The sequence below is a fragment of the Conger conger genome, chromosome 3, assembly GCF_963514075.1.
Source record: "Conger conger chromosome 3, fConCon1.1, whole genome shotgun sequence".
Taxonomy (NCBI): domain Eukaryota; kingdom Metazoa; phylum Chordata; class Actinopteri; order Anguilliformes; family Congridae; genus Conger; species Conger conger.
This window is the reverse complement of record NC_083762.1, coordinates 62,377,410-62,492,530: the sequence shown is the minus strand read 5'-3', so window position 1 is coordinate 62,492,530 and position 115,121 is coordinate 62,377,410. Positions and strand designations below refer to the sequence as shown.

Sequence of the window (115,121 nt, the reverse complement as noted above, 5' to 3'; positions counted from 1 at the left end):
TAAGCCTAGGTGAGCTTTGCAATATATAGGTCGTAGGCTTTAATTCTGTTTCATTTAAGTGCTAATCAAGCCAAAATATACCTCTGGGATCAAAAATATGCACTTAATTACATTCAAATGCATTTATTGTTCTATTGTTTAATATTGAAGTTGAAATTGGGACTTTTTAAATGCTTTCATTAACACTATTCTTTAAAGCTTTCATTGACATCAGCCAGATAAGCTCTTGACCATGCATTTGTTTGAAATTGTATTTTTTGTTTATGTAATAACTGTGATGCCAGCCCCATCTGTTAAGAAATCTGCATACACAATTAATCGACTTGAACTGGGATCTGCAAAGACTTGCAAAGACAACAAAGAAAAGCAAATGTCATTCTTTCAGTAAGGGGCACGACCAAGCCTGTAACCTGGGAAAGGAATAACCTTTCTGTTGAGTACATTGTGTTATGATTCAGTTTTTGACTATTGTCTTTTTTGTGATTGGTAATCATTCATAATTGCAGATATTTATGCAAGTCATCATCTTTTTTCCTTGATATGAATTGCTGCACCTCCGACTTCTGACTTGGCAGATGATTTGCTGCCAGACATTTATTTAGCCTACCAGGAAATGCACAGTATGCTGCTTTGTGTTTTGTGAAACAACACAGATCGAAATAACAACATGACAAAATAAGTTATTTGGGTTCTTTTTGCCTGGAAGCAACAGACAGTTAGCTAAGTGAGTATGTGTGTTTGCTTAGACACAGGGCCGGTCCCAGAGGGAGGCAGAGGAGTTTCCATGGTTGCGCCCTGTGTTTCCATCACTGCAAGAACAGTGCTCGCTTTTAGCATCTCTTTAACGGCGCCTGGCTGTTGTCAGCTGGGTCCAAATGCGGTTGGACTGTGAGAATTGGTCCATGAAAAGCCTCACAATCACAGGGGAACTAACATAGCTGCGGTATTACGATTAATAAAAAAATAAAAAAATAAAAATAATCAAATAGGCCCTGGTCCTTATCTTTGTTGTGCAGGTAGCAGTTAAAATTGTACTTCCCTCTAGGGTCTTTCAGCGCACTTATCCCTGGTTATAGGTATGCACTTTGCACTTTGTTGTACGTCTGCCAAATGTCATTAATGTAATGTAATGTAATAGCTTCTTATCATCGATTATGTCAAATATGTCATAGGGAACAAATAATGAACTAAACAGCAGTGCCTGTTTGATCATTAAAGTTGAGGACAAAGCACAATAAGTTATGTGATTGGAAGGCCCCTTGTGGAAAACATATTCCTGCATAAAGGTCTGTTTATCTGAAAGCAGGACATGTTGCTGTTGCATATGTGTTCTAAACACTGCATTTCCTAAGGGGAATTTTTAATGTAGCATACAGCACTAAATAACATTTATTCCACTGATTGTCCCAACTTAATTTGAGTTGTGGGAAGATTGGAATCTTGAAGACTGGAGACTGTCCATATAATAGCCATACATGCTTAATACATAATCATAGTATTATATCATTATATAATTACATAATTAGGTTCACATGATTTCAGATAAATGCACAAAATTAAGTACATCTGTCTTTGTAAGGTCCGTTTGTCAGGTTGAATTTCAAGCCAAGATTCAATCATGAAAACCAAGGGGCTCCCCAAATAACCCAGGGCTAAGACTGTACAAAAGCAGAGATCAGGGGAAGAGTATGAAAGAATGAAATGTCCTTGGATGTCCCTTTGAGTACGGTCAAGTCAATCATGAGGATGTGGGTAAATGCGCTGTGTCACTTCCTAGATCAGATTGTCCCTTTAATTTGAGTGGCCGGAAAAGAAGAAAACTAGTGTGGGAAACCACTACAAAGCCATGCTGGGTTACAAGTCAAGTAAGTAAACCAGTATGAGACACTGCTGCCCAAATAACAACTTTCAATGCTCAAGGCTGAGATGGGAGAAATGTCCCCAAGTCAACAACATCCCAGTAACTTCACAAAACCGTCATGCTGGCATTAAGCATGCATCTGGTGCAACATTTTGTGTACTTTGCGTTGAGGGATATATGGCTAAGCAATCATTTAAATTAAAATAATATATATTTTCTTAATGTATCATTACAGACCTTGGACACGGTTTGAATGTGCAGTGCTTTACAGTACACATGTACAGAGTTCTGTGTGAATATTCCTGAAGGCTCTAATGTTTAGCCCCAGTTTGGGGGTTACATACAGAAACTGGCACAACGTGGTCATGTTTTTAAGCACCATGTTTTATTGAATAAATGACCGATTTTCACTCCTCTAAAGTGTACAGAATGGTTTTTATAGCCAGAAAATCTATATTATAAAGGCTATTCCATACCTATGTTGTGCTCCTGAGGGAATATTAAAGCCAAGTTTTTCTAAATTTCTGTGGATTTCATAGCCATTTTAATTGAGATAAAAATCTGTCCCATAACATTTGGGTGCCCAACAAATTTAAAATGTTTGGCTACCAATTTAATAGCAATCATCGTAACAAATTATGGGAGGCATGTTAGGCTTGTATAGTTGTTTGCCAACACAGAGTAATTTAAATTTCACAAGTTACTCAGAGTTTTAGAAAGACCAAATGCATTTCTATCTGTTATTATAGTAAGACAGACAGACCACATTACTAGGAGTCGCTAAAGTTCATCCAGTTCACCAGCGAGATCTTTAATTCAGAAATGTAATCGTGTAATTTTCCCCAGACTGCACACTGTCCCAAGGGAACCAAACTACAGCTGAAAAAAGGAAGCCTTTCAGAACCATAGCTTTTTTTTTGGGCCCTTTCTTGTCCATTTTCCAGAGTTAACAAAAGTCACTGTTTATTAAGAAAACATATTTCCTTTTCAGGGTTTGAGTGAACATTGAGATTTCTTGCGTGCGAGCATCATATTGTGCACAGCTGATTGAATTCCCGTTGTTCTCTTTGAGCAAGTCCCTTATATTCAAACAAAGTACTCAAGTATTTCTTAAGGGGCCACTTAGATTTCACTGACTCACTTTGTTGTCAGTGTTCCCTGCCGCAAAATTCATAGTATTAAATGACCATGTTGATCACGCCAGTGCTTTTATAGAACTTTGCTGAAATGCCTTGGTTAAAAATTACTGTCAGACATGAAATAAATCCTTAGTATCCAGTAAGCCTATAAATATTAAAAAGCACAGCAAGAGCTCTTTAAACATCATTATTCTTACAATACACTTCCATTTTATCACGACAACAATGTTAGTATATGCTCTGCATTAGGAACACCACGATGTTGGTTTTTATTGCAGTTACTAAAAAAACATTTTTCCTGGCAAAAAACTACAACAGGGAAAGCCAAATTTAATTTGAGGTTTAAGACGAGGTTAATTCAAAGTCATGAAAGTGAAGGCATCGTTTCACGTTTCTAACTGACTGTGTTAAATGAAGACTACGATACAAATCACGTTTGTTTTCCCCCTTCATGTCGTTGCGACTATCTGACGTCATCGTTCTCAGCGCTGGCCCCTCAATCCTGAGGACAGAGATGAGTATCGCCTCCACAGAGAAACACACCAGGCACACTCTAGATAATCTCCTTTACCCAGTCACAGCATATGGAAACAGATCATGTATGCTATGAACTTTTATGGAGGTTTTGGTTGTTGTTTGTTGGAAATTGATTTTCAATTTAGTTTTCCTTCTGTCTCTCCCTGTCTGGAAAAATTCAATATCTTGCAGAGTGGTTGTATAAAACATTTGTATAAAAATTCCCTGTTAAAATTTGCTGAAACATGCAGATAGCCATTTTGAGGTAAAATTTTAGAAAAAAATGCCAAATACAAATTCCAATAGCAATACATATTCAATTAGAAATGTAAAGTAAACTTCTGATTGGCCTTTTGAAGCGCAGACAATCTCAGTTAATGACACAGAAAGAGGACCGCAAACAAAAAGTATGCACTATTTTAAATCCTTTGCCTTTAATCAATTGAAATGTGAAACTTGCCCACAAACAATGCCCTCTTTCTTCAACTAATGAGGAGTAATGCAGTGAAAGAAAGCCAGGGTTTCAGCACAGTTAGAGCGACTGATGCTGGCCCACAGGGCAGGAGAAACCACACGGGTCTAAAGAATCTCTGCCATGGACAACTCAAAATTTGTTTTACCTGTATGTAACAGACCTGTATGTCCCCAGGAAGAGTAAAACAAATCACTATGGCTACACAAAGGGGAAGTGGAACTTTGACGGTTCCAAGAAAGGAAAGGAGGGAGGGGGGTTGCATTTTCACAAGAGTTGACTTTAGGAAATGAGGCTCAAGTTTCGGTCAGACTGAAATGACAAAAAAGTATGCTCGAGTAAGAGACGAAAGCCAGACTGATGGTCTGGCTAAGCATGAGAACACACTTTACGTAGTGCCACATGGAAGTCTGTGCCCCACCGGTTCCAGACTGTTCCATGGTATTTCATATTTCTATGCATGTTTGAAATGCAGCAGTGCAGTCAGGCTGGGCACAGGGTGGCACAGCAAGGGCTTCTCACCTCACCTTTTTGGCTTTCTCCAAAATCACCAGCTCACCAGAAGCTGAGATGGACTTAGTTATTTTTTTATTAATTGAAGTGATGGCTGATATCTACCAATGATTTTAGATGGGTATATTTGATCCTTTTCCGTTTCTGTGGTAACTTCCAGTTTTACTATGAAAATTTGCGCCCTCTTGTGGCAGGCCAACTACAAATGAGGTCGTCTGTGTTGTGAAATATGAATTTGCTCTTCTAATGTTTGTTCTTGATAAAAGCTTCTGAAATCTGCAGCAAGTCCAGTATGGTGTCCTTCAAATAAATATCAGCTCACTATCTCTGTCAATACAGCTCCTGTCAGTAATTAGCCCTTTGAGTTGTCTCAAATGTGCAGAAAAATTAAATATATCATGGATAAGAATGACTTATTATAAACACATCTTACCACTGATAAATTGGGTTTACTGTATTAGGTGTATTATCAGCCAAATGGTGAAATGGCATCTCACCGGGGGAACCACATTCCACAACAATTGGTCAAGACACATTTTTCACAAAACTTTCACAAGTTGTTTTCACAAGTCATTAAAAACCTCTTTAATGGTGCAAACATAACAATGCAGAAGTAGGAGAACATGAAAGCTACAAGATATATACTGTATTAAAAAACATGGCAATAAAAAGCAGATAAATGAATGATGGATGAAAATGTATGAAATAGTATACGGTTTGTGAGGGCCTTTTAAAGGCCAGGCGATACATTAAAAGCACTAAAACACAACAATAAAATACAAAAACTGTACATAATACACGGATACTGCATTTTCAGAAGAGTAGACTCGGCTTCACACTGAAACCATGACAAATACAGGAAATAATATTGGTTGCCGCTGCTGCTGCTTCCATTAATAAAAAAGCGAGCTGAAAATTCCCTCAATTAGAGAGCTGGCAGAATAGATCTCTACATGCCCAATAGATAAAAAACAAAAAACTAAATATATTGGGTTGTTTGAGGCCACAACATTCATACAAGGGCACTTGTTTCAAAAGTCACTTGTCAGTCCTTGACAGCTTGGGGGTTCTTGGGAGAAAAGCAGGAAGGGGTAACAGTACAGGAAGTAGGTAATAGTACAGGAAGTAATGAACAGTAAAGGAAGTAGCACAGAACTATGTAGAAAGCAGTAACAATACAGGAAGTAGCTAACAGTACAGGGAATAGTAACAGTACTTAACAGTACTTATACTTTCAAGGAAGGTGTGCAAATTCTTAAAGTGTCCTCTGTCTCCTTTCTTCACATTCAATCATCATTTCAGCAAACCGATTTGTTAGGTTTTATCAAAAAACAAGACCTTCAACTTTCAAAATATTCACATGCCATCATTTGCCATCATTTATACCAGACTCTAAACCAAAACAACACTCCGCACTAGTTTGACTACTAGAACAAACTAGTTAGACTATTAGAAGATCCAGAAAATATCCCCAAAGAATGTAAAAATCTCTTGGCATGCAAGTAACAGTTGAAAAAAGGCCACATGTAGGTTGCTAGGATGTTTATCTTAAGAGTGATAACTGTTTGTAAAACGGTTATATTTTATCATATTACACAAACTCACACCATACCACAGAGTTCCAGTGAAACCTACAAAGTGAGGTTTTGTATCTCATGAATCTGAAACTCTCACTTATACTTTCGGACATGCAAATAGCCATTTCTCATCTCTCATCGTTCGCCAGTTGGAAACTAAGGCATGTAGTGCGTGTAATGTATTAATATATATATATATATATATATATATATATATATATATACACTCAGTGAGCACTTTATTAAGTATTTAGGAAACTTAATATTTTGAATAATTGGTCTTCTGCTGCTGTAGCCCATCCATTTAAGAGGTTTGACATGTTGTGTGTTCAGTGATGCTCTTCTGCATACCACTGTTGTAATGCGTGCCTATTTGCGTTACTGTCACCTTCAACCTGTCTGGCCTTTCTCCTCTTTCTCTCATAAACAACGTGTTTTTGCCCACTGATGCTCAATGGATGTGTTTTGTTTTTCGCACCATTCTCTGCAAACTATAGGGGCTGTTGTGCAGGAAAATCACAGGAGATCAGAAGTTTCTGAGATACTCAAACCACCCTGCTGGCACCAACAATCATTCCACAGTTGAAGTCACATAGTTCACATTTCTTTCCCATTCTGAAATTTGAACATCTGAACCTCTTGACCACGTCGGCGTGCTTTTATCCAGTTAGTTGCTGCCAGATGATTGGCTGATTAAATATTTGCATTAACAAGTTGGTGTATCAACCTAATAAATTGCTCACTGGGTGTATACAATAATTAATCACAATAATCTTCTCTTTCATTACGCAGGGCTTAAAGCATAGCTGCCATGTTACGGTCATTGAATCTTCATTGTAGAGCACAATGGATGTCCCTTTGCAGTAGCCAAAAAAACAATGATTATCAATGATTACGAAGAATATGTAAAAGGAAAAAAAAAAGAGTCAAATAAGTCTGTCTTGGTTGCTGGGAGCAAAGACAGCCCCCGCCCCAATCCAGCGTGCATACCTTAGAGGAAAGCAACATGGGGCCTCACATTGAGCAAGGCCGCTTTATGTACTGATTAAAGACAGTAGTGATGTCTGTTTGGATTCATTTTCCCATTAGAATGCAGTCAGTCATAGGTCACTGTTGTAGTAAATTATATCTTAAAATTAGGTTCATTTACTATATATCGGGGGAATATCTTCTGATGCACTATCCAGCAGATAGCACAACACCTATTTAAATATTTGCCATATATTGCCATCCAGCTTTTATGGAAACCGGACACATAACCATGAAAATCCCGCGGTCACATAGATGTGCTGTACCTATTCTACAGCTGGTTACAGCACTTCACATGCATGAAGCCCATTACATTCCCGCCATTTACGGCCCGCCATTATATCCCACAGTCAGCTGAGGTGGGACTCAAATGTATGTGCGTGCGTGCGCGTACGTGTGTGACGTACGCATGCGTGTGTATTCGTGAGTGCGTGTGTAGTCTACGTCACACCGTCCGACCCGCGGGGAGTAACGGGCGGGTGCGGAGGGGAGGCGATTGTGCTTCTTGTGGACAGTGCAAGTGAGAGTGCGACAGCAGTAACACGAGAGGCACAACTGGTCATGCAAAACTGGTGGGAGGCAAAAAAAACAAACACGTATATTTCTAACACAGAATACGAAACAAACCGTAAAAAACTGAAGGGGATTGCTGCTGCATCTCCTCTGTCGTTGTAGCATTTGAGAGAACCTCTGTCGGCCATTTTGAACAATGCCGCAATGAAGGTTCGGCGAGAATCCAGTCTGCTGTGGAAGGGCCGCCCGCTTCTATGCAGCCCAACGCATTGAGCTCCAATAAGTTCACAGAGAGACTGAGGCATCTGTACACTTAACTTGCATGTCCCACAATGCAACACGATTCTCAGGGTGCAAGTCGGAATATAAGAGGGACAGCATTTTTAAAAGGAAGAAGAAACTTCTTTAAAGGGTGTTAGTTATCTAAAGGTGCAAAAAGTAAGGCGAGAGGACAATAACATCTAAGACTGACAAGCAGGAAGGAAAATACGACAAAAAACAAAGAATGGCTCAACGACATGTTAATAATTTCAATTAAATGCTTATAAAAATATAAAATACATGTTTTTTAAAAACAAGACAAGGCTTGATGAATACATGATATCCTTTATCATATTAATTTGATTAATATAGGCTGTTATAATATTGTATTTGAGAAGTAAAAAAGAAATGGATTTTGGGATAGGAACGCGGTCATGAGTCGGGATCACCCGAGAAGCACGTGGCAGAGACCCCACTCCTATGAGGGTCACGCAAAAAATCGTCCCCCTTAGCGTTACTGCATCTAATCACTGTGGAACCAATGTGAACATTAAAAATCCTACAGGATTCCTGGGAATTACCTCAACTCCTTGGTTCTGTGTATATGTGCTTGTGTGTGCAATATGTACACAAAACTGTAAGTGCGCAAACAACATTCAGTTTTGTATATGTGGATTCCCAAAGTCCCAGAACATGTCTGCATGTTCTAGAACAGCCTTTCTAGGAGTGGTCTTTCACTTTCCCAGTCGTAAATGCACATAGATTATATTTACAGGGAATTAATGCGGCCTGATCGCATCCTAATTGCTAATATCATTACTGTCTGGAGGTCTACTGTCTGGAGGGAACTCTAACGTGCAAGTGGAAACCTGTTTCCACCTCTTGAATTCCCAGGAATCCCGCACTCTGACCCTTCTTCCTGACTTCATTATCCTGGTCATTCATTTCCGAGGATGTAATGCTGTACCCGTTCGGCAAAGATTCCCTAATCTTCACACATCGGGGTGTTCACAAAACCAGCCAGTTCACAAACCACAGATATCAGGAAATCTGTGAAATGTTTGTGTTGCACATAAGCTGATAAATTCGACTGCTACCACATTGACCGCGATTGGTTTACGCAACTCTGTTCAAATGTTTCTGTGGAAAAAACTGACACAAATAACATGGAACAGCAAAAACAGCAAAAAAAAAGAAGAAGAAAAAACAACAAAAAGAAACAATAAATATATTCCATTGTGACTTGCTGTGTTGCTCCAAACAAAATGAAAAGGGGAGGCAAATCGCATGAGGCATGTCACACTAGTTTGAGCTCCAGCCAGTGTCTTTTGCAGTGTTACTCTTGCTAAAACCACTGGCTGGTGGGCCAGAGCTGACCCATGTCCACTTCTCTGGGGGTTACAGATGAGAAGACACTGAGATCATGGCCAAAATCTGGAAAGGGAGAAATTCCAGGGACACAGACACGGACGTGGAAAGTTTTTTCCACATTTGCGGAGGAGTGCCGATTGTCAGTGTCTCTGCCTTTTGCCCCCCCCCTCCCAGCCCTCTAGAAGTCACAACAGTTGGTCTGATTGTTCTCAGAAAAATATTTGGTTCCATTGTTGAGAGGAGGGAAGGAGAAATGTCCATTTTCCTCTGGCGGCTGGCCTGGGATCTGTGAAGGAAGTCAAACAGTCAGCTATTATTAAAAGTCTTCACTCACTATTGCTAGCAGACAAAATAACAACTTTTGCCAGTATCAACGTCAGTGCTATATTATCCGCAACAAAATCTCTGATTCCATTTTGAAGGCCTCTTCATCGGAGTTTAATCAGAGTAAACAGCTGATAATTATACAGATACATACAACAGCCCAATGAAATGTATTTTGCATGCATAGCTATTTCTGACAAGGTGGCTCAAGAGGGTAAATACATTTCTTAAGCACCTAATTAAAAAAACATAGCTTGCTAAAATTCTGGGATTGCAACTGTGGCTGGAAAGAAAACAAGCATACACAGCGAGGCCCCAGTTTAGGAACAACTGGTAAAAAAAAACACTGCTTAGCAATATTCTGAAATTGACAATCAACAAATAAAAACATAAAATTTGGTAAAAGGGAGATGGCGTCCTCTGAACGTTTCCTATTCTTGCAGAAGGTGGAGTTACCTGCGTCTGCTCGCTGCAGCTGAGATACTTTGTCTGGGCCAGCAGGCTGTCTGGAGCGAAGCTGTGTGGGATCTGGCAGGTCTGCGGACTGACGCTAGTGTCACCCTGCGGGATGACCGACGTGCCAACGATGGGCTCGCTGGCGTTCCTCTGGAAGTAGCAGGATGCCTGTGGGGGGCTCTGGTTGTAGGGCTGGATCTGGGATGGGCAGGAGGAGCCCACCAGTGCCCCCAAGTCCCCGTAGCGCATCCCATTGGCAGGGGGGTTGCCACTCTCGAACATGCAGCTGCTGATCGCTGTCTGGGGTGGAACTGGGGCAGGGTGTAGCACGTTGTTGGGCATCTTTTGGGGTGTGTAGCCCACCCTGTAGTTCTGAGGGTTCTGATGCAGGAAGCTTGTAGGCCCCTGAAATCCCTGGGACTGGCTCAAACAGTCGGGGAGGTGCTGGTGTCCGTTTGGTGTTTCTGAAGGTAGAGGTGGGTGCTGCGGCTGTTGCCACAATGGCACCCTCTGACTGTTCTGGGTCTGCAGGGAAAACTGTCCTTGAAGGCAGGTGGACAGCGATGGATTAAGGAGGTCTGCCTCAACATTCGGGGCACAGGCCTCCAGCAGGTTGTCGGCAAAGTCAACGCTGGGGATGGAGGGGGCCCATTGGCTCTCCTGGCTTGTGGCCACCTGGTTTGATTGGCCAATGGAATTTGTCTGTTGGCACACCACAGGCTGGACTGACATTCCCAAGTGCATTTGGTTCTGGAGGGGAACAGTCATTGGGTTGGGATGGACCTGCCTAGTGGTGTTAAGAGGAGACAGTACTTTCTTGGGACACAGTCCCAGACCGTTGACTTTGCCGGGGTTGTGCGTGGTCTGTGAGACAGGAAGGCCTTGTACGGACTGGCTGGAGGCCTGAGCACAGGACCCAGTGGAGGTAGGGTCAAAGTTCAGAAGGCCATTTTGAGCGCAGAGCTCTGGGAGCATCAGAGGCTGTGGGAACATTTCACTGGTTTGTGTCTGCTGCAGAATGGGTTGCATCGGCGCTTGAATCGGAGGGCCTATGTGTGTGAGCTTCTGCATGCCTCTGACATCACTTCCTGTGCCCAGCAGACCCTGACCCCCGACTCCGAGGAAATTGGTCTGGGGATCCCCCACTACCTGGTCACCAAGGATCAAGTGTTGCTGGTTAAAGCCTTGGTTTCCAGGCAGTGTGGATGTCGGTAACTTCACCTCTGACAGGGTGTTTGGCACTCCCACTCGATTGCCTGGTTCGGCGAGCGGATTGGCAGGGAAGTCTCGTGCAGGAGCAGTTGCCATGGTGGCGAGGTCCTCGGGCCTGCATGCGCTTGTAGTCACGCCGTTCTCCTTGAAGAGGGCCTCCTCCACGTAGGAGAAGATGTCATTAGTGAGGATGTCGTCGAACCCCGCCGACATGTCGTTGGTGGTGACGTTCATGTTAAGCAGGGCGTTCTCCCACTCCTGTAGCTCCGCTGGTTCCAGCTCTTCCAGAGAAGCACAGAACTGACGATTGCCTATGATTTGCTCCAGCGTGTCCATCATCGATTGCATTGGGGACTCCTCCTTAACCGTGCCATTGGGTTTCACCATCCCCTGCTTCCAGCTGTCGCTGGGAACGTTGAACAAGGGATGACTGTCCATGAAAGCTTTTTCCAGGGAGAACTGAGGGTCTGCATCAGGGGGCTGGATGTAGATTGATTGGTCCTGCTTCAGCATGGAGCCTAGGAGCGAATCGGGGTCCAGGGGTTCCTGGTCCGGCATCTTCCTGATTTTAGCAGCTTTGCTGTTCCCTGGTATTGCGGAAAGGTCCAGGGTGGGGCCGGTTTCATACAGGACCCCCTCTCCAGTGGCAAGGTTGAATGGGAGATGCATCCTCCTTTGCCGCCGGTGTTCTTCACCCTCCTCGTTTCTGAGGGAATAATGGGTCAAAGGTTACAGAGGGAAGAACGTGGGGGTACGCATGGTCAAGGTCATGCGGGGGAACCCAGCTTGGCAATACTCACGTTAGAGGTCTTTGGCGAGCGATAATGAAATCGGGCCTTCCTCCTTTGTAGACCAGCCTGGCATTGGCCTGGACCCAGACCCACGTCCCCCCCTTGGTCAGCAGCCTGAAGACCGTGAAGCCACTCTCGCCCGTCTTTATCACTGAAGACAGAAATGTGGCATGGTTCACCTCTGCAAGGGCATTTTAGACTGAAACACATTACCACAAGCACTAATGTTGCCATGAGGGTGGCACTGGGTGCCAACTGCCACCCTAAAATAATGTATTGTTAGCCAACTTCCCACCCCAGTTGTCTGTGAGCCCTTTTCTGTACGGCTAATAGAAATAACAATTTTACTATTTAAAAAGTTACGACATATCAATATCGCTTATTACCCACAAAATATCTGCCATGCCACCCATAAATTTCACCTTGCGGCCCTTTCGCCATCCCATGTATAATTTCAAGAATTGCCACTGACCACAAGGGTAAAGCAAACAGGCTTTGACAAATTACTTCAGACATAAACTTCAACACATCCAGTACTGAATTAATAACAGACCAAAAGTAAAGTAATAAGTGAAAAAAAAATCATACTTCTGACATGGTTGTCTGCACAGTACATCATATCTGCAGCGTGAATGAACTGGTATCCAGAGCCTCTTATGCACAGCTCAATTTCGGTGTATCCCAAAACCACCATCCCTCTGCAAGGAGAAAACACACTAAATATATTCCCTTCAAATGCAATGCAAACCCCCCACCACAATGAGTGCCATTTAGCAAATACAAATAATGTCCTCAAAATCTTCCCGTTTTGTATAAATGTTCTGGTTTTAATTGTTAATTGTAACATGAGGAAGAGGCACATTGATGTATCCAACACTCTTTGCAGCAATCTGAGCATCTGCAGTCACATCTGAGAGACACTTAATCTCCATTCGTTCTCTGCTTTTTCCCAAGGAGTGCTTTGGATTTTACTACCTGTCTTGCTTCTCCAGGAAGTTTGCGTAATCTGAACAGAGTTTGGCAGGCTAAGCGCAAGGCTGTATCAGCAATAACTTTCTACACCATGACTGAACCTTTGTGTCTCTTAGCTGTGGGGTGGGGGTCACCTGGTATCAATGCCCATAGGTGTGAAGTCCAGCTTGTGTTTTGTCTGGAAGATGAGCGTCTTGGTCCTGATCTCCATAATGGAGGGGGGCTGGACAGGTGTGGCAATGGCGAATAGGGCCAGCTGGGGGTGCCCCATGGTCCCATCCTCGGACAACTTATTCTGACCGTGGAGGTACTTCAACCGCCCCTGGAAGTTCAGGGCCTGGTGGAGGAAGGAGACAGCAGATGAAGAGGAGTCAGTGACTCACCTCACTGAGAGAAGAACCTGAGTTAGGTAACCTGAGGACAGACAAGACCTGACTCACAAGCATTAGTTTTCGTCTTATAAATAGTTAGGTGCGTTCAGAGATTACTAAACATGTACAGGGTATCTGCAAGCATATGCAAATTTAGAATATTTAAGACTAATTTGAAAAAAACATTTGAACATTGAAAATGACATTTTTACCAGGAAGCCAGAGGAGTTGTCAAGGAGACAGCGGAACCGACACACAAAGCTCCTCTCCAGGAAGGAGGAGTTCTCTGGGGGGATGTGTTGGGGGTCATAAGTCACAGTGTTGGTGGTGATGTCACTGCTGCTTTGGATGTTTGTCAAGCAATCTGGATAAAAATGCAAAAATAAAACCATCAGGAGATAAGCAGGAGGTGATCTCAGAAACAACACCAAATTTTGAGCTCAGTGTTATAAAAAAGCAAAGCAGAGTCTACTACTACTCAGGTCAGTGGAGTAAAGTATGCAAATTCTTTGTGTGTGAAGCCAAACTTTTTCCTTGAGTGTTTTTTCATAGTGTAAGCCTTTTAAGTAGGAGGCGGGAGTCCATACACATGCTACATTCAGGGTGTAAGTTTGTGGTTCTGCAACAACATACGCTTTCAGTAAAGTGTTTAAACAGTAAACAAACTTCCCAAAATAGGAAAAAAATCTAATAATAGATGAAAGTACATAATATAATGTGCAAAACAACACAAAACACGAAATGGAAAAAGTAATTTGTTCAGACATAACAAATTCAGTTCCCACGCTCCTGTTTTTACACACACTGCTACCCTGCCTAACTCCTCGTACTCATCAATTCCACATAAAAAGCAGATCTTTTATTTTGTGTGAGCAGGAACCACATGTTGCATTTCACGCAGTATGTATCGCCATGTAGTCTATTCTGAGTATGTTCAAAGTTTCAGTTTCAGTGAAAATACGAAAATATGTCAGAGGCGTGATTTATCAGTTCTATAATTACAAGGCTCACAATTATTCATCCCGAGCAACTATCAAATTATATGTGCAAAATTAGTTTTGATTGTTGATTGAGCATTTCCCATGGTTATTCAGTTGCTGTATAGTGTGTTGGAGGAGAGTGAAACATTAATACCTGGGTAACAGTAGGCTACCTACTTCCTATTGGCTGGCGGGGGGATTTTTCTGCTGAAAATGGAACAGACTGCAAGCATTCTTTACCAATTAGATTTTTTTAAATGTCAAAAACTTTGTTATTTTAACTAACCTCCTGAGACCTAGGAGAAAGAAATGTAAGTATTTAACTTATTTGACATAATACAAGTGTCTTGGAAGACAAAAACATGTTGCTATGAATATTGTCAAAAGTATATATATTTTTCATTTTAACTGAACGTCCCTTATGTTAAGATAAATACTGCATAAATAGAGCTCAGGGACGCCAAAATCTAATGCCCTTGAGGGTCTCCTGTAAGTGTCAGTCTATTAAAATCTAAATGCCTGGTGACATTGGTTGAGGCCTCACTAGTGTTGAACCAACCATGAATCTTGCGAAATTCCAAGTAGAGGCAATGAGGATTTATTATGAGGAGATTTCTTCATACGTCACAGCCAAAGTTTCTACCAGAACTCTGATGTCGGGTTCCTCCAATCAAAAGTTCTCTGGCTTTAACCACTTCCCATTGTAAAGGCTTTCAGGTGTTTTGAGGACCATCTAGAAGACTGAAAGATCAGTGTGCAGCTGTGCTATATTGATCCAAAAAACAAGTCCAGACTCCGGTGATACAACACCAGATGCCTGCCCAGAGCGCCCAGAAACCACAACAGTGCTGATAGATATGGGCTTGAATTGTGAAATATCCTCTAGGTCTTCTCCAGTGACTCAAAACATTTTAAACATGGATCTGCAACACCAGTTTAAAAAGGGAAAGTACATTTATATTGTAATGGCTAAGCAGCCAGTCCAGGAGGGGGACATGACTGCAGACATTATGCCTCCATATTACAGATTCTGGGACACCTACTGTCCTCTCCTTGGTCCGAGTTGGATTGGTTGGGGTTGAGGGCAAAGTGGAGCTGGCGACGGAAGGTAGCACGGTCATCAGTGTGGATCAGCTCAAATACACTCTGGTGGACAACATCAGACTGAGGAGAGAGAAAAATGAGAGGAGGTTAAAAAATGTGCAGAAAGCTGCCCTGGGGTCTCCCATGGATTGTAGAACATGGCTTGAGAAGGGGGAATGTGGGAACATGGCGAGGGTATAGAGCCAGAATGGCTGCTGTGACTTAGCGCTTCCTTCTAAAACACAGCCAGGAGTGTGGAGCCAGGAATGGCTGTAATAATTTAGTGCTTCCTTTGAAAACATGGCCAGAGTGTTGAACCAGAATGGCTGTTGTGACTTAGTGTTTCCTTTTCAAATACGGCCAGTGTTGAGCCAGAATGGATGTCCTGATTTAGCATTTCTGGGCAGTGATGATGCGCGCTCACTGCTCAGCTCCCCGCCCCAGAGTCACTGTCCTGACGTGATCCAATGGGAATTCTCTGCCCAGCAGGCCCAAACAAACAAAGTTTTAGTTTCTGAACTAATTAATCTAACCCTGTGATGCTATAATGGACTGTCACACATACACACACATACAAACATGCACAGAAAATAATCAAATACATCATCTTAAAAAAGCTACAGAGAGCATGACATCTAGTTTTCCACTTCTCATACAAATTAAGCTCTTTTGCTTTGAATCTCGCAATGCTATCAACGGCTGTGTAAATATTATGATCTATAAATAATACAAATGTCAGACACTGAAGACAATTGGCTCAAAGAAAAAGAGTAATTATTTTGCTGTGGTTCATGTTTGGGTCATTGTCCGTTGTAATCTTTCAATTAAAAATGCATTTATAGGACTGAGTACATTTCTTTTCCTGCGTTTTTGCACTTTCTCTGCATAAACAAGGTAGAATTCTGTGTTAACGTGACCTTTGGGTACAGGTTTTTGGTTTAAGACCTCATTCAAATAATTAACTAATCACATTCATCAATGGTCTTAATAAGTAGAATCAGGAGTCTTAGTGTTGGCCCTAAACAAAAACATCCAAACAAGCTGCATCCAAGCTAGCCCTTTTCAGATAAGATTTTTATACCCCAGATTAGCCGGTCTTCTCCTGGATAACTACGTTTAACTTTGCCATCGCAAAGAGTCACTTAAAGGGGGCAAAAAGAGTTTGTGGGAGTAAATGAGGTCAAGCTAGCATATTCTGTGTGGATTTCTCAAGTATTTGCAATTAGTAGCTTTTAAGTCAAAAAAAAGATTTAAAAAAATGTATTTGTCTAAGAATGCTCCTTTCTTTTTAGGCACAATGGAGACAATGGGAATGCTGATAGTTTGCAGCATCTGGCTATTTTGCTGGTCATCTGTTCATCACTAGTGCAACCATTCTGGCTGGTTTAAAGTGGAGTTACCATGATGAATGGGCAATGTCTGAATGAGGGGAGTCATATGATGCTGTGCAGGCGGTAGGCTGCACACGGGTCCTGCTGCAGGTGACGATGTGCAGAATCAAAATGGCTGCGCTCTGGTGTGACGTGTGTGCTCCGCAGTAGATTAGGGGTTGCCATGGCACGGAGGTCAGGTGCGGGAAGCAGGTGAGAGAGAAGGCCCGAGGTGGGGGATGGGGGGCTGGGCTGATTTAAATCGCTCTCCTTCTTTGTTTGTGCCTGAGTGTGTGCGTGTGTGCATATGCGCGTCTAGGCGTGTGTACATGTGCACCGGCACACGCACACACACACAAAAATACATGTATATGTAAGTTGATGTGTGTCTGTAAAAGTGTGCATGCGTGTCAACACAGTAAATGTGTGTGCTTCTAAGGAGGAGGACGAGACTAGTCTGGGCATGTGTCACGCTGCTGCTATTTGGATAAGGCTTCATGAGGCTACATATATCACAACATGTACCCTGAGGGAACCTGCCAATGTTCCCCAGGCTCCCTCTGGGTTCTATCACCAAGGACTATGCATATGGACTATATGATCTATGACTAACACACAAAAAGGAAGTAGCAGCAAGCACGCTCAAAGCAAGGGAAGACTGACAGCATCATGTGACCACGTCAGCCTGTTTCTTGTTTCTCACCCTTCACATGGGGCTGCGACATGAGACACACACCCACACACACACACACACACACCAGGTTGCTGAGACTGCACACCTTGTCTGCAGCGTTAGTGAAATGTCTACAATATTTCTGAATGAAACTCCTCGTTGCATTTAAGCACTTCCTCATCTCTCGGACTGTGATTGGCTGGACTTGTTTGGGATGAGCTGGTTTTTCAAGTTCAGGGTGGCGTCGAACAAAGGCATACGTTTTTACAAAAAGGAAACAAAATAAAACCAGCTCATCTCTCGATGTTTCACGTGCCGAATAAATTACGCTGAACTACCAGTCTTTCATGTCAGAAAGTTACCCGGGGTTACTAGTGCCGAGATTACCGTAGCAGTGAAATAACAGGCTTTGTTTGCACACGGAGACCGAAACAAAAACAAATCATCGCGGCGATAACAAGTTCGCACAGCGCCGAGCGCAAACGTAGCGCCTCGCGTGGAAAAGTCTCGGCCCTTTGACGAGGAAGAAACGAGAAGGCAAACAGCAATCACGCGACACGGGTTCTACGCTTGCGAAAACACAAAGGGCACAAAGCTGCAGAGCGCGCAGGCTGCGCGATTCGCCCGTCAACACCTTTTCACGCTCCGCTTACGTAAGGAGCAGACGTAAGTTGCGGACACCCAGCTGTCAAATCCCTCTTTTGTCCGCGGCTCCCTCGAGCGTGCTGGTTAGCGAGTGATGGAGCGCTCGCGCGTCGAACGATAGCGTTGCGGGGGCGAGTCTCACCTGGTGGAAGCCCAGGTAGTCCTGGATGGTGGGAGAGGAGTAGAAGACGTATCCCTCTGCTGTGATCACCAGGACGAAGCCGTTCAGCGCCTGGAGAGACACAGACCAGAAATTTGCCGTCACGCGTTTTACATGACACTGTCACACACAGTGCTGTACACTCATAACCTAAAACCAAAAAATACGCAAAAAAAAGCCTGCAATGCCCTCTGTAATGTTTGGGACAAAGAACCATCATTTATTTACTTGCGTCTGTACTCCACAATTTGAGATTTGTAATAAAAAAATAAAAACACATGTGGTTAAAGTGCATTTAATAAAGGGCATTTTTATGCATTTTGGCTTCACCGTGTAAGAATTACAGCAGTGTTTATACATAGCCCCCCCATTCCAGGGCTCCATAATGTTTGGGACACATCAATGTCATGTAAATAAAAGGAGTCATGTTTAGTATTTTGTTGAATATCCTTTGCATGCAATGACTGCTTGATTGCATGATTGCAGCCATCTTGAGCTTATGCTTGTTATAGGGGGTAGTCCTTAAGTTTTCTCTTCAGCATATGAAAGGCATGCTCGATTAGGTTCAGACTGGGTGATTGACTTGGCCACTCAAGAATTGAATTACATTTTTTAGCTTTGAAAAACTGCTTTATTGCTTCTGCAGTATGTTTGGGATCATTGTCTTGCTGTAGAATGAACTGCCAGCCAATGAGTTCTGAGGCATTCACTTGAACATGAGCAGATAGGATATGTCTATACACCTGTACAAACACCTGTAAAGCCAATGTGTCCCAAACATTATGGTGCCCTGAAATGGGAGGATATGTATATACACCACTGTAAATTCTACAATGTTTGTCCCAAACATTATGGTGGGCACAGTACATGTGTACAAATGCACATACACTGAACCAGAAAAGTAGACATGAATGGTCACTGGAGCACCTGCAAATTGAAATAGATGTTATTTATTTGAGCCTCACAGGCTTACAGTAAGGTTAGTGATATCCAGCTGAGGGTTGTGGGTTCAGTTCCTTACGGTATGACGGCTCATGGGTAGTTCCCCCAGTGTTAACCACATGCATGAAATGCAACCCACATTATATTTTCTTCCAAAGTACTGGTGGAAAAAAAACTGCTGCAGATTACAGTTTACTAGGTATCAGTATGTTTAATATGAGCATGTGGGCACTTGAGGGTTTAATGTCAAATTGGAGCGTCTCCTGTTTTATTGAAGCTGGCGGAGAGCTGCTAATCCACCTGGTTTCAGGAAGGGAGACTGTGCCAGGGACTTTTGAAGCAGAGTCCTTTTAAAACTGCAAGGAGAAGAAGAAACACAAAAACAAAAGGCGGAACTGCACAGCTGGAAATGAGAGGAAGGGGGATGAAGATGGCAGGTGGCACTACAGCGAGTCACTGACCACGTTGGTCAGGTGTGAACTACCTCAAAAGAAAGGCAGACAGAAATGACTCATGTCATGCACAGAACCTCCACGGTAAACAATGAACTCAAAGACACGGAGAGAGACGGAGGGAGAGAGACAGTGTGAAGAGGGGTGAAGAAAGCAGGGGAACAATGGAACAGAAAGAGAAACAGAAACTTTTGTCATTCGATGACAATAGACATAAAAGAAAGATACAAAACTCAGGAAGCAAATCTGCAAAATGCCACACCTTCATGCAGAGGGCCTAACTTCTCTCTGCAGTCTCTGACACGTTACACCTTGGGCGTGCTGCTCGAGTAAAGTGCCTTTGTTCAGCATCAGAAACCATGACAGCACATGGCAATTAAGACAGTATAAACTGTTTCAAACAGTGAACTCTTGAACAGTGAAATCTGTCTAGAGATGTGTGTCAACCAAGGCAATTGTGTCGTGCATCAGTTAGATCAAGTTTTTACTGGCCACACATAGCTGAATGGGCTTGCTTGGTAGAGAACTGTATCTGCACATAACCACAATCTGTAATCCACAATCCATAATCTGTATCCACTCAAAAACAAAATATTTTCAGTGAGAAACAAATCCACTTCTACTGTGTTTGAGCTTCTATAACTTTGTTTTAGTGATATTTAGAGTCATTCTGACTCTTGCAAAACAAACCCCAAAGAGTCCAGGGTTATGCCCGCAGCCAAAAGGGTTCAAGAATAGTAACCATTTTATTTTTGGGTATGCCATTTTCAAGCTTGTGTTAAAAAAGAGGGTTATACTTAAGGGGATAACCACATATGCCAGATTGTCTAGTTAGGACTAAGCACGTGATTTATAAGAATGGGAAACTTTTCAAGACTGCTTTGTTGGACTTCCAGCAGGTGCATGATGCAACTAGTAGTACATTTTAGGTACTTTCTTAATTAGGGGAAGTTTAGACTTACCTCATTCTCTTGCTCAAGAATCACCAAATCAGAGTCACAAGCTAACAGACAAAGACTACTTTGCTACTTTGCTGAGCTAGGTGAATGGAGTGGATAACAATTGCTGTGAGGGACAAAACAATGTTTATTGTCTTAATCCATTGTGTATCGGGACAAGCTTTCATCAGGGTTTCATCAACAAACAAAGCACATAAAGCAGGGATCAGCAAATCACGGCCCTCAAGGGCTGAGAACTGCCGATTTCCACCCTCCCTTTAACTTAGTCAGGTGAAGACAGTCTGATCAATCAGCAGCACTAATTAACCAGGTGAAGAGAAAACCAGGGCTGGATTTGTATTCGAGGGCCAGAGCTCACATGAAGGTTAACGGAGCAACCAGATGATCGACTTCCCAGAAGCAAGAGTTCCATGAATGAAGTGCGTTCATACTCTCTTTTCAAACACACTCACATGAAGCAGGAGGTCTCCTTCCGTAAAAGTGACACCATCGATTGAAGTCACAGTGTGCCCGTTCACTCCAAAGACCATGCCTCGCTCCCCCTGCCAGCCAGTACCGCCCTTCTGCATGGTGGCTGAAAGAGAGAGGAAGATGACATCATTACATTACACTTGCAGTTGATTAGACTAAGCAGGATACAATCCCCCCTGGAGCAATGTGGGGTTAAGGGCCTTGCTCAAGGGCCCAACAGCTGCATGGATCTTATGGTGTCTACACTGGGGCTTGGGCCACCAACCTTCTCCAGTCATGGAACTTAGTTATTAGACTATAGGCTGCCCCTCCCCTTCAATCTTGTACATCACATTGGCGTTCAAGACCATCTGCATAGAAGACCAGATGCCTGCATTTATCATGCTGTTTATGCACCATCAACTGACTTTCTGAGATCACACACGCACACACACACACACACACACACACATGTACGCACAGTTGCGCACACACACCCCTGGCTACAAAGTCACGTTTCATCACCAGATGGCAGGACAAGGCTTGCTGTGATCTGAACTTCAGTGAACTGTGTGCCTCTTATTATTTTGTTCAGGGTTGTTTATTAGATTTCTTCCTGGACAGAAACTAGAAGGGAGCAGGTTTGTGGTGGAAACCAGAGCATGGACGTGAATGCATCAAAGAGCAAAACTGTTAAAAACCTGTTTAGGAAAGCCTATGCCACTGGTCATCACACATAGTATGTTCTTCCTCTGGTCATTGGGGTTATTCTCCTCCTTTCTGGTTCCTTCTAAAGGTGTTTCACAAATAAAATGTATTATTATATTACTATTATTCTTATTCTTATTATTTATTAAAGCCTACACTGCTCCTCCTGCTCCAGATGGTCCACGTTCTATTTTCTATATTTTCTCCAAATCCTGGGCACAGAACAGAGATGTCGAGAGGAAATTCTACTTAATTGCAGTCAGCTTCTAAGTATTGTTTTTTTTTTCGACAACGCCAACTACATTTGGGACTGAAAACTTGAGCGAAAGTCGTCTTTCTTTTTGCTGTTTATCCTCCGATGGACAGGAAGATACGGCAGAGGAAATCCAGCCATGATGTTGTATTTCCCTCTGTCCTGACCTTTCACAAGCAGCCTTGCCCTCTGCTGAAAGAAGGGCTCCACTGATCAATATGCCAACCACACCTAGGTCAAATAGGTAATTGTTTTGAATTCAAATACTTTTCTGTTTCAATAACTATGCAGCTGTATAAATGGATTGTATGTAAAGGCAAATGTAAGGTGTGAGACACTCTGCTAAATGCTGATAAAGCGTAATTGATCATGTTGAACATTCTGAGTTGATTTCAGCCGATTTCATGAACTGATCGGGTACTGGTCCAGGTGATTTGGTGAAATATGTAATTGTTGTGTATTCAAATGTTTTTCTGTGCTCGACTGATCTTGCCTAGTGCTAGGGCTAGGGTTCCAATACACCAGAAAAACTCAGTAAAGTATTTGAAATTAAGTCACCTCAGTACACAGTCACCTCAGTACACAGTGGGGTGAAAGGTAACGGACATGGCTGAGGTACCTCAGTGGAGTGAAAAGTGAGAGACATGGCTGAGGTACCTCAGTGGGGTGAAAAGTAACGGATACAGTTGCAAACAGGTACCTCAGTCTTATGGTCAGTGCAAATCGTCGGCTTACTGGATGCAGTGGCTAACAGAGAACACCCGATGCAGAACGCTGACCGCAGCATGTTTGATAAACTGGAGAGCAACAAACTTGGAGGTAATGCCAGGCACTTTATTTCCACCTGGCATGAAGTGCAACAGCTTTGTTGCTCCACAGCCTTATTTGTTGAATTTATTTTTTTCTTATGACAGTGATGTTGTAGGGGAAAAATGTTACAGAGCCTATAGCAGTGATCTTGTATTCTACATTGAAAGGGGGGGAGGGTGTTGGGAGTACTGTTTTACATGAGTACATGTTCCTATCCCAGGCCATGACTCTCACAGTGTTGGCTGTGTGAAGCCATGTTTGCAGGAGGGTTTTTTTTAAGTTAGTGCTTCTCTCTGGGTGGGGCCCAGTTGTTTCCTCAATTCCAAGTGCAGCCAAATCGCTATTTCTGAGATCAGGGCCTCTTATCAGCTCCTCTCTATCGCAAGGAAGAAAAAAAAAAAGAGGCGAGAGGAAAGGGGGAAAAAGTTTCCAGCTTGAAAACCAAAAATATCTTCCCACAGGATGCAGATGTTTAGAGATAAGTTTTTTGGGGGGGAGGGCCGAGGGGAAATGCAGAAACCCAAAGACAAACCACTTTAAGAGAACACTGCTGATCAATACAGCTGCTCAAATAGCAGTCACATGCTCAACTGCTTCTGCCAAGGGGTCAGGGGGGAGAGAGAGAGAGGGGGAGAGCAAGTGAGAGGAGAGAGAGAGGGATACAGAGGGGGGAGGAGAGAGGGGGGGAGCAAGTGAGAGGTGAGAGAGGGGGGAGAGCAAGTGAGAGGAGAGGGAGAGAGAGAGAACGAAAGAGAGGGAAAAAGGAAGAGAGATGTATCTGGAATGCAAAAATAGTGTAGTCACCTTCTCAAATGTATTCCCAGAATCACTGAGGGGGGAAAACATTCTTTCCTCTGCTAATTACTTTCAGGGTGAGTGTTAACATACAAAAAGGAAAATCTAAGCTGAGCACTGGTTTAATAGAACGTCACGTCAAAGAGCTGGAACTCTGTCAAAACACTGGCTTTCGCAATTTACGCGTCAGCTCGGCTAATGGACAGAACTGAGGAGTTGCTGCACACGTGTACATCTGCCCTCGGGTGCTCCCTTCTAGATGGTTCTGCATGTCTGCCTGTGGGCACTCCCTTCTAGATGGTTCTGCATGTCTGCCTGTGGGCACTCCCTTCTAGATGGTTCTGCATGTCTGCCTGTGGGCATCCCTTCTAGATGGTTCTGCTGTGTGTGCTGGGGCGGGTCACTGGGTTCGGGGGCTCTGCTCTACGTCTCAGCGTCTGCGGTCTTCTTTTGGTCGGCACGGTTAACCTCAGAGCCGCCGAGGAGGAGGAAGGAGGAGGAGGAGGAGGAGGAGTGACTACTGAAGGTTGGGACAGAGGAGGGCTTTGATGGGAAAAACAGACAAGTCTCTGGAAAGATCAGTTGGACACAACACACCAACAGCACCAGAGCACCACGTCATCCCTGAGAAACAAGAGGAGTCAACTGGCCTGTACCGGACCCCTATCACCTTGGGAAGCCATTACCAGTCATTACATCAGTCCACCAAACCCAGCCCAAACTCTGATCGATACTTTAAGCATCAGAGTTCATGCAGTTTATAGGTTGCTCATGGCCTGCCAGCACATCTGCGGTTTAAATGAATGGCTTTTATTTTTAGCTGCCTTTGGCCCTTTCAAACGATTGTTGGCCTGTCATTAACCCTCATATTTATAGTGTATCCCGCACAACAAGCCATATCGATGTAATCGTTATCATTTTTCTCCTCTGACGCTACGCTTTTCTTCAGACTGTTACATTTCCATGGACGGTGGAACTGACCAGCAGCCAAAATTGTTTCAGGGGTCGCAGCAGGGAGGGAACTTCAACCCCATCCCAGAGAGTTTGAAAAGTGATTGGTGCACTGGCCAACTTTAAACCTTGGCCTCCTTTGCCTGCACAGACAGCTCTGTAAGGAAATACAGATGTCTGAATCCCTCAGCACAAGACTTCAGGTTGAGGCTTTGGCAAGGGCAGGATATTCATTATGATAACTGATGAGTCTCGAGAATTAATATTCCACCGGCAACCTGGGAAGAAGTGGCAGACTTCCAAATGTCTTTGGCTTTCTTGTGTTCATTTCCTTCCAGGCATACACATTATTATTATTCTTTTTTATTGTTGCAGTAAAATCTATCATGCATGGGAAGGGTAAAAGTTTTACTCATGTAAACGTGAATTTAAGCATAGCAGTGAGTGCAGGTGTCCTGTGTTTATATAGCAGTGCTAAGCAGACACTCACAACCAGAGCGATTAATGCAGATGGATTCTTTTTACATTCCATCAATTTATACAGCTGGATATTATAATAATATAAAAATGGAGATATTAAGATATTATGAAGCAATTCAGGCTAACTAACAGCAGCAAACTGGGAACTGAACCTACAAACTACAAACTACAAAGTCCAATTCGCTAACAATGATACCACACTACCTCCCCGTACAATGAACAAGCTTGAAGCCTGTGAATGAAAAGGAAACAAAATGATAATAATTTTCAAACTGCAACCTGGGAAGTGGACTATTTCAAATAAGTCTCACAACATTTCTTATGAATAAATAAATACACGAAAATATTCTGTCAGACCCCAGTTGAGAGGATAACACCACACAGGAAAGCGTCCCACAAGCGATTTTCCCAAATACGTCCTCTCAGTCCCATAACAAGGGACAAACCGTTTCCCAGATGATGTCACGTTCTACATCTTTAACCGTTGACTGAGGCTGGAATTTTCTGATTACTGCACGGGAAGGCTCCGTGGCGCTAATCGATTAAGACCGGCTCGACTTTGAAGGGTTGCGGTAATCCGAAGCACATGGTCACGCGGTCACCGGAACAGACTGGCAGCGGAGGTCTCCTGTCAGTGGCGTGCGTTCCCATGGTGCAGCGGGAGTCCGCAGACCCTCGCAGTGAGCTGGCAGAAACGCGCTCCTGTGGGCGGCAGTGTAGCACAACAGCCGGCGAGCTTGGCTTGCCACGCTCGGCGTTCGGGGGTTGTACGTTCAATCCGCAGGTGGGGCGCTGCTATTATGCCCTTGAGCGAGGTGCTTAGACTAAATTGCTTCAGTAAAACTTCCAGCTGCATTAATGGACTGTAAGTAAAAAGAGCGTAAGCTGTGTAAGCCAGCTGATGATAAGAGCATCTGCTTAGAGGCCTGTAACCGAAAACAAATGAGATGTTCTGGAGGCTTGCCTATACAACGGTTGAGAATCGACAAGCCCACAACTCCCTGAGATTATAGGCTTGCACCTGCTTCAGACAAACTGGTGTGTGGTGCGCGGTGACATTCCGAACAGTTTGTTTGAAGCTGGGCGGCATGGTGGTGCAGTGGGTATACTGGAGGTACTTTTTTGTTTCTCAAGGATCAAATTTCCCAAAGGTACCCTGAAGGTACAGCAATGTTTTCTTTGGGTACAAATTTCCCTAGCAAAAAAGGTACAAATTAGTTGTATATTGCTGGTTAGGGGTACACTTCTATGCACCTATAGGGTAACGCCCCTGAGACAAGCTTTTTAGGCACTTTTTAGGCACCTTTATTACTCTCTATATTGAGAGTGTAACACTGTTGCCTCACAACAAGAAGGTCCTGGATTCGAGCCCCGCCCGGGCCTTTCATGTGAAGTTTGCATGTTCTCCCCCTTTCTGCGTGGGTACTCTGGTTTTCTCCCACAGTCCAAAGACATGCAGGTTAGGGACCAAAATTAGCTCATTATCTATCTCTGGCACATTTACATTGATGTGGAAACAGAAAATGTTGATTAATGTGCACTGTCCTTAGTAAATAAATAAAAATTTAAAAAGTTGAGGTCAGTGGAAGCCTGAAGACCAATCCTATCGAAAATCCATCTGAAAGGAATGGAAGCTCTTCCAGATTCTGAAGGTATCATCACTGTTGACGAAGACAACGTACAGTCTAAAATTCTAGCGATGCCATTGAGAACGCGATAGCCAACACACGGTGAACCTCGAATAGTCCACAGTTACATGGTGATCTGCTGGAACGGTGGAGTTCAAGAGAGTTAAATGCATCAGGTGGTCGCCTTGAATCCAACACAGGAACCTGCTGTAATCCCTCAAGCATAGCCCAATAAAAGACCATGTGCAAGTTGCCTGGAACAAGAGTACCTGTTTAGCAGATACGGTGACAGAAAAAAAAGAACAGTGCAGTCTTTGTAAATCATTTTAAGGAGCGTGAGGAGGGGGAATTAATGTTCTGAAGTGCCTAACAGCAGAATCTGTGAAGTACTGACAGTCGTAGCCACACACTGCTCCGGGCAAGGCTTTACACACACAACCTGCAGAGCACTTCAAATCACATCAAAGACAGGGCTTTGGATTACCAAGAGGACGGCTGTGTCATTAATGTTATAAATTAATGGGATGGCAGTTTCATTATTAATATGTGAATGGTTCAGCTCCTATATCGAACTATGTCCTGGGAGGATTATATATCAATATAAGATAGTTTGACAGTGGTTAAATACAACCAGTTTTTTTAAATGTAGGGAAATCCTGAGTACATCATACTGCTAACACCAGAATACAATGGGGCTGTGGAAAGCAAACCTACATTATTGGGGCTTGCATTAAAATAATTTTCCTTTTTTTTGTTTAAAACAGATAAGGTGTCTATGCTGGTGTATCTATATATTCCTATATATAGTATCCACCTATATATTCCTGTCAAAACCATATAATCCATATATAATATAATCCACGGCTGTATGAAGAAACGGAAATATATGAAACTGTTTCCTGTGACACCACAAAGGGAAGGGATCTGAAAATCACATGTGTGTCTGTTTGTCTGTCATTGTCTCTCTCTCCCTCAGTGCGTGTATGCTTCACCAGAAAAGTACAGAATGCTCACAGAGGTCATCAAAAGCAATACATACTTCCTACTATACCCATTATATTAAATGGTGTCCCAAGAAAAGGCGTTTAAGCCCACACACACACACACACACACAAACACACTAGAGTGGCACACCCCTCCTGGAGGAGCTCACAGAGAGCTGTCCTGTGACTTTGCAATTCCCACATGTCTGACGCTTTGCAGACAGGGCGTGATTCATCGGCAATCCGCGGCCTGAGAAGGAAACCCACTCCCGGTGCAGCTCGGCTCCGACCCGCTGCTTAACGACCATCGCGTGCAGAGCGAAACTCTGTCCTTCAACACCTGAACCCCATTAGCTAACAAACTGGACCACGTCCCAGTATTTTTTTTTTCTTCTACATTTTAACATTTCGAAACTGTATTCAGTGGTAATGGCTACCTCACCCCCTCCCCCTCTTGAGTTCTTAAGTTCATAAATCGCGCTGTATAAAAGTGGACTGAAACCCCCTGGCAATTAGAACGTGTGGGTAGATTACCCAAGACAACCGAAGCTCACGCCGAGAGTCTGAATCAGTGAGGTATGAAAATAACCGAAAGGAGCAGAACGGGAAACTAAGAAATGAACGGCTGTCAGGAGCTTTTCCACTCAAAGACAAAAAAAGAACACTGAGGCCCGCCATGCTATTAAAATAATCCTGCACGCTGAAAAAAGATGGCTGTGCGGCGGGTCTAAATCTGTGCTTTAATTAAAGTATCATCACTGTCCGCTGTGCTCAGCTTATCCTCAGCTTTTTTGTTTTGCATTTTAGAACCTCAGCAACCTTTTTTTATTGTTTTACAAGGCACACCCCACAATGATTTGATTTGACGTGATTTAAGGCAGAATGCTACACTCCAGGACACAACGCAACACCACTAGGAAAACAAATTACACAAATTATGACTTACCTTATGGGCCACAGTTCATTAAATATTAACATAAACAGGACCAAATTAACGAAACTTGCCTGGTCTCTCTATGGAATCGATTGCTAAACTGGTGTCAGAAGTAAGCCTCAGTATCTAAGAAGAATTTGCAAGATTTCACAGAAGATGGGGATGAGCGTCCAGACAAAGGACGGAAGTGAAGCAGCCAGCCACCCTATGGCAACACAGGGGTTAGCTCCAGAGGTGGGGATGAACGTATTGCAGCGGGACTTTGCAGAGAAAATAATTTGATTGACAGATGAAGCAGACAGCCGGTTTGTGTCCTCCCAGCCCACTGCAACCTACATGCCAGTAATAGCAAGTACAGAGCGGAATGCTAGGGAAGTGTGTGATCCTAGTGCCTTGGTCCAGCATAACTCTCCACTACATCTTGTAGCCCCAGCTACCTCAGGTAGTCCAGACCACGGGGTCGAACTGCTAGGCACATGATCTCAGGCGGAGTTGCTGAACCACCCTCAAGACCTGCTTGTCTTGCTAAGTCCCTGGGGCCATGCTGTTAGCTTTAGGGATGCTAGCGGAGCCCCAGGCTACAACCCAGTAGGTCAGAGAACATGGAGGATTTTATCGCTAAGCTTTATGGCAAAAGGAACTGGCAGGCGTACCTGGTACAGTTAAACTTCACTGCAGAAGCCGTGGGCTGGAGCTAGCAAAAGAAAGGTGTCACCCTGACAGCATCAACCTGCAGACTCTCCGTGACATCAGCAAAGATGAACCCCTCATGTTTGACCTCCTCAGCGTGGTACTGGGAAGGCAATTGAGTGAGGCAACCTCCATTATCCTACTCAAGGAACAGCTGCACTGCATGGGATAGAAGCACAGGGAGAAGCTAGGCCTTTACACAGCGCCTCTCCACTATTAGCTATTAACAGGTAGAGGCAGACCACCCCAAAACGGCCTTTACCATCGTGAGGGGAAGTTCAATGTCATGCCATTTGGGCTAACTAACAGTCCTGCAATCCTGGAGTGTACCTCTAGCTTTGACGCAGCACAAGGTAATGTACGGCTAGTCCTCCAGTGCACCAGCAAAGCCAACCGAGGCTCAACCGTGCCAAGTGCAAGGAGGAAGACCAGCTTACTGGGCCGCATCATGGGAAGGGATGAAGTCGCCACTCATCGGGCTATGGTAGAGGTTGTAATAAGCTGGCCCACCTCTTCATCCCAGATGGTGGTCCACAGCTTCCCGTGGCTGGTCTCTTATTACAGGTGCTTCACCAAGGACTTTGCCAAGACTGCCGACCCTCTGCACACCCCTACTGAGAAGTACAGAAAGTTCCAGTGGTCCCCAGAATGGCAGCAGTCCTTTAGCTGCTTCCACACAGCCTTAGACCTTCAGTCCGGACAGGGCGGGAGTTATGTGGGCCTCAGGGTGGCTCTGTCATAGCCAATGGAGGGAGGCAAGAAAGTTACTGCATACTTTAGCCAGGTGGCCAGGAAACCAAAGCAAAACCACTGTTTGACCAGGTGGGAGCTACTGGCAGTCATGGCAGTGGTCTGGAACATTCAGGCATACCTCCAGGGGCAGGAGTTTCAGGTCTGGACAGACCATGTGGCTACGCAACATGTTTTAGGAGCCAGAGGGACAGAAAACCCACTGGATCTTTCCAGTACAGAACTTCCTCTTTACATTCAAACACTGCCCAGGGGACAACCACAGCCATTGCAAAGTCTTCCCCAGTGCCAGTAGCTCCTCCTATGCCATCACCCAGTCTTATAAGACCTGTAGCTCTCTCAGCTGCAGCAGGCACAGAGAGAGAACCCACGAGTTGGCCTCCAATGGGTGCATGTTGGGTGGAGGCTCTCAGATGCTCTTTCCTCTTAGCACAGGTATCAAGGGGTTAATGGGCCAGAGGGACTGCTTGACAGAGTGCCAGGGGCTGCTATGCCAGAGGTAGAGGGGCACTAGGGTGGACAGAGCCTGCCTGGAGCTCATCGTGCTACAGAGCTTCCGGTCCTCTGGTAGCAGACCATGATACTGCACGTAGACCATCTCCCCCTTATCAGTGGTCCTTTTCCAGGTCCAGCCAGAATGCAGCACTCCCGAGCTGCAGCCAGAGGGGGAGAGCCCATCTCTTCGCCACACCGGGGGGGTCATTGTCACTGCCTCCAGAGCCTGTGCTGACGCCTGAGCCGAGGGCACTGTTCCTGGGCCTGAGCCTGCTTCCTTCTGAGGAACGCAGCATGAAATTTCCACACCAAGGCACGCAACCCACTCTGGAAAAAAATGCTTTTGGTAACACCTTGAACAAGTATTTTATAGGGGGAATAGTCCAGCGTTGGCTATTTACGGTAGTTAGCTAGCTAGCCACTGAAAGGTTAAGTGTGTTCCACACCATGTTGTTTGGCTACTATTGTGATGTTACTTGCCACAAGGCTGTGCGTGTGCCTATGCTCATTTGGGGGGGAACCGTGTGCTCAAGAGAATGACCTTCAGGCATTATCTGATGTTTGGCAGCTTGTTCTGGTCTGATGACTTGCTCTATTGCTCAATAAAGAAGCATGACTGTTATCCCAGATCTGCCTGATCTCTCTCCGATCACTACAGTGTGATTTTATAAGATGATCTGGCAAGTGTGATTTAAATATTTTGCATACAATACAGTATGGTGAACTTAATGCCTATAATTTGCAAATGTTCAGCATGAGGAGATAACATGCACAGATGTTGATATTACAAATTGACAGGTTATGTTATGATTTACACATATGATTTAAGCTCTCCAGACCTGTTTCAATCTTCTTTGGGCTAATCGACTCACCCTCCATGCTGGAAATTCCAGTTGCAAAAGACCTGCACCAGTCAAAACGTGTCTCCTCTACCAACATTTTTTATGTATATAAAAGCAACTGGGTAATAATTATATACTTGTATTTTTCTGTCACGTATATATTTTAACACCTGAGCATCTAACCGTCCTAGATATGTAGGTGCTACTAATGAACTGCACTGTGTTTTCAATTATACAGTGATCACATATTTTTAATTTGTGACTTTTTAGGGTGCATCATGAATTTCACAACCACCCTTTGAGATGTTATTTATACCAAACACTGCATTCTTCAACGTTGTATTCTTCAGCAACAGACATAATGACATTCCATGTCAGGGGGAGCAACTTGTTTCTGTTTAATGCTCGCCATTTTACATCAGAGATTGATGTTGATAAGAACTAATTGTGTTTGCTACTTCGGGACACTGCGAAATACAATAAAAAACATCAGTAACTAAGGCTTACATCCTGCTAAGATACAAATACAGAAAATAAACAACTAACATGCACCACAACTTCCTGCTCTCGTTCACAGGCTGACTTGATAAGATAATTTGCCTCAGGAAGCTTTTCTGAGGTGCCATAAATGTGCATGTGATGCCTCTGCATCTCCAGACAAGTACTGTATATAAGTCATGAAGAACCTGCCCGCTCACTATGGCCCTGATGCACAGGTATTAAAGTTAGAGACAGCCACCGGTCCGATTAGCCATAATAAACCAAACCCGCAGCACCCCCACAGGTTATTGAGTTATCTTAAATCATCCTCTTTCACAACTGTGCTGTAGGTGGGCTGTACTTGCCAAATTACCGAAACTGAGTTGAACAAGCCTTAATTTCCCAGCACTGTGAGTTACTGCTCACACAAAAGCGCATTGACTCCAAAAATAGGGCCCACGCATTTTTCAAAATACTGGCAGTCATACACATAGCATAAGACAACATTGCTCAGTGTGGGTGGCATTCCTTGGTCTGAGCCTCTGTGACAGTACAGTGCTATTGACAGAGGACAGAGCTGGAGTTTAAGAATCGCTAGCACCCTCCTGAGTTGGGGCAGGATAACAGCAGGCCTGGGGTCCGACCCTGAGCGGCTCTTGCATTCACTGTTTTCCTCTTGTTCTGCAGCTTGTTGTTGTGGGCTGGTTTCCATTTGTGTAATATATCATGTTCAGGAAAAACAAACAAACAACGAAAAAAAAGTCACTGACCAAAAGAAGCGAGAGAAATGAAAGGAATAAACCATAAAGGGAAGGGAGAGAAAAGAGAAATGTTTCTGAGGGCTCTGGAAACTCTGCGGGTTCAAATTCTGATGTTGCAAAACCGACTTTGATCCCACACTGCCCACCTTCTGACTGTAATTAGAAGCAGATGCTTGAGCAAACCCCAGTTCCCTTATAAAGCCTGATTCCCTCCCTCCCAGCTCCCCCCCCCCCCCCCCCATGAAATTTCTGCCTGGAGACTAACCTGCTCAGGCCGCTAGGGGTTCCCCAAGGGTCTGCCTTCGGGCCGTTGCCTCCTCGTTCTCTTGGCTTGGGAGACTGTACATAAGAAAAGACCCCCGCTCCAGACTCCCCCTGCCCTTCTCCCCCACACACATCAAGTGGGACAGTAAAGGCTTTGAAACCCTAGCGCTGAATGGAGCCATTGTTTACCCCAGCCAGGGTAGCGCTGCGTTGGCCCTGCTCTCGGTGCGCAGGGCAGGTTCTGACTCGCACACTCTGTCTTCCGAGCATGGAGAATGTGTTTATCTGTGCTCTCAGATCAACACTTTCTCCCTAAGAAACGGACCCCCCCCCCTTCTTCACTCCTCTTCCTCCAGACTCTGACATGGGCTCCTAGAGACCGCCTCTCCCTTTCAGTAATGCAAATAAACAATGGCTAATATATTGTCACATTTAAATTAAGCAAATCATTTTTTCACAGATATGGACATACATGGCTATTAATAGAGTGCCAATTACGTGTGTTGGTAGGTCAAAACCTATTGATTTCTTGAGGGGTAATAACCTTGTATTGTCCAAATTATGAAGTTACGTACACTCACTGAGCACTTTATTAGGTATTACTACACTTATTTTTTAGACTTGTACTGCTGTAGCCTATCCACTCAAGAGTTATGATGCATTGTGTATTCAAAGATGCTCTTCTGCATACCACTGTTGTAATGTGTGGTTTACATAACTGTCACCTTCCTGTCAGCTTTGACCAGTCTGGCCATTCTCCTCTGACGTCTCTCATTAACGAGGTCTGTCTGTAGAACTGCTGCTCACTGTTTTTTTTTTGGGTTTTTTTCACCGTTCTTTGCGAACTCTAGACAGGAGATCAGCAGTTTCTGAGATACTCCGCCACCAACAACCATTCCATGGTCAAAGATAAAAATCTTTCCCCATTCTGATGGTTTTTGAACATTAATTCATGCTCCTGACCCATATCTACACAATTGTATGCATTGCACTGCTGCCACATAAAATTGGCTGATTAGATAATCGCATGAATAAGTAGGTGTAATAAAGTAAACATGTTTATAATAGTGCTTGGTGAGTGTATATAAAGTTATTTCTGGCACCTTCTGAGTCTAGAGCATTATGTTAAAAGGCACTCAGGGTGAGTCTACGAGAAAACCAATGGCATGCTGTGTTTGGTTGGACACGCAAAAAACAATTAATCTTGCATAAGGCATTTGATGTACATCTGGTTGATTTCAGCCACAATAGTCCCCTAGTTTAATTTATAAATGCCTTTGTATTTTTACTATGATTGATTGTTGTTATCACTATACTTTGGCAACAAGTATTTTGAAATATGTCTTGCCAAAAAAGCATTTCAATCGAACTGAGAGAAAGACAGAAAGCCAGAGCTAGACAGAGAGAGAGAGACAGACCGGGAGAGAAAGAGAGACAGACCAAGATAGAGAGAAAGAAAGAGAGACAGACAAAGAGAGAGAGATACACAGAAAGAGAGAGAGAGAGAGAGAGAGAGAGAGAGCTCCCAGCTTACTGGCAAACATGTGCCTGCATTTATTTTGTACATCTTGTCATTGCCACCGCCCTGCAGCACAGGACCTGCGGGCTGTGGGGTGGTTTTGAGCCACCAGAAAAAAAACCTTTCCCTCAGGCTGTCAATGACTCACAGCCAGGCCAGACTTTCTCAGGAAAAATAATACAAAGCTTGAAACCAAATGGATATTTGCTGGCCTGAGCCAATTCTTCCTTATTGTTTATGCTCCCTGCTGAAAGCAGTGGTATGAATGTGTGAGATTCCTGGAGGAAAAATATGTGAGTATGATGCATTGTGTTTTAGCCAGAGTAGAGCTACACTGTGACTCACTGAGTCAATCTATGTACTGTACATGGTGTGTGTGTGTGTGTGTGTGTGTGTGTCTGCATGCACATGTGAGCATGGCTGTGTGTGTGCGTGTGTGTTCACATGCGTGTGTCAATGTGTGTGCAGATGTGTGTGTGTGTGTGTGTGTGTGCATGCATGCGTCAGTACGTGTGTGTGTGCGTGAGTGTGTGTTTATGTGTGTGAGCATGCGTGCGTCGGTATGTGTGTGTGCGTGAGTGTGTGTTTGTGTGTGTGTGCATGCGTGCGTCAGTATGTGTGTGTGTGCGCGTGTGTGTGTCGGAGGGGAGGGCGAAGGGTGCGGTGGGGGCTCAGATAGACCGAGTTCTTGCCAGGGAGCACTGTTTTACACTAAAGCAACAAAAAAAACCCCCCAGAAATTCCCACATCTTATTGGAGTCAGCTTACATTCTTTAATCAAACCCAGGGGTGCAGTACTGGAGAACAGAAATGTTGGCGAGCTGCACTCAGCCCTCCTGCCACCCTGAAGTGGACGGAGTCTGTTTCCCAGAGCTTCTCTGCCTTTCGTTCGGGGAGAGGGGGGTGGGGGTGGGGGACAGACAGAGGTGGATGAGTCCGTTTACGCGTCGCGGACCTTCAGCGTCTGAGCCTCTTCGCCTCGGCCTCGGAGCCAGGGTTCAGCGCGAGGACACGGACGGGGGAAGGCATCAGCGACTGCCGCCGCGCGCGGTAATGTGCCACAGTAAACGCTAATGGGTAACAGGGCAAACAATTCACCCCGAGAGAGCGAAACAATAAAACAAACAGAGAACCGCTGTGAGCCTACTCACGCGAACACTGGGGAGGGTAAAAAAAAAAAAACACACCAAAAAAAAAAAACGGCCAGGTTTCAGCAGGAATCGATTTCGCCACAAAGTCGGGGGCGGGGGGGTTGGGGGGGGGGGGTCAGCTGGCCCCATCCCAAAACGCTTTGGCCGACTCCATAAATGAGCCAAAGAGGTTTTATTAGAACAGATACGCAGTCAAGAAGGCAGCCGAAATGCAAGGCTTACTCAAGAGACTACAAGAGTGTCATATTGGGCTGGGAGGGAGGGGTTGGGGAGCACAACCCATATATCCCCAGAGGAAAATCACCTGTTTGTGTGGCATTAGGATAGAATGATGGGGTCAACAGTCGGGTTAACCCAGGGGGATGTGGCAGCCTCTTTTCATGGCTACTTTTTGTGCGCATTGTTGCCGTGACTCTGGGAGTTCTGACTACGCCTATATCTGCAACGCCATTCCACTGTTACTTCACCACCCAACAGCATGAAGAGGAAACAAAATGGCCCCCCTCCACCCAGGTCAGAAGGGAAAGCTGAAAATGTCTACCCTGGACAAGTAAGGCTCTTCACAGCAGTGGTAAGGTAATAGCATTTTCCGAAAGTTTAAAAAAGTGAAAAACATTCACACGCAAACCAAACAAGTCAGATCTTATAAAAGCACACATGGTTTCCTAATTCATTAACAAGTAGGCTGTGGGAAAATCCTGCCATCCCATTATAACAATAAACTCACTGTTATCTTATGTAATGGTAGCTACATTTTTTGCCCTTGTAAAAGTCACCAAGAGCTTTTACTAGACAAAAAAAAAATTACATTAACTGGTCTTTGACGTAAATGTCTTCTGCCAGAGATTTATGGTTTGTCCATCAAATTACAAACGTTGCCTGGGGTTCCTCTGCAGATTTAATGTTTGTTCGCAAATTAGTGGAATAAGTTAAATGCTGACTGTAAAATACGTTACAGATCAGTTTTTTTTTCAGCCCTAGGTCCTCTTTATGAGCGAGATGGAGCTTATCCAAGGCATTTGTGAAGAAACTGACTATCCTGTGATGTCAGTGCCAAAACTACTCCAAGAAAAAACTTTTGTTTCATCAGCAGAAAGAAATAAGAAGATCAAACCCATGAGGAGGTGGCAGTCTGTACGGACAGGCATCCCTGGAGGTCCGTTTACACTCCCGGCAGACGCTAACGGAAGGCTATGCTACAATTAGCATTGAACACCAAGTCCACCCCTGGGAGAACATTCCTGCTGTAGCCAACAGTGCGTCTCACAGTGAAGCCCACAGGCACAGAGAAACAGAGGTAGAGACACTCCAGCCGTCTACAGACAAAGCTGAACATCGAACCATTTCAAGATAAAACATTTCTGAGATGAGCAGCTAATTTGGCTACTTGGATCCTGTCTTGGTTTGAACACACACAAAAAATATGAACAAAAAAGGGCATTGTCCATTATAACTCCTGGCTGATGAAAGTGATGTTATGTTTTCTTTTGGTTTTTTTTGTTCCCCGCTCGTTATTAATATCCCAAGTTTCAACACTTCTGATAAGCCCAGGCAACATACTTCTTGTCTAACGTCGTGTTCCTGGCAAATGGTGAGTGTTCCAGAGGGTCATTTCCTACTGCAAATCACTCCGTGGCACGAGAGTGCGAGACCTGAACTCTTTCTCCCTCTCTTTCTTTCTCTCGCTCACTCTTCCTAAGGGATTAAGACATTTAAAAAAAATAATAATAATTAAACTTCTATGGTTTAACTTGGTGGTGGTGGAACTTTTGGCGTTTTTCAAAATGCGGTCTCTGCCCTTCCAGGGGAAACACTAGAGGGAATTTCTGTAATTTAACAGAGGGATAAAAGTAGAAACCAGAGAAAAGCCGTGTTGGAAAGAGTGATTATGCCTAAGTTATATCTGCAGTCTGCATGCCAAGCTTTGTTGTGTTTTGAGCCAAGTAATGTAAACATCTTTCTCTCTTCCTTTCTTTTGTCTTTCTGTTCTCTCTCTCATAGGAAGCTGCGCTCTCCTATTTTTGCCTTGGCCACTCAATACTCAAGTTCGGTTCCCTGCTGCTCTTAATTACCAGGCTTCATAGCCCAGTGTAGCCAAACATTCTCCCTCACCCCCTCCCTCCCTCCCTCACCCTCCCTCCCTCCTCTTCCCAGTTCTCCTTTCCCAAGCCTTCCCCGGCAGAGCTGCCAGGGCTGAACGCTTTGCACACTTTCTCCTCACGCGAGGAGAGCCTCAGTGGTTCAGGGTCCCCTCAGAGCTGACGCTGGGAGGCTCAATCAGCCAGGTTCTGTCTGGCAGGTAGATACAAAGGCGCTCATTGTTCTAGACTTGGCCACCGCCCACTCTCAGACTGTACCTTTTCATGAAGGTGGTGAGAGAGCGAGGTGAGAGAGGGGGAGGGAGGATGGGAGGGAGAGGGAGAGGGAGAGAGTGAGAGATACAGAGAAAGACATATAGAGAGAGAGCAAATGTTCGGGGGGGGGTGTGATGTCACCTGTTCTTTCTGTTCGAACCCTTCCCCCATCCTGAGGGGGGTGGGGGTAGAGAGAGAGGGAGAGAGAGACATACAGCGACAGAGGGAGAGACATACAGAGAGAGAAAAAAAATGTTTGGGGGGGGCTGTCTGAAGTGTGATGTCACCTGTTGTTTCTTTTCTAACCCCTCCCCCATCCCGTTTTCGAGTTATGATGTTACCCCGCTTGCCCACGACACAGCTGCGCCTCGCCGAGACACACCCGAACTCTGATGCTGACTGTGTGAGGACGTCCTCAGCATTACTCAGGAATCAGGACAAACAAGTCCTTCAACTAAGATGGCGACCCTAAATGAGCAAACCTCTGTACTCTCTCTCTACAGGACAAGACTGGTTCAATTCTGACATCACAAAAACAAACAGGCAGCTATTCAGGTAAAGCTCAACTCTAATAAAGGTATAAAATCAGCATTAAAAGTTTGTTGTTGGGCCGGTACTCGATAGGTACATACAATTGTACCGCTAGCCAGCAATATATAATTTATTTGTACCTTTCTTTGCTTGGAAAAATTTAATAGAGAGAACATTACTGAACTGTCAGGGGAAATTCGATCAATGACGAACAAAAAAGTACTAACACAACGTCAACACTGCAACTATTTCCTCTAAAATAGAAAATATCAGAGGTCACTTAAGGACAGAGACACTGCAAGATTTTGGTTTCTAGTAGCTTGCCAGTCCACATATATAACTCATATTCAATTCAATTGATCTGTAAAATGCTTTTTTGAAATGCTGTATGTGGACCAGAAGGGAATGTGGAATGGTGTTTAATACATTTTTTTGGCGTATGACTTATATCATTGAGATGGAAAATGTGGTACTTACAAGGCATGCGTAAGCTAACTGCCTTAGTCTAGCATATAAAGGTTACTTTAACACTTTCAGAATTGTTGTACACTTAGCAGGAGGACTAGAACACTGGCCTGAGAGAAAACAATAATAAGGATTTCACCATAACATGCTGGTAAGTAAAAAAATGTAATACACACAGACACAAGTTCTCTCTCTCTCTCTCTCTCTCTCTCTCTCTCTCTCTCACACACACACACACACACACACAATGCACATTCATACTAACACATACACACATAGGCTACAGTCACAAGCAGCCGGCACACACCTGTTATCCCGTGTGCTATAGTAACACTTTTCTGTCGGGTGTTATGGCCTAACGTGGCATAGAGGTATAAATATGGGCTGGTAATAGAATATAACAGAAATAATGAAATACAGATGGGGAGGGCCACGGCGAACGCGGGAGGAAGCTGATAGGCCGGTTCACGGCGGTGCAGGAAGACCCTCACCTTTAGGAACGCTGGCTTCTCTGCCTAAACACTCCCAGCAAGAGCCTCTGCTCCGATTCCCCTCTGTGCTGAGGGACCCTAAAGCAGTCCAACTGGCCTGGATAATATATCACACACAAGCACACACACATACACACACACCACCTACCCCTCCCACTCGCGTACTCTGCCTCTCTCTGCCTTTTACTAAATAAACTCTTTACACGCAATGCCACTGGCACCGGAGAACTTCCTTACTGCATCTGCCAATTACTGTCAGTCTCTGGCCCTGGCACAGACCGCCAGCCGATCCTCGCCAAAATACCACAGTCTTCCCTCTCAAACGCTGTGTGTGTGCATATGTGTGTTTGTTTCTGTGTGTGTGTGTGTGTGTGTGTGTGGGGAGGGGAGGGGGGGAGGTACTGTAGGATGAGGTTAGAGCCGAATATCGAAAAAATGGGCAAAAACAAGGGAGGGGAGAGAATGTCATATTTTGGAAGGCTGCTGTATTGGACTTGGGATCAGACGCCATTGCGGTTCAGAGCACTACGGCTGCGGGAAAGAGCGGCCATTAAGTTTCCCAGCACGGAGGCAACCTCAAGCGAATGTGACTCGCTGGTTCTGACCAGTACCCGCAGAGGGAGCGGATATGACTCCGGGGGAGTTTTGGCTTACCTCCTGCGGTCATTCTTGGCCTCTCTCAGGCTTGAGCCTCAAGAGCTGGACTCTGAGGGCTCCTGCAGCGGTAACTACCGAATGAGTCAGACAGAAAAACAGCCACCTGGCTGTTTATGTCCTTTTACGCGAGGTGGCGTCCATTTGAGCTTATCCATTACAATGTTAAGAAAAAGATAAAATGGCCGCCTGCCCAGATTCATCCCTTCAACGGCAGAAAGTCAGCTACCGAGACTACCTTGATATTTCATTGACATCCCCTCCAAAAACAAACCTTTCTGCTTACCAGTGATCCGCACTGGTCGATTTGGTGCCTGCAAGTCTGCTGGGCTGCACATGATGTGTCATCCTCTGACTCATGTCTAGCGGCATGATGAAAGCACAGCGTGGGGTAGAAACTCAGGTGGTGTGGAAAGGGGAAGCATTAAAAAATCCGCCTGTGAATTCCCGGGGCAAAATGGACATCACTGTGATGCCTTTATTGACAAACACTTAGTGACCACTTTATTAGATAAACACTTTATGATGTACACCAGCGTGGTAATGCAAATATCAAATTAGCCAATCATGTAGCAGCAACACAATGCTAAAAGCATGCAAATACGGTCAAAAGGTTCAGTTGTTTTTCAGACCGAACATCAGAACGATTTAAGTGACCGTGGAATTATTGTTGGTGCCAGACGGGGTGGTTTGAGTAGCTCAGAAACGGCTGATCTCCTGCTGATCTCTGCACAACAGTCTCTAGAGTTAACAGTGAACAGCGTGAAAAAGAAAAAACATCCAGTGAGCGGCAGTTCGGTGGGCAAGAACGCCCTAATAATGAGGGAGAAGAATGGCTAAACTGCTTCAAGCTGACAGGAAGGCGATAGTAAGTCAAATAACCACGTGTTACAACAGTGGTATGCAGAAGAGCATCTCTGAATGCTTTGAACCTTTAAGTGGATCTGCCACAGCAGTAGATGAAGTCTAAAAAAGAATTTGAATAAAAGCCTAATAAAACGATCACCGAGTGTATCTATTGTAGCACCTCACAGACCTCGACAGCTGTGCCGCCAGTCGGCGTGATATTCATCTCTGTGTTTACACTGCGCAGTTTTGTTAATCTAACACACCTCTCCTCTCCTGGCCCGGTTTGGAAGCAGCTGCAGCGCGCTGAGGGAGATGAGCCCTGCGCTCGCCGTCTCACTCGTGTACGTTATGCAACCCGCCAAAGGAAGGCGTGCAGTTTGCACTTTGCCACGAGCCCCAGAGGATTTCTATCAGCTTCACAAACAATAGCTTTTATGGAGCCCTAAAACAAGCTCGCTTCCCTACTTCAGCTTCAAGGTCTTTGTTCTGTCAGCTTGGTTCTATTAGCCCTGATGAGTCGCTGATGAGACGTCGGCCTGATGAACGTGGTCCAATCGCAGCGCAGAACTCTCTCTCTGTCTCTCTCTCTCATAAGCATACATGCACACATACTCAGACAAGGGCACATACACACTCAAATGATACATGCATACAGTGAGGATATAAAAGCACACACACACACACAGTGATGACACAAAAGCACACACACACAACAATAGACCCACGGTAGAGGGGTTAAAAGAGAGCGCTACGTGTGACTCGTGAAATCCCCCGAGCGTCCCCTCAGCCTCAGACGTTCTACAGCGCAGAAGGAAGTGATGTCACAGGACGATGTGTGGAGAATGTCACCTCAGAAGCCTCCTTTGGGGGGGAAAACCCCAGACTGCGTCACACACACGCGCGCGTGCGCCCGCAAACGTGTGGGCGCGGCCCACCAGACTGCACGGCTCGGACGTAAAAACCATGAGGAGATAGCTCACCAAAAATAAACCAAGTTTTTCCGTCTGAAACCCCGCTCTAGATAAAGACTGTGGCGGTGGCGAAGCCCCGCCTTGCGGTGAGGAGGGAGTCTGCAGCCGGGGGGGGGGGGGGTCAGGTTTCCCCCGCGCGCGCTTCCTGTCGCGTAACGGTAGAGCCGCAAGGCCTCGCCCAATAGGCCCGACGCAGACCGCAGGCTCCTCTCCCACCTTTCACCTCCGTTCAGCGGCCCGTGACGGGCGGCATGGTGAGGCTTCCGGGGGCTTTCCCCTGCCTGGCACCCCTGGGTGCTAGTAGTAGTGGAGATGCTCTAACTGCATGTTTGGTGTGCATACTTCCCTGCTGAACTCAACATGGTTTTACCAGCTCAAGCTATGTTTTGAAACAGCAGGCAGCCGGTTGACCAGTTCAGCCCAGTTCCATACTCAACATGGTTTGACCAGCTCAAGCTATGTTTTGAAACAGCAGGCAGCTGGTTGAGCCGTTCAGACCAGCTCCATACTCAACATGGTTTGACCAGCTCAAGCTTGGTTTTGAAACAGCTGGTAGCTGGTTAAGCACCTCAGACCATCACCATACTCAACATGGTTTGACTAGCTCAAGCTAGGTTTTGAAACAGCCGGTAGCTGGTAATTTCAAGCTGGTCATAGTGGAATTTTACACCAGACCCCGTCCAGCCACTCGTTCCCAGCTTTGGGGAAGTCGTTATTTAAACAATGCGTCACAGAGCAACGGGACAACAGAAATCACTCTAATGACCTACACGAGAGACATGTGAAACTGCTGGCCAATTCCTTCAGTAAACAGTCAAAGCAGAGCTTCCGAATAGTATTTGGGTGGTCTTTTCTTTCATTATCTGAATTATGTAATATTGATTAGTTTTGAGTGTTTTTGAATGCATTCAGTTATGGCCTGGCGGTTTTTGGAGTGATTCCCCATTGTACTCCAAACTCACTGTTTTACTCAAGATTTACGGTTTCAGATTTACTGTGTTACTCCAGATTTACTGTTTCAGACTTAGTGTGTTACTCCAGACTCACTGTGTTACTCCAGATTTACTGTTTCAGATTTACTGTGTTACTCCAGACTTAGTGTTTCAGATTCACTGTGTTACTCCAGGCTCACTGTGTTACTCCAGATTTACTGTTTCAGATTTACTGTGTTACTCCAGGCTCACTGTGTTACTCCAGATTTACTGTTTCAGATTTACTGTGTTACTCCAGATTTACTGTTTCAGACTTAGTGTGTTACTCCAGGCTCACTGTGTTACTCCAGATTTACTGTTTCAGATTCACTGTGTTACTCCAGACTCACTATGTTACTCCAGATTTACTGTTTCAGATTTACTGTGTCACTCCAGATTTACTGTTTCAGATTTACTGTGTTACTCCAGATTCACTGCATTACTCCAGACTTCCTGTATTAGTCCGAGCTCACTGTAATACTCAAACCTCCCCGTGATGCGGTAACCTCCCTGTGAGACTTCTCCCCTGACACACTAACAGGGCTCTGAGGCTTGGCATAACGGCTTCTGTATCCTGTCCTTTCTCCAGCTCACCAGACATTCAAAGCCAGGCTGCTTTGCATAAGTGTGGGGATGTAAATCCGTGTTTGTTAAGCAAAGCAAGTCCCACAGAAAATGAGGACGGGGATCTGACCCAAACCAAAAGCCCCTGGCACTCCACCACACCTCTTTTCAGAAACAATGGGAGGTTCAGAATAAACAAGGAAACATGAAGAATATTCAAATATGTTCAAGAAAGCTGAGACAAGTAAAAGGACTGCAATGAGCATGGTGTGTGAGTATTGTTTCAAAGGATGTGATTCATTTCCTGCTGTGTATTTTAAACCCCGTTATAAAAGTGAACCTGGTTATTGTGTCTGACTCCATTTTGAGCAGTTGGGCTCGCTTTATCTTTGGCAGTCAGACTAGAGGTGCATACCAGACTTTGGTCAAATACGTAATTGTTTTGGATTTAAATAGTTTTCTACGCTTCACTGGGCTTGTCTTAAAAGCTATGAAATGCTCTCAAAAAGTGCAAACCCCGCCTTCTGGTCCTCTTGGCTGGCTCAGTTGCCCCAGGCAAGATCAGTCGATCACAGAAAAGTATTTTCGTCAGAAAAAATAACATATTTGATCGAGGTCTGGAGCATACAGATGAATGACAGCACTGAAGTAATGGCAAAGGTAAAGAAAAGCTCTTACCTGTGATGGGGAACAGCGAGAGAAGCACATGGAAAAAAGAAAAAAAGAAAAAGCTTTTATTAGTGACAGTTCTTTAATTAGTTGTATGGCCATGGGCATGGTTGGCATGTCATGACTACATTCTTTCATATTTAATCATCATAAACACCAAGTATTGTGTAACAGAATGTATGTAGATGAGAAATATCAAAAGTGCCACTCAGAATTTCATGTGTCAGTGACATCACAATATGACAGTATGTCCCTGCCTCTTATCGAGTGTGTAATTATGAGTGTTACAACCTGCTCAGCAACCAGCGTCACCCTTGCTAAAACGCATGACAAAATATAACTGCTATATAAATGCAGTCCATTTACCATCTCATTGGCAGCAGTGTCATTCTTGATGAAGTCACTGTTTTACAGGTGTGATTTGCACAATACCAAACAGCTCGGCCATAGGTTCTACTTGACGTTCTTCCAGCCAGGTGAAAGTTGAGCAGTCATAACCCCATATCCTCATCTCTTTACATTTCACGCAGTCATCTGAAGTGCTTGCAAACTGTTCTGATTCGGCAGACCTCAACCGAGTTCAACCAAACTTCAGGTAAAATGTTGTCACTGGACTTCCTCGAATAGGGTTGACAGGAAGACAAACGGAGTTCAATTCAGTCTACCACCAATTCTCTGCTATCACATGGTTTGTGGCCACAGTAAGCACTGGTCCGGTCCGGTCTAGTCTCAGCCACAGAGCGCATCGGTGCACTATATATGTAAGTACCACAGAATGCTCTACTTTGTAGGCCTTTACATCCTGCTGAAAATAAGCTCAAGCTATGTTTTGAAACAACTGGTTGCTGGTTGACCAGTTCAGACCAACTCCATACTCAACATGTTTGACCAGCTCAAGCTATGTTTTGAAACAGCTGGTACTGTAGCTGGTCATTTCAAGCTGGTCATAGCTGGATTTTACACCAGGGATATTCATTTGGACAGGGCCTGCCACTGATACAAAAAACATGTGATAAACAGCATGCCATGGGCTGGCGATGAGCAAAGAGAGAAAACAGGAACAGGAACTGTTTTGATTGAAAGGTTCAAATAACCATTCACATTATGGGACATCTGGACCTGGGAGGTTACTGTAGCATAGTCTTAACTCCTCTATGCCTCTGAGAAAGGCTCTGTTTATTTCAGTCTAGCGAGGGATGTGGGGGTTGGGGAGAGGGGAGAGAGGGGACGGGGGGGGGGGGGACGGGGGGGCAGGGTGGGCAAGAAATTTAAACATGTTAGCTATGCAGGAGGAACGTTATCTTAATCTCAAAACATTTAGTACCAGTAGATCCAACCCACAGGCCTCTGCTTGCACGCAGGGGCTCTGGGAGGCCGTTAAAGATAACTTGAGCCAATGGGCTGGGAGAGGAGGAAAGAGGAGCAAGGGGCAGGAACCAATGATGGTTCCTCTACCTCTTTAAGGGGCGGAGATAGCGGGAGGGAAACTAACCCCCCCCCCTCCAAATGAACCCTCATTCCTTCTCTTCTGGCCTCTGTTTGTTGTGTTCTTAATGCCACCCCCGGTGCGCGCTGCGAAGGTGACCCGACCTGGTTTGTTAGCGGTCACAGCAGAAATGCATTGTCCTCGGGAGCCGCCGATGCCCGTCTGGCTTGGGCCGCGGGGAGGAGGAGAGGCTTGGCTGCGTCTCTCTGGGCGTAATTATCTTGTCTCTTCCGCTCTCTGCGCCGCGGCGCATATCCTGTTTACATACCCGGGCTCGGGAGATGAAAGCTAGACCTCGGCCAACGAGGGCGGAGCTCCCGAACAAGGCAGGAGGCTGCGAGAACAGGCCCTCCCCCTCGGGCCAAACCAAATAAGAAACAATGGAGGGGTTGTGCAATCCTGACGCACACTGGAGCGTTTACAGTCTGGGAGCCGCAGCTGGCTAAATCCCCCCCTCCGTCTCGAAAAAAAAAAGCCGCGTTTTCCACCCTGTTCTGCGAGTCCCGGCGGAGTTGTGACTTTTGTTACCCAACAGTCAATATCCCCTAAAAATAAAGTGAGGTGCGCATAACTGCTAACTGCCCCCCTTGAACACGCTTCTATGGTATTTCATAGGTCGAAAACCCTGCTCTGAGGTTTAGGGTTAAGGGCTGAGGTTAGGTTTAAAGGTTAGCGGAAGGGGTGAGGTTAGCACGATAGCATGCAGACCCATAAACCTCCGGCTCACGTTACGCATTAGTCATCCTGCACCGAGGTGCACTCAAGGCATGTACAATTTACATCAACCTTATTGTGTATACTGTTTAACAATAGGATTACACTGCTCACAGTGGTCTTTTCTTATACCGATCTCAAGGCTGAATGCATCAGGGGCATTTGGCGGCCGATTTTCACCAGCATTTTATAGGAATCACCTTTTCTTCAGAGTAAAACACCTCTCTCAAGGTCCAGAACCTCCTCACATAAACAACTGCAAACCAACTGAGGGTTTTGCGTGCGATGCAGCGTTGTTTATTTCCCGGTCGAGTGTTTGACATTTTGGAGATAAAAATGAAGTGATGGTGATGTTTAGCAGTCACATGGGACTGTTGTTCATGGCAATCGCGCGCGCGCATACACACACAGGCATGCACGCACGCACGCACACACACAAGCACGCACACACACAGACGCACACACACACTTCAGACATCATTAACCCAGGAGATGCTGTTTGAAGAAATGCTTCATACTGCCCAAATTTTCACTGTGAGACAGTAATACATTAAAAAAAAAAATGCCAGCATCTTGCACACAATGGGCAAGTCCAAATTCACCTGGATAAAAGTAACAACAGCCCTTCCAAAAGCCACCCAGGGCTATTCTGTTTGGGAAATAAGGGACACGGAAAACATTTCAATTTAAAATGTTTTCAAGCATTTTCTAAATTAGCCATGTAAGCTCCATTATCTGGGCGTGGTGGGTAAAGTCAAACTGAATATTTTCCCTGGGGTTCAATTTCAAATGCTTTATGATCTTTATAAATATGATTTCAAGCTCAAATTAGACACATATGTTGGAAATGCATGGAAAACTACCAAAAATAATTTGAGAAGAAACCGAATGTGCTCTTTAAATATATGCAAGGAAAAACAGACGTCTGCTCAAAGCACTCGTTCTGTTTGCCAGTGGAGGACGGCCACTGCTGTGCTTAAAGCGGTGCTCCACACAAGCTTTCTCCTCGGGAAATGATGACGGCACAACACCTGCCACACCAGTCTAACCCGCAGGAAATGACATCACTTCTCCTTCATCCTGAGTAGACTGGTTTTGGTTTTTCAGCGCCCAATAAATCTATTCTCTGTGTATTGCAAGGTGAAATCAGTCCAACATTTCAGCAATGTTGAAGTTTGTGAATGATGCAGACAAACCAAACACACTTACTCCTTATAAATATTGTCTTCCTTACCCTGATCTCATGTAAACACACAATTCAGAAATAACTTCCAATAGCCAAACAATAAAGTTCCAAACTTGGGTTATTGTACATAGATATTGGCAGACTGTCATCTAACACAGTAAATCAGACATATTCTACCTGGGGTCAGAACTTGCAGCTGGCACCACACTTGAAGCCAATGCTCAGCAAGCCTGATTGACCACAAATCATGGACATGAACAAGAACAAAAAGACTAATTTCCCTATGCTAGCTCAACATTTCCCTGTACACACTTATGATTGTATTTACTTGTAAGGTATCTTGAGTCTTGAATCCTCTATATATTTTTATTTAATGCTTCAACAAGACCAGCAAATACTACACACACACACATAGATATCCTACAGCACAGAAACACCTAATATAAACTTGGTGCCTCTGTCGTGTTATGACATGTCCTGCTAACTTTCATTTTCCATTGGGTTACTACATTCATCTTCATATCAAAGAGAAAATGTGTCATATTCCAAAATCTACCTTTGGAAGGCATTGTATAATTGACACAGGATAGCCTTGTTAGTGAAAGGCTAGCCCCAAAGCACCAGGCCCAACGAAATGTTAAAATATCCAGTATGCAGTCACTATGTGAGCGGCCATATTCCTATAGCCCTGCTTCCCCAGTTGTTTGTCCATTTTACAACCCCCCCCCCCCCCCCCTACACACACACACCTTTTTCTCTCTCTCTGGTTGGGTAAAGTAGCTGTTGCAGACGGCCGAGGTCACACAGAGATATGCTGCTGTACATTGGGGTCAACTGATCCAAACATTCACCCCCCCCCTTTTTTTTTTTTGGAGGCCCACTGGATTCCGAGAACAACCCCCCCAGCGCCCGTGCTGACAGAAAAGGGAACAATCCCATCGCAGGTCCCGCCAACCTTGAGCTCTCCCCTCCCTGCCTCGCCGTTAGATCTTCGGCCTGCTCTCACGCGAGGTCTGTCTCCCAGGAGACCCAGAGCCGCCAGGAGGAAAGGCCAGAAGATCTCTTCCCATAGACCTTGGAGCGAGGCGGGGGGGGGGGGGGGGGGGGGCTCCGGGTCGGCAGCCTGACGTTGGAAAGGAAACAGACTCAAAAAAAAAAATAGGAGGGCAGAACAGAACAGAGCTGACACCACCGAGCGTCCATTACCAACCCTGCTTTGACCTCTGCTTTGACCTTTGCTATGACCCTCTCCTATCTAACCGCAGAGGAGGGGCCAAAGCAGACAGTTGTTGCAGACAAGCCAAAGATACTCCAGGCCAGTTTCTCCCTTTCCTTCCAGGTACCATTACTCTCACAGTGCTTTCCCTGATGTCCTCTCCTGGAATGCGACTCCGCTCTGACCTCTTGGACGCAACCAAGAGGGACTTTTTAATCTTCAATCAATCGACCTTTGATCAATATGCCAAACAGATCTTGTTTTCCAAAACCGACATTAGGTAACTGATTAAAGAGCTAGCCTTGGACCTGTCCCCCTGAACCACTGGCGCAGGAATAGCTGCTCCATAAAAAGAGGGAGAGAAAGAGAGAGTGAGAGAGAGCGAGAGAGAGAGTGAGAGAGAGAGAGGGAGAGTGTGTTTGTTTTCTTCTTTTTTTTAACAAGCTTTGGCAATACAAGTATACTAATTAGTCATGCCAATAAAGCATATTGAATTTAACTGAGAGAGAGAGAGAGAGAGAGAGAGAGAGAGAGCGCATAATCCTATGTTCAGAAATAACAGACTTTTTGACCCAAAATCATCGTCATTAGGCTTTAAATGGTTAATGGAATATAAGCATACACTATACAGACCAGGCTGTACTCTCATATTTTATTTTATATTTTATGTTTCATGACAGAAGGATAAGGGACTGACCACAGCTGTAAGAAATGCTGCACGTTTATCTCAAATCACGTCGCATGGGTCCACCTGTGGCTTCAAATCGCTAGGCTGGGCCAAGCAGGTCCAAGCAGGACCAGGCCGCAGACTGAAGCAGGTATACAGGGGTATATGATGGGATATACAAGTTCTAGAACCATCCACAGTCTGAGCCTGGTTGTGATCTCATTCTCTGCTTCCAGAGGTGTTTCCAGCAGGAAGCTCAGATCTCACAGTCTGGCCATCTTGAAAGGGCCAATCAAGTTTCAGTACAAGAGGTGTGCCTCTTATGAACATTAACAAGCAACAGAACACAGTAGCTCACAGTGGAACATTTAAAAATAGCTAAAAAATATTTTTTTTCCAGGCCTTTAGTTCTCGTTAAAAGCTCCAGAGAGTAAAGGCCGCGCCCATGTCGTTTAATCTTTCATGATTGTTCCGAGTGTTTAGTTCAGCTTTTGAACCCCATCCCCTCAGAGGTAATGGCCTTCTCGCCCTCGAACCCCGCTATGGCGGGTGAGAATTAGGGGGCTCCCTCACCACAGCAGTCAGCCCCATATCTAATCGTTCCAGGCATCTCCTCAAACCTCAAGCTGCTTGGTCTGAGTTGTGGATTGCGCAGTATCGACTCTGGCTCCATTTCCTGGCGTCTTTTTTATACCAGAACAAAGACAGCTTCCTGTACGCCTAAAGCCAGATTAACTGACATGTTGACATTCTGTATGTGTGCTTCCATCGAGTAAAAAGCGACTGCCTGACCTGTGCATTTTTAACCATTTGCCAAGTCCCATCTGCAGACATGAAAAACCTTGTCTGCAGGTCCCTCCTATCTCATGACATGAAGTAAGGTATAAACCAGTCTGCCAAGCCTGTAGTTACAGCAGTTTTACAGCATTCAACAACTACAAAATAAAAGACTGATCTCCGATTAATCCATCGGTTTCAGAAAGGAAGAGAGCGATTAAGGTTAATTATGGTCCAAACTACTACAAACTACTGAGGGACACAGTTGTCCCTTGGAGCTAGAAGAAGTATGAAGTAAAGACTGGCCATAATTCAGTGCACATCTCTTTTTTTCACGTGACAAGCTATGCACGCCTCCCTAGCACGGCCCCTCAAGTTGTCTGGTCGGAGCTGGCCGGGATTCGACAGCTGACAGCATGTTTTAATGAGTGGAGTGATGGAAATCGCATCACGGCTATTCGCGGCTTTCAGCTTTGGTTCAGGGTTCCAATGAGGACGGGGCCAATCCATATCCATCTCACCCCCCCCCCCCCCCAGTGGCCAAATTTTCCATTTGGAAAAAACGCAACTGGCTAGAGTGTTCCATGTACATATCCGCCTGGACTACATATTTATTTTTATGTGGCAAGGACTTGGAGGCATAAAAACAGAGCCTTGCTGCCAACATGGAGAAGGAACTGTGCAGCCCATGTTTAATTATAGGCTCAGAGGCTGGTATCCAGCGAGCTGAAACCTAACCTTAAGAAGCCACTCGTAACTGGAACCAGACGAATGGGATGTTTTCAATAACCTTAAAAAGATGCGCAATTGTTCTTTTTCCTGATTGTGACACGTAACTGTGTGGCCCAAAGAATGCTGTGTGAAAGTTCTGAAGCTCAGAGGTACCGCCTCGAAACGTCATATTCCGTGCAAAAGGGCCCCTCAACTCTGTATATCACCACCTCAGCCATGCTGCAAACGAAAGCCAACCACTAACACGACAAGCTGTCTTAAACTTCTCTTTAGGGCTACAAGCATCCAAAAAAATGTTTTTCTTTTCTCAACTTCCCTCTGTTTTGAGGCTTTATCGGATACCCGGGCATGTCTCCACACGAAGAGGGCCTTGCAGCGGTTTGACTTGGGAGAGTCAGAAGCGTTGGTGCCGGAGATCCACGCTAGCTGATCCTATCTCTACAAGACTTAGGCAGCCACCATGAGAGGGGAGCTCTGCGTTTTTCGGTCTGTTGTTGTTCCGTTGTGTGGCAGTTTGGCTGGCCAGGCTGCCGTAATTTCTATTGTTTTGTTGTTTTCCATCTTCCCAAGACCAAAAGCAACAATGAAAGAGAATGTGTTTCTGTTCTTGGAGTATACTTAAACAGTTATAGGTGGGCTCGTCGAGGGCCCTCCCACCATATATGCCCCTGCAATTGGGCAGCTATTGTGAATCTCATCCGGGAGCTCGGTGGTACGGGCGAGAAGCTCCAAGTCTCCTGGCTTTATTCGCTGACCCCTTTCTGTTATTGCTTTCCAAAGGCCGTTACCTTGCGCTCAGCGACGCCCGTCAGTGCAAATATTGACATTCGCCCTCCTCCTGGAACAAACCCAGAGCTCTTTCTTTTCTCCAACAACAAAGGAGGTGCCGGGTGTCCGTCCCTGGGAGGACAAAGGGTCAAAAACCAAACAAGTCGAGGAAAAATGAAAAAAAAAAAGCTTTCGCAGGCGAATTTCAGAAGTTGTTCGATTCTCAAAAGAAAAGAAAAGGCTTTGGTCGCCCCTCCCAAAATGGCTTAAAAAGACGGGAGAGAGGACAATGAGAGCGCCCTGGAATAACCTCAGATGAAAGCGTGCTTGATACAATGAGCATGCGGCCCCAGGGGAGAGCAGAGCTCTTTTATTGTGCCGCCAACAGGAGCCCCCCCGTCGCCCCCACCCCGGCCTCTCCGTGAAGCGGGGCCTCCCGTGTGTCGCCGGCCTTGACCTATTCCGCCATCTCCAAGTGGCCGTTCCACCATCGAGATTAAGGGCTTCTGGGGTCAACCATGGAAGCTCAGGACAAATGGCAGCCTGATGACTTCATCACATTTCACTCGGAGGACAGAAGTCAGAAACATGTGGTTTTGATTTGACTCCCCACAATATACACTCACACATACTATACATACACATACACACTCAGTGAGCACTTTATTAGGTATCTTTTAGACATATAGCCTATACACTTAGAGGTTTGACGCATTGTGTGTTCAGAGATGCTCTTCTGTATACCACTATTGTAATGTGTGATTATTTGCATTACTGTCACCTTCCTCTCAGTTTTTACCAGTCTGGCCCTCTCATAAACAAGGCGTTTTTTCCTGCAGAACTGCAGATTTTTTTGTTTTTCGCACCATTCTCTGCAAACTCTAGAGATTGTTGTGCGTGAAAATCCCAGGAGATCAGCAGTTTCAGAGAAACTCAGGCCACCCTGTCTGGCACCAACAATCATTCGATGGTCAAAGCCACTTAGATTTTATTCCACATTTATTCCCCATTCTGGCATTTGGTCTGAAGAACAGCTGAACCTCTTGACCATTATTCTTTTATGCATTTAGTAGCTGCCATATGATTTGCTGATGAAATATTTGCATTCACAAGCTGGTGTACAGGTCAACTTAATAAAGTGCTCACTGAGTGTATATACAGATTTACATATACATGTATACATAAATGAAAGCATGTGAAAGTACTCCTCACTGAAGGACCGGAAGGAAGGAACAGAAACACTGTTACATTTTGAATAGGGCTTTGGTGCTCTGACACAGAGGTTCCTCTAAATGAAATAATGAAGTTGCACAAATATCCTGCCGGTGACAAATCTCATCCGTGTGGCTTCCTCCGCAGCGTGACGCTGCAGTAGGATGATCCGTGGGGCTGACATGACAGGGGGCAGGGCTTCAACACGGTACGACATAGAAGCCATGCCTCCCGGTTGGCCCGAACTTGGCCATCTTACAGACCCTGACACCGGACAGCAGGATTTCGGCAGTCAGTCATTTACGTTACATTAATTACATTAATGGTATTTGGCAGACGCTGTTATCCAGAGCGACGTACAACAAAGTGCAAAATAAGTCATGTGCTGTGTGTATAGAGTCCCGTTGGGAACCAATCACAGCACACCTCAACTTTTATCCAGCTCGCTGATCTGAGAGTCATTACTCTATTCCTCACCGAGAGCTGTCTGCACAGGTTGGGTTGTGGGGTGGTCTGTGTGTAGGGTGGTTATCCTACCCCACACACACTAGATGCCACATATTCACATACCAACGTAAACACAGTACTCAATGCTCAAAGACTACAATGCCCACATTGTTGCACAGACACACTGTCCCATAAACATAAAAACACACTATCCCATCAACGCAAATCCAGGGCTAACAGACATACTAACTTCTGTGTGCATGCTTACACATGGAGCGTACTCACACACGCACACACATTCACCTTCTCCACCCTCACCCCTTTCTGCCCCCTCCCCCACACGCTGCCATGGGACAGCTTCAGGTAATGGACCCTCCTGGTGACAGGGACTGGGAATTGGTCCTCTCGTTACGCTGATTTACCGTCCCCGAAACACATCACTCAAGCTTTCCGTGGCCAACCTCGGCTGCCAGGGGTATCAGCTTGTAGCTGTGACTCAGGGAGCGAAGGTCACACATGCCTATTTCAGGAGGTCGTTAGGCCAGGTTTCATGGCCGGTTTTAACACCCCCACCCGCCAACCCCCACTACACACACACACACACACACATTGCTCCACCCCCCCATCCCAAGTCCCACAGCTGTAAAAACATCCGGAGACATTGCAGAGAAGGGACTGGGTACTGCAAAATCAGGGGATTTTGGAGAGGGGCCACCCGGGGGTGGGGAGTTGGGGTCGGGGATGTAACCATGACTCGTGCTGGGACGTGGGGACGCTAGCCCTCTGAGCTGGGGGGGTAGGGAGGGCCGAGGGTGAGGGCGGGGGGGGGGGGGGGGGGCACCACCAGTGAGCTCCACTCACTCACCAGCAGGGCCCACATTCCGTGCCGCTATGCTCCACAGAGCACAGGACACTCCCTCTGGACCCATCACCAGCGAGAGAGAAGGGGGGAGTGGGCTGATCGCTCTGCTGATACTGGGGCTTCCAGGAACATGGGGGAGAGGACAGGGGGGTGGGTAGCAGAGACCCAGAAAAATTTACACCATATTTACCATTATTTCATTATGTGACTGTAAATGATTTACAGAGGGTACATAGTTTTTTGCGTCTCTGTGTTTCCGTAATGCAACAGCACTGTTTCTCTAATACGACCTGTAGGCTACGTCCACAGGAAACACAAAGGCGGTTTTGTGAGAGGGAGGTGGCGTAATGGAGAATGATTCTTCTGCCGCACCCTGGAGCTCTGATGAAACGAGCACCCGAATGGCGAATCCTCAACCTTCTACGCATTTCTTCTCCGGGTTTTCTGACAGCTTCCGAGGACCGTTACTGACCCTGTCCGGATTCGGTGAGATCAGTGAACGAGCGTCAAAGGAGCACGGGCCTCCGCCTATTTCTTGACCTTTACGAACGAGCTGGCAGATCATCCAAAACTCTTTGGAGAAGCGCGAGGCCTTCTGGGAGCAGGTTGAGAAGGGCAAGCCGCCAGTCATTGGCACGCAACACGGGGGCATGCCGAGAGTGTGTGCCCACAGAGGCTTGCTGCAGACAAAAGGCCACTGGACTACACCCCATTCAGACAATCTAAGTTTACAGTTTGCTCGATACTAGACAATACTGGCTGGGTGCCATAACAGATCGGTCGGTCCAAAGACGCCTGGGTTTTTTGGTTCTAAAAATATTTTGTTTGGAACCCGTGATGCCCCAGGCCTCACCACAGGGAGGTACAGTGGTCACCTTCCATGTCCTTTTGGGTCACAGACCACGGCATTGTGCGACCCATGCATACACGTGTGATACTACCACCACCATTTTGCCATTTTGTGTAAAGGAGGCATCCTGAAACTCAAAACTCCAGCTTCAGCTCTGGTTCAGGCTTCAGAAAGGCTAGATGCAGAGATGAGATATGCAGAGAGAACGAGGCGGGTGGAGTGAGTGTTTCCCACGAGCCGCATAGGCCCACGCAAATGCGTTAAGCAGCTACACAAACCCTGTCGTGTTTGTTTGTGGAAACTTTTCTTTTCTTGCCCCCATTATGAACTTGGACCTCAGTGAGTCCAAGGCGGACATATGAGACAGAGGAAACGAGCGAGCTGCCTGTTGCTTAGGAAACGGGGGAGGGGGCGAGGGGGGGGTGAGCATTTTGCCGCCTCCTGAAAGCCACGTCTGCTAAAGGAAATCCTGCAGATAAGTCTGCAGCTCGACATCCCACGCGCCAAAGTCATGATCGTGTTCAAGCACAGACGTGCAATCCTTCCTTTTGTATTCTCACTTTTTTCATTACGGTCGAGGTTCATCCATTGTCTTTACTTTGACGTCCATCTGAATAACTGAGTAATTGCACCTCAAAATATGGTGCCGTAAACACAATTTTGTTGTTTATGCAGAACCAGTCCTTCCAGGAAGTGAATAAAGGTTTTAGAATTGACCCAGCCCTTACAGAGCATTGACCCTGTTCTTACTGATCATCCAGAACAGTCCCCCAGCGTTACCTTTGTTAATAAAAACTATGGATGACAGGATGTGCCAGGAACATGCCTGGTGCATCCATGGACATATATTTCTATGAATGTGGTTCCCTGGAAAAAAAAAAGTATAAGTATTTAAGTATTTATAAGCTGATGTGCTTCCCTGAAAAAAAAAGAGAAGATTTCTATGTGGATGTGCTTCCCTGGAAATATAGTACATTTACCGGTGGATGTGTTCCCCTGGGAAAAAGAAACATATCTCTATGTGGATTTTTCCCTGGAAATATATTTCTATGGAAATGTGCATCACTGAAAATAAAATATATTAATATGCTGACATGCTGCTTCACAACTACTGCTTCCCCTTGGCCATAGGGGAAGAGACCGGCCAGAAAAAAAGCTTTAAAAAGTTGCATATCCTGTTTTGGTGATGGCTTCTCTAGGCTAGCATGGTCCCTGATGAAGAACCGTGGCTTTCAGCTGCCTGAAAGTAGACCCCGCACCTCCTTTCAACGCATCCGGCAGCCTGTCCCAGGTGTTGACAGCAGTGCATTCTGTGTCTAACTGCTGCTATTTTAGTCATGGAGGGAACAATGAGAGGAATCCTGGAACGGGACTAAGTCCCTGGCAGTGAAAACAGGGACAAGCTCACACGGCCCGGGTGATTATCCACCCGACACGCCCAGTTTTAGCACATAAGGAGCCCTGCCGAGAAAGGTCTCTCTTGCCCTCCGAGAGAAGGAGCCAGACAGGGCCTACTTCCTGCGAGGAAAGGGAAGTGCCCGTCTGACCGTGTGCCGTCGCTGGGCGCGGTCCGCTCGTCTTCGTAACGGCCTCCTCCATCTGGCTCCACGCCCCAGACCACTGCTCTCCCTCCCGGCTCCAGGTCTGAAGCCAATGGCACTCACTGCTCTTCGGAGCGGTGGACTTGCAGCCAGCGGCGGAGGCAGTTGCCGTAAACCTGTCTGCATTTTTACCGCCGTTTCCGCTTTGGTTTCGTTTTTTTAAATCAAGGTTTGAATCGCAGATGGTGATGTGATGATTTGGACAAAGAATTGGATTCTTGGCATACATCACATACTTACTCAGCCTTTTCTACATGCTTAACAAACAGGTAACACACTCCCTCAGCACCACATAACCAACCCTGGGTGGAGTCAAGGTTAACTAAGGTCACATCCACAGGAAGACAATTAGAAGATCTGCCAAATACAACACATAACAAGTCCAAAATATTTCATAAATCCTTTAGCTTAATGATGTATTCATACACACAACTGTTTAGGATGCACTAGATTATTGAATCAATCAAATGATTTATATGACCGGATATTTTAGCTTGTTACAAAATGGCTACAGTTAATTACAGGGTGGCAGTTTAACATAATAGTTACTAAACTAGGCTTGTAACTCTACGGTTGTGGGATCAATTCCTGGGTGGGGAACTGCTTCAGTAAATATCCAGCTGTACAAATAGATGGTATGTAAAAAAGAAAAAGCTGTGCAAGTCTCTCTGGATAAGAGTGTCCGATAAATGCCATAACGTAATGCACAGTAATTAGCAAACCGAGCCTGGCTAATTTGTGGAAACAAAAACCTGCCCACACACTGGCCTTCCAGGAATGGAATTACCCATTTACTGAAATAGAATATCAGAGGGTGATTGCATTTGACCTTGCAATCTTCAGTTCCCTCACCACCTAACTGAACTGCCGTGTCTGCAGGAGAGTGGGAGAGAGAGACAGGGGGGTCACCGGGTTCACGAGTTGTGGTCCCTTGCTCGACCATCACTTGCCCCCTTCGAAGCTACAGAAATCCCTGAAGCTCAATTATACATCAAAACAGGCATTGAAGAAGGAAGTACGAGATTCTGGTTTTCTGGAGAACTTGTCTCCAAAGGACGCATCGGGTGAAGGAGCAGGCATATGAGGGCATACCGCCTGCCTGGCATTCCAAAGACCTTCTTTTCTTTGATCTACCTCAAACTGCCACCCAGTCTACAGCATGCAGTGTTTAATAAATAAAAAAAGAACTATTATTAAAGGCCATGTTTGAGTTCGCCATGTGAGCTGGAGCAGATGCTTGTTTTCATAATAGTATTTCAGGGAAAAATAAAAGCTACGTTCCCGTCAAACTGCTTGCCAATGAAACAGATGGGCGTCTACTACTGATTAAAAGATTAAACACAGACAGTCACGTTTCAGTTGTTTCAACTATGCTGGTGTAACTGGAGGCTGGTGGTGGGTTCACCACTCTTCAGAATTTAGAACCATATTCTTCAATTTGAATAGCTTATCGCATTGCTGGTAGCTGGCGGGTATGCACCACTTCACCAGTAGGACTGACCGTACTTGTAATTTTAGGAACGCTGATTGAACCACAGATTTAAACCCACTAAACCCCCGCCTCTGCATACTTCTGATTATTCCGGGAAAATGACATGATATAGGCATTTTATATCGCATATTAGCATTACATATCACATATAAGCAGTGTATCACATATAAACATTGCATACCGCATGTAAGCATTAGTAACACCTAAATTTGGCAAAAGGGTGTATTTCGAAATGAATTGATAGGAAAAACTTTTGCTGATTTACAGAAGCACGTGCACACTCAGCTGATGGGCCTTTCTATTCCAGACACCATCAAACACCTCTCTTTCCTTCATCAGCACGCCAGCTTGCCGGCATAATCTCATAGTTTACAGTAAAGAAAACCTATTTGACTGTGATGCTCATTTGATATCTCTGTCTCCCAGGTTTGCCTGTCCAAGTGATTTGTGCCTGTATCGGTTGAGACCCACCGCCGAAGAAACTCTTGACCTTCAGGTAGCCGACGCTGAGCCGGAGAACCGACAGCTTGTCCAGCCGCGCCCGCACATCTTCCGAGAAGGGTAGCAGGCTGGTCAGTTTGTCCAGTTCGCCATTCAGCCGATCCCGGTGGCGCTTGGAGGGGTTTGACTTGGCTCCATCGGGAGGTGGGGGCTTTGGGCTGTGTAGGGGAAGAGAGAAAAGGCAGTGAAGAAAATACATTAGTCACTGTGGATGCAGGGTTTTTTTTTACCATGGAGGCTGGTGTGGTTGTTACGGCCAAATCCGGATGCCGCAGCATCCTTGGGTCAGCGGTTAAACGCGTTTTGGAGGCAATGACATATCTGCAAGGAATTCTCTTTTCAATCATTGCTCCACAGACCTCAAAGGGGAATCCCACATAAAAATCCCTCTGGCTCTCATTGTGGTTAAAAGGAAACTCGCAAGAGAGGATCACTACATCGGCAAATGGAAATCTTGCTTCGGCCCCACCTTGAAACCATTGGGAGTCTCAAGCATTGAAAAACATTTCACATTATGCCAACTGCTCCCAAGAAAAGAAGTGCCTCTTTTGTTTGGAATTCAATTTCAAATGCATACACAGCCATCATAGAATTATGGTTTATAACAGAGAAAACCCTTTCAAGACATCTATTGAGTAGGAATTTGGAAGTGTGGTTTGGCATATACAAGTGTAGGACTGTGATATGCCTGTAATTTGAGCCTGAAGTATTTGTCTCTTATGCATAAACATGGCTACAAAACGGTATGAAGTCTTCCCAATTGGGAGAGAAACCCAGACAGCACTGTGCAATGCAGTCTTTGAAACAGCCCAGACTACAGGTAGGTAAACCGAGCAGAATCTGTGCCAGGAGCCGATGACCTCACTCAGGTTTGTTTGGAATGTGCGTGAGGCTGAGGAAGATCAGGGCAACATGAGATGATTCACAAGGCGCGTAAAGGTCAGGCAGGCGGCGGGCTAAAGGCAGCCCGCGGTGATTTAGTGCTGGGGTGGCGGAGTTATCTGGGCCGTGCTCCGATGTCGTTCCTCGCCTCGGCGGTGTGGAGCTGGCCGACCCCTGACCTCTGCGTCCTGTAACTGCGGGGAGATGCTTCAGCTGCTTGCAGCACCTGTTGGCCCAGCGAGCTCCAGCTGTCGGGCTGTAATAGACTTACAGACATGTCTGCCGCCCGTGCAGACGAGCCGGGAGGTGCTGAGCCGCTCAAAGAAATTCGATCTAAAATGGCCGAAATTTGGTATCGTACAATCCTATTCATGCCTGATACTGACATGCACATTGAAACTTCATCGATTGTACTCAGAAATATCTCAGAAGACAGTGAAACATAGTAGCAATTACAACACACAAAAATCCTGTCTATTTCACTTCAGACTGCCCTCACAAGCAGTGGAACAAGGTGTCAGAGATAAATCAGATCTCACACTACAGTTGCGCAATGGTAAACTCCCAACATTTTCGCAAAGCTCACAGTATAGGCTGAGACCAGGCCACACGGACGAAACGTCAAACTAAATGAAACAGGCCGGCGGGTTTGATCCTCTGTGAAGGTACAGGTTTATCCTCTACGCAGACAGGATCATACTTCACGCTTCACCTGAAAAGCCTCAGGAAATGCACAGCCGAATGGATAGTGTGTGTAATCTGAGGTATCCTCCCTGGATAAGGGCACAGAGCTACCAAGCATAAGTAACTTAATAATGACCTTAACACCAAAAAAGCAGGTCAGCTACTCAAAGTGCTCAGCACCAGTGCAACCAGCAGTTAACAGTGTCATCCATGAGTTCCAGTGCCAACCAGACCTGGGTCAAATAGCTACATAGGCTAATTGTTTTGAATTCAAATATTTTCCCCACTTCACAGAGCCTGTCTGATCTATTCAAACCAATGAAATACTCTCAAAAAGTGCAAGCCCCACCTTCCGGTCCACTTTATTGGCTCAATTGCACCAGGCAAGCTCAATCCAGCACAGAAAAGTATTTGAATCCAAAATAATTATGTATTTGAAGCAGGTCTGGAGACATCTTAGATGACCTTTGGCGGTACACCCCATTCGCCCATCGACCGCCAAATTTGGCTGCATTTGCTGAAAGGTTGAGAGGCAGACATGAATCAAAGGATAATGCTTCATGGCTCAGTGGATCAACTTCCAATGCTGTCATCCCAGCCAAATGAAACCCACTCATCCCTGGGCTGCAGACCATAGTCGGCACTAGCATGATCTGGATTCGTCACCCAACCATGTGGCACCAGAACAGTGCCTTAACAGGATGAGCTAACAAAAGTCCACTCATGATAGTTATGGCCATGCAGGGAATGTAAGGGTCAGGTGTAACCAACCATCATCGTTCCTCAAAAGTGAAAACACTGAAGCCCATTCAGTTTTTTGGGGGTGAACTCCATTCCTGTGAAGCGTTGGGCAACAAATGTGGGTCAGTAACTTAACGCTCTTCTTGCTTTCACTTGAAGGACTGCCCTAAGGGAATTGCAACTGCAACCTGAGACAGAACTTTAGACCCAAATTTCATTTTCCCAGGAAAAAAAATGAAATGACCTCACAAAGACGGCCTAAGGGGACAATAGACCACATTCATCCCATTTTGTCGTCGACCTCAAGCTTTGCTCCATACTGTTTAGTGTGTACTAGAGTGCCGTCATTGTTGCCGTGCCCGTGTGTTGACCCCATGGTTTATGTACTCAGGAATGCCTGCTGTTTATATGGCTTAATTCTAAGACTCTTAGTTTACAGAAAATAAGAACGTGGTGAAATGGCAAAGGAGGAAGGCTCCTGTTCATTGTTCTTTCTCTTCAATATGGGTGGTAGAACACTGGGGGCCATCTTAGCAGTGACACATAGCGACTGTTTTGGTTGGGCCCAGTTCGCTTGCGATGTTCAAAACAAACAAAACTAGGTGCAATTTTAGTGTTGGAGGTCTTGTGAACCAGTTATGTGCAATACTGCCAAGGTATTAGGGGACAATAAAGCATCATAAGCAGAAAGCCTTAATTACCAATGACCAACATGCAGGTGAAAAAAACCTCTGAATTCCAGCAAGACAAATGTTTCTTTGTCAGAATTACAAAGCACTTTCAAGGTCTCAATCTTGAATCTCCAATCGATCTATTATATTTCAATCGATCAAGTTCAATAAATCACATTATCTGTTGGGACAATCATTTTGAAATGAACCCTGTGAAACAAACCCTGCCCATACTAAGCATGTATTTTTTAAATTTTGAGATGATCAGGTTAAATTCACAGCACTGTGTGGGGTACTGCCACTTTATACTTCTCACTTTTACTCAGTATAATAAAAGGCAACCACAAGGCAGTCATCTGCAGAATTATTTACCGGTGGCATGTTTGAACACGCAAAGCCATCTGTTATCTGTCCTGAAACTGCCTTTACGTCTTTAATCCTTTGTGGATTCTCTTTCTCTTCATTCTCTGTGCTTGGGATTTCGCATTTCACGGGCTAGGCCAGTCCCAAACAGATTCCCACCAATCTCTGACGCTGACACTGAGTGAGGTACATGAGAAGGTAGGGAGACAATATTCTCATTCATTTCTATGCGCTAATGTTTGCAGAACTTCCAAGCAAATAACGTGTTTTTCTTGTGCTGTACTCAAAACACATACCATAGTACAGACAAGGCAGGAAGATTTTCAGAACAAACAGACATCTTCATCTCAATTCATACTTAAAAAAAACCCTAACATTTGCTCTCTACCTTATGCTGAGAAAGGCTGTTTGTTTTTCTGTTTAGCTACACTAGTTTTCCATTTATAGCCCACCGAATGTGAGCCAAGTTAAACACGACTGCCTTTTCGGAACAGTCCGGGAGGGAGCCTCTTGTAAACGACAACTTTGGCAGACAGTTCCATCCATAGGCCAAACGCTGCATATGAAACAACAGTAAGGTCTCAGTGGCTTGTTCTCCTGTAAAAGGCAGTGAAGTAGGCTTTAAAAGCAGCTATTCAGGACAAAATGGCCCATGCTACCTCGAAGCCACCAGCATCTCAAGGACAATAGTAAAACCAACAGAAAGTGAAAGAATGAACAAAATGAAACATTCACCAAAGCAGTTATCTAAAAAGACAAGCTGCAAGGGATACAGGGTCCCCCCCCCCCTGATTTTTTCAGCAGAGTGGTATTCAGGCCCTCGTGGGTTTGCAGCGAACACAGGAACAATGGGGGTGGTAGTGGTTGGGGAAATAATTTAGGTCAGTGATCAAAGAGTTTGCACTGAATTATCTCTGAATAGATAATAAAAAGGAGAACATAGATTTTCATAGATTTATGAAAATGAAAGAAAATAAATATTAAAAGTAAAAGATTAATCTCTTTCTTCAAGGTGTATGACTTAATTTAAAAACAAAACAAAAAGTATATAAATAAATATTCTAAAATAAGTGAACAAGTCCAGACTGGGCCTTATTGGAAACCAGTAGGGGTGTATTGGTACAAAAAAAACTTCAAATGTATCTCTGTTTCGGCTTCATGGATCAGTACATTTTCAGGAGAGCAGAAAAAATGTGAAAGATAAAACTGCTTTTCATTTATTATAAAAATTCAATATTTACGTTTACAGCACGACTTTAATTGTTAGGTGTGTAGAGCGGCAACAGCATACAGGTGACACAGGCAACTATGTTTTTGTAACTGTGCCCTCACTGTGTTATATTGTATTACCAAAATTTTCTAAGCCCAGCTGGAAAGAAAAGCAGGCCACATGGTGGGACAGTCATGGCCTGGACGAGAAAGCATTGTTTTAGGATGTGATGAACTGGGGGATTTGGCTACTAGGTGGAAGCCAAGTAATCAAGCCTTTTCCAAACATGAAGTTCACTCTGCTTGACACACTGTACTCCATCTGAAATGTCAAGTTAAAGTATTTTGGTTACCATTTATACACACACGCAAACACACACAAACACAAACACATATGCCCGCAGTTAGATTACAGTGGCTTTCATGAAATAGAATTTGGCTGCCATCGCTGCCGTTGACAAAGTCGTTGTCTTAACTAATGTCCACCACACACGGGTTAATGAATTCTCTTTGGCGCATTGTATCAAAATTGAATATCTCCATGAAGCCTGATAACACCTTTAATGATGGATTAAATTACTTGCCAAAGGCGTCTTGTGACAAAGGGCACTGTACCCAGTTGTGAATTATAAATGAAACGCACCTTTGATCATTTATGGGGCTGAGATAGGTCTTGCTCTACACAGCTCTAAAAGAGCTTTTGTTTCTCTTTGTCACCTGGGTGAATGGCGTGCTGACATGTACATCACAAGGTGAGGAAATCTGGGGCACGCTTCTAGAATGTTCGACTGTCATGCCAAACGCTGCATAACAGGTGCAGAGTGTGGCAGTAGCCCCTAAATGTCTTTGCCAACCTCTATATCAGGTCTTGACAAAGCCAGGCACTTTCACACATTTCGCAAAAAGAAAGATTTAAGCCGACAGCCTACAATATAGTCATACTAATAACATCTATCATTCCTGGGTTGCATACTTTTTAGGATGTATTTTTAGGAGGCTTTTGGACATAAACTATTACTACCCTCCCCCCAGTTTGATTAAATGCATCGCTTGGCTACTTAGGAGTAATTCATAGCTGAATGTGAGCCAAGAGTCAGTGTCTCAGAAATAACCAGAGTAGTCATTATTAAGAGTCTGAACAGCATGCTTCCTTAGTTAATAACACATTAAACAAGATGTTCTTGCCTAAATTCGATCAAAATTTGTTTCTGAACAGACCACATGGCAAGGAAAAGAGGAAGTATACATGTTGGTGTGCATTCCAAAATAACACATACAGGTGTAAATCTATTCATTGTTTAAGGACACACACACACACACGCGCACACACACACATACACTCATACACACATACAGAACCAGTGGCAACACCTCCATCTCGCATGCATGCCGACTCCCCTCTAAAGAACTGAACCAAAAATCTCAAAGCAGCTCTTTGTTCAGAAATTTCACTCCAACCAAGAAAAAACCTATTTCCAGAAAATTCTTGCAGCCTCACCCACTGGTATTACCACACATCCAGGCTGTGGTAAAGATAAACTGCTGCAAGAGTCATACAAGTTAACATCGCACTCCGAGCCAAATTCAGGTTTACTTTCACTGTTTGACCAAAAGCAGATGTTTGTGAGCCCTCCTTGCAAGCTGTTTCACATAGATTGGGGATTGATAGGACATTTTTGCTTGCTGAAATGTCTTCCAGGGAGATGAGAAATTGACGGGGTGCATGTGTGTGTGTGTGTGTGTGTGTGTGATATCAGTGAGCTGACAGGATCTGTGGGGAAATATAAAGACTTATAATCACAGAATTCATATATATGCACGTGTGTGTGCATGTGTTCATGTAATCTATGTGGCGGTGGGTGGGGGAGGGGGGGGGGATATGGTATGCAACCCCTCACACCCCCACTCTAACCTATCCCCCAAGCCCCTGCTCCCCATGCACTATCACTATTCAATAGTTTATTAATCTCTGGGCTTCACTGCCAAAAATACCACAACCCCCTACTAGGGCTTTCATAATGAGCTTTTGTTAGGGGTGTAAAAGTAACTGTGCTCCAGTGCTGCCAAGTGCCAGCCTGTAACCTCACACCTGACATATCCTGGAGGCGGGGACAGCGGGAGGAGGTGGAGTCAAACCCAGAAAAAAAAGGAGGTTGTCAACTCAGGAATTTTCAAGGTTGCCATACAGCCACTTAATGGGGCACGGTCTCCTGCCACCATGGCAACCTCCCATGGCAACAGTGTGCCATTGCTAGATTAGTCCGCCCAATCACCCTGCCCGCTAGCCCTTGGCAATCTCTCTGGGGATTTACATACAACAGGAAAGTATCACAAAAGACAACTGAAAGTGAGGTAAATTCAATAGTCAATCAACATGGAATTCTGTGCTGTGTTATAACTTAATAAAATAATAATAATGTAATACATTTTACCATGTGTGTGCCTATCTATGAGCAACACAACACAGAAAAACAGCTTTCTTCTTCATCGTCATTGCCTTGTCCCCATTAGTGTTGATTATGCTACAACGCCACTCACGCCTACACTGCTCACATTTTTGTCAACCTGAACTTCTCGGTCACGACTGCTGTCTGTTCTGGCCCCAATGTGGTAGAATAACCTTCCTGTGGATTTCAAAACAGCAGAGTCTTTGACCACTTTCATGCACAGACTGAAACTCACCTCTTCAGGCTGTACCTTTCCCTCCCTACCTCACTGCTATAATTAGCCATGTGTATGCTATAGGTTTTAATTGCACTTGTCTATAATTATTTTAGTATTTGGGGTATTCTAGGTACCAATCGTGTTGGTATGCTACTTGGAAAGTTGATTTACTCCTCAAGGGTTTAAGTTTTATCTATGTGATGACTCTAGGACTTGGAACTGTACTTTCCTGCAACGCACTTGTCCCTGGTTATGATTTGCCCTTTATTGTACATTGCTCTGGATAAGAGCGTCTGCTAAATGACTGCAATGTAATGTAATGTCAAGGCAGCACAGAAAATGATCACAACGGCCACCTTGAAATTCTCCATACAGGAAAAACACAATTTTAGTTATTAAAGCCTACAAAGAACTGTAGACACTCAAAATTGATATGAAATGATGCAAATTGCTAATATTTTACAATACGGTTTTGCAATTCACAACGCCCCTAGTAAAAATACATGTAGGATTAAGTATACAGTCAAAGAGGGAAAGGACATGTGACACAAATGTCTGGTTTTAAATGTTGGGCCACCCATGCAAAAATGTAACACAGCTAGTCTATATAACGCCTGATGTACCCTTATCCAGAATGACCTACAGAGGTTGTACTTAACCTCTTACTGCATAGCCTGATCAAGCCTCCAATGGACAACCTGGGAACCTAGACCGCCACCAATAAGTTATAACCCTGTTCTCTCAGCTGGATGCTACAGCGCTCGGTTGGTTGAAGGATTTTGCATTTGTCACCTCAGTAAAGAGAAAAGCGTGTCCGACGATGTGAGACAGATTAACATGCCTGTGCAGCAAGCCACTGGAAAGTTCTGAAATGTCCCGATTACGGGCCAGATGAGGAGTGTCGACGGACCACCCGTGCGACACAGAAGCTCCCTGAGAAAAGGGCTTTCATTCACAAAAACGGGCCATCCCTCCTGGGCTTCCCACCCTCCCCTTCCATTAAGAGACCCCCCCCACTACCCTCCACCCCGCCCCCCACCCCTCTCTCCCCACACCACGCAACTTCACCGCCTTCCCTTCCCACATAACAAAATCGCTTTGGGAAATAATCAAGACATATTTTCACAGAGCTGTGCCTGGAAACCATCAGAAAACAAAGCCAGCGCTTACATTCGCATGAATCAGGCGATGTACCAATGCCCTGTAACCGCTGTAACTAGACTAGTGTGCTTTCCTGTTACAGTCAGTTATGCGAGACACAATGCTTAAGTGTTTCTGCTGCGCGTCTGAACGTCCTAACTCCTGTGCTTGTGCTTAACGCCAAACAAAATCTTCGTGCAACAGCAAATGCGTGTTATGAACTTCAAAACTGCCTATTTGAGTACGTTGCAATTACACAGGTCAAGAACGCTGTGTAGCGGTTAGGGAACCGGACATGCAGGTATTGAATTCTGCGCTCCTGTGGCAGGTGGGGCTCTGCTGTCAAGACTTTGAGCACGAATGATTTTCTGAACCTCAGTTGTTTCACAAAAACAGGCAACTATTTCAATACACTCAGTGAGCACTTTATTAGATAGACCTGTACATAAGCTTTTAATGCAAATATTTAATCTGCCAACCATGTGGCAGTGACTACATGCATAAAAGCATGCAGATGTGGTTAAGAGGTTCAGCTGTTGTTCACAACAAATATTAAAATGGAGAAGAAATTAGATTCAAGTGACTTTGACCATGGAATGATTGTTGGTGCCAGACAGGATGATTTGAGTATTTCAGAAACTGCTGATCTCCTGTGATTTTCAGGAACAACAGTCTCTAGAGTTTGCAGAGAATGGTGCTAAAAACGAAAGGTTTTGCAGACAAAAACATGCTGTTAATGAGGCCAGAGGAGAAGGGCCAGACTGCTTGAAGCTGACAAAAAAATTGACAGCAACACAAATAACCACGCATTACAACAGTGGTATGCAGAAAAGCATTTCTGAACACACAACACATCAAACCTCTTAAGTGGAGAGGCTACAGCAGCAGAAGACCAATAAGTCAATAAATACCTAATAAAGCGCTCACTGAGTCTAGATATACTGTACAGTTCGTAAGTATTTGGACAGTGACACAATGTTTTGGCTCTGTATTCGGACTGTATAAAAAACAGCCGCAATTCCTACATACAGTAGTTCACCCAATACGGATGTGAACATCTTCATATTAAAGCAGACAGTCTGCACTTTAACCTCATATTCATAATTTAATTTAAAAATCCAACCTGTTGAATTACAGAGCCAATACAATAAAAACTGTCACTGTCCAACATACTTCCAGACTGCACTAATGTAAGCTATGACATTCACAGCGAATAAGAACAGCAGCGAAGCAGACATGGCTGATCTGGCAAGAAACGGGACCAAAATTTCTCATGACTAAACAGTTGTCCTTTGTGGCTCAGTGGCCTTCTTGTCCTGGTATCCGGAGCGCTTTTCAGACATCTCAAAAAGAGCAGGTCCATGTCAACTTTGGGGGAATGCAGGACAAAGCGCTCAGTCCAGGGTTACAATGCTGCCATTGTAGACTGACATAAAGTGCATTATTCTGTGCTAAAGTATGACCATTACTCTTCCATTAAGGGCACCACTCCTTGAGCCGCAAGTCAACCTGTGCTTTTGTCCAACTTGACAATAAACTTGACGGATAGATTGAGGACATATCTTTCAATTTTTTTTTTGTAAAACAACTGAAACATGTCTTCGCAACTGATGACCTGATGACATCAGCTAAAAAGTTCCCCCTCCCCATTACTCAGGAGAAGAAATACTGAACCAGCTTTGCAAATTAAATAGAGAGGTAAATTATAGCAAATCAATTATTCTGTGGGTGTATTGGGGAGAGGGGGAGAGAGAGAGAGAGAGAGAGAGAGAGAGAGAGGGAAAGAGAGCGAGGTAGACAGACAGAGAGAGAGAGAGCGAGAGAGAGAGAGAGAGAACTATATTTAAAGAAATCTGCATCATTTGGAATTATATGGTGTGGAAATCGCTGGCACAGCAATGTCCTACACAGACTGCATTTGCTCTCACTACAAATAGAAGCGTTCTTTGTGCGAGCTGCAGACACCTCACTGTAAAGACACTCTCCAAACGTGGGCCCCCACCTCTCTGCCAACAAGGACGGTGTCCAGACACGTTACAGGGGACGACTCCGTTTATTTTGGTATTTAGGGAGATTCTGTTTTAAAAACTGTGAAGGTACAAGGGTCTGTCTTTCTTACACAAATGCTGGTGAGGATATACATTGCTCAGTGGGTGGGCCAGGTTTATAAGCATGAACAGATATTGACTATGTGACATTACTCTTTATGCGTTTCATTGCACAAATATAGTGTTCACAGAGGTACTGAATATAGGGTACATACAATGGCTCCAGTGTTGAGGTGTACTGGTTTATGCCCCTTTCTGTCTGTCTGCTAGCAGTGAAAAAATATATTTTAGAACAATGTATGTATCGCTCAAAAAATATTAATCCTCCAATAATAATACAGGAACATACACCTTAATAATCCTGCATTATTTTACATGACCCCAATGACTGGAAATCAAGTCACTGCGGTCAAAGCCAAACAAATGCAAACTATAGGAAATTGGCATTATTCAATCTAACAGATATGGTGCAGTGCATCTACTTTTAAGCATTCATTACGATTTTTACAGATTATGCTCAGCTAATTTTAATGACCGCTGAACTCGTGATAATGTGTAAGAAAAAAAGTTAACGCTCAATGTTAAAGACAAGACCGTATTGCGGATAGATTGAATTCCCCCCTAAGACATACGGAACATACTGTTCAGCCCCTCGCCTGAATCCCCTTTGAGACAGTCCAGGACCGTGACCTTGCAACGCATGCAAAATGCTTCGCTGCACACATATTAATGCCATTTTTGCGCTATACAAATGAAACCATTGCAAAGCTTTCCTTATACAGCTATTTTTGTAACTGTTGTGCGTCCTTTTTTAAAGGCAATTTTCTCCAGATGGTACGTTGCACAAGCCATCGGCTATTTAATTATGGATTGGTGTGATATTACAAATATAAATTAAAACTAGGTGATAATCCCAAACCACCACGTTAATAAAATAATGATATAATGCATACGATACTGGGGAGAAACAGCTACTTCCAATCTTCCATTTTTATTACCATTACTTCTTTATTTTTTATTATTGGCTTTATTACAGCTATACAAGTAGGCTATAACATGGTTTAAGTTTTTCGCGACATTATTTAAAGAGACGTAACCAATCACTTGCATATGTTGCGTACCTAATGAAACATCCACCCCACCCCCGTTAAACTTGTGGATATCCCGGGATCATTATTAATACCACTACAAAGTTAAAACATATGACACCGTACTACTGTACTTCTACGCAATAAGAACTGGTAAAAAACGATGCTGTGTTACCGAAATTAACAAAAACATGGCTTTTTCAATAATAATGGGTTAGGGAATGTATACTCTTAAAATAAAGTCCAACACACGGGCGGTTAGAATCAAAATTCTGTTGCTTATATAGCTACGGTTGTGTAACTTGTTTGCGTGACTTAAAAATATGTTAATTTGGGGAAAAGGAAGAAAGTTTTTTTAAGTGTGTTCTCATAATGAGAAGAAACCATATATCAGATTACAATAACATAGCTCGGGCCAGCACCCCCCCCGCCTCTCCCCCGCTTCCCCCCTCCCTCCTGTAAGCATCGCGTGAGAGCACAGCCAGCTCGCGACTTGATTATGATTAATGCAAGAGTACCATTTCCATGCCAGACCAAAACTATACACCAAGACTGACTCTTAAGGTAGCCCCACAAACCCCAGCAAACGCACACTCTTGTGCATTTACGAGCATGCGTTTAGATTTAAAAAAGGACATCATTTTGTGAACTTCAAAAATAAAAAAAATGCTCATCCGTGAAGTGAACTATTGTTACATACACTTTTAAATAATAGTAAGCTCTATGAAATATATGAATGATCGTCAACATGAAACGCATGTTCAAATCAAAGCGTCAAGCATTAACTTTGTCTTTTTTTCAAGATCAACTGTACAGTTGTTACTCTAAATCGAAATTGCTGATCATAAAAATACATCAATTAAACTTAAAAAATATCGTTTTAAAAAATCAATGCAAGCCAGTGAGTTACAACTATGCGTTTAAAACAATGACTTGACATTGTGTAACATCAAATGCTCCTAAAAACAGCTTGCGCAAGTTTTATTCCAACAAAAGTTATGCACATGAGGTCCGAACGAACAAAATAAGTGTGTGGAATCCACTGCAATTGATAATTATTCCGATAATGTACAGAAACTCTTGTATTTATTTAGCTCGCCGCTACTTTTTAATTGAAACAAATGTATGCAATAAATAATCTCACAAAACACCAAGTTCAACAAGCATTCCCGAAGCTGTCTTTGTATTCACGGTCTTGACTTTAGCTAGGCTATACTTCAGACAGTGAAGCAAGCTAGCTAGCTCTACACCTTTCACCTTTCGAAAGAACTGTAAGGTGCATTAACCAATACAAAGATATATAGCTAGAGCAATAATGTCGCAGCTTTTCATCGCAAACTTACATTTTCTGGACTGGCTTCTTCCGCTTCTTTGCAGCATACACCCCCACAGAGCCCAGCATTATTTCTGTTCTCTTGTAAAAGTTTTCAAATGTGTATCTACCAAAGTTCGTCTACTTGTTGGCGCTGGCAAAGAAGCACGCTAAAATAAGTCCAGGGATATAACGTTAGTTCATAAAATCCTCAAAGAGATTGAGATGGTTGACAGACACAGTCAGCGTGAAACTGCCATATCCAAGGTTTCAGGATAGACTCTGTCCGATACACGGATAAATCCAGGACTGCTGGAAGGTTAAAAGTTTTGGAAAGTTTTCTGCTCCTCAGCGGATAGCAATGGCGTGATCAGAGCAAATTTTCCTTCTTCCTTTCAATTTTTTTAAGCTGTCACTCTCTACTGCCCCCAAACAAACTGTACTCGAGATCTGGTTTCAGAGCGTTACAGCCAACCAGGACACGTCTAACAGAAAGAATATCGGAGAAGGTATGAGTGGTCGACCACTATTGGACCAAATGTTTTCAGGAAATCGCGCACATAAAAATACTGTCTTAAGGTGGACCGAAACCTTCAGAGTACATAATATGCCGATACGAGTTGGATTTCTGAGTTCTTTACTGGAGTGTATGGCTACATGAAAAAGATAGTAAAATGCACGTCAGATATAAGTAATATACTACATGCAGAAAATCACGTTCAAAGCCAGAGTAAGTGCTTACCCAAAACTATAACGATCCGAAATGAATGTATTATTACACAGACGTAATAGTGAAAATCTATATCCCATGCGCGACTCCTCACATGGTTACGTGGGTCAACTAGGTTTAAAAACTCATTGCTTACAGCGACGTACTGTAGTGTGAATAAACCGTATAGCCAGCTGCTTTGAGCCTGTGAAACGGGCGAAAGTGTTACCTTCTATTTTAGAATGCAAATGGTTGTCAACTCTCCAAAATAATAATAATAATAATAATAATAATAATAATAATAACAATAACAATAATAATAATAATAATAATATCTTCTTCTTATTATTATTATTCTTATTATTATTATTAATAATAATAATAATAATAATAATAATAATAAGGAGAATGTATTATACAGCTATATACACACAATCATTATTGTTGTTATTATTGTTATTGTTGTCTTTATTCTCCTTCCTTTTCTTCTTCTTCTTCTTCTTCTTCTTCTTCTTCTTCTTCTTATTATTATTATTATTATTATTATTATTATTATTATTGCAATATACACTCAGGGTCAGGGTGATGAAATAGCCACAGCAGGCCACATAGAAGATGTTGAGGATGAATGGTGTGGTCACTGCAAGTGATCTTCAAAACCCAACATTGGTAATTTCCTTGTGGTTAGAATGCCATTAGTTTCCACTTTGTCAGTGTTTGGTTCTCATAGGTAAGAGACTCCAGGCGCAAGTGAGGTGGGCTTGAGGTAATTGGTGCCCTTTCCAGGATGTCTACATGAACATGAAGTGACTCCTCATCTCATGAAACTGGAAAAGGCCGAATATTTTATGTAAAGGACTTCAGAGATGTGAGTAAGCATGGGAATTTATCACATTGGAGTAGCACTAAGAGTGTGATTAGTGCTTTGCGGGGGAGCTTGCCTTTTGCTGGGGATTGTGATCTTTAGCTCAGTGTGCTAGTCACATCACTTTATGCTGCTGTCTTGGACAGTACCGGTATAAGTGCTATCCTTCTGGGTGCTTTTGAAGCTTTGGCTAGTATAACAAAAGACAGCACACGAATGGCACTGTAATCTATGGAACAATGTTGCAGCTCCTTTGCTACTTCCCAAGGAGATGAAATACATGCACTTTATTTAACTAATTTAGCAGTGGCTTACAGTGTATGAGAGCATACAGTGACCTCCCTAATGTTTGGTACAATTACATTTTTTTCTTTATTTGCCTCTGTACTACACACTTTTAGATTTGTCATCAAACAGTTCACACATAGTTAAATGTTAGATTCCCAGCTTTTATTAAATGGTATTTTCATGCATCACCACGTACAAATGACAGCACTTTTTATGCATAGTCCCCCCCATTTCAGGGAACCATAATGTTTGGGACAAATGCCTTTACAGGTGTTTCTAATTGTTCAGTTCTTTCCTTAGTGCAGGTACATGAAAGCGTTTAGTACCTAGTATTGATTCTAGGCTTTTGATTGTCTTTGGAGATTGTTATTACTGTTTCTCAACATGAGGAGCAGAGCTGTGCCAGTGAAAGCCAAGGAAGCCATTATGAGGCTGAAAAAACAATAATAAAAAAAACAGTCAGAGACATCAGCCAAATCTTAACTGACCAAACTGTCATGATTTTGAACAAGAATAAAGACAGCACTGGTGACCTCACTAATCGCAAAGGTCTTGGTAGGCCAAGGATGACGTCTGACAGAAGGCAGAGTGTGGAGACAGGAATGGATGTGTCCGGGACTATTGTCTGCAGAAGACTTTACGAACAGAACTATAGAACAATTTGTGAACCACTAGACACAGATACGGAATGATCAGATTACAGTTTGCTAAGAACTACGTAAAAGAGCCTGCAAGTTCCGAGTTATGAAAAAAGGTATTGTCGACAGATCCACTTATATCAGAGTGATGCTAAGTTTGGAGGTGTGAATTAACTGCCCAAGATCCAAGGCATTAGCATTAGCAGAGAAGATACTCAGCAGGCATTACATTACATTACATTATTGGCATTTGGCAGACGCTCTTATCCAGAGCGACGTACAGTTGATTAGACTAAGCAGGAGACAATCCTCCCCTGGAGCAATGCAGAGATAAGGGCCTTGCTCAAGGGCCCAACGGCTGTGCGGATCTTATTGTGGCTACACCACAGTTCATTCATACGTATATGAACAATAGTGCCAGACCAGGATAACAACATTCCCAGAGCAGCAAGCGTATGTGCAATATCACTAAAGCATAAATGCGAGTTAACTATGCTAATCAAGGACCAAAATACAAATCCTGAATGTATGCATAACAAACCCTTAGAGAAACATTAAACCATAAAAATTCCATAACCTGAATTAATACAAGCGACAGAAGTTCTGGAGGGTGGGGGTGGGGAAGGGAGCCACGATACGGCCTGAAGAGGTGGGTCCTCAGTCTCTGTCAGATGGCCAATGACTGACCCCGGTGGGATGTTCACTCCAGTACTGAGGGGGGACTGGGAACAGCGACCACACAAGAATGGGAGAGCCAGCCACTCTGAGGTCGTGGAACGGAGCAATCTGGGGGGGGGGGGGGGGAAGGATAGTGTTGCCACACAATACTGCCAGTATTCTCTCCCAGCATTCCTCTCTGCAAAGAGTATGTTTATTTAAAGGCCATTTCGACACTTCCTCATAGCAACTGTCATTTACATGTACCTGTACTTTTTGCAAAGAGTGCAGCAACAGCGCAAACCATAGAACGCCACTCTGTGCGTGCTTTCTTGATCCTTTTCCAAGAAAGAAACTCATTGCTTCTCATTTTGAATGATTTAAGTATTTTTCTAGAGGTTGATTGACTGTCGTCCCAAGCCATTTTTATTATCTGCTACACTTTCAAATGCATAATAGGATATGGATTGCCCTCTGGTGTATCCGCTGGAAATGTATTTAATCACTTCCTTAACAACTGAACAAAAGGTAAAAAAAAAAAAGTCCATCACTGTCAGAATTTGCGGACGTGCTCACTGTCGCATTGTGTTCAGACACCTGCTTTTCAAGTCTTTCTTCCTTCTTACCTGTGAAATTTCCTCCTGACCTTTATTTATGTAAGCTACAGCCTTGTGTTCAGTGTACACAAATGTGCCTGCCCCAAAGCCTTCTGGGACATGCAGTTTTGCATGATTGCTGCAATGCAGTTCTTATTAAAACAAGCTTTTATGCAACAGATAACAGAATTTAAAATCTAAAATATTATACAAATGTAAAAATGCAGCATTTGTTCCATTATGGGTTCAAAATGGAACAAATATAAAAAAGATTGCAGATGTTAAGAAAACAAAGTGGTAATATAATCATATACTATATGCTTCGATACATATTGTGCACTATCTCAAATGTACGGTACAGCACTCAACAAACATTCAAGTTAATTTCTCTTGGTGGTAGTCTGGTAGATTGCCAGGAACCATCTTCATACTGCGTGAAAAAATAAAGTAAACAGTTCTAGGTAAACCATGCCAGCAGCTTTCTTCTTCAAGGACTGGGGTGGATCTAGACTCGGTTAGTATCTGTTTTTCAGTACTCTCAATACAAGGCCGAGTCACAGTTCAGCGTGGTCTTGATGATTCAGCTGGGAGAATAATCTTCTCTACTTTGTTGTGAGTTCTCAATTGATTGGGCTGGTTGAACAAATATATGAGCACACATGTCTATTAAGCATTTGTCAATGGGGAAACACAAATAAAACACAACAAATAATTTCATGACAAAAATGTCTGCCAGAATATCCAGTTTTTGGTTGTATGCTATAGTGCAGTGGTTTGTACGCAGACAGTTAGCCTCTTGAGTGAAGAACTGAACTGTGTGTAATAAACACCACTCAAGTAAGCTGTTATGTAACTTATTACTATACAAATATATGTATAAAGCTGTAAAGTTGCAATGGATGAGGGAGTCACAATATTTAGGCTGTTGCTACAGTGCCCTCCATAATGTTTGGGACAAAGACCCACCATCTGCTTATTTACCACTGTACTACACAATTAGAGATTTGTAATAAAAAAAATTGCATGTGGTTAAAGTGCACATTGTCAGATTGTAATAAAGGGCATTTTTATACATGTTGGTTTCACCATGTAGAAATTACAGCAGCGGCATACATAGTCCCCCCATTTCAGGGCACCATAATGTTGAATGTTGTTGGATATCCTTCGCATGCCATGACTTCCTGATGTCTGTGACCTATCAACACCATCAGAGTGTGGATATCTTATTTTCAGGTTGTCATACGAGCGATAAGTAAACTCTTTGAATTGAATTGGATCTCCATGAGAATTTTGTGGTGGGACTAGATTCAGCTGTAAGTTATGCTGATAACTTCTGACCCGTATCTGCATGGCCTTCATTATGGTGAGAATTCATTGTGCATCAATTGTAGTTTACCTTGGCCTACCGGGCCCCTTTGCAATTACTGAGCTCACCAGTGTTCTCTTTCATCTTAATGATGTTCCAAGCAGTTGATTTTAGGAGGTTTCGTCCCCTTGTCTCTGACTGATTTGTTCAGCCTGTAAAAGGCATTGGAAGGTGCTTTTAAAATTGATCAAACTAACTAAGATTGATGTTTATCTGCTAAGACTATAGTACATAGCAATTTCCCTTAAAACAAGTCCCCTACAATAGCAGCTATCATCACTGATTTAGTAAAGGTTGCCTTAGTTTATCAATGTAATAGATCAGTTAGACTATGGCTTGGAAAACCTATTTAACAAAGATTTGCTTCTGAGTATTCAAATGTCCCAAAGCCACAAACCAATAAATTAACTTGCAAACAGTTGTGAGCATTTGTAAAAAACATAATTGTTCTAGCATGCATATGCCCTTTGGCTTTGGGGGAAAAGGAAAAATAGTGGAGAACAGTTTACATTTTTTCTTGTGGCTTTGCCACAGTTTCTCCACGAAATAAACACAAAAAATCACAAATTTTCAGTTGGCCTGGCTTGAGAGGAGGTATGTTAACAATAAGGGAACTGAATAAAACGACAACAAAATCAAGACAGACACATCTGACACCTTTGCGTCATATACATTTATTTTATTTTATTTTAAATGTATTTGTTTTTATTTATTATCAGATTTCTGTATAGTGTTCCTGAATGTGGGACCATAAAATATACATCCTTATGCCCTACTTGCTCCTCAGAAGTCATCTTTTTAACTTTATGGGTCATTTTCAATGAGATTTCAAATCCCAATTAAAGATGGAAGCCCATATTTCCCCTTCAATGCTCACTGATAATGTAGGAGAAGGAAGACTGGGGCTAGTGCAGGGTGCAGATCCCTGCCCAACCCTGTTCCTGGAGACCTACCATCCCGCATGTTGTTCATCCATAATTTGGCATATAAAATTTTACAAATTAGCAGCTCTACAAGATCTCTGGCTATTCAATGAGAGGTGCTGTGTTAGGTTTGAGAGAAAATCTCCAGGAATTTACATGTAGCCCGCCTTGGACTAAAGGCTTGCTGTCTTGTGTGATGAGGACTGAGCACTAAAAACCTCTGCCATGATCTAATGATGTATTCATGTGATATATGTCATGATTCACTGAGCAGATACATACAGGGATGTGCACGAGATTAACTTGTTGGACATACGCAAGCATACTTATTCAGTGTTAGATCAAGTTCCCTCAGTGCATTGTCCTCAAATAGAAGTTTAGGCAGCTATTTCTGCAGTATACATTTCCTTCCCTTCAGCATCTAACTGTAGATATGGTTCGAAACAAGATCCTTTTATCATTAGGAAAGATCTTGGTGACACATATTTGCTGGGGTGCTGATCTAGATTATGATCTAATTGTGATCTCTGTGAGAGTGATTCAGCACTGATAATGGGCAACTGAATGGAAACTCTGAACACTCAACAAAAATCATTGCAGTTTTTATCAAGGTTAAAACTTATGCAATGATGATATATAGGAAAAAAGACAGTACACAGTGTACAGTGTTAGAACGATAGAACCTTATTAACTATAGAGTAAACTGGACATTTTCATTCAGCCCAGTTCTAATTACAACACAATGCATGAACCTTAGCACAGATATACAGTAATTAGTGTCGTCAATAGCTCAATATCCTTATGCCATGTTTAGAACTTCTTGTTGAAAAGCATTTGCTATGAAAGCTACTAGCTCTCACAGAGGGAAAATGTCTGCACTGTAGTGCCTAATTACAGTACACTATCTCCCCTACAGAAACACAGTGACTCAGCATGCTTGGGGCATTATTCATGAGTGAATCAGATGTGGACCCAGATGCATGTCACACAGTCAAAGGTTGATTCTTGTAAGCAATAACGGACGGGGAAAAGCCATTGTTTGTGAATCCATAAATACATTTCCACAGAAACAACACAGCTGTTCTCCCATCCAAAAATGTAACCAGAAAGGTTATTTAAAAACCTACAGTGTTTGTGTACTGGGAATCTCAGTGTTAGGGTTTCAGAAAAAGTGGAGAGGTGTCTATGGTTATTTTTACATTTTACAGCTACATCTATCCAGTGAGTTAACTAATGTCTTGTTAAGATTACAGTAAACGTGAACATTTTTCATTAGCTCTAAATACTGTCCATTTCATATTTTTGTAAAGTGAAAAAAAAAAACACCCATCTCTCCTTGATGAAATCGCTGCAGCATTACAAGAAAGATGATAGGTGTTGCGTGTAGGAACAGATTTAAGTGAACAAGGCCCTATTGCTTAATATTGGGCAAACAGGAACTGCCTGGCCAGCTTCACTGGTTTTTTTCTCTGTCATGTCCGAACGTCTCTCTTCCTCTCCTTCTTCTGCTGTGCTGGCAGAGCCTAAATGTGCTTTGACATTGACCCAACTACATCCCCAAAAGCAGTAAAGCAAACAACAGAATTTGTTCTAGTCAGGAATTAACTATTATATCACATTACATTACATGTTGGGATTCAGCAAGTGATCTTGTCTTGGGTGATATACACTTAGTGACCTCTTTATTAGGAAGACCTGTACACCAGCTTGTTAATGCAAATATTTAATCAGCCAATCATGTGGCCGGCACTAAATGCATAAAAGCATGCAGATGTGGTCAAGAGGTTCAGTTGTTTTTCAGACCAAATGTCAGAATGGGGAAGAAATTATCGAAGTGACTTTGAGTGTGGAATGATTGTTGGTGCCAGACAACGTGGTTTGAGTGTCTCAGAAACGGCTGATCTCCTGGGCTATTAATGCCCAGCAGTCTCTAGAGTTTGCAGAGAATGGTGTGAAAAACAAAAAACATCCTGTGAGCTGCGCTTCTTCAGGCAGAAACGTGTTTTTAATGAGAGAGGTCAGAGGAGAAGGGCCAGACAGGTCAAAGCTGACAGGAAGGTGACAGTAAAGCAAAAAATGCATTACAACAATGGTATGTAGAAGAGCATCTCTGAACACACAACGTCAAACCTCTAAGTGGACAGGCTACAGCATTTCATGTAAATAAGTTTTCATTTCCAAGAATTAAACTATGATGACACCCATAGCTTTGTATGTTTCTAATGATTAAAGGTAGTGTTGTTTAATAAAGAAAACACACACAAACACACACACACACACACACACACACACACACACACACACACACACACACACACACACACACATATATATAGTATTTATTTAATTTTGCTTAGTCACATGCAGTCACACACCTATGCAGTAACTAAAAATCTAGGAATCAATTTCCAGCTTCCATTTCTGGTATTTATGCTGACATTATTTAAATATAATTAGCCATTATTTTTTCTTTAACTCTGCTATATCCTATCATGGTTTTTATTGTCAAGACTATTAATTTTACAGTAATAAGTAAAAGCCTTTAAGTGGTCTTTACAACCATACAAAGGCCAACAAGGCTAAAAGACTATACTCTGTAATTATACTGAAACCAGGTTCGCTGTCCTTAATGTACAGTAATAGAGTATTCCGTTTCATCAGGCATACAGTATACTAAACCATAGAATCTGCTGGAAGATACTGTATATGTACTGTATGTTGAATTCCAAAACTGCTCAATGCATATCTGCAGACTGCAAAAGTGCTTCAAATGAATGTGGAAACTCATTCAAAACACTATGGTGTGAATCAAGTGGAACTACACATGTTGGAATTAAAAGGTTTGCCCAGAGAGCATTAATAAACTTGGTTGTCATAGAGAAGCTGTTATTTAATCACAAACAATGTAGCTGAATGTTTAATTGCTGATATACCACCCTTCTGGCTCTGCACAAATGACTTTTTGTTGAGAAGAAAAAACACGAACCATAAAAATTTAATTTGCTATAAAGCAAGGGAAAAAAAGTGTGAGTGTATGTGTGTGTGTGTGCGTGTGTGTGTGCTTATATTAGCATGTGCCCTCCTCACATTGCGTGCATATGTTACCATGCGGCCCCCTTTTGCAAATCTCTGAAAACAATGGTACTGGAAAATTATATAAATACAGTTCTTCAAAAACAAAAAGTCTGACTCAGTGCAGTATATGACTGCACTGGTGAGTCTATGCGTCCAGAAGTAGTTTGAGCTTTGTTGGGGAAAAAAAGAAAAGTAGGAAAACTGTTTACTCTTTTATCATCACCCATTGTTCATATGGAACTTTTGTAATTATCTAAAATGCTAGAAAGCATGCAGTTTTCAGAGAAGGCATGTTCTCAGTGTGAATCAACATGTTACCAACCTATTAAATGTACAGTACAATACTACCTCTGACAAATACAGTACAACTACACATACTGTATGGTTACATGTGTACATAAATTTGATTAAATGTACTTCAGAGAAATTAGACTGCTTCATAGACTTTTGGTCAAGCTCTTTATTAGCTTCATTCAGACAAAAAAACATTATTAAGTTTCACATTTCATAAGTATATGGTAACGTGCATGCATCCCCAAACCATATCAAGTTCATCTAACTCACTATGGCAGCAATAATAAATATAATACTTTCTGTGCCACATCATGATTTTGGCAGACATTTTATAGGAGCACTGCTATAAGTTTGACAGGCACAACCCTTGAGGTATTTGAAGAAGAAAAAAAACAACAGGGGGGCCATTGTTTATTAATAAAAAGTGCACTCTACAGCCATTCATTTCACTTTTCATCCACCTACATTCCTGGAACAGTTCAGGAGAACCAGTTTGGAATCTGAGCTCTTCTGAGCTTATGAATGCATTTACTAAGCAGCCTCCAATCTCAAGGAGCGATTACAGTATCAAGTATTTCTGTAAATGTCACCCATTCATACAACAGGATGTTTACTCAAGCAATTTAGGTCAGATACTTGAATTGCAGAAGGTCAAGAGTACAGCATCTTGTATCTTTAAGTTATAATTGAGTTACAACTTCACCTCTTTAGGCACAGCTATTTTACACAGATGATGGATGGTGATACTCTGTTTAAGTAAATTATTACTTAGCCTGCCATTTATGTGCATAACACTGGCACTAAATGATAGTCAGTGGAACTGGTTCTTTTAAGTTTATGCTGACTAAGTATCATGCTGGCCTATTGAAGTCCTTTCAGCTCCTTTCAGCCATTCATTATTATAATTGTGTTAAGGAAGGTCTTGTTGAGATGAACAATTATCTCTTTTGCAAGAGAGATATGACACACATGTAATTACACACACAGACACCTTAAAATGTTACTTTAACATTCTTCAAATAAAACCATTTCCATGTTTCATATTTCACACAAACAAAACACATATACTTGGTTTTATTGAAATTCATAGTTTATGTACCTATGTGAAATAGCACTGAAAATTTTGACAAGATGATTTAATATACTACACACTGTGCTAATCCATTGGAATGGATTTTATGTCAGTGACCTCGATGCAGGATATGTCTCTAAAGTGTGTGAGAAACATGTAAAAACAGATGAGGTTAATGGAAAAAAAAAAAACTTGCAAAGGTACTTCTACACAAAGACTGCAAGTACCATTTACAATGCCTCAACTGTTTGACATAAATACAGAAACAGCTATAAAACCCAAGCACAATTTAGAGCTGCAGTGCACTCTTAAATCAGGCAATTAAATAATTAAAGTGCTTTTAGACCCATAAAAACAGGTTTATACAGTTTGGCAATACAGCCAAAAACTGTGGTACAAATCCTCCTCTAGACTGCTGGATGTGTTAATTAAGTGCAGAGGTGATTGTTTGACCCTCAGCAATCCATATAAAAACACAAATAATCTATCTTAAATACAGTTAAGTCTATGCAAAAAAGAATCGTGAGAAGAATGATGTTTAAACCTATGTGAAAATATGAATTAATATGATGCAGTCAATAATGCAGAAAGTTAGTTGTGCCATTTACAATATATCCACGCTGCGCTTTACATTGACAGTATCACAACTGCTATAGAAATTAATAGCCTCTGTTCTTCCAAACATCAACTTCAGATTCAGTTTAGGATGCTTTTTAAGATGTGTTTGTCATAAGCAAACATGCATTATCCAAAGTTGTAAATGCCTTAAAGAAAGGTTTATCAATGTTTTCTTTTCTGCATGTAAATTGTTTGATGAGGTGTGCCTTACTTCCTTTTATCTCTTTAGTCTTTGAAAGCTTTTGCAAACCAAGTCTTGGCAGGTACTCAAATCAAATTTCCGCTGCGAATATCTTTTCCTTTTCAAAAAAGGACAAAAATGCATGCCCAGAGAATTAAAAAATAATTATCTCAGGCTCTTTTGTTGAAAAATGTCTGACACAAAGCTTTGCACACAGTTCATGTGGAGCTGTTGCAAATGGTGCCTGGTCTGGCTGATCAGAATTTGAATATTGCCATACCCCGAAGCGTCTACATGCTACTGGGCCAAAGACCGCTTTGTAAGCTCCTGTCAGTCAGATTAGCGATAACTAATACGATCATGTGAGCTATGTGAAATATTGTACTTTCTTACATGGAGATCGTGTTAATGGTTTTAATTATGAAAATACTAAGCAGAAATCATATGGTTTACTCAAGCCAAAATGCTCCCCGTACTGTACTATAGACTGTACTATAGCTTCCTTGGTTCCTCTGAAGCTTTACACTGTACTGCTGTTGCCTCCAGGGTTCCAACATGTTGCATCAAGCCAAGAGTAGGGACTGGAAATAGGCAAAACTCAGAAAGGGTTCCTTTCCCCTCACACTGGAATCAAGACAAATAAATCACTCTTAGATAAACGTGTGCCATGTTTCTCTTCAACCTTGTGATGATGCCATCATAAATTCTCCCCCCAAATCAAACCAGACAGAACTGGTCTGGGAAAGAGCAGGTAAGCGTTATTCGCATGTTTTTCTACATTGCTACAATCCTGATCCCCGCTGCAGGAGGCAGTTGAATGTCCTGCTGTACAATGCTGGTCTAGCCATCACCTCTGTCATCAAAGAAATGCAATTTAAGCATGCGATGCATCATCTGACCCACTTATTCCTCCTAGTCAGGGTCCTAGGGGGTGTTGGCGCCTATCCCAGCAGGCCAGAATACACCCTGGACAGGTAGTCCATTCATCGCAGGGCACACACACACACACACACACACACACACACACACACACACACACACACACACACACACACACACACACACACACACACACACACACACACACACACACACACACACACACACTCACTCACTCACATACTCATACCTATGGACAGTTTACACATTAAGACTTTCCAGTTAACCTAACCTGCCTATCCTTGCGCTGTGGGAGGCCAGGGCGAGATAACATGCCTGGACACTGAAGGTAACGCAGTGTAAAATGAAATACCGAGGTATAGCACCATCTATTGGTCAAAAAAAAAAAACCCCGATCAAACAAACATGTTTGCCAGTTTCTTATTTATGTGAGAAATTTCGTTTTCCCTTTCTGTGCATACAACGACCAAATGCATATGCTTCTCTTGTGTCCATTTCTGGAGGATACTCAATTTGTATTACATGCTTATTACTGGTTTAGAAAACTGGGCGACACTTTTTAATTGTTAAGAAAAAGTATGAATAACAACAATACGAAACACAGATACACAGCAAGAGGATAAAATTACATAAATATCTAATAAACAGTACGTAATTTTACTATTTTAGCTTTTTTGTTCTTTGATGTGAAAATTGTTTTGATGTAGACTACTGCTTGGTTTCTTTATTAAAGGTGATAAATAAAGGCTCATTCAAGGGAAATTTTAAAAATGATCAAATGAATTATGTATTGATTAGAACTATTAACTAAACAGTCCAGTAGACACTCATACAGGCATTTGATTTGGCATAATTGCATGACGTCATATACACTCGACATATGAGAACGAAAGGACCTTATTGCGCAGGATTCCGTCGTCGGGAGGAGGGCGAATTTCGGGGTCAGATTGGAGCAGTAGGTGTTTGATATTTAAGGGATAAAATTGATGGCTCTACGGTTTACTCGGTTATTAATCCCTCCGGGTATATCCGGCTTTAGAGCAGGATCTACGGTGCTCACGGTAAGACCTTGCTACGTGCAGTCTTAATGTTCTTTGCCGGTTGGTCTCTGCAGTTTAACTTAGCGATAGCAATGCCTGTACAAGGACATCAAAACAAGACCCTAGCTACAGGTTACCCTGTGTTAGTTATCCACTCCTGCTGCCGGTTAACCAGCAAGCAGGCCATGTATTTGGGCCAACTGACTCTTCGGTCGGACAAGTAAATAGTATTTGGGATGTCATGGAGGGTATATTTTTGTAGGCTAGCAAGCTCGTTATCGATAGCTAGACCTTCATTTAAAACGGTTGACTAGCTAGATTCCCACATGCACCATATTGACATAACTGTATTTCGAAGCCAGCTAGTTTTGAGGTGGCTAACGTTCGTTGGTATGTGTATGGATGCTTAAATTCACTCGGTAGCCAGCAAGCTATCTTTGCTGGGTGGATGTAACGTAGTTCTGTGAAGTATAGCAAGCTAGTCGGTGCTATTTGACACGTTGAACTAACGTACTATACAGCAAAATAACCAAACATCCAACTCTGTGCGTTCTTGGTAAAGCTGGTATTTGGCTACTGTATACCACGTTTCGTGTGACCAATTATGTATAGAAATAACCGTCTATGTATAATAATAAAGTCTCATGCAAAACTTGCTAAACTGCGAGATGTATCGGTTATCTTCCAGGCCAGGATCCACTCTGGTGTCCCCAGCAACCTGCAGTATGGGTGGTTGGCTTACATGCTGGGCGAGAGGACCACCCCAAGGTTCAGCAAAAACAGCAAGATCATCACCGTCGATGGCAATTTGGCTTCAGGGAAAGGGGCTCTAGCGGAAAAGCTGGCGGACTCCCTGGGTAAATACCAACATGCATACCAACCGTTAACTAAGCAGTTATTTGGTCCCACTGTTGCTGTTTGCTGATCGTAAGAACATAAATAAAATAAAAATAATAAAAAAAATTTAAAAAAAACACCTGTTGCATACGCTTTTCCGGCACTCCAGGTAATAAAACACGTCAGCTGACTGTTTCCATTTCAAGCACAAACCTGCAGTACCTCAAACTGTTAGGCATCAGGAGTTGTATTATTGACATCCTTTGGACTTGTCGATTGCTTTGGTTTGGACATTTTCAGCGTTATTACGCACTGGACAGTTTGCATCTGCTGGTGCATGTCGAAGTCTCATATTTCCACGTGTCCATTTTGAGTTTGCGCTTTTAAGGATTGAGCCCTTGTTATCAATACAGGGATGCTGTACCTATCTGAGCCCGACGTTAACTACGTGAACAGAATGACAGGAGAGAAAGAGCTGCTCGACACGCGCTTCAATGGGAACTGCAGCCTGGAGAAGTTCTACGCTGACCCCATGTCCCCTGATGGGAACTCTTACCGGCTGCAGTCCTGGATGTACCACGTCCGGACCCTGCACTACGCGGATGCCTTCGAGCACTTGCTCACCACAGGTAGAAAAGCGGCAGCGCGTCAAGTGCACCTGGCGGTCGAGCTGCACGTTCACGCCTGTTTTCCGTTCTGGTTCCTCAGCAGAATCCCTCCCCCCTATTTCGATGCTGACTGAAAACACATCATTTCAGACGATACCTTAGTCCTCCCTCCTGATCCCCACCCCCCCTTTCTTGTCTCACCCCCCCAAAGAAAAAAATAAATAAATAAATATATATATATATATACACACACACACTCACACACACACACACGCATACACACATACATTGCCCTTACAATGACTGTTGTCTTTTTGCTTAGAACTGCCCTTCATCTATATTGTTCTTGTTGTGGATTTGGTGCTTTAACCTGTGGAAGAACCTATGCACTTTTAAGTCGCTTTGGATCAGATGTTTTTGAATGTTCTGTGCCAATTTTAAAGCCTTAAAGGTACAATAGGTAAGGTTTTTTGTTAAAACATTCATTGAACATATCATTGAAAAAGGCTCACAGACTTGTTGACTCGCCCTCTGCCTGTGTTTATAGTCCTTAAATTCAGGTTTCAAAATGTACTGTTGACGGCCCGACACTCAAAACATTGAAAATTGGTTCTAATTGCCACAGCCGATGTGTTGGTTGAGGTGGTTAGTAGGTGTTTGTTGCTGCTATTCCTCTCTTTACCCTCATAAGTCTGAAATTACCTTTTGTTCCTTTAAGCCAGTGGTTCTAACTCCTGGTCCTGGAGAACCGCAGGGTGTGCTGGTTTTTGTTTTCAACTTATCGGCAACCAATTCGGACCTGAGAAACGGGCGGGGTTAACTGTGTAATTAACTGCTTTAATTAATAAATTAAGTGCTGCATAACAACAAAAGCCAACACACCTTGGGAGGAACACTGTCTTAAGCCATTCGTAAGCCGTCTGTTCTGCGCAGACATTGACCAGGCAGAATTATGTACCAAACGTTTACAAAATTCTCCACTCTGGTTCACACAGGTCAAGGAGTGATCATGGAGCGATCCCCATACAGTGACATGGTTTTCCTGGAGGCGATGACCAAACAAGGCTACATCCGAAAGCAGTGTGAGTGGGGAGTTATAGGTGGAGGAGTGAGAGAGGAGGTTATGGGTGAGGCAGTGATTGATGGTTGCAGTGGAACAGAATGAAAGCCAAAGCTCTTTGTGAAGAATTTATCTCTGTGTACATTATGTAGAGCTGGGGCGGCCATATTTGTTTCTACTCTTAATCATTTCATTGGCCTAATCATTTATCTGTAATTTTACTCGCATTCTGTGATATGAACAGAAGCGGATATATATTCTTGTCTTGTAGCATCTTGTCTTGTAGCAAGTAAATCTGTAATGGTGCATATGGCCAATTAGCCAATCTGCATATATGTAGAGGAACAGGGACTCTACAGCGCCCACATGAAGAGTGATCGAGTGATATAGTGTAGTGGTTAAGGTTCATGACTGGTACCCGCAAAGTCGATGGTTTGAATCCAGGTTCAGTCCCATGATAAAATCCACACAGTTGTTGGGCCCTTGAGCAAGGCCCTTAACCCCACATTGCTCCTGGGGGAATTGTCTCCTGCTTAAACTAGTCAATTGTAAAAGCTTGAGCCAAATAACATGTAATGTAATGAGTTGAACAGAGATTCTATCCCAGCTGCAGTGAGTTTGATTCTCTTTTGTCTCTATTCTCTGTAGGTGTGGCGCACTACAACGAGCTCAAAGACATCAGTATCTGCGAGTTCCTGCCCCCTCACCTGGTCATCTATGTGGATGTCCCGGCTGAGGACGTGCACAAGAAACTGTTGCAGACGGGCAAGGTGGGCCACGTCCTGTTACTCAGGGGCGGGGGGTGTTTTGTTGTGAAATAAGTGAATGTACAGTACTGGGGGGGGGACATGTGACCGGTGCAGAAATGCTGTCTGCAACTGGAACAGGTTAGAAGAAGAAAAAGAAGATATACTTTATTTAACCTCTTTTTAACCTATCTTAGTTACTTAGCAACAGTGGGACACCTGAGAAGCAATGTGGGCTTAAGGGCCTCGCTCAAGGGCCCAACAGCTGTGGAGGTCTTATCGTGGCTACACTTGGGCTTGAACCGTCAACTTTCTGGGTCCCAGTCATGCACCTTAGCCACTACACTACAGGCTGCGCCAAATCTGTTGCCGGTCTGTTCCTTGCAAGCAGGCCCTTGTTTTTTTATTATTTTTTTATCCAATTTTTTCCCTTTTTCTCCCAATTTGGTAGCCAATTGGACCCCTTCTGATTCAATTAGAGCTAGTATTAGATACACCGCCCACACCCCATCCCTCGGCGGCCGGCAGGAGAGCAACACGCCTTCAAGCCGTCTCGTCTCACAAATCGTGACCGTGATTCCGAGGCGCTCGAGGTGCTTGTTTGCGCGGCGATCTACTAACCCTGCCAAGTCCCTCCCTCTGGAGCAGCGAGCCAATTATTGCTGCTCCAAACTTGGCTTTTTGGCAGGACCGAGAATCGAACCCCGGTCCCCGGTATGCAACTGCAGCAAACTGCCACCGCAAGTCTGCTGCCTCTTAGCCTGTTGCGCCACCGCGGCTCGTAGCAGGCCCTTGTTAAAGCAGTCTTGTGTTTGGAGTTGGTAGTTTGAGCTGAACTACACCCCCCACCGGTTCAATTCCCAACTTGCACAGTACCTAACCGGGCTTGCCTCAGCCTTTCAGTTAGCTGAGATCACAGCGTCCCGCTGCTTGCCTGTGGCCCTCACACAGTCGATGGGGTGCCCGCACGTTTGCCTGTTGAGTTGCAGGTGCCTTCCACTGTCTTCGTATCTGTGAGCTTAAGTTACAAACTTCAGTGTGATGAGAAGTGGCAGCTGATGTTCCCCGATCCAGAGTAGAGCACACGATTCCCTGCTTTCTTCTGAAAGGACGACCGAGATTGCGAGCAGGATTGCACTTGGAGAGAAGATGGGGAAACGTTCATGAAATGGCTGCAGTGAGATTATTATATTGGTAAATTTTTAAATGTTTTGTCCATATATTTTAGTAATTGTTGCTGATAGGTTCCGAGTTTGTCACACGTCAAACTTGTTGAGCTTGTGCGCGAGATGGAAACATCTGGAAAGGTCAGTGTACTGCTTCATTCCAAAAGGTCAGGAAGGTTGTAGGGTACAATGGGAATGAAAGCAAACCCAGGGACAGTGTTTGCTTGGACGCATCAGGCATTTGTTAACCAGCCTTTTCGGGCTGTTGAGCCTGCCTAAAAGTTTTGCAGAGAAAAGCTGGAGAAAGGAGGAAAACCACAGTTGGCGTTTCTGAGAGAATACAATTTAAAAACTGGGCTCACTTCCCCGCCAGTTAAGGCCTCTTATATGGGGAATTGAGGAGAAAATGTGATTTAAAATGACATTATTAAATGGGACCATCTGATAGAAAATATTAAAATTCAGAGTGAGCCGCTCCAGAGCATATTTTGGCAACATAGTCTTCATTGGGGCGTAGTCTTCTGTTTAAAAAAATAAAATAAAATAAAATAAAATGTTCTCTTTATTTATTTATTTTTATTTTTTTGGGCCCCATAATCAGCCAATCTTCTTCAAGAGTAATGCAGTAATTTTGTCGAGTTTGCGCCTTGGAGGGCTTTCAAAGGGAGGAGAACTTTCCGTTTGGGGAGTTTAATTCTTGGGCTACCTCTCGCTGGGCTCTCTTTCCCGGGCGAGGTCTGAGAGAGTCACCGATGGGCTGCGCTGTGTCACTCAGGAACACTCTGAGAAGGCGTCTGGTGCTCCGCTTCTCACAGCTGTCCTGAATTCCTGCTTACCTCCGAGAGCTGGCCCGCGTGTTCCCGTAATTAGCAGCAGATGTGCGTATGTGTGCGCGTGTACAAATGACCATGCCTTTATTAGTGTGTGTCTGTGCGCAAATGATCGTTCCTGTATTGCTGTGTGTCTGTGTGTCTGTGTGTGTGTGTGTGTTTGTGTACAAATGATCGTTATTGTGTTTTGCTATGTTTGTAGTTGTGTGAGTGTCTGCGTGTGTGTGTGTGTGCGTGCGTGCGTGCGTGCGTGCGTGCGTGCGTGCGTGCGTGCGTGCGTGCGTGCGTGCGTGTGCGTGTGCGTGTGCGTGTGCATGCGTGTGTACACACTATTGTTTGTGCAGAAGAGGGGGAAAGTGTGGGTAGACGTGGACCCGCTGGACGCGTATGGCTTTTTCCACAGCCTCGTACAAATGTTTTCGACTCCGGACGATGAGTCACACTCGGGGTTTTGGAAACAGCCGCTCTCGGGCGGGCACGGGAGCATTCCCCGACAAGGTTCCACCTCGTTGCCGGGCCTGCCGCTACGAGGAGGGATCATTAGCCGCGGTCTTCCGCAGCTGACGGGAGATGGACGCCGCCTCCCGGTTTCTGGCCGCAGCGACGGCTGCACGCTGCTCTGATTTGAGGCAGATTTATTCGCGACCTCGCTGTACCCCTGCCTCCGCTTTTGGTTATAGGCCTCTCCATCTCCCGTATCGTTTTTCAACCCGTTAAAACGTTTTCTTGATCTAACCAGACAGTTTGGCGAGAGGTTAACAAGACCACGTTTATTTCATTTGGTTTATTTCTGTGTGTGTGTGTGTGTGTGTGTGTGTGTGTGTGTGTGTGTGTGTGTGTGTGTGTTCATGTACTCATGTTTGTGCAGTGTGTTGCAGTAATAAAAACAGCTGTGTGAATGAAGTCTACTGTTGTTCCTCTCTTGGCCTACCTGCAGGACATCCCTTTGGCCTATCTGAAGAGCATTGAGGAGTCCTACAAGAAGAGCTTCCTGCCCAAAATGACGTAAGAGAGAGGGGATTTATGTTGTGTTGTGTGTGTGTGTGGTGTCTGTCCTCTTTAACCCCTTATTCGTGGATGTGACCTGCATCTTTACAGACAGATGCGACCTGTGCGTTACCGTTTTTCAAGACTCAAGAAACCGTGGAAATGCGTTATGATTCCTAGGCCTTTCTATCGGTTGTCTATATGGGGTTTTAGTTTTTAATTGGTGGGTTAAGGTCTGGTCCTGTTTGGATGTTGGCCGGTCGAGGTAAGAGAAACTCCCCACCTCCGGTCTGGCTCCTTAAAAGTCCTTGAGCCGCTTCGGAGTGGGGGCTGGCCACCTCTCTCGCTCGCTCTCTCTCGCTCTCTCCCTCTCTCCCTCTCTTCCTCTCTCTCCCTCCCGGCCTGCAATAACAAACCTCCGCTCGGTCCGCCAGCCAAGCCGAGCGGCGGAATGCGCACTCACACCAGACCGAGAACGGGAACCGAGGAGAAACTGCTTATTGAAAATGTGAGACGTGGAGCGTTCTCCTCCCTTCACCTTGGAATGCTCTCCGTCAACAGTCTGCTCATTTAAATCCAACCTTTACTGGAAAAAAAGGTGCTGTTCCCAGTTAGAGTTCGCTTCCAGGGGTTTTTCTTTGGATAATATTTCAGTTTTAGTGATTGTTTTTGATTGGCCTGTGACCGATTTTGTGTGCTTGTGGCCATTGAAAGGTTTGTAACCTAAAGCAAGCAAGCATTATGTGCCATCACAAGAATACACTTCTGATAACTTGTTGATAACTGATAACTTGAGCTTGTTCAGTGACGTGTACTGCCTCTGGAGACAGTACGTGTGTATATTACCCACTTATTCTTGATGAAATGTATGTTTTCATTTTTTATTTATTTATTTATTCATTTGTTATTTTCAGTTTGAACCATTTCCTACATCACATGAAACCTGAGACCACGGTGTTCTGGGAAAGAAGTACCAGAACTAAATTAGAAACTATTTATGTTTACTTACAATTATAAATCCCCATTTTCATGTTGTGCCGTTTCTATTTTAACTGTTCATATGTACACTCTCTGGAAACAACATTACTGTCCAAGCTACTTTGAAGTTAGATGAAGTATATATTTTTTCACTCACAAACTGGGCCAATTAAAAGTGCACACAAAAGTTTAAATAATATAAAAAGAAACCACAGTAAGTGAACCATCACTTAAATGGTCTTTCTTTTCACATGAATTCTACTCTGTGGATATTTTTGCCTATCGAACTGCGTTTGGACTTTAGGCTTTTGGGAGCCTGGTAATTGGATGCTGTGCTTGTTAGATCTGAAAGAGTGACTGAGCTGCCCAGTTTCAGAACAATTTACATACACACCAACAGGTCAGTCCTCCCATTACTCTGTTAAAAGCCACTGTAACGCAGTACAGATACCAAAAATCTGCACACTAACATTTCCACAACACTGTTGCAGGCCCCAGTGCCTGAACATAACATTTGTTGTTGGGGTTTCTGTAGATTTAACGTCAATGCTAATTGACGTTGACTTCGACTTCCCTTTGTTTTTGTTCCCAGTGACCACTGCGAGATACTGGCCTATGACACGGTTCAAGCACAGGATATTGAAAAGGTGAGTCAGTTCCTTACAATCTGTGGAGTATTTTCCCCAAACCGCATTGCTCCCTTTGGTACATCTGAAACCGTTGTTATTGAAAGTGACGCTGCAACATATCTCATGTAAGGTATTCAGAAGCGGTCATGCAAGCAGGGTTTTCAGGCTTTTTAATCCCAAAACGTTCCTGAATACTGCCTAGATAAACAAAAAAAAATCATTTGAATGTTCATTCCTGTAATTTCCTGTAATCTTTTTTTAGTAAGCATACTTAATTGTGTTGGCCTACACCACTGTTAGGTCTATTATTTTATAGTGGGCAGAATGTGCACATCCAATTTAAATCTAATAATCTTCTCTGTGAGATGTTCAGGGTCAAATATGTGATAATATACAACGCTATTACCATTACCATCATCTTCCATATTTGTAGAATTAATTGTAGATTTCCGGATGTTTTTTTTTTTTTTTTCCTTCAGCAAAGGCAACCATAAATTGCCTGTAGTTTCCCTCCTCGCACAATTTAAACTTCCATTCCCAAGCCCACTAGCATAACTAGGTAGAAATGTGCAATGCATTCTGGAAGTTGCAGTCTTGGTGTTCTGCAGCCTGCAGTTTGTTGGTGACAGTTAACAGGACTAACCTTCCGTAACCCAAGTGAGGTAATCAGCGGGGTCTCAGCCACTAGAAAATGGCTGTGCACGTCGCTGTGAGGAAGTCTCTCCCGTTCATTGTTGCAGGCTGTGGAACAGCTGGGAACCCTCCAGGGAACAGTTATTTTGGTGATTTCTACTCTCCCTCAATCTGCATTTATTACCCATTCCAAGTCAGAGCCAAGTAGATAGCCTGGCGGACGTGCAAAAGTCATTTTTATATGGAAAGGGCTAAATTTGCCTCATCAAGGCTTCTTTGATTCCCAGCTGAACAGTTTTTCTACTTGTTAATTCTTGAAAACATTTTGGGATGTAAACTTATGGCCTTCGAGCTACTTTTAGCAGGTTTAACGATGGATTTGTTTGACTGTTGTGGTAAATGTTTTTAATTAAGCCTTTTAGAAATCCATTACTTTTTCTTTTGTAAAATGCCTTTCTTTGAACTTGCCTCAAGTTTCCTTGATTCATCTTTTCAAGTTACTTTCAGGTCATAGGGGTATACGGCTCAAAGGAATTGGCACAGCACTTTCTATTGTGAAGTTAAACTAAAAATAAAGCACGTTCGTTCGTCATTTCTCAATGCGTACATTGGGGGCTTCGGGCCTGGTGTAGTCGGGACGGGGAACACCATAAATTCTTTGCTCTGGTGAGGGGCCACACCTCCACCCAAGCAGATTCAGATCCAGACATCTGGTGCCCCATTTTGGGCCCTTGAGGGCCAACCCATCCACAGCCTGTTATTCTTAGCACTGGTTCTTAGGGCCTGGTGTTCTCTCACTTGGCAGGCGGTCGGCTTGTTCATCTGCAGCTGATTACGGCAGTGCTCCTCCCCCCCCCCCCCCCCCCCCTTCCCCCCACATTCACATGAGAAATGGGCTGGCGGAGCCAAACTAGCATGGAAACCAGTGGCTCCCCCCTCCTCCCCCAAACACACACCTCACACCCTGAGAAAATTGCAAACTAATGTCCGGGCAGTTCAGCAATTACCAATTAAAACCCAGTTGGCTCTGAACGGAAGGTTCCGGCTCTGGGTAACAGGCTTGGCTGCGTGTTTTAATGTGAAAGGGTTGAGTTGTGTGGCAGTCGACGGTCGGTTTGTTGTTCATGGTCGCACAGACCCTACCTTGAGTGTTCTCGGGTGTTTCTTTCCCGTCCAGGTAGTGGAAGACATAGAGTACCTCAAGTTTGAAAAGGGGCCGTGGCCACTGCAAGACGACGTCTCCTTCCACCACTTGCGAATGCTGTGAGTGTCTTCTGCAGAACTGTAACACTTCCTGGTCTTGTCTCACATCCCTTTGCTTGCTGACAAATGATCTTATCCAGCAAATGATCTAACTGCCGTGAAAACATAGTTCAGTCTGATTTTGCTTCAGCTGAATAATCAAATTTTCTCTCAGTCAAAAGGTGCCTCCATTGAAAAAAAACCTGAGTTTGTTACCTTCTTTATCCTCTGTAGATTGATAGAGAGAGAGAGATCATTGAATTTATATAGCACTTTTCTCATACTCAAAGTGCTTCACAGCGATGAGGGAGAAGCTCGCCTCAACCACCACCAATGTGTAGCACCAACCTGGGTGATGCAATGGCAGCCATTTTGCACCAGAATTCTCATCACACAGTTTGAGAGGGAAATGTATTTATTTTTTTTTTAGCTAATTGAATCAGCGGATGATTAGGTGGCAGTTGGAAAGAGCCTGGCTGGGAATTTAACCAGGACACCGGGGAACCCCCTATTTTTTGAGTGTCATGGGATCTTTAATGACTACAGTGAGTCAGGGCCTCGGTTTAATGACTCGTCCGAAAGACCGCAGTACTTCCTGTTTGTGTGCACCTTCTCGGTTTCCATGTGCGTTCCTCCCTTTCCCTAGTTCCCCCCTCATGCCCCCCCCCCTCCCATAACAACCCCGTTTTCCTTGGGTTCGTCTTTACCAGACGCTCTGAATCCCAGCTGAGATGCATTTCAGTGGCTGCCATTACAGCCCCTACCGTAACTGGTAAAATATTATTTCTGGAAGGAGCGTACGAAGCCCTTCCCCTCCGCACCTGATTCCAATTCCATACACCTTCGCAGCGAGCGGATGATTGACGGGCGCGCTCGACTTAAACGATGTTAACCAACCATCAAATTGTACCGGGCGACCGTACGGTCGGAGGTCCGGGCTAAGGCATGCGCTTTCCTTGGCACGCCGCTCTCCGGCGCTCTGCTGGGACCGGGTTAAAATTCAGCTCGGCGGTTTGGACCGAGCCCGCGGGAAGATGAACCCGGGACCGTTCGATAACCCGGATCGGGCGGAGGTCCGAATACCACCTCGCCGCACGCACCGGGCCGCTTCCCAAACACGAGCGCGATGAATCTCAGCGCTCTACCTCCCCTCTCCTCATAACCAGATACGTACCTAGCTCCAACGTTCAAAGCGGGCTCGGAGATTAATGGGCCACTTTACGGACTGAGTAATGGTTGGAGTGGAGTTGCTCGCGTTTTTAAAGAAACAGCTTATCGAAGGCCTGGGCTCCTGGGCCATAAATTCCCTGATCGATGCTTTTGTGATGGCCCTGGATATTTTTAAAAAACCTTTTTGCCTATTGGCTAGAATACTGGTGGGATTATGAACCTGCCCGTATGCGTGCGCGAAACTGACCCTGGCTGACCTCTGCTGTCAGTTGAATTTGCGCGTTGCGTATCGTTACGGAGTTCGCAGTTTCTCTCGTCCGGACAGATTGAGCCACACCTGGACTTGTGTCTGGAAGACCTTAGTGTGACTGTAATATTTCAAGTGATTGCTCACTTTACCCTCACTCTGGTTTTCAGCTTTAGTGTATGTGTTCGATTGGCTCAGACAGTTATGTGTAACTGTAAAATAATATATACCAAACTTATTGGAAAAGGGGTTGCTGCACAAGCTGCTTTTCAGAATTTTTAGCTACTTTTAGAATTAATATATTTTGGAATAAAAGGTCACGGTAAGTGTACTTATCCCTTGAACTCCCTCTCCCTCTCCCTCTCACTCTCTCTCTGTATCTCTCCAGGGTTGAAGACAAGCAAAGGGTTGCTAGCCTCACGTGCACCGCTGATTTCCTGCCTGAAGTGACAATCGGGGCTCACGAATATGACGAGACCTACCACGCCTACAAGTCGGTACGTCATCTCGGTCCAACTGCGGGCGGTTCACGCTAAAGCGACGCGACGTGCTCGTATTTCCTGTCGTGGGTGGGGTGGTTAATGCAGTCAGCGGCTGTGGGGCTGAGCCTTGTCGGGGTGAATTCTGGGGCATGTAATGAGCTTACGGGGCGTGAAGGAGAACTGAAGACCCCCACCCTCCCTACTAGGGACCCATCCTCTCAAAATATGTCCCTCTTGTCTACTCCCTCCTGGGGCAGACTTCTTTAATGCAAATCCCAAGTCTGTGATTCAAAGGAGGTGAATTTAGAGTCCTCCGCCATGGAGAGCCGTCCCCGTTAAGACTGGCTTTCTCTTCACGGTATATTTTCTCTTCTCAGATTCTTTTTATATGATGGTGTGTAATAATTTTTTTGAAGTATAATTTGTTATTTTGGTAATGCTTTTATCCAAAGTGACTTACAGTTGATTAGACTAAGTAGGGGACAATCCCCCCTGGAGCAATGCTGGTTTAAGGGCCTTGCTCAAGGGCCCAGCAGCTGCACAAATCTTACTGTGGCCACACCGAAGCTTGCACCACTGACCTTCCGGGTCCTTCATGGCTGCCCCATGTTTGTAGAACTGACTCAGAACACTGCTGGTTGCCAAGTCTTCAGCCCTCCAGAGCTGGTGCCATACGGTGTTTTCCGTCCCCTGCTGAACTCGGTTCAGATGGCTTATTCTGGCATACCAGGGCGCTGATGGTACTGCTGCACCCGATGAACCCTTTCTCCCTTCATTCATGCCTTCTGGTCCTGTTTTCTACAGGGAGCCGTGGCCCCCTGGGGGTCCTTGAAGGTACTGCCCCTTGGCCAGACTTGATAGGCAATGACTATGTAGATTGGGGAAATATTTTAAAAGCTAAAACCTTTTTTAAAACTTCCCCTGGATGCCTTTGCACATAGGTGGGGGTCCCTGCATCAGAAAAGGTTGAAGCCTTGTCATCGTCCTTCACAGTGACTTGAGTGTAACTTCGCCTGTCTGTATCTGGTGCCGCTTGCCCAACGATGTTAAATGGTCTTGACTAAAAGTTTCCACCAAATGACGGTAGCTGTAATTTGCCCTTTGGCTGCTTCTGTGACTTTGTTTGGGGGGGAAAAAAGATTAACGCCGGCTTACTCAGGGGCCCGCCCCACCCTCGCGACTGGCCGCTACGGTCTCCGGCCCAGGGTTCGGCGAAACCGTGCCGAGCGGGTGGTCCTTCCTAACTTACGGGAAAAACACTTGGCTGCTGTCGCCAGATAGCCGAGCGTGGAAAAACACAGGCGCCCTGCCTGCCAGGGAATTTCAGCCGTGGAGTCTACCCAGCAGGCCAGGATATGGCTGAACCAGAGATACCTCCGTCCCCAGAGCGTAGAGGAGGCATGCGATCCGACCGTCAGCAAACCCTTTTACCACAAGAGGCACCGCAGTGCCTAAACGTCTTAACGTCCCTATTTATTGGCCGTAAGAAAGGGAACGACACCAGTCGATTTGGTGTTTTAACGAATTTGATTTCCCAGCAAGTCTGGATTGGCGGGATGGAAAACTGAAGCAGATTTTAGGCTTGTTAGTTTTCCAGCAGGAAAACGCAGAGGGCTTGTATTCCTTAGACTGCTGTTATGGCAGTATTAATACAATGTAGCCTTCAGGTTTTCACTTTTATTGTTGTTTTTATGGTTTTTATGTGTTTTTATTTTCAATGTGTCAAATGACACATAAATGGTAGCTTGTAATCAGCCAGGGTTGGCTTCATCTGAGGGGAATCGGGTGCTGATTATGACAGTGGAAATCTCTCTGGAAGAGAATCTGGACTTTAGCCCAGTATCCATAAACAAAGTACACTGCATCTCCAAAAATATGAACCCACATATTTCAGAAAACCCTGACAAAAAAGCTATTCTTTGCCAACTTATCTATTGACCATGAAGAGCTATGATATTTTCAGTGATTGCCTCAGACATGGTGGATAAGTTGTCTGAAACCCTCCCATCTAGATCATGCTATTATGTGTTGGAATACAGTGTAAAAAGTATTTGCTCCCTTCCTGATTTCCTCTATTATTGGATGTTCACGACACTGAATTGATTCATATCATATTTAGACAAAATGTAATCTTAAAATAAGAAGTAATATTTTTATTTCATTCTTCCTATTTCATCCTTTCATTCTTCCTATTTTATTTAAAAAGTTATCAAACACCTACAGTATGAGAAACATTGACCTTTTACATAGCATAACATGGCATAACATGGCATACTATAGCACAACGTAACGTATTGTAATTTTACATAAGATGATAGTCTGTTATACTGTACTTCATGATTGATGGGTTGGTTTTACAGACTAAGATTAAGTTTAGTCTTGGACTAAATTGAGTTTTGCATGGAGAATCTGTATTAAAAATAGAGTTTAGTCTAGGACTAGGCTTAATCTGTGTCTGTGTAACAGACGGCTTCTGAGTTACTGTAAAATGAAGTGGCTACAGACTGCTTCCTCCATTTACTTTCTGGTCAGTCGCGCATTTAGTCCTTCATGTTACAGAAAACAAATGGGTTTTTGCACGTTTTTTGTAGTTTGCGGTTTTATAGCGGAGGTGGTAGTCGGAGGATAAAACACACCCTGAATTCTGAAGCACGCAACACATTGACACTATTCACACCACAAATCAGACAGAAAGGAGCTCTGCTGTGCCCTAAATCAACCTCGCTCCTCGTAATTCAGCCGGGGTTTTTGGCAGACGCCTTTCTCAGGCCTTCAAGCAGATGCTCATACCATTTTTATTACTCGAAAATAAAATGAACGGCGGCGATAAATCCTTCGGCGGCAAGACCCTCGCTCTTGCCGGGCGGCGGTGAGGGTGAGGCGCGTTGATTTGTGGGAAGGGGGAGGATACGGGCGGTGGGGTGGCGTGGTTAGCACCTCATGCCCTGTGTAGCTGGAGCTGGCCTCCCTGCCTGCTGAGGTCCCCGTAGCGCTCGCCATTCCAGCGGCCTTGTTAACCACTTACGGGCGGATGCAACCTGCACGTTACATCTCCCTTAACAGACAGATGTGACCTGCACGTTACATCTCCCTTAACAGACAGATGTGACCTGCACGTTACATCTCCCTTAACAGACAGATTTTACCTGCACGTTACATCTCCCTTAACAGACAGATGTGACCTGCACGTTACATCTCCCTTAACAGACAGATTTTACCTGCACATTACATCTCCCTTAACAGACAGATTTAACCTGCACATTACATCTCCCTTAACAGACAGATTTAACCTGCACGTTACATCTCCCTGTACAGACGGATGCGACGCCAGCGTTGTATTTGATGCGTATTTGATGCGTATTTGATGCGTATTTGATGCGTATTTGATGCGTATTTGATGCGTATTTGATGCGTATTTGATGCGTATTTGATGCGTATTTGATGCGTTGTTTCAAGCCGCATGACCGTTGAAATGCATTGTGATTCCTAAGCCTTTCTATGGGGCGTCTTAGTCCATATCGGCTTAAGACTTCCATGAAAATTGAATGTGAATGTTTGAGCCTCCATCGGGCGGTCTCTTCTTTCCCCAACAACGCTGAATCATGTCCCAAATTCCCTCCACAGCTTCCGGGTAAGCGGTATGCCCCCGGGTACAACGTGGACGTCGGGGACAAGAACATCTGGCTGAAGTGAAATGCTGGCAAAGTCCTGCGCACCAGTAACCACGGAGGGGCACGACGACGGTCATAAACAATCCACTTAATAAAGAAACAACAACAACGTCCCCTTCACCGGTTTATCTGCTGTAAGGAAAAACCGCTTGGGCCCTTGATTGGATCCAACCAGCGCTTCCTTTCCTTCTGTCCAGTTATATGTATTAAAGAATAAGTTATCTCATTAATTGTATACTTAGAGAAAATACGAAACTTTATTAAAAAAGAAAGAGAAGTGTGTCCTTGAAATTCATCAGCTAATTTCTCTGGTAAAATGTGATGACGGCCGGTGAGGCCAGCAGGGATTTGAGAAATGAAGTCTTGATGGTTTTCGTATTTTAACATGGGAGGATAATGGAGTTGAAGTAGGGGTTGTGCACGTTAGTGAACTTGCATGTCTGTTACCAAAAGACCCTCCCTTTTACCGTGTGCTGTCCCACTGCAATTTAATTTCGACTCGGAATACATTATTAACGGCAAAGTAATTTAACCGGCTGAGGAGCCTAGTTTGACCTAGACTTTCTGTTAAACATGCTACAGTGCTCTGATTTATGAGTTTAATTGCAGTGACCCCAATTCTGTAGGAAGGGACATGTGTCAGCCGACGGGAGGAAAAGTTGGTATCGTGCCGTACGTTTCCCTGAAACTTTGTAGTCTTGGCTTCTGCTTCGTCGTTGACATGCCAGGGTTGTCCAGAAGAATCGTATTAAAAAAGGACTCTGGGTTCCCTTTAGTCACGAGAATCGGTTGGAATGTAAAATAATTCTCAGCGCTGCTCGTACTTGTGATAATGGAATCCTGGGTGAAAATTCAGAGGGTGTCTCGTTGCCATGTAAAAATCACCTGAACAACCCCGCGGATAGACCTTTTACCACCCGAGAAACGGCTCTCCGCTGCGTTGGGCCAGATTTTCACACGTTGATAATTGCATAAATTGCATTGTGAAAGGCCCGGGGACTCTGACTCAGCTTGGTTCCGCCATTGAGGGCTGAGTCCACAGGGCTGTAGCGAGCAGGCTTTAGGGGTTTTGTCAGGCCTTTGCCGAATTTAAGGCTCCGGCGAGAAGCTGTGGTCGAACTCGGGTGGGTAACGGAGCTTGCTCCTTCCCGCATGTATCATGCGCGTAAGTCCGATAAGCCCCTCTTCCTGAGTCCAAACAGGACTGGTGCGCGGCGGTGAAAACGGGCTGTTTTAGGCACGACTGATTTTAATATAAACGAATGAAAGACAGAGGCAGTGGTGCCTTCGGATGTCGACAGTGCCAGGTTTGTGTTTTTCAGCTTCTAGGCAGTGGTAGAACGAGCCCTTAGAAAGAGTCCAGTTTGGGTTGCAGGCCCAAATTGTGCTCATCGCTGCCCTGTTCTCAGTCTGTGACCCCACGAATGGATCATCTCTGGTGCAAAAATGGATACATTTCTCAAAGGAGCATGTCTTCTCTGATTGGGTGTCGTGCACAGTGAAATTTGACCTCCTCGCTGCCCTTTTTCTTCAAGGTTCAAGTCCACACCAATGTATTGGTTTCCCACGTTTTCCAAGGGATTGTCAAGGTAACCACAGCCAGACGTAGATGTTTTTCCGAGTGCAAACTGTCGTTAACTGTCCATTTCGAATTTTGTTCAGGCTCTTGACACGGAAAAAAAAAAGTATGCAAAACTGAACAAGGCCCATTTTGCGGTCGGAAAGCTGGGATCAAATTGGATTTATGTAACTCCGCTGATGCTATCTTCAGCCAAGTGGTGTCCAGTTTTGCTTCTAATTGCTTGGCCTCCCGCACTCCGATGATGTTTCCAGAATTAGCCCTCGGCAGATCTGAGAGTAGTGATTAATTTAAGCTTCTTTTGTGTGTTGGAGAAGTCTGTTCTGCTATAATTGAACCCAGATCACCAGCACAGATAAACCATAATGGCAACAGCAAGTGAGCATTCACAAAAAAACTGAGCATGGAGTCTAATCCACACAGACATTACTTTGATAACACACTGTGGCTCCCAAACGCCCACTTACTAGGTTGTGTGACTTGAATCAGTCAGGTTACTTTAATTATGGTTATCTAAATTTGCTACACTGCTTAGTATTCTGTATGCATATTTTAACATTTTGCATATTTTTTCATATGCCGAAAAAAGGGTCCATTTGGCCTGGGTTTCAAGGATGTCTGAATTATTTGTGTAGGCTTTTTATTCCTTAAATTAAGGGTTTAAACTTGGTACTGAATTACATTTTTGCCCGTGCCAGTGGCCTTGAGGGTAGTCCAACAATAATCAATATACACTTTCAGTGAACAAAATCACAGAAGTGCCGTCATTTCTTAAAATAGGCATCTGTCGAAGTAGACATTGTAGCAACTGGAAAGTGTGAAACTAGTGTCCTTTCCAGCTGGGAGGTGGCTATATAATATTGCTAACTTGCAGCAGTCCGAAATGGCACAGTCTAATCTTGGCTTAAAGGGATAGCTCACTTTCTAGAGGTTTTTTTATTTTTTATCTTTGTGTATATTTTTTGATTGGTCCAGAGAGGTTTTGTTTTTGATTAAGAATATTTAGATACTTAAAGAAGTTTCAACTTTTGCTCTTTGTAATGGCTGGTCTAGGGACATTTGTTCGGTGTGTGGTTTAAAGGTTTAAAGCAAGAAAATACAATTCAAGTCACACCAAAGCTGCTTGTATAACGCTTTTTTCCACGAGCTGTACATGTGAACATATTACTTTTGCAGCACTTATTCACAATGATAAATATCCATCTTTATATTGTACAGGCTATTTCCTTGAGCCCATCAGCTTCAGGTTGTATGTGCTATTTGATAATAGTTCCTGCCAAAAATGAAAGTTAATGAAAAATACTAATCCATTTCACTCCATAATCCTCTGTTCCACAAAGCAGGATTATGGAATTAGCTGGATAACTGCACAGGGTAAAACTGAAGTTCACATTCCAAATTTGGGGGGGTTACAGGTTTTACTCTGTGCAGTTAACCAGCTAACTCAGGAATCCTGCTTTGTGCAACGGACCCATGAAGCCTGAATTCAGCCACACTATGCAGACTGAAAAAGACCAGGAGGAATTAAACTAAATGACTGTCTGTGATTTCAGCTCTGATAGTGGCCTGCTGTCGGTCTGTCACCTGCTGTGGGGCTGGAATTATGGGACTCCAGCATTGTGGATGATTTCAGAGCCTACTCCTGTGCATGCTTAAGCTTTCTGCAAGCTGCTTCAGCTGCTCTCTGGTAGTACACACCCTCTATGGAATTTAGCAACTCTTGATTTCTACATTGCCCTGCACAGACATTCAATTTGGCTGTGGGTATAAAGAGATGAAAAGCACTTTTGTTTTTCCTAACAGATGGGGTTTTTAGCATGTATTATTTATTTGTGTCCTCAGCGGGGCACTGTAAACGCACCTGATCACAGATCACTCGGTGATGACTGCTCTGGGATTGCCTCCGTCTTTGCCTCTGCGGCAGAAGAGCGTCTGACACGGTTCTGCCCACAAGAGGGCACTGTTGTACCGTTCCACACTAAAGCCACCCCCCCCCCCCCCTGAATTATACATCTGAGTATATGAAAGTTAGTCGTGTTTATCCTTTATCGTGCAAACTGTATTAAGCAGCTCTTATTTTGACATTTGTGCTTCAGGTGCATCAATGTTTCATATCCCCGGAGGTTCACATGTTCTGATGGCTGTTATTGAAGGTTCTTATGAGCAGCTCATCCACTTTCTGTTTCAGAGGACGTCGCAAATGGTTCAATAATGGATGTTAAAAATAAAAGATCATTTTTATTTCATATTTGTCAGCTTATGGGAGAAAGCGCAGTGCATGAATAGTTGATAAAGTAGAATTGTTGCAGTTCTTTAAAAGTGCTTTGATGGTATTTATTCCGTAGTTTAGACTTCATGTCCCTAGTCTGGACATGCTCCTTCCTTGGGGATTAAGTTGAGTGACAGGGCCTTTGCTACAACAGCACACGCAAGCTGTATCAGCCCAGCTTGCTTTCAGTCACTGGAGTATTCTGGGCAATAGGAAGTGACACGGAAAGTCTGTGACGGGTGGCATGCTGGGTATGAGGAGGACTGGATCGATTGGAACAGCTGGTGGGGGAAGAGAGAAATGACAGGCACCACAAAGAGCGTTTATTATATGAAAATGACTCGAACATTAACTTGCACAGGAGTGAGGGGGTGGCTGGGGTGAGGGGAAAACAGACCGAGCGAGTGGCTGAGTTCATGCCCTAACTTTCTCGGCTTTTTTATTTTATTTTCTGAGAAGCGCTCTCGGATAGACACACGATGGGAACTGTTTGCCTCCTCGTTCTCTCACGTTTAATTGTGAGGAAGTGAGAACGCGCGATTAGCGCGAGGGGAGAGAAGATTCGTCGGAGGTGAAAATTGGCATGCTCCTGGTGGTTGGGCCACTGGCGGACGCGCGGCGTGTTTTCCCAACAGGGAGAAGCGCGGATATGCAAAAAACGGACGGCGGAGAGGACTGGCGACAGTGATGGATAAGGTGTCTGAGAACCAATTATTGCATTCCTCAAATCTGAAGTCTTTGGGGGTCAACCGTCTGTGTGGGACTCTATGTAGAACAGCCCTTTGTAATGTTCTGCAGAACCCCACAACACATTTTCATTTCACTTTTAATAATGATTGCTGTCATCTCATTATCATAATGACAATATGTTCACTTTCTATGAATACACTACATTGCAATGTGCTTACATGTTAGAATACATATTAGCATAACATTTTTTTACAGTCAAGAGTCAAGAGGTAGTGTTTCATTAATTTCAATTTATCACCACCGTGAAGCGTAATGACAAGGAAATGGTGTCAAATGCTTCAGGACATTGACACTTCAACCAACACAATCACTCCAACTGCATCATTGCTTCAGAAAGCTTAGTTCTGCATATCACTACTACAGACTTCTCCAGTGGATTTTGTAGCTACCTTCACGTGGCACATCTGATTCACGCACCCAGCTGGGAGTGTGCGGGGGATTGTTGCAGATTGTTTGTTCCATCAGCTTTCCTTGACATGACACGGCCATTTTGGTTTACGAAAAGGTATTGGGGGAGTTCTGTTTTGTGGGAAGTTGACGTGAGGAGTGTTTGGAAGACCTAATAAATAATGCGACGTAGCGGCGATTGTGACTGGTGAAGGACGCGCTGTTAGTATGCGCTTTCAGTGAGCTAGTCCTGCACAAGAATAAGCCCAGGGGACTGTGGCTGTGTCTGCTTTTCCTTTATCCGCTCTACCGCAGCTGTGGGGGGTTTTATATAGTGTTGCTCCAGATAGCTGAGTATAAAAAATGACAGCTCACCAATAACCTCGTAACCCACCCATACTGAGGCCGAATGCAATGCTGTCACACACACATACACACACACCCGCGCACACACACACGCAGACACACACAAACACAAGCAGTGAATATTACACTCACACCTGCACGCGTATCTTTAAGGCATACAGTATTTAGGATACATATGTGTCCTGCATTCAAGCACCCAATTATTATTGAAATAGGACTGAAGTCCTGTCCGAGCCAATTCTCTGAGAGTCACAGTATGCATTTATACTTCTCCCTTTCTCAATTGAGATGAGTTACAGTAAATTGATTTTCACATACATTTCAAAAATGGAAAGGTTTGAGTTGGCCCGTTCCTGTGCATCTGTCTTGCTATTTATATGATGGTCAGTTTTATCTATAGTTCCTAATCTTTGCCATTAATCTGCTACTGCACATATCCAAGACCCTCATTGGCCAGTTAGAGTTTGACTGGTCTGACTGCAGTGTATCTGTAATGCTGCTGCTGATTAAACATATAGAATACAAGACACCACAAAACATCTCTCCACAGAATGTCTCAAAGAACACCGCAGAAGGTGTGATTTTCATCTAGAATATTCTGCCATATCATGCCGGTCCTGTGAATCTCTGATGAACCCATAATTTTTTTACTGCAACTTTTTCTTCCAATAACACATTTACAATAGCTCACCTTGTGAATGAGACCCCAGAAATGTTCTCGGTCAGGATAACATTTTCAATTGCAGTAAATTCCAGCACTGCCATTTCCCACTACAGAACCGGCGAAAATCGGAACATAGTTATTGTGTATGTTTTCTAGGACGGAAGCATGTATTGTCCTCAGTCCTGCGCTTCTGGAAACCATATTTATTTGAAGTCCAGCCTGATGAATGATTTCAGAAAATGAGATTTAGAGGTGTGAAAGTGAATGCTGACAGGGAGGAGGGATCAGACATAACAATGCCTCTGAATAAGAAGTGTGACACGGTTTTTTAGGGACTATTCTTTCCTTTTCACACCCATAAATTCCCACCCTTTTCCCCACCCAGACCTCCAATACATGAATCAGATAATGGACTTACTGTAGATTTTTTTTTTTTTTTTTTCGAGACTCTGTCTAAATCACATCTGTCATGGTGGGAAGCCAGAGCCGTGCGATTTGACTTGGCTCCGAGCTGAAATCCCTTCTGGTGCGCACTGCTGTTGCATGCCTGGCAGGACACTTCAATCAGATTGAGTAAATATGCAGCTGAATAATGGATAGCATGCCGAATATGAGTTTGCCTGGGAAAGGCCATCTGTTAAGTGAGTAGATATTGTTAATTCCACCTCGAGCAGAAAATAAATGTTCACTGATAATTTTTACCCAAATTTGAATAAGTCACCCCCCCCCCCCCAAGTGTCCCCTTGTTATTCACTACTGCCCCCCCCCCCCCCCCCCACATTGCCTTACTTACTGCTCTGCCCCATATCCCGGTATCATACATCCACAGGCCTAAACAGATGGAAGGGAAGAGAATGTTGACAGGAAGATGGAGTGTCAGAGAGGGGAGACAGGGGGTCCGGTGGGAGGGGGGAGGTGTAGTGCATACCTGGGGGTGGGGGTGGGGGTGGGGGGGGCTCAAGGTGAGAGTACTGCATGAATAATCCAGAAACATACAGTATATGACAGGCGCGGTGAGGAAAGAGGTGAGTATGCAGAGGAAGTACTAAAAAAAGTGCTAAAAAAACAGCCGCACATCAGAAATTGAACACGCCAGAGAATAACATTGCGGTTTGGCCGTGTCTCGGATGATAAAAACATCTGAGGGAGATGTTTGTACATTTGAATGTTGCCAGTTCTGGAAGGGAAGTGTTTCCCTCACTCGATGCTTCTGACCAATGTAAGAGTTTGTACTTAAACAGTCACCTGACAACAAGATTAGAATATCGGACTGGAAGGCAACAAACATTACATTACATTACGTTACATATCATTTGGCTGACACTTTTAGCCAAAGCGACTTACAGTTGATTTTCTATGCAGGAGACAATCCTCCCCTGGAGCAATGCAAGGTTGAGGGCCTTGCTCAAGGGCCCAATGGCTGTGTCTGATTATGGCCACACTGGGGATCAAACCACCGACCTTGCGGGTCCCAGTCACGTACCTTGACCACTAGAAAAGTGGTATTGCAGGAACTCATATCACTTCCAAAACCACACATTTCCCTGGTGGTACACCAGTAGCAAAATAAGATGGGTGACAGTCTCAACCATATTGTAAGTTTAAACTGTTGCATTTAAGCCAGTTATTTTTATATATGGGCATGTATGGGCAACATGGCTCAGGCAGTAAGAGCAGTCGTCTTGCAGTTGGAGGGTTGCCGGTTCGATCCCCCGCCCGGGCTGTGTCGAAGTGTCCCTGAGCAAGACACCTAACCCCCAAAATGCTCCTAACGAGCTGGTCGGCGCCTTGCATGGCAGCCAATCGCCGTTGGTGTGTGAGTTTGTGTATGAATGGGTGAATGAGAAGGGTCAATTGTACAGCGCTTTGGATAAAGGCACTATATAAATGCCAACCATTTACCATTTTTGCGTGCTCCCAATCCCATATTGTTTTCATTAAGATGGTTAACATTTTTCTCAATCAGACAGGTCACAAAAAATGGAAAGCGTAGTTTGTGAAAACATAATGGAAACACCTTTGTCAATACACAACCAGATCGGGCTGATCTCCAAAGAAATCGGGCCAAGGCCTTTCAGAGGAACTTGAAGCAGTTGGAGGCCAGAATGAGCACAACACAAGCTTGTTGTTGTCACTGATGTTAAATAAAAGTCAAATTCAAATTTCCATATGTAAAATACATTAAGAAGAAGTATGAACTGGCTTCAGGGAATCTGGAGAAATTCAGTTAATTTGCTCTCTGGCTATAATTAAACCCCCAGCCTTCATAAATTACCATTTCATTAAGCAGAATTTGGAAGCAAAACACATTTAAATATTCATATATTCCCTTCTCACACTCCTGCCCCTTCTGATTTGATTTTAATGACATTACTTAGTCTTAAACAAATGAGAGGCAACATTGTGAAGGCCTATTTGTTCTGCTGCTAATGACTCCACCTGAAAGGTAGACCGGTGTGAACGAGCGTACCCTTCAGAACAGAGACGGAATCCCTCTGGCCTAACTTTCCGCTTTCCTCTCGTGAAAATCCTGACACATGCCATCTTCACCCCGAAGGCATGATTTCAGATCATGAGTGAGCGAGAGAGAGAGAGAGAGAGTGAGAAAGAGAGAGAGGCTTTCCTTTTCCCTCCGAATGTTCTCCTTCCCCTTTGTAATCACTGCGAGTTCGCAGTCGGGAAGCAGCGCTAAATGCATTAACCAGGTATAGATTTGATTAAGAAATGAGAAATCCTGTGTTGTGGATTCAATCAGTTGGCTGATATCGATGTTGTGATGACCATTATAATTCAAATGTTTACAAATTATTTTGCAGTTTACTTCATCCGGGGAAGTTAGAATAAGCAGAATAACAAATGTCATGCTTCATTGGTCATTTAACCCTCCTATTATGTACGGTTTTACATTTGGGGTCAAATTGAGCTGTTGAAATAAACAGAAAAATATAGTAATAGAAAAATTTATACATGGAGTGTGTCACCTTCTTATTGTCTCCCAAGTTGATATCCATAAAGATGAGAAATCTGTGAGAAACATCTCATTTTAGAGCCGAAGGAACAGTAAGCGAAAGTTTAGCACCTGTCTGGTAAAGTGCCACCAGAATCATTCACAAAGATATTTGAAAAATGAAGAAATTGGTGTATTTTTTCTTACATTTTATAGTTACAGAGTCAAAATAACACTGCACAACACATTTGTATGGCAAGTTGGTACAGGACAGCATTGTGTTTATTGCATTTTTACTATTTAATCCCACCAAATTAGAAAATTAGAAAAATCACACAGTATCAATATAAAAAGGGTTAAGAGTTTTTAAGAGTTAAAAACTGTTTTTTAAGAGTTAAAAACACTGTCAAACACTGAATGGGGTCAAGTTGACTCCAAGCATAATAGGAAAATTGTTTTCACTTTTGTAAAATAACTTGGCTGTTATCTTATCTCTGCTTGTACTGGTAGTGTGGTTATGTAGAGGCATTAAAACTGAACTCAGCATGTACATACAACCCCGGACTAGTCGTGTCAGACAAAACAAAGACCAAATAAGAGCTGGGAACAAGCTGCAGCTCCCTGTCCTGACCTGAATTTCTTCCCCCGCCTGGATCATCATCCAGCCTAAACCTGAATGACTGCAGTGTGTGAGGTACAGACTCCTGCAGGTCATGTAGGTGAACCCGTGTGTTTTATATTTGATACTTTGTATCCTTTATTTACTTAGGGAGTCCCCTTGAGATCCAGGGGCCCGTTCCACAAAGCAGGATGACTTCCTGGTTTTACTTTGTGCAGTCATCCAGCGAGCTCAATAATTCTGCTTTGTGGAATAGGCCCCAGGTCCCTTTTGCAAGAGAACCCTAATTACCGAAGTACAAAGAGCAAAAAGGTAAACAACATTACAAAAATACAAAATAATTAACAGGAGAGAAAATGTCAAATTGGGTTAATGTTTTGAATTGGTTTTGATACGTTATATATGTGTATATGTTGTCATAAATATTATATGCAGTTACAGTATGTTGCTATATATTATCTGTCACTGTAAATTATATGATTTATATGTTGTTTATTGATACGCAGAGGAAGGAGGTATTTACAGTTGTCTCTGCTGTGCTTTTGCACAGTTGTAAATATGTCTGATGATCCCTTTCTCCGCATAGATATAGACAGAGGAGGACAGAATGGCCTGTGTGATTCCTAATGGAATGCAAATGGGCTTTTCTTTCTCTCAGACGCAGTAATGGAGTTCCCAGAGACGTCCGAGCGGAAGGCAGTTATCGCGGCGTTTGAAAAATGGCATTGCATATGATAAAAAGTCATTTCTAGGTGAGTAAATTGCTTTCCTTGTTCCTCCACTTTTCAATTAGTCACCCCGCTCAGCCGGCTGCAGCGGCCTGTAATAAAACGGGCTTTAATTTATCGCGCTTTTCTGGGGCCTGACACAGATGAGAAACCGGGCCAGTCAATGGAGCGCTGTCCGGAGGGCTGGGACTGCATATTTAATCAGGTGGTGGGCCTACGCTGACCCCTGACGCCCAGGGGCCACGCGCGAACGGCGAGAGTCTGCCCTAAGGTCGGCATTTCAGCAAGAAGCAGCAGACACTGCTTACGTCGGGGGAGAAACTGCTTCATGTAACCGTAGCGATTCTGATGAAACCCGTCCACAGCCTGACACCTCGATGCCTAGGGGCTTCAAGGGCACGGCGAAACTGACCCCTTATCCAGAATTCAGATTGATACTAGGTGCTGAGATCTCCATCAGCCCGCTTGCCCGCTTTTCCGGCGAGACGGTGGGCGCCTCGTCGTCCGTTCGTCTTACTCTGCCCCGCGGTGAAGTGGGAGCTGACTGCGGCCAAAACTGCAAAAACACTGTCTCCTTAGGCACAGTCCTAAGGCAGGAAGGCATCGCGTGCCGGCCCATTTGCAAAAACAGGAAAACAATGATGCCTTCTAAGGTGCCTTCATGATTTGATCGATTTTCAAGACAGCATCGATGTATCCTTTGCTGGGCAGGTTATTCTATAATCCTCTGCGATTAACTGTATGCTTCTTAGTTCTCTTCAATTTATGGCTTCTGAAAACTGCGGCGGAGTTTGCAAAGAATTGTAAAAGAGCTTGTCCACAACTGTAAGCACACAGCGTGCTCGATATATTGTTTTAGTTAGATTTTTTAACAGACTGAAAAAACATATTCAATATTTTTAAGCCTCCATGAGCCTCCGTGAGCCAGCCAGCTAAATTGCTTGTAATTACGCATCACGTAATCACGTTTTGCTCTGACGTCTTTCTGCCTTCAAAGTTCTTCTCATTCACAGGCTGCCGAGGCACCTCCAAAGTCACTTTTGAAGGACAGATGAGTAATCAGGCAGCGAGGCAACGAGACATCAAGTCAACTGACTTCGGTTTTAGACCCAGCCTATGAATGCAGGCCTCAGGAACACTTCCACACAGGCTTGGCCCGAGGAGGGGAGTGGCAGTCATGCGTGTAGCATGCCTCTGGTGGTCCTGGCTCAGGTGCTTAACATGACATGCCCTCACAAGGCCCACCTCCCTCTGGTCTAACTCCTGGAGACCCTCACCAACTGCCACTCATCCGCCCACCCACTAATGGGGGTTGCTCATAAAATCATTTGGAGAAAAGTCTCTGCTAAGTTCACCCGGGAGTCCAAGGGGGTGTATCACAAAGCAGGGTTACTGAGTTAGCTGGCTAAGTTCACTGTAAAACCCTTGGACTGATGTAAAAACAGCTGTTCAAGGTTTTATTCAGTGAACTTATGCAGCTAACCCAGTCATCGTGCTTTGTTATATACCCCCTGGATGCTTGGTTCCATGGTTAGTTGACATTCAGTTTTCATGCTGCACCATTTTGTTTCTCTGGGGGAGAAGAAGGAGAAGAAGGGTATCTTCCTGTAGCTGAAACTTGCTGAAGGCCTCTCTGTCTCTTTTATTTGTCCCGAACACAAGTGACAGGCGTTTGTTTTATTCATTTTATAGCTTGGCTTTGCTTTGGAATTCACAATCAAGGAGAACAACAGCACAAAGTCATAATTGTTAATGATATTTACTGCATAAGCTTTCAGTCAGACAGATGTAGGCGTCTCTGTACACATTGTACAGTTGTTCCTACAAATCTCTGCAATGAAAGCAAATTATGCTTCAGTATGTATAAGAATGCATAAATATTTTGAAAGATTGTCAGTTTACACCAGACCGGTCAGATGTTGCTGTTGGAAAACAAGAATTACGACTTAGATTTTTGTATTCAGAGGAAGACAACATTGTTTGTGGTGTTTCCTCAGTTTTTATGTTTCACCGTGCAATATAACATAAAGAAATATCAGCCTGCTTTCGTGGGTTGCCGTCACTCTTGTCGCGTTGTGGCGGGGCTAAAAAGCGGTCACGGAGGAAAATGTGAACGTGATGAATGTGACAGTGTTCTCTCTCCTGGTCCCAGTCTGGCTTTGACAAAGGTGGCATGGCGGTGCTTCCGGGGAAGGAGCCGGCTTGATAAACTTGGGTTGCAATCGATCTTCAGAGCCGCTGGAGCGTAGCAGACAGGCAGCCGGTGGTGCGCGTGCAACATCACCAGCGCTGTGGGCTAAAGGCCTCTGTTCCCAACTCCAGCACAAGGGAAGCATTCTTTCCTAAAAGTATTTTTTTTAAATTCTGCCTTCCATTGGTGGATCATTGAACAGACAAACTAGGCTATGGCTCGATTGCCGCAAGAGGGCCCAGACAGAGTGATGAAAAAAACATTTTTTCATTATTTTCGACATTTAAATACACATTTTAGCATATGCGCACCTAAAAAAAAAAAAAAGAGATGTATAAAATATTTTAATATAAGGCACACAAGAACTTCTGGTTCATTGCATATCGAAGAGTGCCGTGGGATCTTTAATGACTACAGTGAGTCAGGGCCTCGGTTTAGCGTCTCATGCGAAAGACAGCGTCTCCTACTGCACAGTGTCCCCATCACCACACTGAGATTTATTTGACTGGGGAGAAGATTGCCACCTTCCAACACCACTTCCAGCAGCAACTTAGTTTTCCCAGGAGGTATCCCATCGATGTACTAACCAAGCCCACGCCTGCTAAGCTTCAGCCAATGGGCTGAGTGCAGGGTGCATGGAGGTAAGGCTGCTGGTTTGTAGGCGAACGCAGACGCTTGGTCAATTTCCTGTGTCCTTGCATTGTAAAACGTGTCACCTGAAAATCTTGGCGCAACACAAGCACAAGTTGCAGTGTCAAACGTCGCAGTGAGGGGGTCTAAAGCAGTGAACAACATTTCTGCTTTTTTCCGCTGTTACAACTGTTCTGGACCACCCCCTTGAGGACTTGGGTTTACTTCCTCCACAGGGACATAAGTGCGCATGTTGACCATGTACAACCGGATCGTGCATTTGCAATGCGTTGGCCTGGCGTTGTCACTTGTGTTCTCAGACTTGCGCAGGGTGTGTTTCAGGCCTTACTTAAGTAGCTCTAAAACACCCCAATAAGTTCCCTCTATGGAGTGATTCCAACCGCTGACCACTGCCATGGAAAGGCATTCCTCTTGATGAGAGAAACTGAACAGTGGCCAGTTTACATTTCAGATAAAAAGCCAATAAAGCCTTTCTGATTCTGCTTGCTGTACTAAATGTGAATCAATTTGCGCGTTTCTATTTCCAAAGGATGATAGGGCTAGAATTGCATCGCGCTGATCCACTGAGTTTTCGTGGAGGTGACTAGAGCAGTTTTTCCTGTCATTAAATCCGGTAGTCAATAGAAAACAATTTGCAGCAATAGCAGAAGCCTGAGCCGCAAGTGGGTGAGTACACCAGCAATTCTCTCGATGGTGTTTCTCCATCAGTTTATGACAAAGTGGTCTTTGGTCAAAGGTACAATAGGTAATTTCTAATGGTCAAGAGAGGAATAGCAGCAACAACCACCTTCAAACCACAACACTGTTTATCCCTCCCCCTTCTCTGTAAATGAACTGACACTGTAACACCATTGGCTGTGGCAATTAGAAACAATTTTCAACCAATGAGCTTGAATTATTGTACATTTATACAATGTTTTGGTGTTGTGCCGTCAACTTTGTATTTTGAAACCTGAATTTAAGAACTATAAACACAGGCAGAGGGTGAGTGCACATGTCAGTGAGCCTTTTTCAATGATCAGAAGGGATTTACAATAGTCTTGTAACAATGTCTCCATGCTTCCTGACTGAACGCGAAAAATAATTTCTTGGTCCCAGTCTAGCTGGGCTTATGTTAACAGAACTCTCCTCCACTGTGGCAGGCAGAGGAGGCCTCATGTTTGGTTGGTGACAGATTATTTTCGGTATACAAAATATGAAACAATGTTTAAAAATTGTATGTACTTTTTTTCACTGCGTTTAAAAATAGGCTATAACAGAAGAGAATGTTGTGTGGCGTTCGGCAATTTTGTTGGACCGTGATGCTGTTTACAGTGGATGAAGTGCGGGAGCATTTGGTGGGGAGGAAGGCCTAAAAACCCATGTTTGCCTTGTGTCATCTGGCCATTTATTCCAGCCGTGCCGGCATCACGCCTCCTTTATTTTCGGAAGTGCATAACGAGAGGATCAGGCATCCGGGCGATTACTGTAATCTGCGGGACTGAATGGCGTGTTTATCGAGCTCAGACTGATTCGCTGGGGCATCCAGTGCTTCTGCCGCATCCTTCTGAATTTCATCATTCATTCCACCGGCTTCGCGCCGGCTTGTCAGAGACGTGCCCGGTATGGTGGTGCGGCTGGAAACATCTGGCAGGTCTTGAACGTGACCGAACCTATTTTCTGCTTTGTAAATCCCATCCGACATGACATCACATAGACATGACAAACAGTGGATGGCAGTGATTACAAAGCAAGCTGTAATTCCTTCAACCTCATTCTATGGCTGCATATAGTAATAATAATAATAATAATAATAATAATAATAATAATAATAATAATTCCTGCACTGTTCCTTACGCTCACAATCCATCATATCTTTGCTGTAACTTTTTAACTTTCACTTACAGTACAAATGAAGGCAGTTTTATTATGTTCAGTAACCACTAAATTCATCATGATGTAGGAGAGTCACTGTGGCATACCTTCTTAAAAGCATGATTTTAAGATGGTGTAGCAGCAAGAATGAAAGCCTCTTCAATGTCAGAAGATATTGGCACGAAGGACG

At 44.0% G+C, this 115,121-nt stretch overlaps 2 protein-coding genes across 3 annotated transcripts; one reads left to right on the top strand and one right to left on the bottom strand.

Annotated features, from left to right (window-relative positions):
• Positions 1-5,071: 5,071 nt before the first annotated feature.
• Positions 5,072-71,817, bottom strand: ahr2 (aryl hydrocarbon receptor 2). The gene is made up of 11 exons (XM_061233721.1): positions 71,450-71,817; positions 58,587-58,774; positions 21,095-21,216; positions 18,272-18,361; positions 15,402-15,522; positions 13,591-13,742; positions 13,142-13,344; positions 12,624-12,733; positions 12,045-12,186; positions 10,033-11,950; positions 5,072-9,538 (listed from the first exon to the last, which is right to left on the bottom strand). Exons 1-11 carry the CDS (start codon positions 71,506-71,508, stop codon positions 9,431-9,433), a joined length of 3,213 nt encoding a protein of 1,070 aa, XP_061089705.1. The 5' UTR covers positions 71,509-71,817; the 3' UTR covers positions 5,072-9,430.
• Positions 71,818-84,454: 12,637 nt separating this feature from the next.
• ndufa10 (NADH:ubiquinone oxidoreductase subunit A10) lies at positions 84,455-100,206 on the top strand. Of its 2 annotated transcripts, none has more exons than XM_061235028.1 (10): positions 84,455-84,555; positions 85,329-85,497; positions 85,891-86,106; positions 87,081-87,167; positions 87,794-87,915; positions 90,825-90,892; positions 92,445-92,499; positions 94,292-94,377; positions 96,162-96,270; positions 99,880-100,206. In XM_061235028.1, the coding sequence occupies exons 1-10, from the start codon at positions 84,481-84,483 to the stop codon at positions 99,946-99,948; spliced, it is 1,056 nt and encodes a 351-aa protein (XP_061091012.1). In that variant the 5' UTR covers positions 84,455-84,480; the 3' UTR covers positions 99,949-100,206. The 2 variants fall into 2 exon arrangements, with proteins under 2 accessions (XP_061091012.1, XP_061091011.1); XM_061235027.1 differs by having other exon boundaries at positions 84,486-84,661.
• Positions 100,207-115,121: the final 14,915 nt, after the last annotated feature.

Excerpts from the sequence above, each read along its gene's own strand:
- ahr2 (XM_061233721.1), bottom strand. The coding sequence starts at position 71,508 with ATGCTGGGCTCTGTGGGGGTGTATGCTGCAAAGAAGCGGAAGAAGCCA. Across the intron at positions 58,775-71,449 it reads AAGAAGCCAGTCCAGAAAAT|CCCAAAGCCCCCACCTCCCG; the intron begins GTAAGTTTGCGA and ends TCCCCTACACAG. Across the intron at positions 21,217-58,586 it reads GGTCAAGAGTTTCTTCGGCG|CCACCATGCAGAAGGGCGGT; the intron begins GTGGGTCTCAAC and ends TCTCTCTTTCAG.
- ndufa10 (XM_061235028.1), top strand. The coding sequence starts at position 84,481 with ATGAGAACGAAAGGACCTTATTGCGCAGGATTCCGTCGTCGGGAGGAG. Across the intron at positions 87,916-90,824 it reads AACTGTTGCAGACGGGCAAG|GACATCCCTTTGGCCTATCT; the intron begins GTGGGCCACGTC and ends GCCTACCTGCAG. Across the intron at positions 94,378-96,161 it reads TTCCACCACTTGCGAATGCT|GGTTGAAGACAAGCAAAGGG; the intron begins GTGAGTGTCTTC and ends GTATCTCTCCAG.